Source organism: Indicator indicator, chromosome Z (genome assembly GCF_027791375.1).
Source record: "Indicator indicator isolate 239-I01 chromosome Z, UM_Iind_1.1, whole genome shotgun sequence".
Lineage (NCBI taxonomy): Eukaryota > Metazoa > Chordata > Aves > Piciformes > Indicatoridae > Indicator > Indicator indicator.
The window spans coordinates 72,277,294-72,421,472 of NC_072053.1; the positions used below are offsets into that span (position 1 = coordinate 72,277,294).

The window sequence follows — 144,179 nt, forward strand, 5'->3', positions numbered from 1 at the left end:
CCACAATTCTTAAAGCTCCTGTCCCACTGTGCTGCCCTAGGCTCTTGGTAACCTTGACTGGCTGTTTTAGTGTGCAAGGTTAAGATTCATTGGCTGTGTTGGTTTTTGGGTAACTGCTTGGCTATATTGGTGTCCTAAGGGGCCCTGGCAGTAGAGAACTGACCTCATAGTTTTTGTTGGTTGCAGGCAGCAGTCAGGGATACTGAGCTCCATTGCAAAGTGAGTTGAGATCAGCTGGGAAGCAGCCAGGCACCCCTGGGTTGTGTTTGACATTTTCTGGTTCCATCAGGCAATCACAGGATTTAGCAGCCAGAGTACGAGGAATGTTCAGTTAGGATGTGGGAGTTTGCTTTGGTTTGGACAGCACAAACCAAGTCTTTTTCAAAGTCTGCAGCCTTAAAATGTGTCTGCCTTGTCTTCTGGTTCTCTTTCAGAATGATTGCGAAGGACGTGCACCTTAGTGACAGTGAAGAGAGCAGTGATGACCAAGTGCGTGGCAGATACTTTCTATGGTCAACCCACAGATTTCCCTTTAAACCCCTTGTTCCGTTGTGCTGAGAATCTTCAACTAACCTTTCCTCCCCATCTCCTCTTTGTTTCTGTGACCAAATCAGGTTATGGAAAAGCTACCACCTTTGCTTCCTGATCCAAGCTACAGGTTTGTTCCCAAACTTCTGGTTAGACCTTCTAGAGTCTTGGCCCACGATTCAAGCAGATTTCTTTTCTTTAACCAGGAACTATTTTCAAATTAGCTGTGTTTGGCATTTTCTGGCTCAGTCAGGCAATGCCAGGGCTTAGCAGCCAGAGTGTGAGGAATGTTTAAAAAGGTTGTGGGAGGATGGTTTGCTTTGGGCAGCATAAACCAAGTCTTTTTCAAGGTCTGCTGCCTGACAATGTGTCTGCCCTGGCTGATCCTTGTCTTCTGATTGTCTTTCAGAATGCTTCAGGAGGACCTGTATGTCAGCGACACTGAAGACAGCAGTGATGGCCAAGTCAGTTGTAGACTTCTTGTGTGCTAGAAGGCTAGGCTGTCAGATCTGCCTTTAAACCCCTTGTTCTGTTGTGCTGAGAACCTTCAAGTAACCCTTCCTCCCCGTCTCCTCTTTGTTTTTGTGACCCAACCAGGGTGTTGAGGAAGTACCACCTTCTCTTGCTGCTTCAAGCTACAGGTTTGTTCCCAAACTTCTGGCGAGACCAAATCAGGACAACCAAATTATTTTCTGTATGTGGGGTGGGTGAGTAAGGGCTGCTAGTTTGTCCTGGGGTGCTTTATTTCCTTTAATTTGTCTGGGATGGCATGGAAAGTTCCAGTCTGAAAGGAATGAGGCAGGGATGCTGGATTTTGCTTGTGAATCAGAGGTGTACTTCTCCAACTCTTCCCTTCTTTTCTCCTCTCACTCTCAAGTGGCCCTCAGCTCCCTGCAAAAGGCTGTCAGGAGGAGATTGCAAGGGCCAAGGAACATCCCAGTGCACAGAAGCACGCCTTGAAGAGGAAACTAAAAAGCCCTCCTGGCAAGCCTCTTCAAAAGAGGAAGGTGAGAGGTGGAGCTGGATTATACCAGGACCAAGGTGGTGTTGGAAACGCCCCTTTGGAGAGCTCATTTCTGCTTCTCCGGTTGGAGCGGAGCCAGTATGCTCCTCCTTTAAAGGCTTCATCAAACATCTAAAGGGAATATGTCTACTCTGTCCACAGATGCTTAATGTTGGTCACAGGGCACCTGCTGAGCAGATGGAAAGCCCTGACAGCTGTCTAACAAATGCTTTGGAGTTTTAAAGCATTTTCTCCTGTCTTGTCTTGAAATCCTGGTTTTCCAGAGAACAGAAAGTCCTGGAGTGTTTTGGCCACCACCAGGCACGTTGTCAGTAACTCTGACTGAGAAGTGCAGTTTCTTTTACAGTTTCCTTTCCAGTCTCTTGGCTTGTAGCAAATTATTGTGAAGTTTTCTGTTCAGGTGAGCTGGTGATTTGCACTCTTTGTGCTGCAAGACCTACAGAGTGCAATTCAAGTTGTCATGTATTACCACTCTGCCTCACTGGTGCCTGTTCCTCTGGAGGACAGCGGCTGTGGTTTGAGGTGACTGCTTCAAATGTCACCTGTATCAAACTCTGGTGAAGACAGCCAAACCCCCTGCTCATCTGAGGAACCTGAGGGATCTAACTCTGCTATGAGGGCAGTTTTTGCCTTCCCTTGAGTTCAGGTATTATTAGCACAGGAGGTTTAGCATCCCCACCAGTAGGAAAGAATTCATCTCTCCAAGCAAAAGGAGGTGAAATGTCGTCTTAGGATGCTGGTCAGTGAGCCTGGTATCTGCATCCACTGTGCTCTGAGTTTCCACTTGGTTGGTTCCAATATCTTGTCTTTAACCAGAATCACTCAAATAGAGCTGTGCAGATCAGCACTTCACGTAAGCTTTCAAAACCTGAGCTGTTTTTACCCTTTCCTTTTTATTCTTCCTGCTAGAGGGAAATGGAGGAGGAGGCTAGTAGGAAGAAACGGAAGGCAGAAAAAGAAACCCAATCATTGCCATGTGCAGCTACTGACAACTCCAGCAAACTGAAGTGAGTAGAGAGCAGTGGGATGGCAGAAAGGGTTTTGAACTATGTAACTGGATGTCCATAAATTTTCACCTGGTGATTGCTGCTAGGCCAACTTGCTCAAGGCCTACTCCAACCTGGCTTCCAACACTGCCAGGCTGAAAACAGCCCTCTGGCAGGTCTGCTGAAACTGCATTCAGTTCTTGCTTGTGGCTTGGGTGGGACTTATTGGCATGGACTGGTCTGTAGCATTGAGGTTCCTTGCTCTGACAATATGAGCAAACTGGTTGTGTGCAGACAGCTTTGCTGTTCTCTTGGTTAGTCCCAGCTGAGAGGTTGGGACTGACACTTAGCAGTGTGAAAGGGTATTCCAGCTGTGGTAATAATGGAGGAGCTTTAACTGTGGAGTTGTTTCCTCCCTTTTTTTCACTTAAGCTGAGCCCCCTTTTAGCGCTGTTGTGGGTTCCGGAGTGAGAAGGATAAGGATGCATTAGGGAGGATTCTTTTGCTCTGAATCAGGTCAGGGTGTGTGGTGTTTGCATATCAACCTGGCCTCTTGGGCCCCTCTACCTTCTAGAGTCTTGTCCCATGACTCAAGCAGATTTATTTTCTTTAAATGGGAGTTATTTTCAAATTACTTGAAAACTGGTTTGGGGGAATCTCTCTTTGTCTGTTTTTGCACAGGTAAGACTTGTTTAAAATATTCCTGTTCATTGCTCCTCAAGAGAAGCTCAGGAGCTGCAATATTCTTGTACAGATTTCCCAGCAGCTGAGGTGAAAGATTGCATTCTTTAATTACTCACAGTGAAGTCAGATTGAAAAGAAGATCTGGGAGATGTTTAGATCAGCTATTCTCTTGCTTGGAAGGGAAACAAATCTCTAGTCCACAATTCTTAAAGCTCCTGTCCCACTGTGCTGCCCTAGGCTCTTGGTAACCTTGACTGGCTGTTTTAGTGTGCAAGGTTAAGATTCATTGGCTGTGTTGGTTTTTGGGTAACTGCTTGGCTATATTGGTGTCCTAAGGGGCCCTGGCAGTAGAGAACTGACCTCATAGTTTTTGTTGGTTGCAGGCAGCAGTCAGGGATACTGAGCTCCATTGCAAAGTGAGTTGAGATCAGCTGGGAAGCAGCCAGGCACCCCTGGGTTGTGTTTGACATTTTCTGGTTCCATCAGGCAATCACAGGATTTAGCAGCCAGAGTACGAGGAATGTTCAGTTAGGATGTGGGAGTTTGCTTTGGTTTGGACAGCACAAACCAAGTCTTTTTCAAAGTCTGCAGCCTTAAAATGTGTCTGCCTTGTCTTCTGGTTCTCTTTCAGAATGATTGCGAAGGACGTGCACCTTAGTGACAGTGAAGAGAGCAGTGATGACCAAGTGCGTGGCAGATACTTTCTATGGTCAACCCACAGATTTCCCTTTAAACCCCTTGTTCTGTTGTGCTGAGAATCTTCAACTAACCTTTCCTCCCCTCTCCTCTTTGTTTTTGTGACCAAATCAGGTTATGGAAAAGCTACCACCTTTGTTTCCTGATCCAAGCTACAGGTTTGTTCCCAAACTTCTGGTTAGACCTTCTAGAGTCTTGGCCCATGATTCAAGCAGATTTCTTTTCTTTAACCAGGAACTATTTTCAAATTAGCTGTGTTTGGCATTTTCTGGCTCAGTCAGGCAATGCCAGGGCTTAGCAGCCAGACTGTGAGGAATGCTTAAAAAGGATGTGGGAGGATGGTTTGATTTGGGCAGCATAAACCAAGTCTTTTTCAAGGTCTGCTGCCTGAAAATGTGTCTGCTTCAGTTGATCCTTGTCTTCTTGTTGTCTTTCAGAATGCTTCAGGAGGACCTGTATGTCAGCGACACTGAAGACAGCAGTGATGGCCAAGTCAGTTGTAGATTTCTTGTATGCTAGGCTGACAGATCTGCCTTTAAACCCCTTGTTCCGTTGTGCTGAGAATCTTCAACTAACCTTTCCTCCCCATCTCCTCTTTGTTTCTGTGACCAAATCAGGTTATGGAAAAGCTACCACCTTTGCTTCCTGATCCAAGCTACAGGTTTGTTCCCAAACTTCTGGTTAGACCTTCTAGAGTCTTGGCCCACGATTCAAGCAGATTTCTTTTCTTTAACCAGGAACTATTTTCAAATTAGCTGTGTTTGGCATTTTCTGGCTCAGTCAGGCAATGCCAGGGCTTAGCAGCCAGAGTGTGAGGAATGTTTAAAAAGGTTGTGGGAGGATGGTTTGCTTTGGGCAGCATAAACCAAGTCTTTTTCAAGGTCTGCTGCCTGAAAATGTGTCTGCTTCAGTTGATCCTTGTCTTCTTGTTGTCTTTCAGAATGCTTCAGGAGGACCTGTATGTCAGCGACACTGAAGACAGCAGTGATGGCCAAGTCAGTTGTAGATTTCTTGTATGCTAGGCTGACAGATCTGCCTTTAAACCCCTTGTTCCGTTGTGCTGAGAATCTTCAGCTAACCTTTCCTCCCCATCTCCTCTTTGTTTCTGTGACCAAATCAGGTTATGGAAAAGCTACCACCTTTGCTTCCTGATCCAAGCTACAGGTTTGTTCCCAAACTTCTGGTTAGACCTTCTAGAGTCTTGGCCCACGACTCAAGCCGATTTCTTTTCTTTAACCAGGAACTATTTTCAAATTAGCTGTGTTTGGCATTTTCTGGCTCAGTCAGGCAATGCCAGGGCTTAGCAGCCACCATGTGAGGAATGTTCAAGAAGGATGTGGGAGGATGGTTTGATTTGGGCAGCATAAACCAAGTCTTATTCAAGGTCTGCTGCCTGAAAATGTGTCTGCCCTGGCTGATCCTTGTCTTCTGGTTGTCTTTCAGAATGCTTCAGGAGGACCTGTATGTCAGCGACACTGAAGACAGCAGTGATGGACAAGTCAGTTGTAGATTTTTGTACGCTAGGCTGACAGATCTGCCCTTAAACCCCTTGTTCTGTTGTGCTGAGAACCTTCAAGTAATCCTTCCTCCCCATCTCCTGTTTGATTTTGTGACCAAATCAGGTTATGGAAAAGCTACCACCTTTTTTTCCTGATCCAAGCAACACGTTTGTTCCTAAACTTATGGTTAGACCTTCTAGAGTCTTGGGCTACAACTCAAGCTGATTTATTTTCTTTAACCAGGATCTATTTTCAAATTAGCTGTGTTTGGCATTTTCTGACTCAGTCAGGCAATGCCAGGGCTTAGCAGTCAGAGTGTGAGGAATGTTAAAAAAGGATGTGGGAGGTTGGTTTGATTTGGACAGCAAAAACCAAGTCTTTCTCAAGGTCTGCTGCATGAAAATATGTCTGCCCTGACTGATCCTTGTCTTCTGGTTGACTTTCAGAATGTTTCAGGAGGACTTGCATGTCAGTGACACTGAAGACAGCAGTGATGGCCAAGTCAGTTGTAGATTTTTGTACGCTAGGCTGACAGATCTGCCTTTAAACCCCTTCTTCCGTTGTGCTGAGAACCTTCAATTAAACTTTCCTTCCCTCTCCTCTTTGTTTTTGTGACCAAATCAGGTTATGGAAAAGCTACCACCTTTGCTTCCTGATCCAAGCTACAGGTTTGTTCCCAAACTTCTGGTTAGACCTTCTAGAGTCTTGGCCCACGACTCAAGCCAAGTTATTTTTTTTAAGCAGGAACTATTTTCAAATTAGCTGTGTTTGGCATTTTCTGGCTCAGTCAGGCAATGCCAGGGCTTAGCAGCCAGACTGTGAGGAATGTTCAAAAAGGATGTGGGAGGATGGTTTGCTTTGGGCAGCATAAACCAAGTCTTTTTCAAGGTGTGCTGCCTGAAAATGTGTCTGCTTCAGCTGATCCTTGTCTTCTGGTTGTCTTTCAGAATGCTTCAGGAAGACCTGTATGTCAGCGACACTGAAGACAGCAGTGATGGACAAGTCAGTTGTACATTTCCTGTATGCTAGGCTGACAGATCTGCCTTTAAACCCCTTGTTCCGTTGTGCTGAGAATCTTCAACTAACCTTTCCTCCCCTCTCCTCTTTGTTTTTGTGACCAAATCAGGTTATGGAAAAGCTACCACCTTTGCTTCCTGATCCAAGCTACAGGTTTGTTCCGAAACTTCTGGTTAGATCTTCTAGAGTCTTGGCCCATGATTCAAGCTGCTTTATTTTCTTTAACCAGGAACTATTTTCAAATTAGCTGTGTTTGGTGATTTCTGGCTCAGTCAGGCAATGCCAGGGCTTAGCAACCAGAGCGTGAGGAATGTTCAAAAAGGATGTGGGAGGATGATTTGATTTGGGCAGCATAAACCAAGTCTTTTTCAAGGTCTGCTGCGTGAAAATGTGTCTGCCCTGGCTGATCCTTGTCTTCTGGTTGTCTTTCAGAATGCTTCAGGAGGACCTGTATGTCAGCGACACTGAAGACAGCAGTGATGGCCAAGTCAGTTGTAGACTTCTTGTGTGCTAGAAGGCTAGGCTGTCAGATCTGCCTTTAAACCCCTTGTTCTGTTGTGCTGAGAACCTTCAAGTAACCCTTCCTCCCCGTCTCCTCTTTGTTTTTGTGACCCAACCAGGGTGTTGAGGAAGTACCACCTTCTCTTGCTGCTTCAAGCTACAGGTTTGTTCCCAAACTTCTGGCGAGACCAAATCAGGACAACCAAATTATTTTCTGTATGTGGGGTGGGTGAGTAAGGGCTGCTAGTTTGTCCTGGGGTGCTTTATTTCCTTTAATTTGTCTGGGATGGCATGGAAAGTTCCAGTCTGAAAGGAATGAGGCAGGGATGCTGGATTTTGCTTGTGAATCAGAGGTGTACTTCTCCAACTCTTCCCTTCTTTTCTCCTCTCACTCTCAAGTGGCCCTCAGCTCCCTGCAAAAGGCTGTCAGGAGGAGATTGCAAGGGCCAAGGAACATCCCAGTGCACAGAAGCACGCCTTGAAGAGGAAACTAAAAAGCCCTCCTGGCAAGCCTCTTCAAAAGAGGAAGGTGAGAGGTGGAGCTGGATTATACCAGGACCAAGGTGGTGTTGGAAACGCCCCTTTGGAGAGCTCATTTCTGCTTCTCCGGTTGGAGCAGAGCCAGTATGCTCCTCCTTTAAAGGCTTCATCAAACATCTAAAGGGAATATGTCTACTCTGTCCACAGATGCTTAATGTTGGTCACAGGGCACCTGCTGAGCAGATGGAAAGCCCTGACAGCTGTCTAACAAATGCTTTGGAGTTTTAAAGCATTTTCTCCTGTCTTGTCTTGAAATCCTGGTTTTCCAGAGAACAGAAAGTCCTGGAGTGTTTTGGCCACCACCAGGCACGTTGTCAGTAACTCTGACTGAGAAGTGCAGTTTCTTTTACAGTTTCCTTTCCAGTCTCTTGGCTTGTAGCAAATTATTGTGAAGTTTTCTGTTCAGGTGAGCTGGTGATTTGCACTCTTTGTGCTGCAAGACCTACAGAGTGCAATTCAAGTTGTCATGTATTACCACTCTGCCTCACTGGTGCCTGTTCCTCTGGAGGACAGCGGCTGTGGTTTGAGGTGACTGCTTCAAATGTCACCTGTATCAAACTCTGGTGAAGACAGCCAAACCCCCTGCTCATCTGAGGAACCTGAGGGATCTAACTCTGCTATGAGGGCAGTTTTTGCCTTCCCTTGAGTTCAGGTATTATTAGCACAGGAGGTTTAGCATCCCCACCAGTAGGAAAGAATTCATCTCTCCAAGCAAAAGGAGGTGAAATGTCGTCTTAGGATGCTGGTCAGTGAGCCTGGTATCTGCATCCACTGTGCTCTGAGTTTCCACTTGGTTGGTTCTAATATCTTGTCTTTAACCAGAATCACTCAAATAGAGCTGTGCAGATCAGCACTTCACGTAAGCTTTCAAAACCTGAGCTGTTTTTACCCTTTCCTTTTTATTCTTCCTGCTAGAGGGAAATGGAGGAGGAGGCTAGTAGGAAGAAACGGAAGGCAGAAAAAGAAACCCAATCATTGCCATGTGCAGCTACTGACAACTCCAGCAAACTGAAGTGAGTAGAGAGCAGTGGGATGGCAGAAAGGGTTTTGAACTATGTAACTGGATGTCCATAAATTTTCACCTGGTGATTGCTGCTAGGCCAACTTGCTCAAGGCCTACTCCAACCTGGCTTCCAACACTGCCAGGCTGAAAACAGCCCTCTGGCAGGTCTGCTGAAACTGCATTCAGTTCTTGCTTGTGGCTTGGGTGGGACTTATTGGCATGGACTGGTCTGTAGCATTGAGGTTCCTTGCTCTGACAATATGAGCAAACTGGTTGTGTGCAGACAGCTTTGCTGTGCTCTTGGTTAGTCCCAGCTGAGAGGTTGGGACTGACACTTAGCAGTGTGAAAGGGTATTCCAGCTGTGGTAATAATGGAGGAGCTTTAACTGTGGAGTTGTTTCCTCCCTTTATTTCACTGAAGCTGAGCCCCCTTTTAGCGCTGTTGTGGGTTCCGGAGTGAGAAGGATAAGGATGCATTAGGGAGGATTCTTTTGCTCTGAATCAGGTCAGGGTGTGTGGTGTTTGCATATTAACCTGGCCTCTTGGGCCCCTCTACCTTCTAGAGTCTTGTCCCACGACTCAAGCAGATTTATTTTCTTTAACCAGGAACTATTTTCAAATTAGCTGTGTTTGGCATTTTCTGGCTCAGTCAGGCAATGCCAGGGCTTAGCAGCCACCGTGTGAGGAATGTTCAAAAAGCATGGTTTGTTTTGGGCAGCATAAACCAAGTCTTTCTCAAGGTCTGCTGCCTGAAAATATGTCTGCCCTGGCTGGTTGTCTTTCAGAATGCTTCAGGAGGACCTGTATGTCAGCGACACTGAAGACAGCAGTGATGACCAAGTCAGGCATAGACTTCTTGTGTGCTAGGCCGTCAGATCTGTTTTTAAACCCCTTGTTCTATTGTGCTGAGAACTCAAGGAATTGATTTAGGGACCAGAACCCCAGACACCGTCTTACTGATAGAAAGAGATGCTTTAACCTTGATGGGTGGCAAACACTGGGAACAGAGCTCAGCTAGAAGGAAAACACAGACAGGTCGGCTCCCTAGAGACCACTGTGACCTAAGGGAGTTATGCAGGGATGTGATAACAAGAACAAAGCAAAACTTAGGACAGAATTATGGAATCCCTTTATCTCTTGCCTGACGTATGCTTAAGCCTTGGAAAAAATATGTGCGTTTGTGTGATACTTTCTCTCTGTATCCAATCATGAATTTACAACTGTAGTATGGACATACTAATGACCAATTACAAGCTGCCTTCTGATACTATGTTAACCTATATAAAGAAAAAGCTTTGTACAATAAATCAACACTTGGCTTGCATCAGGCCGTGTCCCGTCTCTCGCATCACAGCAGAGAACCTTCAACTAACCTTTCCTCCCCGCTCCTCTTTGTTTTTGTGACCAAACCAGGGTGTTGAGAAACTACCACCTTCTCTTGCTGCTTCAAGCTACATGTTTGTTCCCAAACTTCTGGCTAGACCAAATCAGGACAACCAAATTATTTTCTGTATGTGGGGTGAGTGAGTAAGGGCTGCTAGTTTCTCCTGAGGTGCTTTATTTCCTTGAACTGGCGGCGAAGACGACCGGCCTGGATGATCAAGCATCTCCTGAAGGATTTAAAGGAAAAAAAGAGGGTTTATCGCCTTTGGAAAGGGGGGGAGGCAACTAGTGATATGTTTAAGGATGTTGCTAGATCATGTAGAAGAAAAATTAGAGAGGCAAAAGCACTAAAAGTTAGAAATTAAACTTGCCGATTCCGTGAAGGGCAACAAAAAGCTTTTTTATAAATATATTAATTCTAAAAAGAGGGGCAAGAGGAGCCTCCACTCTTTATTGGACGTGGAGGGTAACATTGTAACTAAGGGTGAGGAGAAGGCTGAGATTCTAAATACCTTCTTTGCCTCCATTTTCAACAGTAAGGCAGGAGGACTTCAGGATAACTGGCCTCCTGAACTGGTTGATGGGGTCAAGGAGCAGTGTTGTACTCCTGAAATCCATGTGGAATTAGTTCAACACTTGTTGAGTCACTTGGATATTCTCAAGTCCATGGGACCTGATGGGATTCATCCTAGGGTGCTGAAAGAGCTGGCAGATGAGCTGGCCAAGCCTCTCTCCATCATTTTCCACCAGTCCTGGCTCACTGGAGAGGTCCCAGAAGACTGGAAACTGGCCAATGTGACACCCATCCACAAGAAGGGACGGACAGAAGAACCTGGGAACTACAGGCCTGTCAGCCTGACCTCAGTGCCAGGGAAAATCATGGAGCAGATTGTCTTGCGGACAATCACTGCGCACCTGAAGGATGGCCAAGGAATCAGGCCCAGCCAACATGGATTTAGGAAGGGCAGGTCCTGCCTCACCAACCTGATCTCCTTCTGTGATCAGGTAACCAGCCTGGTGGACGTAGGAAAGGCTGTGGATGTAGTCTACCTGGACTTCAGCAAGGCCTTTGACACTGTCCCCCACAGCAAACTCCTGGCCAAGCTGTCAGCCTGTGGCTTGGACAGCAGCACTCTGCGCTGGGTTAGGAACTGGCTGGAGGGCCGAGCCCAGAGAGTGGTGGTGAATGGTGCCACATCCAGCTGGCAGCCTGTCACTAGTGGTGTCCCCCAGGGATTAGTGCTGGGCCCCATCCTGTTCAATATCTTTATTGATGATCTGGATGAGGGGATTGAGTCAGTCATCAGTAAATTTGCACATGACACCAAGCTGGGAACAGGTGTTGATCTGTTAGAAGGTAGAAGGGCTCTGCAGAGGGACCTTGACAGGCTGGACAGATGGCATTCAACAAATCCAAGTGCTGGGTGCTCCACTTTGGCCACAACAACCCCATGCAGAGCTACAGGCTGGGGTCAGAGTGGCTGGAGAGCAGCCAGGCAGAAAGGGACCTGGGGCTACTGGTTGACAGCCGCCTGAACATGAGCCAGCAGTGTGCCCAGGTGGCCAGGAGAGCCAATGGCATCCTGGCCTGCATCAGGAATAGTGTGTCCAGCAGGAGCAGGGAGGTCATTGTACCCCTGTACACAGCACTGGTTAGGCCACACCTTGAGTACTGTGTCCAGTTCTGGTCCCCTCAGTTTAGGAAAGATGTTGAATTGCTGGAGCATGTCCAGAGAAGGGTGGTGTGTCGGTGTGAGATGAAATTCCCCCCCCACCAACAATAACCAGGCTAACCCAGTCTGGAAGCAAATGAAGGCTGTATTTACAAGCAGAGTCTAAAATCTACAATGAAATGCAATGAATATGTACAAATATACAAAATTCACAACATTCACAAATATATACAATCAACACAAAAAAAAAAAAAAAAGCACAACCGATCTCCCTTTGCTTCCCCCCAAGGGGACCCTCCCAAAGGGGCCTCTCTCTCTCCCAGGAGCTTCCTCCCAGACCCCCCTGGACAGAGAAGCAGAGTTTGTTAAGCAGAAAGTTGTTAACTTAGCTGCCAAGGTCAGTACGTGTTATCTTCAGCCAGAGGAGAAGAAGAAACAGCAGCCAGACATCCCAGCAACTGCCCCCACTGCCGAACACACAATGTGCAGAATGCCTACTTTGTTTTGGGTAATAGTTCTTAAACATTTCTATCTATCCAATGGAAGTGTTTAGAACAATCGTTATTTTGCTTTCTTACACCCAATAGTGACTTATTTACATTCTTTCACTTTCTCTGTTCTGAACTTTGCAAGGAAAAATTAAAAAGACAGTTTCAAACCATCACAGGCAACGAGGCTGGTGAGAGGCCTTGAGAACAAGCCCTATGAGGAGAGGCTGAGGGAGCTGGGACTGTTTAGCCTGGAGAAGAGGAGGCTCAGGGGTGACCTCATTGCTGTCTACAACTACCTGAAGGGAGGTTGTAGCCAGGAGGGGGTTGGTCTTTTCTCCCAGGCAACCAGCACCAGAACAAGAGGACACAGTCTCAAGCTGTGCCAGGGGAGGTTTAGGATGGAGGTGAGGAGAAAGTTCTTCACAGAGAGAGTGGTTGGCCATTGGAATGTGCTGCCCAGGGAGGTGGTGGAGTCACCATCCCTGGAGGTGTTCAAGAGGGGACTGGACGTGGCACTTGGTGCCATGGTTTAGATAGTCATGAGGTTTAGGGTGACAGGTTGGACTCGATGATCTTTGAGGTCTCTTCCAGCCTTCTTGATTCTATGATTCTATGATTCTAATTTGTCTGGGATGGCATGGAAAGTTCCAGTTTGAAAGGAATGAGGCAGGGATGCTGGATTTTGCTTGTGAACCAGAGGTGTGCTTCTCCAACTCTTCCCTTCTTTTCTCCTTTCTCTCTCAAGTGGCCCTCAGCTCCCTGCGAAAGGCAGTCAGCAGGAGACCGCAGGGGCCAAGGAACATCCCAGTGTGCAGAAGCAGCCCTTGAAGAGAAAACTCTTAGGGAAATAATAGTGTTCCAAGTATTTTTAGTACATTTATAAGGAACTTTTGTGTAGTAATTTTTTAAGGAGGTATTTGTAGTACTTTTGTTGTACTTTTACCAGAAACTATTTTTAGTGCTTTTATAAGTAACTGCTCTTAAAACTTTTAGAAGGAGCTGTTGTTAGTACATTTAAAAGGATGTAATTTTAGTACTTTTAGAAGGAACTATTTTTAGTAGTTTTATAAGCAAGTGTTATTGTTTTATAGGTCGCTATTCTTAGTGCTTTCAGTATGAACTATTTTTAGAAGTTTTATAAGGAAGTACCTTTTGTATTTTTATACCTTTGAGTATATTCATAGGGAACTCTTATTAGTAGTTTTATAAGATATTGGTTTTAGCACTTTTATAGAGAACTATTTTTAGTACATCAATAGGAATCTTTTATTATTAGAGTTATAAGGAAATATTTTAAATATATTTTTAGGGAGCTATTATTAGTAATTTTTAAGGGAACTATTCTGAGTACTTTTATAAGAAACTATTATTAAGCAGTTGTATCAAGAATTAGTTTTAGTACATTTATAGGGAACCATTTATAGTAGTTTTATTAGGAAGTGGTTTTAGTACTTTAAGTGGCTTTAAGTACTTTAAGAACCATGCATTTATAGAGAACCATTTCTAGTAGTTTTATTAGGAAGTGGTTTTAATACTTTAAGAACGACCAACTTTTAATACTTTTAGAAAGAGCAATTTCTGACAATTATATAAAGAATTTATGTTTAGAAGGAACTATATTTAGTACTTTTCTATGGAATTATTTTAAGAACCTTTACAAGGAGCTACTTTTTGTATTTTTAGAGGGAACAATCTTTAGCACTTTTAGAAAGAACTATTTGCAATACTTTTATGGGGAACTAAATTTAGTACTTTTGGAAAAAACTAGTTTTACTTTTTTGTTATGAACTATATTTAGTAAGTTAATAAGGAAATAATGTCACTCCTTTTATAGGGACCAGTTTTTGTACTTTTAGAAGGAAGTAGTGTTTTATTCTTAGAAGGAACTATTTTTACTATATTTATAGGGAATTACTTTGATTACTTTTATACAAACTATTTTTAGTACCTCTATACGGAACTATTTTTAGCACTTTTATAAGGAACTGTTTTTAGTACATATCTAAGGAGCTATTTTTAGTTCTAAGGAATTCTTTTTGGTAGGAACTATTTTTGTTACATTTATAGGGAACTATTTTGATTACTTTTAGAGGGAGTTACTTTTGGTATGTTTAGCCATAATTCTTTTTGCTACTTTTATAAGGAAGTATTATTAGTACTTTTATAGGGTAATATTTTTGCAACTCTTGTAGGGAAGTATTTTTCGTACTTTTATAAGGAATTATGTTTAGTTCTTCAGTAAGGAACACTTTCTGGTACTTTTAAAAGGAACTATTTATAGTTCTTTTGTAAGGAACTCTTTTAGTACATTTAGAAGGAGCTATGTTTTGTACTTTTATAAGGTACTATATTAGCACTTTTATAAGGAACTTTTATATTAGGACTTTTATTAGGAAATCTTTTTAGTACTTGTATAAGAAGCTGTTTGTTTTTAGTGTTCTGTAAGGAACTAGTTTTAGTACATTTATAAGAAACTATTTTCATTACTTTTATAGGGAAGTACTATGAATACATTTCTAAGGAAATGCTTGGAGGACTTTTAGAAGGAACTATTCTTAGTACCTTTTTAAGCAACTATTTTGAGTGCTTGTAGAAGGAACTATTTTTTGTCCATTTTTAGGGAACTCTTTTCAGTACATTTCTAAGAACTGCTTTTAGAATGTTTAGAAGGAACTATTTTTAGTTCTATCTAGTTTAGTTATTATTTGTACTTTCAAGTGGAATTATTTTTAGTACGTGAAGAAGGAACTACTTTATTGCTTTTAGAGGGAACAATTTCTAGTACTTGTATATGGAGCAATTTTTTGTATTTTTAGAAGGAACCATTTTTAGTATTTTATAGGGAACTTTTTTTAGTAGTTTTATATACAGACTATTTTTAGCGCATTCATAAGGAACTATTTTCCCTTCTTTTATTGAAATCTATTTTAGTACTTTTCCAGAGTCCTTTTTTTAGTACTTTTAGAAGGAACCATTTTTTTTACTTTTTTCAGGAACTAATTTTGTACTTCTACAAGGAATTATTGTTAGTATTTTGTAAGGATCTATTTTTAGTACTTTTATAGGGATCTATTTTTAGTAAATTTATAAGGAACTATTTTTAGTAATTTTAGACAGGAACCATTGTTAGCAGTTTTATAGGGAACTGTTTTTATTACTTTTAGAGGGAATTATTTTCACAAATTATATAAGGCAGAAGTATTACTTTTATGGGGAAGAATTATTAGTAGTGTTCTTGGGAACTATTCTTAGTAATTCTATAAAGAACTGGTTTTAGTACATTTATAAGGAACTCTTTTTGGTACTTCTACAGGGAACAATCTTTTGTACATTTAGAAGAAATTATTTTTAGTACGTTTAGGAGGAACTGGTTTTAGTGCTTTTAGAAGGAACAATTACAATTTGGACTTTTACAAAGAACTAATTTTAGTTTAGAAGGAATTATTTTTAGATTAGAGGAATTACTTTTAGTACTGTTATAGGGAATTATTTTTAGTTCATTTAGAAGGAACTGTTTCCAGTATGTTTAGAAGGAACTAATTTTAGATTAGAGGAATTATTTTTAGTAGTTTTATATGGGATTATTTTTAGTTCATTTATAAGGAACAGTTTTCAGTATGTTTAGAAGGAACTTATTTTAGTTTAGAGGAATTAATTTTTGTACTTTTATAGGGCATTATTTTGAATACATTTAGAAGGAACTATTTTTCATACGTATAGAAGGAACTGGTTTGCTGTATGTTAAGAAGAAACTTTTTACTAATTTTATAAGGATCTTTTTTTGTACTTTTCTAGAGAAATAAATTTACTACTCTTACAGGGAACTATTATTAGTGCTTTTATAAGGAAGTATTTTTATGATTTTGTAACGAATCATTTTTAGCAGATCTATAGGGCACTAAATTTAGTACTTTTATAGGGAACTATTTTTAGTACTGTTGTAGTGAACAATTATTACTTTTGTGAGGAACTGTCTTCCATAAGGAACTATTATTAGTACTTTTAGAAGGAGCTAGTTTTAGAAAGAACAAATTTAGTATGTTTAGAAGGAACTGTATTTAGTACTTTTATATGGTACTATTTTTAGAACCTTTAAAAGGAACTATTTTTAATATTTTTAGATGAAACAATATTTGGTACTTTTGGAAGGAGTTGTTAGTACTTTTAGAGGAAACCACTTTTACTCCTTATAAGAAAACATTTTTAGTACATTTATAAAAAACTATTTTTAGTACTTTTGAAGGGAACAAGTATAATTAGCTTTATAAGAAATTTGGTTTAGTAGTTTTATAAGGAACCATTTTTAGTGTATTTTTTAGGGAAACAGTAGTAATTTTACAGGGAACTATTCTGAGTACTTGTATAAGAAACAATTAGTAGTAGTTTTCTCAGGAATGACTTTTAGTACTTTTACAGGGAAGTATTTTTAGTACTTCTATAAGGTACTATTTTAGCACTTTCATAAGAAGCAGATATTAATATTTTTATAAGGAAAAATTGTTAGTAGTTATATAGGGAACTATTTGTAATATTTTTATAAGTAACTATTTTAGTATATTTTTACCCAACTTTCAAGTATGTTTAGACTAAACTCTTTTTACTACTTTCACAAGGAATAACTTTTAGTACTTTTAAAAGGAACTAATTTAGTACTCCCATAATGAATTATTTTTTGTACATTTATAGGGAACTATTTTTAGTACTTTCACATAAAAGGATTTTCAGTGTGTTTTTAAGGAGTGTCTTAAAGTACTTCTATAAGGAAGTCTTATGAGTACCTTTAGATAGAATTATTTTCATACTTCTATAATAAATATTTTTAGCACTTTTATAAGGAATAGTTTTTACTACTTTTATCAGGAACTGTTTTTAATATTTTTAGAAAGAACTATTTTTACTTTTCTTGTTATGAACTTTTTTAGTATGTCTATAAGTAAAAAATGTCACTACTTTTATAGGGACTACTTTTTGCACTTTTAGAAGGAACTATTATTATTAAATTTATAGAAAATTATTTTTATTACTTTTATAGGGAACTATTTTTGGTACCTTTATAAGGATCTATTTTTAGCTCTTTTATAAGGAGCTGGTTTTAGTAAGTTTATAAGGAAGTATTTTTATGACTTTTATAAGGAAGTATTTTTAAAGGGAACTCCTCTGAGTCCTTTTGTAAGAAACCATTATTAGTAATGGTATCAGGAATTATTTTTAGCACATTTACAGGGAAGTATTTTTAATGCATTTATAGAGAACTATTATTAGTACTTTTGTTAGGAATGGGGTTTAGTACTTTTAGAAGGACCTCCTTTTAGAACTTTTAGAAAGAACTATTTTAGACAATTATATAAAGAATTTATGTTTAAGAAAGAACTATATTTAGTACTTTTATATGGAACTACTTTAAGAACCTTTATAAGGAACAAGTTTTAATATTTTTAGAAGGAACAATGTTAGCACTTTTAGAAAAAAACTATTTGTAATACTTTTATGGGGAACTAACTTTAGTACTTTTAGAACGAACTATTTTTAATACATTCATAGGGAACTATTTTTAGTACTTTTATAGAGAACTATTAGTAGTAGTTTTATTAGAAACTGGTTTTAGCTCTTTTATAAGGAACTACTGTTAGTACTTTTAGAAGGACCTCCTTTTAGTACTTATAGAAAGAACAATTTGATTACATTTAGAAGGAACTCTATTCTTTTGGATGGAACATTTTTTAGAACCATTATAAGGAAGTATTTGTACTATTTTTAGAAGGAAGTCATTTATTAGTTTTAGAACGAAATATTTTATTACATTTATAGGGAATTATTTTAAATATTATAGCTAACCATTTGCAGTACCTCTATATGGAACTATTTTTAGTTCTAAGGAATTATTTTTGTTTAGATCTATTCTTAGTACTATCATAGGGTAGTATTTTTGCAACTTTAATAGGAAGAATTCTTTGTCCATTTATAAGGAATTCTTTTTAGTACTTCAGTAAGAAATACTTTTGGGTACTTTTGAAAGGAACTATTTTTAGTACTTTTATAAGGTACTATAGGAGACTTTTATGAGGAACTCATATTAGACCTTTTAGGAAATCTTTTTAGTACTTTTAGAAGGAGCTGTTTCAATGTAGTGTCCTATAAGGAACTATTTTTATTACTTTTTATAGGGAACTATTATTAGCATATTCATAGGGTAATACTTTGAGTACTTTTAGAAGGAACTAGTTTTGGTACATTTCTAGGGAACTCTTTTTAGTACATTTCTAAGAAATGCTTTTAGTATGTTTAGAAAAAAATATTTTTAGTTTGAAGGAATTATTATTTGTACTTTCAAGTGGAATTCTCTTTCATACATATAGAAGAAACAATTTTGACTTCTTTTATAAGGAACTATAGTACTTCTGAAGGTGCTATTTTTAGTACTTTTAAATGAAAGTTTTTATTACTTTTATGGTAAGCTATTTTTAGTAAATCTGTAAGGAACAATTTCTAGTACTTTTATAAGGAACTATTTTCTGTATTTTTAGAAAAGAACCATATTTAGTATTTTATAGGGAACTATTTTTAGTAGTTTTAGAACAGACTATTTTTAGTGCATTCATAAGGAACTATTTTCCCTTCTTTGATTGGAATCTATTTTAGTACTTTTCCAGAGACCTTTTTTTATTACTTTTAGAAGGAAGCATTTTTTGTACTTTTTTCAGGAACTAATTTTTGTACTTCTATAAGGAATTATTGTTAGTATTTTGTTAGAATCTATTTTTGATACTTTTATAGGGATCTACTTTTAGTACTTTTATAAGGAACTATTTTTAGTTATTTTAGACAGGAACCATTGCTAGTAGTTTTATAGGGAACTGTTTTTATTATTTTTAGAGGGAATTATTGTTAAAAATTAAATAAGGAAGAAATTATTTTTATAGGGAAGATTTATTATTATTTTATAGGGAACTATTTGATAGGGAACTGTTTCAGTACATTTAGAAGGAATGATTTTTAGTTCTTTTATAAGAAACTCTTTTTGGTACTCTTGTAGGGATCAATTTTTAGTATGTTTACAAGGGACTTTTTTTACTACACTTATAAGGAACTATTTTTAATACTTTTAGAAAGAACTATTTTTACTGGTTTTGTAATGAACTATTTTGAGTATGTTGTATTTTTTGTACTTTTATAGGGAAGTATTTCTAGTACTTTTAGAAGGAACTATTGTATTATTTTAGAAGGAACTATTTCTAGTCCTTTAATAGGGAATTATTTTTATTACTTTTATAGGGAACTATTTTTAGTACCTTTATAGGGAATTATTTTTAGTACTTTTATAAGGAATTATTTTATGTGTTTTTATTAGAAACTATTATTAGTATGTTTATAGGGAACTATTTTTAGTGTTTTTATAAGGAACTCTTTTTAGTAGTATCATAGGGAACTATTTTCAGTGCTTTTATAGGGGTAGGTTAGTCTGTTTAAGTGATAGTTGAAACAAAACCCAAACTTTGCTAAACTATGATGTTAAATTTTGCTGAACAGGTCTGAACATCTTTGGTTCTACTAGTCCTTAGAGACTTAATTAAATTAGTTTTCAGTAGAGAAAAGCACTGAATTTGCAGGAAATAGCTCTTGTAAGTCTTAATTTCAAATACATCAGGATAGTTATGTTCATCTATTGAAAGGGATCTCTGCAAACTAGCTAAAGAGCCTTTGCTGGAAACTTTTGAAGTATTCTGAAATGTGCATGTTTTCATCCTTCAAGCCTGACATTACAAAACAAAACAAAACAAACAACGCACAAAAAAAACCCCAAACCAAAACAAAACAAAAAGACAACCAAAAGATGTAAAAGTCCAAACCAAAATTGCTTCCTTTTTTTTATATTACTTTCTCATGTGTTTTGGAAAGGATCTGATGATTTTTGTTTAAGTATAGAGATAATATTGCTGTAATAGTCTCTTGTTTGGCAAATTGTATTTTAAATGTGTGGTGATTGAAACTTTAGGAATAATGGAGTAATTTCTGAATGTTCACAGAAAGTCTCATGTAAATGCAGTAGTGGTTTATGTACTGTTAATAAACTCAGTAAAATGAGAGTGTACTTGTGGAATTAAATCTCCTTTTCTGAAAACCCTCTAACTTGTGAGATAGTGTGGAGTGGTCATCACTTGAAGCAAAGCCAAGAAATCCTATTCAAACCTGATTTACATGAGCAAATAGTTGTGCCCTAGTACATCATTTGAAGAAATGCAGTTTCTAAAAGGCTTTCCCTTAGAACTTGATCAATGCTATTTAACCAAAGTGTTGCAAACAAAGGGGTGCAGGAGGGGAATTAATAAGAACTATAAATTATTTATTAATTTAGCAATCCCACCATCCACGGAACTTAGATACAAATTTAGCACAATATTACTTACAGGTTCATTGCTCAGTTGCACAATATCTCCCAGAGTACAGGAACAGGTACGAACGGTTAAAGATCAGTATTTGGAAAGTGATAGAATCCAAGAGCAGTATATTGCCCCTACTAACAAGAGACTTAGGTATAGGCTTAGGCAGGTTCCAGTTGTGAGTAGTGCTCTTGGTGTCTCTGTTTGTCGAGGACTCCTTCTGGACTGCAATGTGTGATCCACATTTGAGGGGGAGAAAATCCCAGGAAGAGCCTCTAGTGCTCTCTAGCAGACCCATTTGATATCAGCTCATGGCCTAAGTGTCCCCTGTCACAAATGCCACAGATGATAGATCACGTGCCATAAAAGGGCAAGATACTGACCAGTGTCAGGTTCTGCATTCTCCAGGCTTGTGCTGGCCCTGGGGTCTGCCCCTGACATGTGACTTGGGGATAGGTGTCCAGGAGTCAGCTGACATGGCCATGAAAGGGGGGAGGTGCCTTCCTCCTTACCCCTTTTCCCACCTTTCTCATCTTCACCCCCATCCTGACTCCATGGTGGGGAGGAAGAGGGGCAGTTTTGGATGCATTGACACATTCCACCCTGTTGGATACAAGATTGGCCATGGCCTCAGGGATTGGTGGCTATCACCTCTTGCCTCCAAAGTTAAAAGGGGTTGCAGTTTAGTAGGGCTTGTTTGTGCTTCTTGTGGAAGATCTTTTTCCAATACAGACCAAATGAGTGCCTTTAACCTGGGTCTCTGTGTGCAATACATACAATGAGATCGCTAGATGATGTGAGAATGGACATTACATAGAAAAATGGAACAAGAATTCTGTACGACCAGGGCAATCCCGGCTGAGCAACAATTGCTCTGAGTTGAGTCAGGGTCAAGAGCATCAAGTGCTGTGAATCAAGTCCGGTAGTAGAGCAACAATAGCTCTGGGTTGAGTCTGGTAGCAGAGCATCAATTGCTCTGAGCCGAGAACATCATTTGCTCTGAATTGAGTTCAGTAGTAGAGCATCAGCTGCTCTGAGTCCCTCTCAGTAATAGAACATCAATTGCTCCGAGTCCCTTTCAGTAATAGAGCATCAATTGCTCTCAGTCCCTTTCAGTAATAGAGCATCAATTGCTCTGAGTCCCTTTCAGAAATAGAGCATCAATTGCTCTGAGTCCCTTTCAGAAATAGAGCATCAATTGCTCTGAGTCCCTTTCAGTAATAAAGCATCAATTGCTCTGAGTCCCTTTTCAGAAGTGGCATATTTAGGGTGCTCATGGAGAATCACGTCCAGGATCTTTCACCACCCCGTTGGTGTGTGTTCTTCATTCTTCTGGGAGCTAGTTGCTTCACTGGAGCCATGTCTTCAATACAGTCTCAATCTGGTAAGGAGACAAAACTGGCCGCGGTGTAAAGAAACTGGTCTAGGCAGTTAATACTCAGGGACTATCCACTGCACGCTGATGCGGTATCTGCCCATTCCCATCCAAAGCCTCCCAGGCGTATAAGCCTCTGGGTTTGGCCAGCGTCATGGGCACAATGCCAATGGATGGCAGCTTTTCCAGCATAGGTTGGCCCACCTGTATCTGGGATAGGGATTTACCCTTAGGCCCATTTGATACGTGATTGGTATCTATTACCTGTTCAGCAGCATAAAAGGCTTTGCTTTTGAGGCTTCCATAAATTGCCCATCAGTTATTGATGATAAAAACCGCCTGGGCCAATGATGTGCCCCAGATGTTTTGGGAAACATCTGCCTGTTTCTTGATGAGACCATTTGTCCTTTCAACGCTACCATTTGCCTGTGGGTAGTAAGACCTATGGAACACCCATTTAACCCATTCCCGTGGAGCCCAGTCTTGTACTGTGGCTGCAGTGAAGTGTGATCTGTTGTCACTCTGGATACACTCAGGCATAGCAAAGACACTGAAGCATCATTTTAAGGCTTCAATTGTTTGGGCTCCCATGGCCACACTGGTAGCTGTGGCCATGGTCAATCTCGAGACTACATCTACACCTACCAGGATGTACTTCTTGCCATGTGAGGGCTTCAAGGGACCAACATAATCAATTTGCCAGGTACTCCAAAGAGTCTTATCCTGTATGATCTGTTGGGCTAGTGCTAGGTTTGGGTGGTTAGCCTTCAGCCTTATCCTGCATTGTGGACTGCTGCGGTGTGCTCCAAACTCCCCTTCCCCCACCTCCAGCTGTGGAGGTTTGAACAGGAGAAGACAAAGGCACGAAATTGCCTTCCCCTCCCCCCTGGGTGCTTGGGGGGAAAGGTAAAATAGGCGCCCATTCTTCCTGGCAGGAGATAATGTCCCTCACTTGTGGGGAAAGCCCACGCTCGGATTTGGAATTGTGATTGGCTGATTCCCTACTGAATCGGGAGAGTTTGTTATCCTATAATAGACGTTAGGAGGCAGTGTGTACACACACACACACACCTTAAAATGTGCATTTACATCATCTGAGAACCCAGTTGCTGTGGAAACAGTCAACTATTTTTGCCAATCTCTTCATGGTCTAGTGGTGAGGAATAGTATTGCTTCAGTGGAAGCTGTGGGGAATTTGTGAAATATCTTTGGGTACAACTTGTAAAGAAGGAAAACCATATCCAAGGCATGAGAATGCTAAGAAACTGTTAAGATTTAATATCCCTCTTACATGGGATATTAAAGTACTTAAGTACCTTTAAATTGATGGTTAATTTTTTCAGTTCAGAGCTGAATTTAAACTCACTAGGTTGACAAATGTCATTGAGAAGAACTGGTACTGGACTCTAAGAATATTGAAGTTCATTTAGCTATCAGTCAGGTGGAATCAATTTTGGTATTAGCATGTATTGGTCTGGGAATATTTACTGAAGTCAAACAATAATTATAGTTTTTAATAGGCCAGTAGTTTTAAATGGTCCTCTGAGGTGAAAGCACAGCAAGGTGATCTTTGAGTCTGAAAAACCCAGAGGCTGACTGTAGTAAATAAAGTAACCAAAAATGTCTTTTAAACTTTTATTAAGATTAAGGAACAAGCAACGAAACAGCTCACTGGGCTGAGAAAAGGGGACCAAAATACAGCAAAGCCTTAGTTTTTCTTTCCTTCTTATATAGCTATCTCATTTACATAAATAGGCTTATGTTAAATAGAAGGCAGGATATGATAATGAGCCCCCATAATGTTCTGAAGTGATCGGGAGAGAAAAAAAAATGGATCAGAGAGTAAAACCATCTTTCTCACATAACACCGCAGACCTCCTACATTCTTATCTGACACACACATTCCTAGGCAGAGCCAGGCAAGGCCGCCTTTATCTATGGTCTGTCTAGTAAGAGGTCGAATTGAGCCCCTTGAAACAGCTTTTATGATCTTCCAAAAGAAATTCACTGAACTTAACCCTTCGCTTGACACAAACCACATATTCCTCCATGAATATTGTAAAAAATATTCACAACTCCCCATTTCTCTTTTAGCCATAATTGATTTGTGTTTTGATTTCTAAGTTTTCAAAACTATCTGCCATCTACCTTTTACCTAGAGGACCTATCATCTTAGGACAATAATTACAAATTACTAAGGCCTATACAAGTCAGTGTTACAATTATTCTAAGAAGCATTACAAACAACACCTATTCATAAAGCAAATCCGAGGCTAATCTATTTCAAGTAAGTATTTTCAAAAGACCATTATTCTTTATTTATATCATATCATCATATCTATGTCTACCAAACTTACTTATACCTAGGAGTATGTTAGGTGATATCTTTGATTTTGGCTGGACTCCTTATACAAAACAGGGTTAGGATCAGAGTTTTGTTCCACCTGTATGTCAACTCTGCCTCCTTAGCCTACTGGGTTGCAGTCAGCAGCTAGGTATGATGTCTTCTCAGCAGCAATTGCATTCTTCAGGAACAGACTCCTTAACCCACTTTAAGATTTTAGTAGGAGTTACTTTTCTACTTCCTCAGTTAGCTCATTTATCATTTCCCAAAGTGTTTTATTTTCATTCCTCTTTTTCCTTTTTACGAATTTCCTCAATTGCTCCTAGTATTCCTTAACTAAAATTTCCCTATTATACTATAACATTATAAAATTATAAAACACTATGAAATCATAAAATTACAAAATTCTAAAACACAGTAAAATTATAACAGATACGATACCATTTCTTACAACATCTAAAAACATTTGCAAACTCTAGGATGCTTTATATGAAATAGGGGTGTAAGAAATCCTCGATGTTCTCTCGCAATGCAGATTCAATATTGGAGGGTAAGTTGAGTCTGTCTCGTGAGCTCCAGAGCTCCTGGATTAAGGTGTTACGTTTATTCGGGTACTTATCTGGTCTGTCGGCACTAACCACAGTCCTGGATATACTTCAAACCACTTATTTAGTGCTGGTGCCAACTTCACTTTCTTTGTAGAATCACTTTAGTCTCTCCAGGCTCAGAGGTTACTGTCCACTCCCGAATTGGTCCTTTCACTCGTGAGACATGCGTCCACCCTTTCTCCGCAGTTCGAACGGCAGTATCTCTTGTCAATAAAACAAGAAACGGTCCCTCCCAAGGGGGGATCTGATTGATTTCATAATTTGTACTGATTTGTCCGGATGTGAGGGGTATAGAGGTCCAAGGCCAGCAGGATAGGCCCATAAGCCCCCCACAAACATAAGAGTTACCAAAATTAAAAGCCTCACTTGTAAATTTTGCCCACAAAATAAACTCATTATCCCCAAAGAGGTTACGTGGATAAAGAAGAGAAGAAGGTAACTTCCCTCTCTCTAGACAAAAAAGGCTGGCATTAGCACTGAGAAGCATGATCACACATGACCCACACATTTTTTTTTGTGGCTGTTTCTGTGGCTGTTTCTGAATCTGCAGTCAGCATTCAGAGGATGATAAAAGCACTGGCTAAACCCATCTTGCTGAGACCCAGCATAGTCCAGAACCTGTTGAGACACAAACATATCCTCTACCCCAGCTTATTAATTCACAGAAATCAGACCATTGACCTGTTTGTAGGTTTCAAACTTTTACTTTGGCACCTGAAGGTGCAGCATCGGTGGTGGTCAGGGAATTAGAATGGTGTATCATTGGGATCTACTGAAAATCATCAGAGAGATGCAAAAAGACTTTTTAAAACAGTAAATAGTTATCTGATGTGATACTCCAGCAATAAAAGGCTCGTTACCAATGGTGAATGATATCTTTGGCAGTTCCTCCTGTATGAACAGTAGCAATGGTGACTAAGGAAAGTGTATTAATAGTTACATGAGCAAATTTTTAAGCTGCCAAACTCAGTAATATGCCAGACTTGAAAAGCTCACAACCCCCCCCCAGGGTAGGTCTCATAATAATGAGGGACGTGATATTGTTTAACCTTCTAGTGAGTCAACATATAAATCCACACATGAACATATTCCCTAATTACACAATATTAAAGCATTGAGATATTTAGCCCCAAATAGGAGGTTTCCTCAGGGAGGATACTTGTGAGATCCGCTTCAGATTCATAGACATTGCCATTTGTCCCATCCTTTGAGTCTGGTACTTTGCCATGCTGGCATCAGAAATAAAATCCTTATCTTAACAACCTTTATAAACACAAAGACCAAAACAACATTCTATAACGTTTCTAAAATAAGCTATTAAATCCTGCCAATACCAAAAAGGCATCCTAAAAACTTAAAGAACTATGTGAAAATTAAACTATCAAAGTAATGTACAAGAAAAGTGCAAAAAGAGGGTATATCACATAAAGTGCACTTTTCAAAATGAAAATTTCTTTACAGAGCTCCTATTTTTAAAAAAAAATAAAAAATTGCCGGCACACTCAAAAAGAAAGGTTCAAGCCCCCCAAAAAAACTTAACCTACAAACTTATAAAACAACTGACACTTACTTATTAATCATTATCGTTAGTGCAAAAATGCAATGACTACAAATATCAAAAAAGTGTCCAAAATTTCATACAATCAAAAATAATACCAAAAAACACTACCCACATCAAGTTTACTTTCACAAAATGCTAAAATACCTTTTTCTTCAAACTCAACACTGTTATTTTAAATTTCGCCGCTTGCAGCTGCCTGCAGGCATGGGGGAGAGAACAGAGAGTAAAAAGGGGGGGGGTTGGGGTGAAAGGGAGTGAGAGGATGCGGAGTAGGAAAAGGTTCTTGTCCCACCATTTACGAGCTATCGATCACTAGCTTTTTATTGCCGTAATAGCAAATGGTAACTTTTTCCCTCTGAACCCTGTCAGTCTGTTTCTACTCCTAGTGTTTTCTGACTTTCTCTTAAAACACTTGCAAACAAGTTAGCTTTAGCCTTTTGTTTCTCCTCGTCTGTTCTTAGATATACCTTCTGAGCCTCTCGTAACAAATCTTCTAACCCTCTGTCTTGTCAATCCTCGATCTTCTCCAACTTCTTTCTAATATCTCCCCATGATTTCACTACAAACTGTGTTCTGAGAAGTATCACTCCAGCTGCAGGATTGGGGTCTACTCCTGAATACATTTGTAAACTTTTCTTCAGTCTTTCCATCCATTCAGTGGGAGACTCATCCTTCCTCTGTTGTTCACTAAAAGCTTTGTCAATATTTTTTCCCCTGGGTACAGCTTCTTTAATTCCTTGTATTAATACAGTCCTCAGGTTACTCATATTCTGACTCCCCTGAGGTTGTTGATGGTCCCACCCAGGATCTTGATTAGGCCACTTCTGATCTCCTGGTGGCCCCCCTTGGTTTTGTCTCTCCCATATCCTCATTCCAGCCTGTCTGATCAAATTTCTTTCCTCTGTGGTAAATAGAATACTCAAAATTGCTTGTACTTCTCTCCAGGTATATGTGTTAGGACCCAAAAATTGATCTAATCTCTCAGCTACACCTAAAGGGTCATCCAACAAAGCACCCATCTCTTTCTTGAAATTACGCACATCTGATGTATTGAGAGGCACAGCCATGAAACCTATTCCTCCCCAGGGGCACTTCCCTGAGTGGATGTAATCCAAAACTGCTTTCTCTTTGTTCACCCCTATCTTCAGATTTTAATGCTAATATTGGAAAGGGGGAAGGACGCAAGGCCTTAACCCAAATAGCAGCATAATCGCTCTCTTCCTGACTAAAAAGATTTTTAGAGTTCACATGAAAATTCAGTGCTTGACAAACCCAGTTCTCAAAAGATCCAAAAACAGGCCAATATACACATAGTCTTAATGGTTCTTTTGGCCATAGCTTCATACAGTAGTGGATCATCTTTTCCTTTGATTTACCTTTTAACAGCCCGCATTCCCCCCAAAACTGTACCATCAGACCAAGTGGGCTTTCCGGGGGGATAAAGGGAAGAAGCTTTCCTCCTTCCTGTTCTAAAGATTTACTCTTCTTTTGTCCCATTTTCTTAATTAATTTGTCTCATGGCTACTGCAAATAATCATGCAAGTGAAAGAACCTCAATAATTCTCACCTGTGAATACTATTTCATAGCTACTCAAAAAACTCATGCAAGCAGAAGAATCCCAGCCCACCGCCTGCGGATTTTCTTAAGTACCTAAACTTAAGCACTTAACTTCGGTCTTTGACAGACCGGTAACCAAGGTTACCAAGGGTCACGACCCTGGCAAACGGCTCAGACAGAAGCCGCAACTAAGAGATCCCAAAACCTGATCGCCTCGGAACTCAAATACATAGACGAAAACAAACACAGGTAGCCCTCCCTGAAAGGAATACAATTTTACTCATTTTACGCACCTTCGTCTGGGTCTTTGTGCACAAAAATAACGTATTGCCCATTGAACAAAAGGAATTTATTTTCTTGCTCTTATTCGGGTTCAGAAAGCACTGATTTCCTGTCTTCCAAAGCCACACTGAAGCCACCGGAACTTTCGGTGGGGGGACCCCTTCAAATGAGGCCGAAAGACAGAAAAATCAAAACTTTCCCCGCCAAGCACCAAATTGTAGTAAATAAACTAACCAAAAATTTATTTTAAACTTTTATTAAGATTAAGGAACAAGCAACGAAACAGCTCGCTGGGCTGAGAAAAAGGGACCAAAATACAGCAAAGCCTTAGTTTTTCTTTCCTTCTTATATAGCTATCTCATTTACATAAATAGGCTTATGTTAAATAGAAGGCAGGATATGATAATGAGCCCCCATAATGTTCTGAAGTGATCGGGAGAGAAAAAAAAAAAAGGATCAGAGAGTAAAACCATCTTTCTCACATAACACTGCAGACCTCCTACATTCTTATCTGACATACACATTCCTAGGCAGAGCCAGGCAAGGCCGCCTTTATCTATGGTCTGTCTAGTAAGAGATCGAATTGAGCCCCTTAAAACAGCTTTTATGATCTTCCAAAAGAAATTCACTGAACTTAACCCTTCACTTCACACAAATCACATATTCCTCCATGAATATTGTAAAAAATATTCACAACACTGACCCAGTGTCAGACAGACAACTGAGTGTATTCCTACATGGGGAGTAGAGGGTTGTTTTCTGCAGAAAATGGAAGGCGGAGATGGTCTGAAACCCTCCTAACAGCTACCTTGAAGATAAAAGGAAGATTTTCCCACTGACCTCCTGTGGCCCTGCAGCCAGGGAATGTCTTCCTGGGTTATGTCTTCCTGCCAGCCAGCTCCCAGCTCTTTTGTGTCATTGAAGGAATTTGTGCCCTGAGAGCTCTTGGCTTGAAGTTTATCCCTAGTGAAAAAATACTAATTGGACCGTAGCCTTTTCTTTACAAGGCATGATCCCACTGGTGTGTGATGGAGGAGATTCTTAATCTTTTGCTGCTGACATTACTAATACCAATTTAAGAAGCCTTTTGAAAAAGGCCTATGAGTAGTTTTGCACCACAGACCCAGGTCTGCAGTTTGGTTGTGTGTCCCAAATGCAGCAGACTGACCTTAACAAGCTAAGTCTAACAAACCTGTCTCTGCTTCTTGGCTCTCTTCCCTCTCTTGTCTGCTCAGGGTGGGAGGTGAGGGGGAGGTCCACTGCAGGAAGAAGCACAGCCCTTTCAGGGGACAGGGGGGCTTTGTTGTGTTTTTCTGCTGATTGTACATATTTGTAAATGTTGTGAATAGTGTATATTTGTATATATTCTTTGCATTTCATCATAGATTGTAGTTTTGCCTGTAAATACAGCTTCATTTGCTTTCAGACTGAGCTAGCCTGGTTATTGTCAGCGTGGGAGGGGGATTCCTGTTCTCACACTGTAACACCCTTGAGCGTGGACAGTCTGGGACACTGCCACGTGCCATTGCAAGCATGGCAGAGCAAGTCTGTGCTGCAGCTGCCTTTCTTTGGAATTTGGCCAATTCTTTCAGCTACTTGCTGGGCAAACCCTGCCTGATGACCGAGCTGTTAGCAAAGAAGTAGAGGTTCTTACTAGACAGAGCAGCAAACCTGGCTTGTGTCTCGCTGTGTTCTTTTGGTATTCCTTAATAAGAAGCGAGTTGGTTCTCTAACAAGAGTGCCACTAAGGTACCATTCGTTTCGTAAAGCTCTTGTCAACCACTTCAGCTCCTAAGGGGATGTCTCTGTCCAGGAGGCTGTGGACAGGATTTGTAATTTATCCTTCAGGATTTCAGCTCCCTACATGTGAGAGTCTGTGGCAGTGGAGCCTGTCATTCCCTCACTTTGCTGGTTCAGCTGGGTAGGGAGGTATGGGGTGGGGAGTTGGGGCATTGAGTCCTGGTGTTTTGGCTTGTTTGGGGGGACAGTTTTGGAAAGTGTTGGCCTAGTGAGGACTTGGTAAAGCCCAGGTTGGAGAGAACAGGGCTGTGGCTGAATATAAATTCGTGTGTTTTGTATGTTTTTGTATTGCAGTATATATTTGTGAATAGTAGTTCCATTGTACTTTCCCATTCTGTGTCTGGAGCATTCAGTTTTACTCCTCTGGGGAGGGGTAAACCAGCTTCTGTCTGCTCAAACCTACTACAGCTTCTCAGAGGTCCTTCTAAAAACTGTGCCATTCTCTCCAGAGTTTCCTAACATTGCTCTTCTCCTGGGGATGAGCATCCTTCCTCTAAATTCCATAATGAAAAGATTTGACTGTCTAATTGGGCACTTAATGTCTGGCAAAACAGCAACATGCCAAAAAGAATCTTTGTGAGGCAATGCCAAATTCCACACAGTTGGAGTGTGCTCCTGAACTCAGGAGCCGTGACTTTGCTGCGTGATAACAGAACAGCCCCAGCAAAAAAGGGATTTTGGGAAGCTTTGGTGGGGAAAGATTTCCATCAGCTAAGGAGAATCAATGGATGTAAGTTTCTAAAAGCAAAAAGGAAACAAGCAAACAGGCAATAAAGCTGCTTTATTAGCTCTGGTGCAGAGTAGGAGCGCTGACTGGTAAAGAACAATTTGCACTTGCCTGCCCAAGTTTCTATTTTCTTCATTTACTGGCAAAAGAAAGCAAAAAATAGCCAGGAGAAATGGTAGCTATGGGATAAGTTATTCTAATATTGCCCTCTTCTCTTGTGTGCTGTGTAAAATCAGCATTGCTATTGGGGGGATGTTGTGAAAGAAAGATGCCATCTCTTTGGATGTGCTTGTTCTGTGGGATTCCCCACACCAGGCATCTGATTAACTTCCCCTTGCACATTGCAGGTGGCAGCAGGCATGGATCCAGAGCAGCCCAACCTTTGGTGAGTGTGAAAGGCACCTGCTACTGTCAGAGCATTTAAGAAGAGTGGAGCTTGCTGTGAGCTTGTGTTGAGAACTTCTGATGTGTCATTCCCTGCTTTGGTCAGATTAGCAGCCTCTCATCTTGCTGCTGAGAGGGCTGCAGTCCCCCTGGGTCACTGCTGCGGTGAGAACCAGGCAAACCCCAGCACAATCAATGTGTTAAGTTCTGGTGTGGTAAAGAGCAGGATGGTGCTGGAAAAGGAGCTACTAGCCAGGGAAGATCAGCATGGTGGAGTGAGGCCATACGACCAACCCAGGGGTAAAAGAGCAAAGAAACAAACAGCCTTTGCCTCCATAACTACATTGCCAGCCACAGAAACAAGGAGGCTTTGCACTTGGAGGTGTGTTCATTGACCTAGGCAGTGAAGGCACCTTTAGCTCAACGAGCTACCACTTGCCATGGTAGGCACAATGCCAGAGCAGTTAACCAGCAGCCAGGTGTATCTCCCAGTGATCTATCCCAGCATGACATTTTGTGAAAAGAGAGTGATGAGTGTGTGGAAGATGTAGCTGTCTTTAGCCAAAAAGAGAAACACCAGGAGGAAATGACAAAGCAGTGCAGTGACTGTCACTTGTGCTCCTGTCTGCCACAGAACCACCAGATCAGAACCCTGGCAAGCTCCCTCTGTCTCTGAGGAAGAGGCTAAAGAAAGTGAAGATGAGGGAGCTGAGAATGAACTGGCACCTCTTCAAGTACCACCACCTGAGCACAAAAAATCCCTAAGTCCCAGCACTGTAGTTGGTGTAATTCAGAGCAGCAACTCGGTGATCAGACGCAACTCGGAGGAAGTCTCTGAGGGCTGGAGCCCGACCATGCCACGTGTGCTGAGTGTGACTTAGAACTCAAGGCCTGTAGGACTATGGTCATGTGTAGTTTTCTGCTTAAAGATATCTAAGCAGAGTGAAGTTGTGTGTCAGTCACAAACCTCCCAAGTGCCAAAATGGGGACGGTCACTCATGTTTCTGTCTGCTCCACCTGCAGACAGAAGGTTATTGTCAGCTCTGTCTGCAGGTGTCTGCAGTTCTGTCTGCTCCTGGTGAACACACCGGGGGGGTCAGAACCTCTGCTAACTTCCTTAGTTTCTGATGAAGAGGAAGAGAATGAGGACGAGGTGAAGGAAGTAGAGAAGGAGGTGGTAGACAGGTAGGAAGAGTAGGAGAAGGATGTGGAAGAGGAGTAGGATTTGGTGGAGGAGGAAAAGGTGGTGGAGGAGGAAGAGCAGGAGGATGAAAAGGAGGTAGAGGAGGAGGAGGAGGAGGTGGAAGAGGAGAAGAAGGTGGAAGAAGAGGAGGTGGAGGAGAAGAAGCATACAGTGGAGGGGCATGATGTGGTGGAGGAGGAAGAAGTGGAGAAAAACAAAGGTGGAGGAGGACAAAGATGAAGAGGAGGAAGGAGATGAGGTGGAGGAAGGAGATGAGGTGGAGGAAGGAGATGAGGTGAAGGAAGAAGATGAGGTGGAGGAAGGAGAAAAGGAGGAGAAGGACGATGAAGAAGAAGATGATGAGGAAGAGGATGATTGAGATGAGGATGATGAAGGCATCCTAGAGATACTGAGTACGTGTTCTGTATTCTTTGTCTGAGAAAGCAGTGCACTGTGCGCATGTCTCAGCATTACAGGTACAAATATTCCTCCTCAGTTGAATCAAGAGTCACTCACAACTCCCTACACAAGGTGTGACCACATTGTGGGAAGTGAGAGAGGACTCTGGGTGTTGCTTTTACCTCTGAAGGCAGCTGTGACTGGACTGACTTTGCCTGATTCCTTTATGCCAAAAAGGCAAAGATAGTTTCTGGTTGAGCTGAAGGCTATGACCTGATCTGCTGCATTTTCAAGTGAGTGTCTTTCATTTTGTTTCTCTCAGGAAGTATTGTGAGTGTGGGACCCCCAGACAAGAAATACTTAGAAATGGAAGAGCTTGGCCAAGGGTAAGTCCAACTACAGTCGCTTCTACAGCAAACAAGGGCCAGGCCTTTTGCTGATGCAATATGAAGCGTGAAATTGGGCAAGCTGCAAATATCTTCAGAGACTGGGTTTAGACTCTCCTGTCTCTGAGTGCTGGTCAGAAATTAGAACCGTGGTCAGAAGGCCTCATCAAAGACATCTGAATCTTACAAGGATTTTCTCATCCACCTGCAGTGCTGCAGTTTATAACTGCTCTTGGAGATCTATGTAGGATCTGAAAGTTCTCGGCCCTGCTTCTAACCCTGGGCATATCCATCAAATTCCATAGACTGGAACACCTAGAAAATATTTTCAAATCTGAATTGTGATAAAAGATGCTACTTACAGTGGCAAAATGGAAATTGCAGAAGTTAGGAAGTGCTAGGATTGCATTTCTTTTGTGTCTCTAATGTCCATATGCATTTTCTTTCTGTTCAGCAATCAAGTCAAGAAGAACAGTAGTTGCTAAGTAATAATCAGAAATGGTCAAATTGCTAAAGTATTCCCAGCTGGGTTGATATGTTTGGACAGTAACAAAATCCCTTCCTGCTTGCAAAGGGTACATGAATCATAACAGTGGTGAGAAACTAAGCCCCTTTCAGGCAACTGTAGGTGCAGGGAGTGTTGATAGAGATTTCTGGTTGAATATTTGAAGAGCATTTCTACATATTTCACAAGGCCAAATGTCCATGGCCTTGTGTCCTGTACCTAGCACCCAAGGCAGCAGAGAATTGGGGTGCTGCTGTGTAAGGCACTGAGCTCCTGTGTCTAGCAACAAGACAGTTTGGCACAGCTCGGCTATGGCACTCCAAGAGCACTCACTGCATGTTCATCCTGATCCTGTGCAGCCAACTACTCCAGTTAAAGGTTTTCAATGTCATTTCAGGTGACCAGAAAGCACATTAACATCAAAAAACAGCCTAAAGACCTCCCCCTTTCCCCTCTTCCCTCCCTCTCTCCTTCCTGATTCTGTTCCCTTATCTTTGAGGGGGAGTGAGGCCAACAGCAGCCTAGGCAGAGGCCTGGAGCTGGCAAGCTGAATTTTTGCTGTGTCACACAGCGTTTGGTAATGGGAAGGTGGTGGTGCAGAGAGGCATACTCTGGGGGACATTCAGGCCCAGGATTTTGGCCTTGTTGGAGGGAAGTTTATAGAGGCTTTGGCTTAATAGGCTTCTGTATTAAGCCCAGACTATGGCTTTTGTGTATTTCATATGCTTTGCACTGTAGCACTGTAGCATTTATTTATGAATAGCACTTCCATTTAATCTTCCAATATATTCTGTATTTCTCTCCAAACCATGTGTGGGAGTCTTTAACTACTTTGAGAGTCTGGTTACATGGAGTCAGAGAATGGGTTGGGTTGGAAGGGCCCTTTTTAAGGGTCCTCTAGTCTCCCTGCAACACCTCACACACCTTCAACTAGAGCAGGTTGCTCAGAGCCCTGTCCAACCTGAGCAGGAATGTTTGCAGGGATGGGGCATCTACCACCTCTCTGGGCAACCTGTGCCAGTGCTTCACCACCCACAGCATAAAAAAATTCTCCCTCATCTCTAGTCTAATCTCCCCTCTTTTAGTTTAAAATCATCACCCCTTTTCCTCTTTCAGCAGACTCAGATAAAAACTCTGTCCCCATCTTTCTTACAGGATCTATTTAAGTAGTGCAAGGCCACAAGAATGTCTTCCTGAAACTTTCTCTTCTCCACCCTGAACAAGCCCAACTCTCAGCCTTCCCTCACAGAGGAGCTGCTCCAGCCCTGTGATCATTTATTGTGGCCCTGTTTTGTATTTTCTGAGTATATCCAATTTTAGCTGGTGGCAAAATACCAGGCAGACACTGCTCCCACTGCCACGCAGAGCTGAGTCCATCTGTGCTCTGTCATGTGTGTGCTGCTCTGGTCTTGGTGCTGAAATACCTCCATGGCCTTCAGAACAGCAGATAGGCCTGGACACTTGTGGGACAAACATTTGCTAGAGGTATTGGGGTTCCCTGAGGAATGGTTTATGCCCCTCAGCTTCTTTCACAACAACAAAAGCCCATGTCTTTAGAAAACAGAAACCTAAGTAAGAGATTTGAGGTTCCTGAGAGGAACAAGACTCTAGGACAGCAGCAGCATTCCCAGCATGCAGGCAGGGCCAAAATCCCAATCAGCACTCAGAACACCTTTAGAAATGGATTGGTGGGATTATGGATGGTGCCTGCCTGTGACAGCAAGGTACTGAAGACACAGGTGCAGGTGGTGCCCTCAGTCCTGTTCGTGCTTATTCCTGGTGATGAGAGGAGCACTGCTTGAGCCTGTGTAATGGTTCATTCCTTGTTCTTCTTCTGGACAGCATCCATTCCTCAAATTAGCCAGGCCACTCTCCAGCTTGACTCCACTCATTGTGGCTCCAAAGGAAGCAAACTGCATCCACTAGGGCCAAGGGCAAACATTCCAACATTCTGACCGACCTGACAACATCTCAGGTCTTGGCCTGTAGAACAGAGGGGTAAATGAACAAGCCAGCAGTCTCTCCAGAATAATGACTCCACCACTTCCCTGGGCAGCCTGTTCCAGTGTCTGATGACCTTTTCCTTATATCTCATCTGAACCTCCACTGGTGCAGCTTGAGGCCATGTTCTCTCATCCCATCAATTGTTACCTGGGAGAAGAGGTTGGTCCCCACCTGACTACAGCCTCCTTTATAGAGTGTGGTGAGGTGTCCCCTCAGCCTCCTCTTCTCCTGGCTGAACAGCTCCAGCTCTCTCATCTGCAAGTCATAGGACTTGTGTTCAAGACCCTTGACTGGCCTCGTGACCCTTCTCTGGACACCCAGCAGCACCTTGATGTCCTTCATGTAGTGAGGGACCCAAAACTGAACATAATACTTGAGATGTGGCCTCACCAGTGCTGAGTACAGGGGTAAGATCACCTCCCTGGTCCTGCTGGCCACACTATTTCTGATACAAGCCAGGATGCCCTTGGCATTCTTGGCTGCCTGAGCACATTGCTGGCTCAAGTTCCATCCACTGTCAACCAGCACATCTGAGTACCTCTCTGCCAAGTAACTTTCAAGCCACTCTTTCAAAAGCCTGTAGCCTTGCATGGGCTTTCTGTGACTGAAGTGCAGGACTCAGCACTTGGCCTTGTTGAATGTCCTACAGATGGTCTCAGTCCACCTGAGCCCACCTGAGCCCACCATCCAGCCTGTCCAGATCCATCTCAGAGCCTTTGATATACATATATAAAGACAACTGGCCCCAGTGCTAAGCCCTTGGGAACCCTGCTTGTAACTGGCTGCCAACTGGATTGAATTCCATTCACCACAACATTTTGGACAAAGACATGCAGCCAAGGGATGGAAAATGTTGGCTAGAGGCTGACATTCTCCTGTGACAATTCAGAGCAGGACTGAGACCAAAAACTTGGTAACACCTCAACTCTTAGCCGGCAGGACAGACTGAAGGCAGTAGTCATGGTTCTGGAGGTAGGAGGGAGACCAACTCAGTCCTTCCAGGAATAAAAGAGAATAATTTGTCTGCTTCCTGGTTTTGTGGCTCCTTTATTTATTTGTAAGATGAAACAGGGGTTAAGACAGTGTAACAGTGTGAGAGCTGAAATCCCCATCCCACACCGACAATAACCAGGCTAGCTCAGTCTGGAAGCAAATGAAAGCTGTATTTACAAGCAAAACTACAATCTATGATGAAATGAAATGAAATGAATATGTACAAATATACACTATTCACAACATTTACAAACATGTACAATCAACAGAAAAGCACAACCAAGGCCCCTTTGCTTCCCCAAAGGGGTCTTCCCCAAGCGGCCTCCCCTCTCAGCCAGAAGAAATCCCCCCAGATCCCTGTGGCAAAAGGCAGAGAGTCAAGAAACAGAGAGGCTGTTAGATGTAGCTTGTCAAGGTCAGTGTGTTATCATCTGCCAGAAAAGAAGAAGCAGACAGACAGAAGCTGAGCAAGCTGAGACCCAGACTGCCCAACTCCCCAACCCTGTTATGAGTAATAGTTGTTAAACATTTCTATCTCTCCAATGGAAGTGTTTAGAATAATCATTATTTTGCTTTCTTACACCCAATAGTGACTTATTTACATTCTTTCACTTTCTCTGCTTGAACTTTGTGATGAAAAATTAAAAAGACAGTCTTGAAACCATCATAGACAAGTAATGACCCAAAATGTTTTGTTGCCTCCACCATTTGCAATGTGAAGCAAATTCAGATGGAAGAATCCCTTCCTTCTCACCCTGTGAATAGGAGGCACATTCCCTTTTAAATTGTTAGTTTCATCATGGAGACTTAAAGACTCTTTAATGTGTTTTCTTGCCAAAGTTTGGCATTGGAAAAGGGTCTCTTTCAGTCATGAACAGTCAGATTGCTCTTGCCTCTGGAATACAGCCCCCTCACTGGTGTTTGCACACTCATGGACTTTGAGTTGATGAAGAAAGTGAGATTGCAATTCTGACCACAGCTGAATCAAGAGTGGCCAGACAAATGGTGCTGTTGAGATACAGGCTTTGAGCTGTGAAGATCAAGTGTTTTGGGGCATGTTTTTCAAGTGTCTGACACAGTGTAAGGCCATCCAGCAGCTACTCTGAGTAGTATGGAATGAGGATGCCTTGTGTCCACGAGAGGCACTTAGAGGCACGCAAAGCCTTTTGGATTTAGACTGCAGGCTTGCAGAGGGTGGAAGACTGTTGTGGATCTGGACTAATCCATTCTGCTTGCTATTAACAGTCATAGAAACAGAGAATGGTTTGGGTTGGAAGGGACCACTAAAGGTCATCGAAGGCATTACAGAATGTCTTTGAACTGCCAGTGCCACCTGGTGAAAGATGTGGGTGTACTGAGTGGGGCACGAAGAGTAAGTACAAAACATGCTTGCAGAAGGGCCAGGTAGAACAGGTACACATAGTTCTGCTAAGTCATGTGCACCAAGAAAGAGCATTTAAACAGAAGGGAATCTGGACAGGAACTGCTATAACCCCTGAACTGTGTCTGCATCCAGAAGAGTAGAGGACCTTCTCCTGGATACAAGAGAAAAAATCCCCCAAGGTGTTTGCCATGTATATTGAAAGACTAAACTTCAGAAAAAGGAAGCAAATGAAGTGATGTGAGAAGAAACAAGAGAAAACAGCAGTAAGCAATGTGTTATGGGAATTGGAAGAATGTTTCTGATGCTCAGACCTGGAGCAGAATAATAGTGGAATAATAACATGCAAATCATATTTAAGTAATGCCAGTTAGGTTGTGAAAGTGATTATATACCTCTTGTTTGCTTCTGATAGCTTCTCTGTGACCTTAGACATTTCCCTTTCCTCCTGTTCTCAAATTTCTGAGTACTTTAGGAATGAGGGAAGCAATTCTCACATTGGGGCCAAAGCAGATATTTGTCCTTTCCAGGCTTTCTTTGCTATAGATGGAAGCAGGATCCTTATCCTGCATCCATACTTAAAGGCTGAAAAAGATATAGTTGTGGTGGGAAGAGGGTTTGTTTGTTAATTTGTTTATTACTTGTGCTGGGGTTTAGAAGCAGTGGTTTAGAACAAGTGTCATTTTTAACCAACTCAGTGCTTAGAAAAGAGGGTAGGTGGTATCAGGAGAAAAGGGGCATGGAGAGGTGTAGACAAAAGTCTTAAGATTGGGTCAAGTGACGGTGGCAAATATGCCTTCTGAAATATGGGTCTGGACTGGATGGCCTCTGAAAGTGTTCTCTGGGTTGGTATTGGTAAGGTTGTGTCTTCAGTGAAGTTTGGCATGAACAGACAGAGCTGTGGAAATAGAAGAACGCTTTCAGGAAGGCAGCATTTCCCTTGTTGACAAAACTAAAACAATTGCTGAGAAGCAGTATTTATTTCCCAGGTTTGTTTGAAGTTACTGAATATAGTGGCTGTTGCTGGAGGCAAGACATTGGACTTGATGTGTAAATGATGCAATTCAGTATGGGAAATCCTATTACTCAATTTATCTTTATAGTGAAGTACTACAACAACACAGAGGAGCAAGTTATTGCATAGAAAAACTGGAAGTGTACTACTGTAGAGTTTCTTGTCAGAGAAGTGGAGAATAAAATCCTGCATAGTGATCTGGATTTATGTATTTCAAATCCAGAAGCAGTTTCAGGAAATGTAAACAAACTCAATACACCCTTCCATATGCACTAAGCAGTGCTTAACGCCTAGGTGACTGTATTATGGGTTGAAGACTAAGTGTCCTATCATAGAGGTAAAATCTCCTTGCTTGTTAGTTGAAGGCATCTCTGACTGGCCCTCTTTGGGTAGCATGGGAGGCTCCACTGGTCACCACCTTTTCATTTATGGGCTTGGGTAAGACCTGTTTCCCATGACGCTGTAGGCTGATGTAGTGTGAGAGCGCTGGGTGTGTATGTGAGGCTTTCCCTGAATTAATTCCCTCTCCTTTACCATTTGTTAATGGTTTGCCTAATGATTTTCTGGGAGTTAGATAAATAATGGGGGGCAGGAGGGTACTTTCGCTGACTGTGTTAAGACTGCTGCTGTGTAACTCTTTGTCCTGGTGGTAGTGTGGTAGATGTCTAACTCATCTGGTGGGTGAAGATACCCCTGCATTGGTTAGACTTATTTTAAATGCTGACACTTATGACATGCTCTTTTCCCAAGGAGTTAGTTTCAATGGGTCAGTGTAACACACAAATTATGCTACACTTGTAAGTCCAGATGCATACGTTCTTCCAAATACTCAGAGATCTCCAATTCCATCCATGCCTTAACCTCTTCTCCTTTCCTTTTTCAGCTGTACACTGCCATTGTCAACAGTCAGGTGGCCTGGCATCTCATTTCCTCCAAGGAACATGCAAACAAAGCAACTCCAAGCATTCATAAGCAAATTGTGATTTTATGCAAAACTCCAGAATGTTAGTTAAGGCAAGATAGTCAAAACTGTCATCTCTTTGTGCAGTATGAGACCTGTTACATCAGGGTATGTATATCTGCAGTATTTGGGTTTATTCTATTATTTTATTGCATTTCATCCATCCCTTTTTGTCTTCCTGGAAATAAAAAGAACATTGCAAATAGAGCATTTCACATGATTAATAGGATAAAAAATGGTTTATTTCAAAATTACTTCTTGAATTTTCAGCAGTTACCAATGCAAAGAGTAGCGGATTTAGGACCTATCTCTTAAATTCTCTGCCTTACTGATATTGTTCCTTGAATAGTGACTTTTAATTGTAGGTTTGCTTAATTAAAAGGTACTTCATCTTCCCATAGGCTATCACACAAGCTTGTAAAAAGATTCCTTATCAATTCTACCTGAACGGCAGATCTTAGATCAGTACCTACTGTTCTAAACTATGCAAATTCTAGAGAAGATAGTCAGAGCTTATCTGTTGTTAGGTACGCCATTACCTTTCTCCCTCCTAGCGTTGTGTGAACTCAAGGAAGAGCGTAAAAGGCCCCAAGCCACACAGGAAGACTCAAACATCTCCTCTGAAGCGCTTGAAGTAAAACATCAATGTAAATGGCCAGATACGTACTTAATGACCAGCAGTTAATTTTTGTTCATAAAATAGTAGCGATGTCAAGCTCCAGCATTACTGTCAGCACCAGCACTGCACGGACACGCACACATACTGAGCAAGGGGCTGCTGCCCCAAGCCCTTGCTTGGGTTTCAGGTACTTGGTGGCTTGCGGGACAGACGATATTCACGCGGCCCCGAGCAAGGCTCACCGTCCGGCAGCCTGATCCCCGCTCACAGCACTGCTGGGAAGGGCCGTCAGAGCCCGGGCTGAACTCCAACTCGCGCCGAGATCCTGTGGCCGGCCGCGGCCTGCCACTGTGACAAGAGGGCCTTAGCACCGCTCTCGCCGATTGCAGGCACTTACAGCCGCATAAGGGCAAGTATAGCTCAGCTTCCTAGGGCCTCAGATCCCGGCCACCCTGCGCGACTCCTGCCGAGCAGGCGGCAGAAGGGACCGGGTTAGGTAAAGACAGAACCCGGCAACCACACGCGGCAACAGTACCCCCTGCCGGTTCCACCGCTTCCACAGCGGCGGGGGAATAGCCTCTCCGCGTCCTGATTGGATAAACCTTCTCCAGGGCTCTCCGCGCCCCGATTGGGCGAAATCCCGCGAAGGGGCGGGGGTGCCTCACGTGAGTGAGGACGACGGTCTCTACGGCCTGTCGGCGCCCCCTGGGGGCTGCTTGGCAGCTCTCGCCATCTCCTGCTGCGCTGGCATGGAGCGGAGCTCTGCAGCGGCCGGCAGCGGTGCGGCCCTGGACTCGGAGGACGAGAGCTGCGGGGGTCTGTGGGATCTGCCCGTGGAGTGCAGCGAGAGGCGACCGGAGTGCGCGCGCTGCAGGTGACGCGCGGAATCTGGCCGCCCAGGAGCCGCCAGGCCCTGGGGTCCGCCCGTCTTTCGCCCTGGGCTGCTGGAGGCTGCGCTCAGGCCTTGGGGCGGCGCGGCGCGGTGGTGGTGGGGGGGGGGGGGGGGGGGGGGGGGGCGGGGGGCGGTGCAGAGCTCGGGGTGAGCTGGGTTTGGTTGGGTAGCAGCGGGCAGGGCACGGTCAAGAAGGAGGGAAGAAGTGGGCCTCGGACACGGGCAGCAGCTGGTGTTTGGCTGAAATCTGGCGCGTTTCTGTGTCTGTGGCAGAAGAAATGCGGGTTTCGGCGAGACGTATATCCGTCCCTCGGCAGCGGAGGTCCGGGCAGTCGTTGGCAGTTTGTCCCGAAAGGACCCCCCGTGCGTTCGGCGGGGGCGGTGCAAGCGCTTCGGCAGCGCTTGGCCGGAATGATGGTGGGCAGCGGGCAGGTGGGGAGTGCCTGGGGTAGCTTGCGGAGGCCGGCAATGAGGTAGCGTAAAGTGGGGCTTGGGGAGTTTACTAAGAAGAGTCTGGGTATCAGCAGGCGTGTGACTGTAGCCGCACTGGCTTAGAGCTCAAGCCTCTCTTTGCAAGGCCAGCCTGCCTCTGTGGCACCTGGCCAAGGTGTGAGCTGTTCCCTGGAAGCTGTGGGAAGAGGAGGGTGCAGTGTCCCCTAAGTGCCGTACAGTGAGGAACCTGCGACCTCAGTACGGCTTTGGTGCTTTGTCAAAAGACAGCAAGAAACGAACCTTATCCAACAGCTGTCCAGAGAATTTTGGAATCCATTGTAGCTCTGGGGAATGGAGAGGTAAATCCTAAACTGGATGTGAACTCGGGTATCTTTTTAAGTCAGGCAGGCAGTTTTGATCAAAGAAAAATGTCTTGGAACCTGCTTTGATAGAGCTTTCTGTCCTGTCAATGGAGTTGACAGTAAGTCAGTTGTACCTCACCTGAAAAGTTTGCAGAACTGCCAGAAAGCGGAGTCCCTTACAAAAGTACTTTGCAGAATAGTCATCTCCCTGCTTTCTTTCATAGTGAAACCTGGAAGTATTTGCTCAGCTCATCATCACCATGTAGTATTACACCACGAGCTTCTTCAAGAGCTCTGAATGACTTACACTTGCTGTGAGGTGCACAGGTATGGTGAGAGCTGACACTGAAAGCTATGTAGGGGCAGAGGAACCAAGGAGCATAAAAGGATCACAGAGCTGCTTGCTTTTTAAGAGAGAAGGAAAGTGGCAACTTTTTTTAAATGAAAGTTGTGGTGGGAGATCTTGATGCAGGAGTGAATTGTGTACTCAGTCTGGTTTTGGAGTGTATCCTCTCCCTCCTCCTCCTCAGGGATGTAGCGGAGTTATGCTTGCCACTGAGCACAGCATTCTGTGGTGTGACTTGCAATGAAAGTGAGTAATTTAGTGACTTAGGGTACATTGTGTGAAGTAATATGAGGAAGCTTGCTCACTACCCTGGACATTATCTCATGATGGTGCTGGCTGGTGGCAGGTATCTTTACCTGAATTCCTTGATTTTCTGTACTACAATGCAGGGTTTTTTTTCCACTGCAAAGCACCCTGATGAATGGGATTGTAAAGTATTTGGCATCAGTGCTTATAGTGGTGATGGTTTGAATTCAGTAAAAAAAGCACAGAAGAAAGAATTCTCCTTAGCATCATCTGGTGATTCCTCATGGGGACTGACAAGGGTTTGGCTGTGTTTTTTTGGTTTTGTTTTTTTTTTTTTACTCTGGCAAGCTAGCTGATTTGCCAGTTTTCCTACAAGTGCTCACTAAACCAAGATGTGAAACAGAAATGTGGGAGTAAGGCAAATAAGTTTTTGTTTTGGATAGTGTGGATGGCTTGAGTGTCCTGAGAAAAAAATAATGTTTCTGTTATGTCTTTGAGATGTAATGGTGCCTATGGTGGTTGTGAAGAAAATGTCAGCATGTGCAATAACTTGTGGTGGAAAATTTGGAGGAAGTAACACGAATTTTACATTTTGAAGGTTCGTCTCTGTAAGTGCTGGTTTGACCAAAGAAACAAACAAGACGGTGAAAAACGATCCTTCTCACAGTTGGTGTTTGAGTTGGCAAATGGCTGATGCAAATGCAGTATGTACAGTTGACTTCGTGCTGTTTAATTTTTGAGGCTACAGTTTAATGTGCATTGTGTTTGTCTGCCTAAGCCAAAAGTTTAGTGGTCACAAACTGAATCACTATTGGTGGTTTGAGCAGTTCTTAAGGCTTTCTCAGTTCCTGTAGTAGGAGAACTGCTGAGGAATGTTTTCAGGAAAAACTAAGTGAGTATCATTTCTGGTCTATGGGCATTGCTCAGTCTCTTGTGTGCCATCACAAATCCCCACTGGAAACAGTCCTCTACATTGGCAGGACTAATTTGTGTGGTAAAGTTAGGGTAAGAGCCTCTGGTGTTTTTTCAGGTTCTGCTATGATGCCAGCTGTTACAGGGTATTTATATTTAAAGAGTGGAAAAACTAGTGAAGGAATCCTAGGGAATTAATCTTGAATACCAATGCTTCCTTTGCCTATACCTGAAATATTAGATGGTTTACTTAATCTGGGTACTGTGTGAGTGCTCATGATCATCTTAAGAGGTTGATGATGGTGCATGATGGCATCCTACTGCTGCTTCTTTTGAGGAAAAATATCTTATAAAGGCTGAGTCTGAAGACACAGTGTGGTGTTTCTCAAGACAGTAAATACAGACAGTTGCTTCATAACCACGTTGGCATAGTGCTTAAGTGTGGATGTGAATTTTAAAGTTTAACTATCAAAGAGCATGATACAAACATGCTATAATGCTTTTAGGAGTGCCTGCTGCAAGGTGATAGCTTCATAGCCTTTGATTTCTTTGATGTTCTGAGAAATGAACTCTAGGCTTTTGTTTTCACTGCTCTAAGTTTATTGAAGTTTTTCAGTGCTTTCCCTGACAGTATTTATTCCTTATTACTGCCTAAATAAACTTTTCTAACTGTAACTGTATTGCCCTGTGGTTCATGTCTTGTAAGAGCTGACAAACTGTTCTGTGGAATATTTAAAAAAACCCCAAACTGTCATGCTTTCCCTATTACATTTGCATTGAAGAAATAAAAAAAAATCAAATGACTAGATGACAGGCATCACTTGAGAGAATGTTATTAGTCCATGTTCATAAGTGGTGTATCAAAGGAAGTTTTTTAGAAATTGTATTAGTAAGTTTAAAAACTCCTAAATCAGAGTCATATTTTTGCTGAATTTATTCATTTTCACTGAGGTTAAACGCATAGAGTTGGTTTACAGGTGTATCACACAACAAATATGTTATCAAAACCCCAACAACTTTAATGATAGAAAGCTTAGATCCTGTTTTTAATGGTAAAAAAATTTGTGACTTACTGATATTTGGTTATTAAACTTGTCTGTTTGTGAAATATCAGGGAAAAAGAAGCTTTAGACACTCCCAGTTATTACAGCAGCAAAAAAAGCTTCATTATTTCAGAAAACAGGAATTGCTTAAGGGTCACAACTTCAGGAATTGGCTTAGTTTTCCATATTTTCAGATGTTTGCACACTCAAGAAGTGTACTCTGGATGATGAGGTAGCAAGGTGGATTGTGAAGTGGATGAATGAAAGAAGTCCAAGAGTTGTGGTCAATGTGATGTAGTCTAGTTGAAGGCCTGTATCTAGTAGAGTCCCTCAGGGGTCAGTACTGGGACCAGTGGTGTTCAATATATTCATCAACGACCTGGATGAGGGAACAGAGAGCACTGTCATGAAGTTTGTTGATGACAAAAAAATGGGAGGAGCAGCTGACACACCAGAAGGCTGATCTGCCATTCAGCGGGAATTGGACAGGCTGGAGACTTGGGTGGGGAGAAACGTAATGATGTACAAGGACAAGTGTAGTTTTGCATCTGGGAAAGAACAACCCTGTGTACCAGTATAGGTTGGGGACTGACCTGTTGGAGGGCAGCTTTGGGAAAAAGGACCTGGGAGTCCTGGTGCACAGACGGATGACCATGAGCCAGCAATGTGCCCTTGTGGCCAAGAAGGCTAATGGCATCCTGAAGTATATTAGAAGGGGTGTGGCTAGTAGGTTGTGAGAGGTTGTTCTCCCTCTCTACTCTGCTCTGGTGTTATGAAATAAAGACGGGATGAGGCAGAGAGTTACTAAAAAAATAAAATATTTATTAATTCAAACCCTGCTGCAAGTGACTACGTACAAAGTTATGAAAATTATATAGGGTCTTATGCTCAGTTGAGAATATCTCCAGAATATAGGAATGGTTACAATAGTTGAGGAACAATATTTGGAAAAGGTAAAATATCCCCACTAATAAGAGGCAGGCTTTCCCTGGAGACTCCAGGAAATATTCCAGTTTTTTACTCACAAGGTGACATTGTTAGCTGTGAGAATTCCTCTTATGGTCTCCGTTTTGAGAAGGTGTTCCAGAACTGACAATATAATCCATGCATGCAAGGCAAAAGCCACACAGTGAGCAAGAGTGCTTTGCAATGAGTGATAAGCTTTACAGATAGGGAGCTTTGCAGCTGGGGAAGAGCACACACTTTTTGGCTCACTCCTTTTTAATATCTCCAAAGCTAATTGTTGTCATAATGTCACCCAAAGAAGCAGGAAACTCAGCCTATAGCATCCTGGGCTTGCCAAAGCATGGAATTCTGTCTCGTGACTTGGGGAAGGGTCCATGCACACTGACCCCAGCCCTAGGCAGGAAAGGTTCCTTCTCCTGCCCCTTTCCCACGTTTTTCTCTTTCCCCCATCTTGACTCTTCAAGGGGGAGGAGGAAGGAAGGTTTTTGAGCACACTACCACGCCTGGTGAGGCCGCGTCTAGAATATCGTGTCCAGTTCTGGGCCCCTCAGTTCAAGGAGGACAAGGAACTGCTTGAAAGAGTCCAGCGCAGAGCCACAAAAATGATTAAGGGAGTGAAACGTCTCCGTTATGAGGAGAGACTGAGGGAGCTGGATCTCTTCAGCTTGGAGAAAAGGAGATTGAGGGAATGAACTCATTAATATTTATAAATATGTAAAGGGTGGGTTTCAGGAGGATTCAGCCAGGCTCTTCTCAGTGATGTTCAATGATAGGACAAGGGGCAGTGGGTGCAAGCTGGAGGAAAGGAGAGTCCACATAAACATGAGGAAAAACTTGTTCACTATGAGGGTGACAACACTGTAATAAGCCACCCAGAGAGGCTGTGGAGTCTCCTTCTCAGGAGGCTTTCAAAACCTGCCTGGACATGTTCCTGTGTGACTGCCTCTAGGTGATCCTGTTCAGGGCAGGGGCATTGGATTAGATGATCTTTTGAGGTCCCTTCTAACCCCTAATATTCTGTGATTCTGAGAATTTTTTCATAAGCAATGAACAGAAAAGTGCAAAGAGAAGTGTCTCAAAAAACCCCAAACCAAAACAAAAAAGCTTTAGATATTTGCCTTTTCAACTGTGGAAGTTAAATCCTGACAAAGAGATCTTTCACTTTGGCAGCACATGGTGTGTCCTTCCACACTTCTTCCTTATAGCTTGAGCAGAAAAGGTATTTTCCCGGTCTTCAACTCTGTCTAAGGGTTCTGAGTGCATCTAGTGACTGAGAAAATACTTGAGGATGGGCTGCCAGAGCTTCCTGGGAGAGGTTCAAAGCCAGGTCCGATGAGGCCTTGGGTATTCTGGTCCATTGAAGGATGTTTCTGCTCATGGCAGGGAGGCTTGAACTGGATGATCTTTGAGGTCCCTTCCAGCCCAAACTGTTCTCTGAATCTCAGAACTTATGTGTCAAAATCACATGGATAAATAAGGTTATCCTGCAGTGTGTAGAAGGAACTACATTTATGTATCATCAGGAGTCAGAAAGGAAAAGGTTGAGCATGTGAAACAAACTGAGATCCATTCACCCGCATGTTAAATTTGACAGTAACAAAAAGCCAAGTTATGCCAGTAGTGATTTTCCTTCAGCAGGAGAGGTTGTTTCACTGTGTGACTGGAAGGACTCTTGCAGGGTTTTGGGCAGGAGTAGCTGTGTCTCATTATTAGGGATCAGTGTGTGTATGTAGGACACTGCTCTGCAGGACTGTAATTATCATGTGGTCTGTGGGCATCTGTATTATTTGTGGTTGCTGCAGCAGTTACAAGACACAAGTAATATGCCTTCTTCTTCAGGTGAGAGTGAAGAGGAGCACTATTACCATCTCATACTTTGGGGTATTGTTTTTCCACTTCAGGCGTTTTGTCAGTTGCTATGTGTGGTAGTTTTAGACTATGTCTTTAAAATTTTTCACAGATCTTGAGCAGAAAGTAGTAAAAATGTAAATAAATCACTATTGGGTGTAAAAAGGAAAATAATGATTACTCTAAACAATTCCATTGGAAGGATATCTCCCATAAGATTTGGTTCCCAAAACAATTTCTCTCTTCTTGCTTCTTCATCGGGGAGATGCTAACAGGGTTTGCTGGACTTGACTGCATTGTTTTGTCTGGTATTAACTTTCTCTGTTTTTCTCTTTTTCCTTTTGTACAGGGTGCAGTAAGGGGGAGACAGGGAGGCAGCTTCCCAGGTCTTTTTGGCCAGGGAATGGTTCCTTGTGCTGTTTGTTAATTGTAAATACCTGTAAATATTGTAAATACTGTATATTTGTACATATTCATTGCATTTCATTGTAGATTGTAGTTTTGCCTGTAAATACAGCTTTCATTTGCTTCCAAACTGGGTTAGTTTGGTAAAGCTGATGTTGGGGGAGGGAGGAATTTTCAACCCACCATGCTATGTCAAGAGAAATACCTGCTTCCTATCTGGACAGAATTGTCAATGACCACTCTCACAGTCTGGCCAGGTTAAGGTTGTCAGCTGTGGCTGGAGTTACTGTTGCTTACATCATGGAATGAAAGCTTGAGTGGGATTGGGAGGGAAGACCACAGAACAAATTACTGTTGAGTTTTACATTTAAACACATTTGCATCGGGGGAAAACATTCCTTAAAGTTTTGCAGCCTAATGCAGAGGTATTTATCAGTAAATGTTTATTTTTTTTGCAACTGCAAGAAATTATTTTAGAAACAGTGAGAATTTATTTCAGCATTAAGTAATTATGTGCATTTTCCTGCCATACCAGCAGTGATATTTATACAGTAAGATGCCAGCTCTTCTGAGGATGCTAGGAAGTTTTAGTAGGGCTGCGGATGTGGTAAGCAAGAGTCTGGGCATCTGGCATTTGAGAATTAGGTTTTTCCTTCAGAGACAGATACAACTTTTGAGTTTTTAATTTATTTTCAGTAGAAGATTTTCAAGAAGTTCTAAAGAATGTTAGGAGGAACTCTTGAAACTGTATTTAATAGTTAAATACATGAAGAACTCACCCATTACAGAGGAAGCTGTAACTTGTTTGAATTTGATGAACATGTAATACGACACATGTAATCTGTACTGTGTTTTAGGAAGCAAAACTCAAGGTAAGTGGAAAAATTACCAAGTGCTTTTTGTAATCTTAGCACACTTTTATTAGTGTGGCTTTAAATGATTGTAGTTCATATACTAATTTCTGTGGCTTCTGTTGGTTAGAATTATAAATATGACGCTAAATATTGGTTAGTAGTTTTCAGTTATGTAACTGCATTTAGTAGTTACTGTATCCAGAGCAGTTTCTCGTGTTCTTGTTTCTTGACCTGTATTAGCAGTAATGAGTGGTGCCAGAACTGTGGGTGAATTAAAAATTGTAGTGACTTGAATGTTACCTCTTTCTACTGGGCTAAATTTCAAAGGAATTTATTAGCTTCCCATTACATTGTGATCAGATTAATGAGGAGTGACCTTTTTAGGCCACTTAATTTGTGCTTGGATGGCTTGGTTCTCATTCATTTTGATCTGGTGTTACAATTACCAAAAAAACCCCAAAACCAATAGTATGTCAGGCTGGCCAGATCCTTTTGACTATGGACAGCTAAAGACTAGTAGGAACATAATTTTGTGCTGCACTTCTCATCTCTGGTTATCTTGCTAATTGAAGCAACCTTTGGTCTGCTGCTTTTCTGTAATTACACCAAATGCAACTTGGCCTTGGGGAGAGCAGAGTATTTTAAGAGAAGCCAGAGATGTTTCAACATTGGTCAGGCCTTCCCGGTTTAATCACAAGGAGTGCCAACAGTACTGGTAATTACTTTTCAAGAATTTTTGCTCGCTTTTATAAATATAAAGCAAAAACCTAAAAAAAAGTATGTATTTTACTTCTCATGCTGTGATTGTTACATAAGTAGTTGAGAACTGAGGTCTGTTACCCGTAAAGCCAAATAAGAACTATTTAACATAGCCAATCCTGCATTTTTTCTTATACTTTCTAAGATTTGCATCAGAGATTGGCACAGATAAATTTCACCTGAACTGTAGTGCTGTGAAACAGAACAGCTTTTCCTTGTGAGGAAAGCCAGCCTGGGTATCCCATACCCTATGACCTAGAAGTACTCAGACGCTTCTTCTTCAGTTAGCTGTGTGGAAAGCTGGTTCCTAGTGATTATATTGCTGGAGTGCAAGGCGTGCACAAGAAGCAGGTGGCACCAGTGGAGGAAGCAGCTGCTTTAATGCATGAGGACAGAGCTGCCATTCAGAGGGATATTGACAAGCTGTCTTGTTATTAGAAACCTCATAAAATTCAAAGCCCTGTGCCCAGGGCTGACTGAGCCCTGGCAGCATTGCAAGCCTGTGTACTGGCCTGTGAGGGAACAACTATAGCAAAGAAAAAAGGCACTAAAGGTAGGCAGGGGGCTGAGCAGGGGCCACCAGTGTGCTGTGGTGGCAGAAGAGGTCCAGTGCATCCTGGCTGTTTCAATGAGAGCATTGAAACTCTGAGTGGTTAAATGCTAGAGCTGGTTGCCTAGTGTGACCATGGAGTCTCTGTCCTTGGAGGTGATAAGATCAGATTGCTCAAAGCCTTTGAAGTTGTTCCTGCTTTGAGTAGGAGGTTGGGTTAGATGAATTCTGGAGGTCCTTCCAGACTCAATTATGTTATGAGTCAGTTTATAGCTTTGTACTATTGTGCCTTATCTGAGTTAGTACCAGAAGCCTCAGACCAGGCAATGCGAATTTTCTCAGTGCAAAATCTTGCTGTTGTGGGGCATCTCATTCTCTTAATGAGAAGCTCAGGTGCAGTCTGTCCTTGTTTTTGTTAACTGTTACCAGTGTGCTTGCCAAATTAGTTATAGTTGTTCTCAAGTTAGATGGGAAGGGCTTATATATGCAACTGACTTCTTTCTTGTTCAAAAGCAATTGTTATTGTAAGGTATTTTTCCTAAGGAATGCTTCCTGCAAAGCACCTTGAGTGGTCATTAGATACAAGTCAGTATGGTTCTGGGCTTTGATATGGTGACTTTTGCTTCATTGTTGTATATGTTAAAAGAAACATCTTACAGTATCCTCAAAGCTTTAGAATAACTTACTGAAATTGGTATCTGGTTAAATAAATAAAATATTCTGTGTTGAGTAGAAGTTGACATCTTTCAGTGAAGCATAACAGGTATACTTTTAAAAACATAGTATTTCAGCATTATACGAGGAGACCAGTTAGCTGCTTTGATGACAGATCCAACTCAAAGTTAGTCTGACAGCAATGTCTGCTATTCAGATAAAGCACACTAGAGTGTAGTGTAGCATTTGTAGTGCTCTTACAAATAAGACACAACAGGAAGTCTTCTGAACAAAGCATTCTTTACACATTGCTCTTTTTCATATGGTGTTACAATGCTGAGTTAAACTGAAGTTCTCTGTAAAAATATAACTCTGTTCAGTATAGTGCACTATAATACTTTAACTGAAGATTCCATTTAATATTTAACCATTTTCCTAATGCTGGTTGTTCATCATATGAAGATTTGCTAACTGTATTTTTTTGCTGGCAACCAATTGAAGACAAACTGATAGATTTTCCATTAGCAGAAGTATGTGTTCTTTAAAGAAGTTTTGTCTGATAGAAGACACCCACTTTTATGTTAATGCTAAATAGAGACTAGGTGTTCCCTTGTGTTGTGATTTTATCTGTTACTTAAATAAAATAAAGCAATTCCTTTGTTTCATTCTGTATTTCTTTTTTTTTTTTCTTGTATTTGTGAAAAGAAGAGAGGTTAAATTTATAATTCTAAGTGACAGGATATGGCATTGTTGCCTGCAGTGATAGGTACAAAAAGTTAGCTCTCTTAACTTCTGAAAGATGTGTGGGTACTGAACCTGCTTTCATTAACAGTCAATGGCAGAATTCGTGTCTGACTTCATTTGGAGCAGAAGTGAGCTTGTAATTTGACTCGTCTTTCTCATCTGCTTTTTTCAAACTGGAATTCAGACTTGTTTTGCTGTTAGCAAGTAAAGTATATGTGCTAACGGTCTCTGTCTTTCAAATGCTGTATTAAGGCAAAGCTGCACACGTGGATCTAAATTTCAAGTATTAAAAAACCTATAGATTGTGTAGATCTAGAAGTCTGGTTCGTTGATACTTGGTCTGTGTTTTGGAAAAAGAGAATGCTGTGAATATAAATTAAACTAGGTTGGAGTCAAAGCTGAAAAACTTCATAAGCTGTGACATGGAAAGTTAATGTTAGAAGTTTATATTCTTGCAAGGTTACACTTAAGAAGGTGTAATTACCCCTTTTTTAATCAAAAAAACCCAACAGTAACAAAACAGCAATGCTTGAAACTTTCATGCAGTGTGCTTTAGCTTTGTAGACCACATTTACAGAGCTTCAATTGCTGTTTAAACCACTGAATGCAGCTGAAAGGTACTGTAGCTAGCTCCAGCTAGGAGTGTATTAATCCCTCAGCTTCACAAGCTGCCTTTCCTCTGGCTCTCTGCAGTATTCACTCTTTATTCCACATGGGGTGCAAAAGAGCCTGTGTTCTCTCATAGCAAGGGACAAGACTGGGAAGGAGAGAGGCAAATTCTGAGAGTCCTCTGGAAAGCTCTTTGGGCAAGGCATGCAGGGGGCTAGCAAGTCTACCAGACCTGAGGCTGAAGAGAGGAGAGGACACTGCTTACTAGTCCTGACAGGTTGGAAAAGGTCACCTGCTGTACAGAAGTCGAAGTTCCATGTGTAGTGGAATATTCTTGGTCCTTCTCTGTATTATAATGAAAGCTCAGTACTAACAGAGAATCAGACCTTTTTGCTTTGGAAGAACCCTGCCATTCTGCTGAAAACAGGCTGAGTTAGGGGGCAGAAGCAAACTTCCTTTAGACTTATTCTTCTCTAATTTATCAGTAATGTATGTTTTTGTGTATGGAAATACAAATGTTAGCACTACACTGAGCTGATTTGTGTTGCAGTATGGGTCAAAACATTATTAAAATTTGTAATAAATAAGACTAATATAATTATTTGTCACTAAGCTAAACTGAAGCTAAAAATACTAACGTTAATGCTAATACTAATGTATTAATGCTTGCCAAAATGCCATTCCATAGTATTAAATAAAATTTTTTATTTGGAATGAAATATTTTATTTGGAAGCATGCCAAAATGGCATGCTGAGGAGCTGGTGCAGCAGTGAGAGCCTGTCAGTGGTGGAGGATGGCTGGGTGCTGCCTCGTGAGGGCTTCCCACCACTTAGCAGCAGCAGCCCTAGTTGGGTTCCAGCTTTGTGGTGCTTAATAGTTGCAGCAGTTACTTTGCGTTTATGTTTCTCTGGATGGTTTCACAGCTTAGTGGTCTCTGCTCTGTTCCAGTCCGTGCCTTTAAGATAACATAGCTTTTTTTTTTTTTTTTCAGTTCTAGTAAAGAAAATAAGATAATGGAAGTACTTTGGACCAGATTAGGACAGACTTTCCTATATAAATGGTGTTGTTGCAGGTTAGCAGAGAACAACTCTAATTCTAGTCAAGTTACTCACACGTTTTCTCCTTTGTCACATACAAGCTTTTAGGAAGCGGAATAGGTCCCATTGTATAACTGGAGTTTGTAAATTACAATCTTCCGTATGTCTGTTCACTGAAAATCAGTGGAGAGATAAATTAAGGAAAGGTTAGAAATGAAAACATCAAGAGGGTCTCTTTGATAGTTTATAAATGTTTTGTAGTGTTGTGTTTGAAATGGTTTGATGCAGCATTTTCAGATGCAGGCACTTCTTAACCAACAAGCTGTTTGTCTACTTTGATAAACCATAGCTGGACTTCACTTTAACACATAAAGCCAAAGGCACAGTTTTGCAATTAGTATTTCAAAGGCTAAGATTGTATCAAACATTTGGGGAAACATGACTTTTCAATTTGAGGAAAATATTCAAACAAATGTTGCAAACGAAATTTATCTTCAGCCAACAATATCCACAGATAAGTTAAGCATTAATTTACAAATTCTACTTTATGTGGTCTTAAATATTTTATACTTGTTAATGCTGTTAGCTGGAGTGCTCTTTGAATATATACAGAAGGTTGAAGGAATCAAGGTGCTGCTTCTGTATTGTGGGAATTTTTTCTTTCTTTTTCTTTCTTGGATTGGTGGATTCCTCTGTTCCCCAGGAAATTCTGAGCTGTTCCAGAAGGCATTTTTGGTTACAGAATTTTTTGGTTTGTTTGAATTTTTGTGTGACAGCCTCTAAGCTTCTGAGGGATATTTGGAATTACAAAGCTGGCAATATAAAATTTCAATTTAACTTCTTGGTCTCAGTGTCTCAATGGCTTGCTTTAAGTGCTATTGCCATTTCACCTTCTTCAACAAATCTCAAGCTCTGCAGACTGTCTGGCATCAAGCTTGTCAGAGTGCCAGCTGTTTTGCCAGACTGTAGAGCCAAGATGCATGAAAATGTCGACAATCTCAGGCTCATTAGCTTTTGGCTTTCCTGGCCTTTCTGTAATGACTGTAGTGCTGCATAAGCTAAATGCTGATGAGTTGTTATTTACTCCTGTTAGTTACAGTGGAAACTACTGCAAGCTTTAATGTAAACAGTTAAAATAGTTGAAAGAGACTTCTCTATTGCTTTGTAAATGCCAGTTATTTGCGAGAAAAGCTGCCTGCCAAGGTCTGCTTCCATATAACAACTTAGAAATTATACAGGGTAGATACTTTGTTCTTTTCTTCTTAGTATCTTTTCTCTTTGATAGCATTGGAAGATATTTGTTGTTTTTAGTATGTTCAGATTATTCTTGTATAACTGCCATGAACATTCCAGACTAAAAAATCCCCAGACTTGTTATTTCTTTATTTATGATTTAACTGGTCACACAGAATGTTACTTGCCTTGGGAAATGGTTGCATGAGAAGACTGCACAACTTGGGGCCTTTAATAAAGGCAGCATGGATCTTGCCTGCATTTTTGCAATATGTCGATTTTTTTGTCTGTATACTTCTAGCATGAAAATATGTAAAAGAATACTCCTTGAGGATGGCTTGCACTTAACATGTGGCATTCATAGAGATGCTGTGATAATGAAGCAACTAACTTTGTTGGGTATCCTGTTACCTTCTATTGCAATGTCAAAGTCTAAAGGATATGTCCAGATTAATTTAAAATACTTCCAATATAAGTGCATGACATGGTAGTGTTACAATAATAATAATAATATATGATGATGATAATAATAATAATAATAATAATAACAATAATAATAGTGTAAAAATCTCCTTGTACTATTTACTCCAAATCAGTGTGAAAAATTTGATAAAGCAAAATAGAAAGGAAGTTTGGAATGACACATAAACTACCATATAAATTTAAGGGAAGGATTTTAGATCTTTTTACAAATAAACATTTTCTGGAGAGAAATATGTATGTATGTTTACTTATTTACTTAATATTTCAAGAAACACATCAGCTGATGTAATTTTCCAGAAGACAGGAATGCTGTCCTTAAGGGAGGGCTCTGGTGTTGTCAAGAAATCAGCAGCCCAGCTGAAGTGCATGTACACCAATGCACTTAGTATGGGTAACAAACAAAAGGAACTGGAAGTCTTGGTTCACCAGCAAAACTATGATATAGTTGCCATTACAGAAACATGGTGGGACAATTCACACAATTGGAGTACTGCACTGGATGGTTACAAGCTCTTTAGGCAAGACACGTGAGGGAGAAGAGGAGGAGGGGTGGCCCTGTATATTAGGGAATCTCTTGATGCCACAGAACTTGAGGTAGAGGATGAAAGGATTGAGTGCCTGTGGGTTAAAATCAGAGGAAGGCCTAAAAATACTGACATCCTGTTTGGAGTCTGTTATAGACCACCCAGTCAGGATAAAGTGGTCGATGAAATATTCTATTAGCAGCTGGACGCTGTCTCAAGATCATCAGACTTTGTCCTTGTGGGTGACTTTAACCTGCCAGACATCTGCTGGGAACTTAACTCAGCAGAGAGGAGGCAGTCCAGGAGATTCTTAGAGTGTATGGAGGACAGCTTCTTGACGCTCTTGTTATGTGAGCCTACCAGGGGTCAGGCCCTGCTTGACCTGTTGTTCTCAAATAGAGAAGGGCTGGTGGGAGATGTGATGACAGGAGGCTGTCTGGGGTTCAGCGACCATGAGATAGCGGAGTTTTCAATATGCAGGGAAACAAGGAGGAGCAATAACAGAACCCTTATTTTGGACTTCCGGAGGGCAAACTTCACCTTATTTAAGCAACTAATTCAGAGAGTACCCTGGGTAGAAGCCCTTGAGGACAAAGGGGTCCGGGACGGTTGGACCTACTTCAAACAGGAGCTCTTGAAGGCACAGGAACAGGCTGTGCCCATGTGCCAAAAGATGAGCCGCCAGGGAAGGTGACCGGCCTGGATGGGCAAGCATCCTCTGAAGGAATTAAGGGGAAAAAAGAGGGTGTATCACCTCTGGAAAGGGGGGGAGGCAACTCGAGGTATGTTTAAAGATGTTGTTAGATCATGTAGGAGAAAAATTAGAGAGGCAAAAGCCCAGTTAGAACTTAAACTGGCCACTTCTGTGAAAGACAATAAAAAGCATTTTTGTAAATATATTAATGCCAAAAAGAGGGGCAAGAAAACCTCCACTGTTTATTGGACTTGGAGGGGAATATTGTAACCAAAGATGAGGAAAAGGCTGAGGTACTAAATACCATTTTTGCCTCCATTTTTGACAGTAAGGCAGGAGGACTTCAGGATAACTAGCCTCCTGAACTGGTAGGTGGGGTCAAGGAGCAGTATAATTCCCATGAAATCCAGGAGGAAGTAGTTAGGGACTTGCTAAGCCACTGGGATACTCACAAGTCCATGGGACCGGATGGGATCTGTCCAATGGTACTGAGAGAGCTGGCAGATGAGCTGGTCAAGCCACTGTCCATCATTTACCACCAGTCCTGGCTCACTGGAGAGGTCCCAGATGACTGGAAGCTGGCCAATGTGATGCCCATCCACAAGAAGGGCCAGATGGAGGAACCTGGAAACTACAGGCCTGTCACCCTGACATCAGTGCCAGGCAAGATTTTGAAGCAGATCATCTTGGAGGAAATCACAGTGCACCTGCAGGATGGTCAAGGGATCAGGCCCAACCAACATGGATTTATGAAGGGCAGGTCCTGCCTCACCAACCTGATCTCCTTCTATGATCAGGTGACAAGCCTGGTGGATGTGAGGCAGGCTGTGGATGTAGTCTACCTGGACTTCAGCAAAGTCTTTGACACCATCCCCCACAGCAAACTCCTTGCCAAGCTGTCAGCCTATGGCTTGGACAGGAGCACTCTGTGCTGGGTTAGGAACTGGCTGGAGGGCCAAGCTCAGAGAGTGGTGGTGAATGGTGCCACATCCAGCTGGAGGCCAGTCACTAGTGGTGTCCCCCAGAGATCAGTGTTGGGCCCAATCCTGTTCAATATCTTTATTGATGATCTGGATGAGGGGATTGAGTCCATCATCAGTAAATTTGCAGATAACACCAAGTTGGGAGCAGGTGTTGATTGGTTAGAGGGTAGAAGGGCTCTGCAGTGGGACCTTGACTGACTAGACAGATGGGTGGAGTCCAACAGGATGGCATTTAACAAGTTCAAGTGCTGAGTGCTCCACTTTGGCCACAACAACCCCATGGAATGCTACAGGCTGGGGTTGGAGTGGCTGGAGAGCAGCCAGGCAGAAAGGGACCTGGGGGTACTGTTTAACAGTAGGCTGAACATGAGTCAGCAGTGTGCCCAGGTGGCCAAGGTGGCCAATGGCATCCTGGGCTGTATCAGCAATAGTGTGACCAGCAGGAGCAGGGAAGTCCTTCTGCCCCTGTACTCAGCTCTGGTTAGGCCACACCTTGAGTCCTGTGTCCAGTTTTGGGCTCCTCGATGTAAGAAGGATACTGAGACACTTGAACATGTCCAGAGAAGGGCAGCGAGGCTGGTGAGAGGTCTCGAGCACAAGCCCTATGAGGAGAGGCTGAAGGAGCTGGGGTTGTTTATCATGGAGATGAGGAGGTGCAGGGGTGACCTTATTGCTATCTACAACTACCTGAAAGGAGGTTGTAGCCAGGTGGGGGTTGTTCTCTTCTCCCAGGCAACCAGCACCAGAACAAGAGGACACAGTCTCAAGCTGCACCAGGGGAAGCTTAGGCTTGAGGTGAGGAGAAAGTTCTTCACAGAAAGAGTGATATGCCATTGGAATGTGCTTCCCAGGGAGGTGGTGAAGTCACCACCCCTGGAGGTGTTCAAAAAAGGATTGGATGTGGCACTTGAAGCCATGGTTTAGTTAGTCATGAGGTGCTGGGTGACAGATTGGACTTGATGATCTCTGAGGTCTTTTCCAACCTTGTTGATTCTATGATTCTGTGAAATAAATGACTGCTTCCATCCCTTACCTCCAGAAAGTTGCCTTTTTTTGTGTCTAATTTTAGTTTTAAATATAGAATGTCATCTTGCAATCTTTAAGTAAGGCTTCTCAGATGTTTTGTTCACATCCAGACCAGTTGAGCTTTGACTGAAAATCATTACAAAGTGATAGCTGAAAAATGAGCTGATGATGTAAATCCCATTTCCAGTGGCTGGGTGTTGACAGCAGGAAGCTCCAATATGAAAATCAGGACTAACACAGCAGCTTCTTTAAGGATTGTGTTGAAGTTAGTTTTGATTTTCTTATTTTTTGAGATACATTTGTGGCTTGTTTTCAGTAAGAGTCCAGGACATAATTCCTGAAATGTATTGGGTTACTCTGAAAACAAATATTAACCTGAGACCACATGTAGTGTGCTCTTGTTTTGAACACTTATTTTTGTTTCCTTCCATTGAATGTAGGAGCTGGATATGGTTTATTGCTTCACTTTCCTTGAGCTCTGTGGCTCAACAACTTGTTTGTATAGTTCAGTAACAGTGCAACAGGTACTCATGCTTAGTGTGCTGATGAGGACTGAAACACCTGAAAGCTGCTTGTAGCTGTACAACTATATTATTTTAAATAGTGCTTTGTGCCAGTAAATCATACTCAGAACACAGGGGTCAGATTTGAGGTTTACGTAATGGAGAGTTCAGCAGTGGTGAGCAACAGGTGCCTGGGAATTAGCATAAGATGTGAAGTAATATTTTGTGGCTAATTGGAATAATGGTTCTGGGATTTTCTGAACCAAAAAGGATATCTTCATGCTTTAATAGCTCTTGATGATGGACACCTTTTTTTTTCATGTTGTGCATTTTATAGTGCCATGATCATTGGGTGAGAGGTACAATGTAGCTATTCCAGAAACAGATACAAGTAGGTGTTCCTTTTGTACTTCCTTTCTGCAGGTGTTGATGCCTCTGTCAGTTAACTGCCTTATTCTTTGGGTTTTCTTAAATCTGTTACTCTGGGAAAAGGTCCAGGATTGTTTCAGATATGCAAGGCAGCAGTAGTTTTCCAATTGATGGAGAAATCTGGATTGATTATGATAGAAAATACAATCAAGATTTTGGTCAGGAGGGTTGTAGCCCTCATTACTGAGAGTGGAAAATTGAAAGAAAAGCAAAAGATGTGTTTTCTCACCGTAGCATGTAGGAGCAGGAGAACTGCTGAGAGCTGGTGCCAACAGAATCTGAATGCTGAGAAAGTGTGCTGTGATCCCTTAGTGCTCACTGATAGTGCATGCCTTGTTGTGAGGCAGGGAGATGGCTCTGTCACGTTTTACTACTTCCTTCTGTACCTCTTCAGTGGTGTATCTCAGATCCCATTCCATTTCTGCATCCTGTGCCATGGGTAATTCCAGCTATGGCAAGAGGAACAGATGCTAAGTAGTGTCAGCTGTACAACTATCAGAAAATTCCTCTGGAAACTAACTTGTCAAATACAATGGTAACCTGTCTTTAACAGGTACTTTTATGGTGATGTTGGTTTGGAAATTTGTGATACTGCCTTGCATCTCTTCTGGTACAAAATGCTAAATTTAGTTTGGTGTATTTTAGTGAATTTAAAATATAGTGCTGCAGTGTCTTTTTCCTGGAACTAGATAGAAACATTTTGACACTTGTAACAGAATACCTTACAGGTTCGAGTAGATCCAATGCATGTCTGTGGGAGGCTATTTCTCTGGTTCTGTCTGGTACTGTGGCGCAATGAAAGGAGGAAGCTCAGTGCCTGTACCTTATTGGCACAGTTCACATTCCCTGTGCCCTGGGAAATGGTCTTCCACAGGATATAGACACCAAGTGACTTCATAGCTCGCCCATGGTGTAGCAGTAGAGATTTTGTATGGATTAGAACAAGTATTGCAGTTAATTTGTTCTTGTGTCACATTGCTTGAGGTTACTGTCCTCAAATGTGTTGAAAAGGGTACAAAAGTCTTTGTGCAGGATAACTGTAAAATTTCTTGAAATAGTTACCTATTGACACCTAAAGGCAATTTGTTTGCAAAGTAGTTGATGCATGTTGGCAGGTAACATAGAAATAAATGTTGTTTTTCTTTTTTTTTTTTTTTGTTTCTTGCTTTCCCCACCCCCCCTGTTGTGTGTTATCTTTTCTTTGAACAAAATTTCTGTGCATGTTTTTACAGTGGAGGTTAGCAGAATAATTAGTCTTGTGCTATTTAAGTGATTCTAATGATGAAGAGGTTGAGGTGCTGGGGATTAGAAACATATTTGTGTGATTTTCCAGGAACACAGGCTGTCAGTGGGTGTCATCAGTTTTGAAAGCTGTGTCTTATTCATTAATATACGTATATAATTAATTGCCCTTTAAGTTATACATTTGAAATTCAAAAGGCATAATTAACGTTCACTATGATTCATATTATTAGATGCTTCTCTGTTTAAATTTGCTATTTTAGTCAGGAAACTGAGATATGCTCCATTATATTAACTGGCTGCACCTAACAAACAAACAAACAAAAAAACCGCATCACCCAGAAAAAACCGAAAAACCCAACCAACCAAAAACCAAACAAAAGCCCCAAACCACCCCTCCCCCGAAAACAAACAAAAGCCCCCCAAACCCACCCAACACTTCAAAAAAACCCAGAAAAACAAAATAAATCCCCAACCCCCAAACTATAGATCTGTTTTATTCCCACTTCCAGTGGGAAGCAAAACCTCATTTTTCCTTTTTCCGTTTTTCTTGGCAGGAGCCTGGTGCTGCAGGTTACCAAGTGGAAAAGTGCGTGCTTTGCTGTTTGTTCTCAAGAGTCTCTCTATCTGTGTTTCTGATGCTGTGTTTTTAATTTATGTGGCTATTGACCTTTAATGAAATTTGTAAAAAATGGAAACTAAACGTTTATGCCTTGTGACCAACAAGTTCCAAAGTCTTTTGAAAGATACTGGAGGAAGGTATGGAAGCTGGGACATGATGGAGTCAGAATAATCTTCTGTGCCTGTACCTATGCTTCTATACCATTGAACCTGCATGAGTAAAGAATGTTGAAAGTAAGCCTAGAAGAAATCAAGGCAGTGCTGATGGCACCCTGAGTTTTCTCTGCATTTCATAAGAGTTGTAGCACTTCTCAGAACTATAGCTTTTGGAATCTAGCTTTAAAGAGAACTTGAAGAGCTGATATGCACATAATTAGAAAGCTGAGGCTAGAGCAGCATGAGATTCTAGAACCTTTTATTTATGATAAGTTTTTGTTTCTTGATCTTGTCTGTGGGAGTCTTTTGTAGGCTAATTGATTTGAATGGTTATGAGGATAGTAGATATCTTAAAAGCAGAGCAATACAAACTGGAACTTTAAACCCACAAAAAAATGATGACAATGGCTTTCATAATTAAATCTGAAGTACAGCAGAGATGATATTTTGAGCCACATTACCTTGGGAAAGGTCCCCTTTTGGGGGAGGCCAATGGAGCTTGGTTGTACTTTTCTGTTGGTTGTATATATTTGTAAATGTTGTGAATTTTGTATATTTGTACATATTCATTGCATTTCATCATAGATTGTAGATCTGCTTGTAGATACAGCTTTCATTCACTTCCAGACTGAGCTATCCTGGTTATTGTTGGTGTGGGGGAAATTTCAGCTCACACTTGCACACCTACAAACTACCTGCTACTGGAAAAATAAGAGCAGCTCATAATAATTGAAGGTAATGATTGAATTGGCTCATCCTGTTCAGTTTTAAAACAAAAGAAGAATTCATAGTTTTCCTCTTACTCATTAGTTTAAAAGCATATGTGATCTTCAGTTAATAAGGCACATCAGCGGAGCTAGTATATTTGGGATATCAGTTGTGGAGTTCTACTTTAAATATGACTCCTGTTTGTTGGGATAAGAGGATGGGCAAGTTTTCAGAAATCTCCACATTTTCTGTGTAGACATAGCCAGAGTGAACATAAGGCATGTCTTTAATGCGTTGTTCATCTGGTGGCCAGATCAGTTTGGCTCTTATTGTAGGGTCTATGCTTATTATCAGCATACAGAAAATACCGTATCTTCCTCCTGGCTGCCCTGGTTCTGGATTTGCTAGATGGGCCTCGGCTGTGTAGAGGATGAGGTAATCTATTATTTTACTTCTGTTCAGTGCAAGAGAGAGAGGTTTTCATTTAATAAGGATGGCTTCTTTATCTTCCATGAAAGTTGTCGCAATTGCATCAGGTCACATATGGTGTGGTCACAGGGCAAGGGAAAGTAGAAAGACACTCAGCAATTTCTTTTTATGATGTTGCTGAGTCCTGTCAGTTACAGAAGGCTACCCAAAGGAGCGGCAAGGTTTTGCAGAAACACAGAAGTACATACCTTTTAGAGCTAAAATCCAAAAAGTGGAAAATTACAGCTAGGTAATCTCTAGCCACTGCAATTGAGATTCTATACATTAATCTTAAATTGTGCAGAATTACTTAGAAGAGAAGAATGGCCATACTACAGCATATCAGGCACCCATTTGCACAGCATGCTGTCACCAGCTGTGAATGGGTATAGTAATGAATGTATAGATACATCTAAAGAAAGAGTAAGCATGTGCTGCTGCTGCTTTATCTATCTGTCTTTAGCTCAGGGGACTTCCTGAATTGACTGTGGCTTTGTATCTTCAGTGTCAGCTCTTCCATGTCTGATGGATTTTGATTTAATGATCTTTTACAGTTTCTCTTGAACCTGTGTAAAGTTCTTTTATCTGTTGCATTGGTCAGCAAGGAGGTCTGTGTCCCTTGTCATGAGAAATTCCTCTTCATGGTTGTGTTTGACCTGACATCTGCAGTCTTTTTTTCACAGAGTGCAAACGAAAGGTTTATGCAGTGACATGATAATGTTCCCCGTTTAATTCTTTCACCCTTGTCTAGTAACACTTAGCATCTAGATGATCAGCATTTTCCAGAACTGCCAGGCATTAAACTGCCATTTTCACAGAGCTGTTCATCATAAGGTCTTAGTTTCGAGTGCTTGACCATATTAACCTCAGACTGGGGCATGTTCTATATGTTGAGTTAGGATTGTTTCTTCCTAAGTGCATCTTTTTAGCTATGTTTTATTTAATCCATTCATTACTTTAAGATCCTTTTATAGCTGTAGTGGTTAAGTTGGAAGATAAAATTTTTAAACCATTTTCAATTTGTTTGTCCTGCAACATAAAACTAACAAAACATAACATTTTCTTCTCCACAAATTTTGTAATATGTGTGAGCTTGCACCTTTAAAATTCCAACACAGTTTTGTAAAACTCCTGAATGTTATTTTAATGAACGTGTGTAATAAATTTATGTTAGCATAAACTGTGTATTAAAACATCAGTATACAAGTAACATATGGTAACTTTCTGGCTTATCTCCATACTTCTCAGGTGGGTTTTGACCTTTAAACCTTTGGTGTTTGAACGTAAATTGTGGAGAAATCTAGTTTACTTCCAGTGGCCATTTCTGTTTGGGCAGGAATGTTTCTTTTAAAATGTTGCCACAAGAGAGAACAGTTTAAAAACATCAACATCTTCTTTATTATAATATTACAAACATTGTTTCTAAAACATGTGTTTGGAACACTTAACCTCTTTGTATGTTTTTTTTTTTATATAGAAGCATCTACAAATGCTGAGCACAAAATTGTGACACTGCTGGGTTTTGGTAACTCTGGGTTTAAATCCTGGAATTACCTGTCTGTTAGTTTTCTGAATATGGATGTAAGAGTACACTCCTCATTATAGAATAGTGCCTATTTTCAGAGGCCCTTGGCACATGTTGTAACAACCTAAAAGTCCTGGAGCAAGTGAGGGTGTTTGTATTTGTAGGAAGATCATCCAGATACTTGGAAAGATTTTCTTAATTAGCTCACCGTTTTCCAGGCTGTTGCATATTCACTTTTAGAATATCTCTGCCCAGAAACTAGTAATTACACTAAACCTTGCCCCACAGTTTGTGCCACATAGTCCACAGTCCAGATTCAGTTCTGCTGGGAACACCAGTTCTGAATCTGAGCATCTGTAGTTTAGATGTGAGTAACAGAAAGAAAGCTATGAGAAATCTGTGCATGGGCATGGCTGTCCTTTGCATATGGAGCACTATTGCAAGATACAGAATGATTTTTGCCTTTTTCTTTTTTCCAGTCCTACCAATCTGACAGATTACTTTGGTTACTTTTTCATACATTGTTAAGCTAGCTTGAAAAACAGGCAAGAACCCACTGGGTAGCTTTGAGCTGTAGTGAAATTGCATACAGGTGAATAATACTGTAAAAATTATCTTTCACATCCTAATTCCTACCCACAAACCTTTTCCTTAATATTCTGAATACTACTGCTCCTGACTAGAGCAGATTGCTACTTTCATTTCCAGAAATGGGAGAAAATGGATGTTCATCATTGAGTTTGTTCCCTGGTGTTGCCCCTAGTCTTCTCTAACACCAGCTGCCTATGTAGGGCAAGACTGCAGCAGAATCTCTGAACAAAAGGAAAAGACAAAAAGCCTTTTCTTCCTATGTGGCCTTTCTCTGAGCAAAGGTGGTTTTGTGGTGGCTGAACAGAACTTCTCTTGTTCTGCAGTGCTTCCTGTGCAACTGATGTGGTGGACTGGTCATGGCAGTTTCACATAGGAATAACTTGTTTTGTTTTTTTTTTTCTCAGCACAATAACTATTTTGTACCAGTGAAACTGCAGAAAAAAGTCTTGGGCTCCCAGGATGGGGTTGTAAAAGTATGCATTCATCATAATTAGGTACCTGATTGGATGCTGAAACTTAAGTGATGTACGTACTTATGTTAAGTACTTGTATTGGAAAGTATTTTGTTGGTCATGGTTTGTGCTGTGCTCTCTACAAATGAAATTATAGGTTGAGCTTATTCTGTAACTAGTTTACAATGCTTGCTTTGTGGGTAATTTCCTTTTTTTTTTTTTTTTTTTCTTTTTTAGATTAACAAAGCTTAAAAAACTACCCACACAAAATCCAAGCCAGTGTGGAAAATAAAAAAGCATGCAAAATGGAGCCTCAAAAATAAGTTAATTCTATCTAGACAACTTTGTTGTAGTCAAACACCCTGAGGCCAGAAATCACCAGGAACTGTTTCCAGCTGCTTATACAAGCTAGTGAACAATGCATCTCTTTGGATTGAAATCAGCAGCTAACTGTTTTGGAGCAGCCTTATGTAGTAGATTTTCATGCCTTAATCTCTCCTCCGAAGAAAATGCCATAGTGGGGAGAACTTTAACAACTTCTCTTGTTAGTGAAACTAGCCATTTAATAATGGGGAGAAACTAAGGAATTGCTCTTAGTACAAAATTGAGTTTCCACTAAATCTGATGATTAGAAAGAGAATTAGATTCTACTTAACAGTCAGGACACAGGCAACAAATAGCCTTCGGGTGTATTTGCTGTTTCTAGGTTGTTAACAAAACTGTTTTCAGGAATCTCTGCTTAAATTAGTTACATGTGAGAAACTTTTGGAAAAAGGCAGTGGTACAGTGCTGGAGAACTTCTGAAATAGTACCTACCAGACCTGGAAGTGAGGTTGGTTTCAGTTCATTCACAATGAAGGTCACTGGAGTAACCCACTGAATAGTAAAATTAATGAGTACTTACATAATTGTAGCCTCAAAGCCTGATCATTTGTACAACAAAAAATGCCAAACTTCTGCAGGATTAGCAAGAGAAAAATGCTGTCACTAGCAGTGCAAAGGAAATTCATCAGGAACTGTGTACCAGAGTAAATATTTTGAGATACTTTTCCCAGTTCTTACTTTGATTAGTACCAGTTTTTTCCCTTGCATCAACACTCCCCTTACTGATTTGGATTTAGAGTATTGTGGGGGTAGCCTTCACTTGCATACCCTGTGGAGAAGGGTATACTGTCTTTCAGTAGATGGGGTTTAAGTTAACACACCTGTCACAGCTGTTAAAGAGATGCTTGTCTGCTACTCACTTTTTATAATGCCACTATTTACTGGTGAGTACTAATAGTTAACTAGGAAACAGTTACAGTGGTTTGAATTACTGTGACATTGCTTAGTACAAGCAGGTGCAGTGTCAGTTGGGCCTGTGAGAATGTTGTCTGGACCTGTCTTCAGAATACACTTCTCTAAAGCGTGTCTACTGCAGAGACTGCTTGCTCACTGTCTGTCACGTGTGACCCACATACAAACTGTTAGCAATAAAGATTGCAAGGAGGATGCAGGTGAATTTGAACTCCCAAGTAACTATCATTCATCTGAAAACCCTGGCTTTGTGTTTTGTTAATCTCACAACTTTTTTTGAAGGGACTGTATGATTTTTAGTGGTGAATGCTGGTAATAGCTTCACCGTTCAGGAAATCCTTCATTTTAGTGAATTTTTGAATAACGCGTGCAACTAGTGACTTCTGTGGGTGGCCGTGGAAGTCTGTGTTTTTGTGACAACTTCAGTCATTGTATTCATATTGAGCTCAGTTTTTTGCTTCTGTTTCGTCGTGGTCATTAGTTTAATGCCAAACTATGTTTAGGTTCCTTCCTTTAGATACAGATCTTCTGCTCGTAATTTTAAGAGCTCTATGCAGTACACCAAAACATTTAAATTTTTATTTTTTATTTCAGACTTAAAGTAGAAGTTTCTGATAAGGAATTTTTGTTTTCATACTACATGTCTGTTACATATTTCAGTGTAGATGAAAGTATAAAAAATGAACTCAATCATAAATACAGCATGTCTGGGGTTTTGAGTGCATGTACTTCTAAACTGTCTGTTGTAGTTAATCTATTATTATATAAAATCTATTATTATATAATTATATTTTTCTTCTCTTATATAGTATTATAAAATTCTATTTGAATATTTTATCAACCTGTTGAAACGTTCACTTGCCACAAAAAGCAGTAGCAGACTTCTGTGATTGAGATATGGATACTAATACATTGCTGCTCTTGCAGATGGTGAAAGGATCTTAAGAGTGCTTTAATCCTTACCAAATCACAAGAGGGATCTGACTGCTGCTCTCAAAACTATATTTCAATGAAAACCTTGCTGCTTTATTTTTAGCAACAGAAGGAATTTCAAGAAAAATTTCATAAGATTTAAAACACCAGGTCATAAGGGGACATAAAGAGTTCGTAGTGTGTCTCTTGGGTTGCGGTATGTATTTATGCAAGTCATTTATGCCATCTTTCGTAAATCGCTAATTACTTCTGTTGTTCTCTCACTCCTTTCTGTCATGTAGCCGTCCTCAGAAGGTGTGTTTGTGTCCATTCCTGCCAATACATCCGCTCAAGGTCTCCACCTGCTTGTATATAATTCAGCATCCAGCAGAGGTGAGTAAGCTGTGGTAACTGTTGGAGTTCAGCTAGAATCCTAATGCAGTAAGTGTAGGCAAAAGGAAACAGCTATGCTGTTAACATCATATAATGATGTTTCCTTTTAAACTTGCTGATAGAAATTCCAGTTCATCTCAATTATTGTATCTTTTATTCAGTTCATCTAAATTTTTCTGACTTCTGAAATCACACCTTATTTCTGCAGCTTCCATGCACACAAGACATCTTATCTGAATAGTCCTGCTAAAATCTCAACTCTGCTTGAAAACAGTGCCTCTGACAGGAAAAATTTAACTGGCTATACAAGGGCACTTGACTTACCAGAGATAAATCCAAACAAATGGTGGGAAGCTAAGAATCATAGAGTCATAGAATCACAGAATCATAGTATCACAGAATAGTCCAGGCCAGAAGGGACCTCCAAAGGTCATTTAGGCTGACCTCTCAACAGTCAGCAGGGGCATCCTCAGCTAGACCAGGTTGCCTAGTGAAAATGTTTGTGTTATCACAGGTGATGCGTTTGACTCCAGAACAGCAGAGGCATACTTGAAAAACAAAGATAAGTTCTGTTGCTGTAACTGCTCATACTCAAGGCAGATAAGCCTTCTGGACTGTATCTGATCCTTCAGTCTGCCACTGCATTCTAGATATAGTCTTAGAGACCATTTCAAAAATATCTCATAAAAGTAAACAGACAGTGAATGTCTTCCACTGCTGCACATCATTGCCAGCTGTCATCCTCCATGCGCTTCATTATTTACTGTCTTTGGAAGTCTGCAATGCAGTGAAGTAAGCCACCACCTATGGTCAAATGATACTGTTGAGACTTGTATTCAGGCAAGATAGTAGTGAAGGAAGTCAGGAGCAACATTTTCTGTGCTCTGTTTAATGTGACAATGTCTCCACATTCTTACTATCCAGAGGCCATGCTGCCAGATAGACCTGTGCAGATATCAGGTACTTTGAAAAGGAGAGGAATCATTTAATGGAAGCAATGGATGCCAGGTGAGGAATCCCACCATCCCACTTCCATTTTGCATAATAGGTCCATGAATTACTTAGATTTTATTTTGTGAAAGAATGCAAAGAGAATTCGGCATTCCATGTAAATACTGTTTTTCTGAATGCTGTTAGTATACCATTGTTCATAAGGAGAGGGATTTAAAAATGAAGTATAGAACTCCAGTATCCCAAACTCAGCATCAGGACTAGTGCAAAGGTGAAGGAGTTATTTGCCTAGTCTAATTTCTTTTTCTTCTTTGTGTATTAGCTATATCTAAAAGTAAATAAAATTTTATTATTTTTCTCTTCATAGGCCTACTGTTAGGAGCCTTATGCCAGATCAGTGGCAGAGCTGGGTGTACACACTCACGTACACATTTGTTTTACCTTTGCTTTTTATCATCCTAGATCTCCAGCAGACTATAGGCCATTATGTACTTTTCAAAACCTGAGCTGTAGGTATGACTCGGGACAGAACCCTGAAAGCATAGCAGAGGTTTATCTGTTTAGGATAAACATTTATCTGTTCTTAAGAGACATGCTGCTGCTCCTGCAATGTAGCAGGACAAACTATTTGTTCAGTTCTGTGATATTTTATTTATAGAGAGTCAGTAAATACAGATCAGCAAAAGTAATAAATGTTTCAGGTGGCTGTGATGAAGGTCTTCACAGAACTAATTTCACAGTGGTTTGGTAGCAAGACAATGTGAAAAGTGCAGACAGCTGCACATTGATCTTTGCATAGGTAACAGCCATCTAGAGAGAGCTGTGAGCTAATGAAGGCCTTGTATGTTCACAAATCCTGAATTGTTGCTATATGGCTCATAAATCAAGAGACAGATCAAATCCCTTCTGGGTTTTCATTAATTATCCTATTGTTTTGGAGATTAATCATTGGTTTTTCATTGTCTGAATCATGAAACATTCAGGTGGAGAATACTTAAGAACTTGTTTCTTACTGGGCTTAGGGCTTTTGTAATCACCTGACCTCTTGGTTTCTTGCCTCCTACCAGATTCAGCTAGTAACCTTCCTTTGTTCCTCCTGTGATAAGTGAATAAACTGAAACTTGCCTTCAGATTTCAGTGTTGGCTTGCTGTCCTCATTAAATACAAGATAAATTCATACTCTCTTTACCTTGATGGGAAACAGAAATTGCAATTCTAAACACTTAATCAATTTGCTGTACTTCTGGTTTAGGCAAAAATGAGTGTTTCCCGCTGTGTTTAAATAAAGGACAGAAACACGTTTCTGTGTTTGAGTAGATGGTTTCTTTCATCTGGCAGTATTTCCCCCTTTCTCCACTTTCTGAAGCTCTGCTCCAACACAGCTTTTTTTTAATGCTCTTTGAGATCTGAAGAGCTCTTGCTCTCCACTGAGATCACCTTCTTCACTTGTGGCACAAAGCTGCAAGCAAATATCTGGTCAACAGGGCCAGGATGGCACAAGAGGGAGTTCCTGTGCTAGTAATAGCTCCATTGTCCTGGTTATGGTGAAGTGACAGCAGAGTGAAGGTGTTTGTATTTCACACTGTCTGTTCTGATACATACCCAGCGCTTCTATTTGTAGCACTTTGTTGTGGAGATCAAGCCCTCCCCTCATTTTCCGATATAGAGATGTTAGGTCCCCAGCCTATGACTTTCATGCTCATGCTGTTTTGTATTTTTCCCCTTATTGCTGATTATTTTGTGAAGCTTTGTTGTTTTTTTTTTTTATACTCATAGCCTAGTTCAGATCTGTGTTGACGATCATAAGTTATTAAAGACTAGTTCAGTATTACCAACCAAAACAGTACCAGTCTGTAGTCAAAAGAACTTGAAAGCAAGTGTACACATTTACAATTCATAGAAGCCCACCTCAGTTGTATTCAAAAGTAACTTTTCTTTTTTACAGGAAAGCCGAGTGTTGAGGACGGTACCTTTGCTGGCAGCCTGTCTCCCTCCAGACAAGTGTAAAATTTTGGTCGGTCGACGTTTTAGTGAAGATAGGTGAGCAGGATTGCCTGTTGTCCTCTATAAATGTTGGAGATCTTTTTTTTTTCTTCAGTGTCCTTCTTAAGAGCGTTCTTAATTTTTATTGAAAGTGCACACAATCACTTTTAATATAAGCTTTTGATTTCTAGCAAAGATGAATTATATATTGTAGTCAGAAAACCTTAATATGTCTTCCTCTAGGTTGTAGCTTTTAGTGCCTCAGTTTTGTATGCTTGGAAAGTTCACATGATTACTCTGCGACTTTTAGCCATTACTCTGCAACTTTTAGCCTTTTTGCAATTCTGTTCTTTTCTGGTACTAGCTTTGTCTTGTTATCTCTGATTCTTTTCATATTTGTGTAACAAAGAATTTAGTGTTACTGAAGTGTAATTAGTTTTAACTTGAGTGGGGAGATTGTACCTGAGAAGCAAGTCTGGTGGTGAAAAACTCATAAAGTATGTGTTTTTTCAAATCCTTTCCCCTTTCTCTTAATGTTAATTCTGGGAATGCATAGCTTTCAGATTTATTTTTTCTTTTTTTTTTTTTTCTCCCACATAATGTCTTTAATTTTCATTAGATGAAGTTAAGTCTGAGAAACCAATTCTTGGTAGAAATGCCAATGAAATGTTATTACGTACGTTTTCAATAAAAGCAAATAAAAATAATGAATAGTGATGAAGGAAATGAATTCTAAAATTAGTTTAGTCTTTGGAGAAAACGTTTTGTAGAGTTCAGTGAGGAAAAATGTCAGAAGGTGATTCAGAATGGTACTCCCACACCTTTGTTCTGCCAGTAAAGTAAGTAGAGCACATTAGAAATACATTGCTTTGCTATTAGTCTTCTGTGATAATAACTATAATAATTATCTAAGAACTTCCAGGCTACAGGGAAATAATTGTACTGTCTTCCCATTAAACCTGACAATGGTACTACTTTTCATATTGATGTGCACAGGGTGGAACACTATCAGTACAGTCTGTTTCTAGTATAAATCTCCTTAGACTTTTTTTTAGAAGTGATGACTACAGTATAAAAGCTGATTTCAAGTTTGAATCCAGATATATTTCTGTACCTTAGAGGGTCCTCTTCAGGTGAATATCAGTTTCAGAACATGTCAGCCTCAAGATAGTTTAAATAAATTCTTAATTACCTAGTTCCTGAGGTAGATTTTTTTGTTGTTGTTGTTTTTTGTTTGGTTGGTTGGTTGGGTTTTTTTTCCCATAAAACATACTGGAAGTGGTGAAAGAAAAGGAAGGTTTCCATTACAGGTTAATATGAATTCTGTGGATACAGTGCAAAAAGTACATAAGTAGCAGTCATGTCTCCACTCAAAGTATCTGCAGCTTTGTCCTGTGGATGTGAGACTGCAGAAATGGGGAGGGCTCAGTCATTCTCACTTTCTTATGAGGAGGGATGATGGGAGGGGGAGAAAATGTAGTTTACAGCTGTGCAACATGATGTTTTTATGCTAGGGTTGGTTGTTCTGGTTTTTTGTTTGTTTGTTTAAATTTTTTTGTTTATTTTCAGGGGAGGTGGGTTACTTTTATAGATACATTCTGCCAATGTTTTAATCCCTATTCCTTATTTGTCACAGCACTTGGTACTTGAATAGCTGGTTAGAAGGACCATGTAACTGTTATTTTGGACTTCGGCATGCTTTCAGGCATGTGCAGATGCATGAAGAGAGCTCTCATTAATCACCTGGAATGACTTAAGTTTCTTCTTTGTTGTGGAATATTCTGGGAACAGCATCTGCAGACAGGGATAGAAACACCCCAGTGTTCATTGTGAGTAGAGAGTGCTGTACTTGTCCCTGCCTTCCTCTTAGGGTAAAAATTTCTGTTAACGGAACTTCTAAAACCTTGTGAATTGCAGTGGTTCATCTTATGTTTTATGGCATATTAAAAAAGGACTTCATTTGTTCGTTGTTTTTTTTTTCTGGTTTTCTTAAAAGACACAGTATCTGTAAACAATTTCGTAGCTGCTCCACAAGTGACTTGGCCTATGTCAGGGGATGACTTCTGTCTTTGTTACTTTGAAGAAATAAATGATGAAAGAGGGCTCATTGATGCATTTTAGAAGTATTGTTATTTTGAAGCACATAAGGCCATATCTTTGCCTTTTTTTTTTTTTTAAGTTATGTGACATTATTTACATCCTTTGCATCTTCCTCCAGAAGTGCATGGGTGGAAAGGGAATAGAAACAGCGTAAATCCATTCTTGCATGGATGTTGCTTGTGAACAGTGCCTTCAGGAGTGATGCAGTGCATGCATGCTTTTGCTGCATAAAGCTGGAACGCTGCCATGTGACAGACCTGGGAAGGTGATGTCCTTGATGGTTGCCCACACATTTGTAAAATATCAGAATAGAATGGGATTTGGCATATTTGTATTATCACAGGATCCAACAGCTCCTGGAAACATTTTTGAAAAGTTAAACCACTTCCAGGTAGCATGAATAATTGTCCTTATGGATTTGAGTGAAAATTTAGCCACCCATAGCACTTTATCCTTTTTTTTAAGTCTCCATCACAACAGCTCCTGCAGTGATATACCCACCGGCAAACTGACAGTTGTTAATCTGTGGCTGTCAGAAGAGGTCTGCTTTCAGGTGAGAGTCAACACACCATCTGAGATGGGTAGCCTCTTTCAGTCTCCAGAGCTGCTCTGTGGAAGTGGAAGGCAAGTGAATACCCAAGTGTATGTAGGTTGTTTTTCCTCATACAGTGCTACAGAATTGCATTTTTCCTGTGCTTCATCATTGGCATGCAAAACTAACGACGAGCACAGAGCAATTTCTTAAGGAACTCCACAGAGAATTGTGTTCTACAGAGTTAACTGGGTTGATTTGGAAAGCCTAACATTCAGGACTCTGATGGTCATCACAGTAAGACTGAAAATCAGAACTTGTATTGATTTATTTTTAACTTGTGTTTGGGTGAAGGAGTAAACATAAAGCAACTTATGTTTTTGTTGGTATTTCCTCTACCCAGTTCCACATTCCTGGGTCACCTTTTCTTGTAGTGGAAAACTGATGCACAAATTTTATTCATCTGGTGACATTCATGAATTTAAAGACCAGTAGGTTTGCTCTTCACTGGAAATATTAGGGGAAAAGCAATTATAGTCTCATATTCATGAAGAACATACAGCTTAGGGGATTCATATTTGTTTTAGGCTACTAGTAAACTTTTTGCAGGCAATTGGTTTTGAATAATAATCCTGTTTGTTCTGCTGCAGAGGAATTTCTATATATATTGAGCAGAGATAGCAACTGTATCTTGTATAACATGTCAAAAATTCAAAGTATTTTAATTTCATATTATATTAACAACTTTGTCATGATTGTTTTTAAGTTTCATTTTAGAGTTTGTGACAGTTTGTGAGGGGTGGTTTTGCTTTTATTTTTTTTTTCTGAAGAGGTGATCTTATTTTCAAACCTTCCCTCTTTGCAAGTATTTGCACTTCAGTAGTTTGCTAATTTTGTGCACCATGGTAAAACTGTATACTCCAGTGAATGATTCCTAACAGGACCTTAGATGCAAATATCTCTGTATCCAGCACCCTGATATTTAGGATGGTGAGGAAGCAATTTCGAGTTTATTTGCATTGCCCTCTGAAATCAAGCTACACAAATCTCCAGTACATTGTGTGCTGTATAATTGCCAGCTCTGCTTCAGTTCAGTAGTCTAGATCAGAAATTAATTGGGGCACATGGGAAAATTTGTAACTTCAACCAATTATGAAGTAATAAAATGTAACTTATTTCTATTAATTTTATAAAGCTCTTTGTGGTGGTTACATATAGCTTCTGTGGCAGTTTTCTAGAGCTTGTTCACAAATAAAAATATTCTTAGTGTATCAAATATCAACTAATCAATTTTTTACCGTTTGCCAAATAATCTAAAACTATTTACAAGATACAATTCTTTATTCAGTTAAGTTCCTTGAAGTTTTTGCCATATTCTTCAATGTTTATTACTCTGAATTTGTGCCTTTCTACTCCTTGTCACAATCAGCAGTAAGTAGACGCAGCCAGAGATCAGCCTGGTCACAGTTTTCATTGGTTCTGTGTATGAAAGCAATTAATGTTAACTAAGTGGACATGTGCTTATTTACATCTGAAACTACATTATATTTCAGATTCCTCACTATAATTTGGATAACATTTTATCTGGCTATTTTTAATTTTTTTTTTCAAATATTGCAGTCTTCAGCTTTGCAGTCAGTCTACAGCAGTTCCTCTCTGAATGTCCTTCTTGCACTTCTCCCCTGCTTCAACAGGGATCATTTCCACTGGCTGCAGTTCTCTTCAGGGTGTATCTGCAGGGAGCAATACCTCTCTATTGAAACCTTGCCATGTGAACCCAGCACCGCATATGATCCTTCTGCTTATGTTTCTGTTCTTAAAAGTTACGCTTCACAGTAGCAGGAGAGGAAGATTTTGTATTAAGAGCTTTTTGTTTTCGATGAGTCCTTTTGCTTAATGAAGGGAAAGAACTGTTCAAGTTAATGTGGTGACAAGTGACCACAGTTCAGCAGCTGTGTCAGAATAATGTAGTTGTCTGGGTTTGCTTTTGTAGAGAAATGGTAATGGATATTCTTTAAAGGGATGTGGCATTTCTAGATAGATTAATTACTGATGCTATTTCTAATATGTGCTTAATTTCCTGGTCTTCTGTTTCTAATTTGTTTGGATATTTTGCTATTTAGAAGTTTTCTTCTGAAGTCTTTTCTCTGTAGAATTCTCCACTTTGTCTTCTTGTTATAACTTGAGCTAGAATTAAGGTATGGTGTAACTTTTTCCTGCTCTTCTGGCACTGTAGCTTTTGAAATTCCTTTCTCTCCCCACCCCCTGCCTCAGCATAGGTTACATCTGGAGAACTTTTTCTCTACTAGAATGCAAGATAATTTTTGCCTCTGCTGGTGACACCTCAAGAATTCATCTGTTTCCTTTCTTCTAGTTTAATGTTGTCCCCCTTCTCTCCTAAAAAAGCTCTTTGAATAGCTGGCTTTTAGAATGAATGTGACTAATATCCTAAATGACAGCAAACAAGTTATAAGTAATGCAATACAGTATATATGTAATATATGTAATACAAAAACATTGGTGGCTGGCTATCTCTTATGGTTCAGTGCTTAACCTAAGGGACTATTTCTGATTGTGGACAGCATAAAAGGTTTTTTCCTTTATTAATTTTGTTACTATACAGGAATTATGTGGATTGGTATTCCTACAGTCTTCCAAGTGTGCAAGTATTGAGATAGATACAGCCCCATGCTTATGACTAAGGTGAAATAGTAAAAAGGCTGACAAAAATTAAAACTCCCCAATTAACCTGACAGCTTTCCAAAGACAGTAAGTTAACATCTGTTCTATGATACTTACACTGTTTGCTACTTGATGACAGTGTTGTATTTTTAAAATTTGAACACTTGCCTTTTGCACTGACAAAGTTTAATAGATCCCTGTTGACTTAAAACTGCTTAAGAGAGTTTGAGAGAAAGTGAATATAGATGTGTAATAAAAATGTTTATGATACAAAAACTGGAATATAACGAGAGGAGGTAGTGTTTAAATTACACATTCCAAGAGCACGCATCCCAGAAGTAACAGAATGCTACTTGTTCTTAGTACCATCATGAGAAGGTATAAATCTGCTATGGCAAAATGGTTGGATACAATTCAGGCACAAATGAAAGATCCAAACAGTCCTTCTTAGCAGAGTTTATTGTCAGACTAACTGGACTATACAGGCCTTCAGTGCCTGCTGCATACCAAAATTAAGGCTGAACAGTGGTTTATAGGAGAAGCAAACACTGCAAATGTTTCTCTTAGAGAGGTCAAGACCATAGCTGCCACTAGAAATACATCTCTTAAATCCCATCATCTTTTTGAGCTTTATACTAGCTGTCTATCATGGGAAGACGGTTAACAGAGAAGATGATTTATATTGAGGTATTTATGGAAAGGGATTATCTTTATATTAATCTTATTTTTAATTGTTGCCATTATATGTTTTCTAGACTGAAGTGGAACACTGTGACTATAAATGATAGAGATTTATTTTTTACTTGAAAATTCCTACATTTGCTGAAGTCCACAAGCTGCTAATGAAGACTCAAAACTAGTAATGTGTAGAAATACAGTAGATGTAGCACCAGGAATGAATACTCATAGGAAAATCATGTGTCTTTTAGCGTGTAGAAACATCAACATGTCCATATAGAGGACGCTGGCATTTCATGTTCTTTACATTATATATAGTGTGTATATATACATATTCAATTCATTTTTTATATATATACATACACACACACTCTACACTCATATTCATTACCTTACATGGTTTATATATATATATATATATATGTGTGTGTGTGTGTGTATCTTAGCATAATTGGAGAAGTAAGGATAGAAAAATTCTATAGCTGCTGCTGTTACTCCACTATGATAGTGAGATCAGGTGCACGTAGGCAGGGTATTAATACCATGTATAGGAGAGTCTGCAGAATTCTCAGTGGATCTGTCTGACTGTGAACTTAACTTACTACCATTAGAAAGCTTATGAGCTTTCGTCCTTGTTTAGCTTGAACCTTTATTGCTCACTTGTACTTGTCATTTCTTGTCCTCTGTGAACATCGAGAATAGGTTATTTCTGTCCTCCTGTGGTTTTGGAGACTATTAACTGTGTTTCCCTTTGGCTTTCTTGTCTCTTAAACTTACAAACTCAGTTTATTCAGTTTTTCTGTGAAGACCTTTATCTGTCTTGCTGTTCTTGTCAGTAGACCTTCTCCAGCTAGTTGGCACCTATATGTTTCTATATTTCTGAGTTTGCCTTTTCATTTCACTTTATTTTTTTATGTAAGAAGTGGGACTGTGTTTTAACTGCAGCACAGAGTTCTAGCTTAGACTAGAGCTATAATCTAGTCTAAGAGCTGACTTTTTTGTTGGTGCTGGTTGCGTCACCCACATTATTCCATTTAAAAGGTCAGCTGTGAAATTCAATTATTGAGGTTTTACTCATTCCTAATTTTATTTATTACTAATTTTTCCTTTGGATTGCAGACCAGTATGGCCACTCATGGTTGTTGGGGTTTTTTTGCCTCTGGTTTTAATAATTCTGCCTATTTTTTACCTAGTTCTTACAGTACTCGCTTAGGCGTGCTATACTTGTTTAATCATCCTTAGTATTTTAGTGAGTCTCTGTTGCATCTATATTCCTGTTTGCTTATGCTTCTTATATTTCATACTGTTCATGACACCAGCAAAGTGTTCAGGATTTGGCAAAAGTTCTTGTTGCATTTCTTTCTCATCTTTTGCATTTTGTCCCCTTTATTTGTTGTGCATTTTTCTGTAGAAAAATAGTAACTTCTATTTTTTTTTTGTCATCTTTTCATACTTATTATTGCCCACTTTTTCTGTGAACAACTTTTGGTTTTAAAATTCTGCTGTCTTTGTTTGGAAAGCTTGTTGAAGCATCTCTGTGAGTTTTTAGCAATGTAGAAATGGTTAGAAAAGACAACTCCAAGCCATCTGATTCTTTGTGTGCCTCCACTTTATTCTTTTCTTCTGTAGTTTTCCCTTGGAGAGCCACAGAGAAAAGAACAGATCTTGCTCTGCCTTGCAAGCTTCAAAGATAGTAACACCATTTTTTACCTGAGTGTATTTTTCAAGCACCTTCTTTTTCTAGTAACATCTGACACAAATGTAAAGCTCTTTTATTTCCCACCAAGTATCACTTCTATCACTTAAATCCCATCTTTATATTGCTTAATCCTCATTTTACAGTAATTCACAAACCTGAATCAGGCATTACAGGCAAACAATCCATGTTCATTTCCAAAAGGAAGAATGAAGCCTTACCCGCCATCAGTACCAATTAGGAATTCAGTGAAATGATTGCCTTGGCTAGGGTGGAAAGACAGATTTTGTCCTTGTTAGGTATGTATGAGTGAATTGTGTATATTCATAACTTCATTAGAGATTAAAACATTCTTTTGAGATTTTTACTTAAGGATGTAGATTCATGGCTTGGAAGTCCTAATCATAACAGATCTAAGGAAGATTTGGGTAACTGCTGTCAGTATTGCAAGAATTCATGTGATGTGAAATAGATGAAGGATTTGCTTAATTGATTATCTTCCTGGCTGTTAAATTAACGTATAACATTTTTGTATTGGAAATTCTTTAACTAGTCCGCTTTATGAATGAGACAAATTGTTTGTGAAGTACCATGCAAAACAAAGTAATTCTAAAGCCTACCAAATCTGATAATACACTGCAGTGTACCATACTTAGATTTAGAAATAGGTTCTCATCAGTTGGGGTTTACACTTTTCTTTTGCAATGTCTTTGAGAAAGGCTGAAGAGGAACAGACTAGAAGAAATTTAATTATTTTTTTTAACAGTGTTACCTTTCTTTTTTACCTGACTGACGCGTAGTTGTGAATTCTTTAAAAGTCAACCTCTGATCTGCCTCCTCCTGAAATGTGGTGCTGCAGACTCTGCCACAAGCATGCCTTTTTTAACTGAAGTGAAAGGTAAAATTAAGGTCCGTGTTAATTCGGTGAAGTTAGTCATGCCTCACTCTAAGAAAGGTTTCTGTTGAACTGCTGTGTAAAGTTCCACACCATAGTCCTAGATCTTTAAGTAGGTTCCAACACTGACTAGCAGCTACACTGCTCTTCACCCTCTTCTTCCCTTCCCAGTTTAGCCTCTTGGGCTTACTGCTATTCCCCTTTACCATACCTTGTCTTTGATATATCTGCTGCTACTGGGCTGCAGTTATGTTCAACCATTTGCAGATGAGGTGGAGATTTCACAGATGGCAGGAAATGCCAGTGTTTTGAGCACTTGTGAGAAAAGGCACAATTAAATTTCATGGAATTGTTCTTGAATTCAGGTTGTCATACACTAGTAGGCAAACTCATTTGTGGAGACATGTCATCAGCAGAGCTTTGTTGTGTGGCACGTGGTTCAGCTATCTTGTCTACTGCAGCTGCTGCCCTCAGCACAAACATATCCCCTCACTCTGCATCACTGCTGACACATGACGTGTCTTGGTGACAGGCATGGTATTCTGCCATGTTCAAAGTCAAAACTTCTAAACTTCTGTGAAACTGTGTACTACTGTGTTACAAGATGGCAAGAAAAGCAGGATGATCATGCTTCTGATGGTGGGCAGCTGCTGCATGAAATTCTACTATAGTCATAATCAACTGTTCCTTCAGTAGCTTGGGCTAGTTTGTTCTGGTGTGACTGCTGGTATTTGTGTTTTTAGCTTGCCTGTGTGCTTACACTTACTTGGCCTTCTGCTGCTAATTTACATCTCTGTTTCTGCTGGGTCTCCTTTTTTTCCGCATGGACGAGTCTAGCTGAACTACAGGATTGTGTTCCTGCATTTACATATAAGCAGTCTGAATTTTAAACGAAAAATCAAAATACACCCCAAGGCACAAAGAGCTGGCAGAAGAGTGGCTACAAGCCTGGTGAGACTTACCAAGTTCCTCTCTCAGCTTTTAGCAATTTAAAGGACTTGGAACCAGAGATACGTCTTGCTAAGGTGTTGCTCACTTGCCTTCCAGTGCAGTGATCTAGCCTGAAATTTCTGTTTGGTCATTCTAAACAGGGCAGTTGGACTGGCAGCTGGCGTGATACTGAGATTTTGACTCTACCTTTGTTTTTGTAGGGGAAATTTAGGCAGGGATCAAAAGCAAAAATATGTTTTCCTGGTTAGCACAGGTCTGATTATGAAGCTTTTGTTTTGGCTCTGAGTAGAGTTTCAGAACTGGCATATATCCTTCAGTATTTCATGAGTTGTTCTTAATACAAATATCAGCTTTAATGAAATTGTCTCCTGTATTTTTAATAAGCTATACTATTTGTCTCAAGTCACTCTTGTACTTAAACAATGGAATAAATTACTGGATTAACAAAATCAATATTAACACTATTTGAATGTGTTTTTATAGTAGGATTATAGGTATTTGGTTTTAGAGGTAAAGCTCTGTGAAGATGAAATCTAATTCCTAGTCTTTTTCTTATTTGCTGTAGTAACCTTCAACATGAGAGTGAAAGCTAATATGGAAAAAACAGTTGTACCATTGAGTTTGTGGGTCAGGTTTTCTAAAGAGCTCATCAGACAACAGCTCTTTTCAACATTACAGTGAAGTGGCTGCTTTTCTGCAATTGTTTCCTGTAAGTTTCTTTTAAAAACATTTGATTCTTGTAGAGAAAATCCTACCTTATTACAGTATTTCAGAAGCAGTGTGTGATTAAATTATACCCTTTACCTAAAGCAAGAACAGCAGAAGCATATTCTTGCTAAATGACTGTCAAAAATCATACTACTTGTACAAACTTGCCTTTTGAATGCCATATCAATTTGTACACTTAACAGATTCATTTTTATTTACCAGGTACAAATTCAGTCTTTTGCTGAGACTTTTTATTTCTTTCACATATCTGATTAAGTGCAGCTGAAGGATGCACATAAAAATGGTTTTGGGAGACAAATTCCTAATGGTGGTAGTGTGTGAGTGGAGAAAGTCCAATTGCATAATGTGTCAGCAATAAACTAACAAGAAACAAAGCCTTGTACTGCAGGAAATAGGAAATCTGTAATGACATTGACAGGATGTACCTGTCTGGAAATGCAGTCCAAAATTGTTTTGCACTTGTTTGCTACAGACTATATCCCTCTCTAAGCAAATCAATAGCTGTTTACTTTTATCTCATTCCTCCTGTTGTGTTCTAAGGAAGGAAGAACAAGTGTATTTTATGGTTGCAAGACATTTTAATAAAGCTCCTCATGTGTACTGTGACTGTCAGTGTGAACCATAACCTAGAATGGTTGTGCAGTGTGTATTTCTGAGAACTTGTATTTATGAAAGAGAAGAGTACCTAATAGCTCCGTGTACTCAGTGTCACTCTGGGATAAGGCAAAGTCTTTGAAGATAGCAGCAATTCCTGCTAGTTTGTAAAGTGTTAAGAGTTATTATGACAGTGCATGCATAACCAGCCCTCAAATCCTAAGTCAGATTCGTGGGACAAATTTATAAAATCTTTGAACGCCCCCCTTGCCTTTGCTTCTGCATATAAACTGTTGTAAACTAACATGACTAGTTCTTGGATGACTGGACATTGAAAACCATGGTTTTCAACTGAATCATGTTTTGAAAACTAAGACTTCAGTTTAGTTTATAGCATGAACTTGTGGTGTTTCAAAATCATTATGGTTTTAGATTAGTTTTAATAATTCATTGCTTTATATTTTTTTAATCATCTAAGAGACTTTAACAATTTTATAACTCTGCTATTGCAGATAACCCATCTCTTCATGGAGATGGGTTCTCAGGTCAAACATCTGAAAACAATGACTGATTTTCTAGATTTAAACCTTAAGTGCTAGGTAGCCAATAAAGAGAAATCTCCTTACTTTTGACCTTGTGTAGCATGAGTCTTGATTAAACTAAAGTGATACCACAATACTGTAATACAAGTCAGGTTTACAAAAATAGGGGGCAGAGCAGCTTCCATCTACTTCTGTTTACCACAGCTTTATCTTATGAATTTCTTGTCTATGTTTACACTTTTTTTACTGTTCATTTTGGAGGGAAAAATCATGACTATTTTAGTAAATAAAATTGACTGTAATGAACCACAGTGTTTAATCAGTCTGCATTGTTTGCTTTTAGGGGCAGGGGTGTTCAGATACTGGAATGCTAGTTCTGGATGGTGCACTGAATTCAGTTCCTCTTTCATTTCAGATATTTCCCATACCTTCCTTTATGAGTCTTAAGCTCAGGATCTTAATGTTTTAGGCACTGCTGTTCTGCCTGAACCTAATGCTGGTAAATTGTGTTTTCACATACAATCTCAGAGAGGTATAATGGAGTCCACAGATTTGAAGTAAATCTGATACGTGTCAGCTCAAAGCCCACTATTAACCATTTTTTTCTTCCCTAATTTTTTTTTCTTAAGGAAGGAGATTCTTGCATAAGTTTTGGAGGAGTGGTGAAAGCACCCAACTCCTGGGGCTTAAAAGCTGTGAGGCTGCAGTGGCATTAGGAGTTACTCTGTGTGAACTTACATATCTATGTGCTGCTTGTATCTCTGTCAGTGCTCTTCCACTGAGTGGTTCTTAATAGGTATCATGGAGAGCCCACTTTGTGTGCTAGCTATTGTTAACCTCATTCCGATATACATTATTTTCTCTAATAGACTGTACTGGCTTCCCTTTCCGCTTCAGAGCACAAATAATTCTGTGCTATTTCAGCTACATGTTACTCTTGTCCTCCTACCAGTTACTCTGTATAACTTCTGAGGTACTACACAGAAATAATTGCTTGTTCTTTATGACATGCTCCATACTGTCAGGCTTTGCTTTGTATTTATTCCTGCTTCCTGGTTGAGGCAGTTCTTCAGACTTACATGATGATACTGCTGAAACTGCTTCAAGACAAGTAATGCAGTCTTTGTAACAAGCCCAGCTTTTTATCAGGTTCTCCCTTATTAGCCTAATTAACTAGCAATTCATTTTTTGAGGCTTCCAATACTACTGCTTAATGCTTTTCATAAATATTTGTAAAATAACTTTCAGGCAGTGACTCCAGAAACATCAGGAATTTCTGTGTACGTGAAGTGAACACTTACTAGTCAGTAGTCCTTTTATTCCTCTGCTATCATTGCAGATGTGGAAGTCAAGAGGAAAGAAGAAGGGAATGTACAAGTTTGGGGACTGTAACTCTAGTAGCGGTAACTTACAAAAAACATACACTGAGATGGTAAGATTTTCAGAAATGCCGTATAGATGTGGACTATAAATTGTTCTTTATGTATACAAGGTTCAGAATGGTACAATCACAGTATTGTTGTACCAAGTGCTAGAACAAATTTTGCTATTTAAGGGTGTTAAATTTTGATGAACAATTTAGAACATCTTTGCTTCAAATAGACATTAGAGACTTAACGATTAAAACATTCGAAAATATTCTTGATACCAAGATTTCATGAATTACTCTCGTGGGTGAGTTTTTTCCTCTGCCTTTCAGGAGCTGAGGGTTAGGCAAGAATTTTTACGGTGTTGGTAGCTGAGTGAATGACTTTCATGGAAATTTAAGTAAAATTTGGAGATGAGTGGGAGTTAGTAACTTGGAACATCTGGAAGAATGCATTTGTCATGAAAACTGTTAATAATTATTGACATTTGGTGTATCTGTTCCTTGAAGGTATCCCGAATTAGCAACTGTGTGCAGAAACCCCAGTACACTAATTTTGTATCCTGGAGCTGAAGCAAGTAACTTGGAAGAAGTTACTGTGATATCTTCTAGTCCATCTTTTATCATCATCATCGATGGAACATGGAGTCAGGCTAAAGATATATTTTACAAAAATTCTCTCTTCCGGCTTCCCAAGCAGGTGAGTTATAATAGGTAAAATGTAAGTGTTAAGTGGATCTAACAGCTGCTGGCTTTCTGGCAATCCAGAGGGAGTATTTTTTTGAGAATAATAATCATTGAAACATTTTTTTCTTTCTCAGCTCTAACCAGCTGCCAAGTTAAGGAAAACATGAAAAACTGAGCAATTAAATAAGACAACCTCAAGGATTGTGAGAAAGAGTAACGTAATTATTGGGTATTTTCACTTTGTCACTTGAAATGTTTTATTTTGGTTGGTTTTGAGTTAATGCATCTAACTTCACAGTGAGTGATTGTTTTGCAAAATGTAGAAGTGGTGTAGAAAATTTTTGCTTGTTGTGTAACATATGCACAACATATGCAATAAAAAGTAAGCATTCCCCCCTCCCCGCATGAGTATTTTCCATTGCAGTAATCAGAAAGCTGAAAGCAGAATTTTTTAACCTCTTAACAAAAGAATTACACTGTTTCCTTTTGATAGATATTACTTAGAATTTAAGTAGAGCAGATACTGGTGAAGTGTGATTTTGAGGTTTTGTTAGCTTTTTTTGTTTGTCTCCTTGGGGTTTTTGTTTTGTTTTGTCACATAAACACAACAGGAGTAATTTCTTTATGTGCTACAATGGTGCGTCTGAGTTGAATGCTCCACTCATAGATTTTCTAGACACAACACAGAAGTTTTGTACCTACACTTGGTCTTTTGTAACCAATTTATTAATCCAGAAGATGGAAGATGTTACTGGCTGGATTTTTTCTAAGTCTTTGAAAGGAAACTTTGTGGATTTGTAATTTTGTTACATGCTTGTCAATGGAGCATGGAGAAAACTGGTGCAACACTGATCTTTTGTCTGTGTCTGGAATTGTCTGTAATACCCTAAGACTGAATTTGTTTGGAAGTCAAATTGCTTCTGCAGTTTAGTGCTGCCATTGCTTTAGGTTTCTTTTTGTGTTGGTTTGAACAACTAGATTCTTCATTCTGCTCCTGACCAGCTGCCCTGCAGTCACACTGATAGGGAGCTGGGGTGTGACAGAGCACACAGCTCCTGGGAGGGTGAAGGGCCCCTGGCCCTTTTAAAAGAAGAGGTGTGTGCTGCTCCTTCAAAACAAGAGCTGCTGTAAGTTATACAAGTAATTAGCTGTAGGGGATGAAATCTGTTTTATATCAAACCTAGGAGCTGGTTTTAGGTTCTTACCATAGTATAGCAATGGAGTTACACTGCCATAAGTGAAATGTAAGAGTAGATTCTAGCTTGGAGTCTGATGATTTTGAACCTCAGAGGAAGATGATGATGCAGATGGCACTTACGTCTAGGATCTTGACTTGCTTTTAAGTGAGAAACTCTTTCTATTCATAATCTCTCTAGCTGGTCCTTACCATATTTGCTAGAAAAAGTAAAACATCACAAATACTTCAAACAGGCTCTTCTCTGTGGCACAGTGTATTCCTGAGTTAGAAAAAGCAGAAGAAAATGCTTTCCTAATCACCTGTTCAGTCGAATGGAAAACTAAGTATCATCATTCCTGTCTGTTACTTTTCAAACTTCTAAAATTAGTTTTACCTTTATTAGCCAAAGCCACCAGTTATTAAAATAATTCCTGTTTTGTTGCAGTTATTTTTTTCTTTTTTTTTTTTTTTTAATCTGGGAGAAACCAATTTATATCTTCAAAGATAAGATCTAATGCTCATGGCTAAATTCCAGCTCAGTACTTTATAACATCCCTTTTCTATTAATTCGTACTGTGATTAGTATCTCTTTCTTGAAAATTAACTTGGTGAGTAGCTTAGGTGTTCTAGTTGGCCTTCCATTTTGCTTCCCTTTTTTGGCTACTTGTTGACAGAATATCCTTTCAGTTGGTGCATGTAAGACAAGTCATCTCTGCAAAACCAGGAGCAGAGAGGAAGGTGTTGCACATTTTCCGAAGGTTTTTTTTTTTTCTCAGTCATTTTGGAACTGACAAATTACTTACTTCTATTATGTGTAATTCAGCTTCATTTCAAGTTTATGCCCCCCTTCCTCTGTAAAGCTGAAACCTGATCATTGCTTTAGCTTTTTTTCTGCAGACAACTGTCTTCAGCAGTGGATTTGTGGTCATTGCAGCATATTCCAGGTGATTACTGCTTTATAGCACTTATCTACTACTTGTATCTGACTAGTTAAGAGTTTTTGGCAGATCAGATCACGAAGCCTTATAATAGAAGACTGTGTAGACAATCCATTTTGTCATACATCAGTAGCTGTGAAAAAACACAACCTGCTGACTACTAGTCATCCAAATTCTGCCTCAGCTATTTCCTATTGCACTAAGTATCTGAGAGGATGGAAGAGAAGTTACTGATCTGTCTGTACAGTATCAGTATGGAAGAATTCAATGTCAACCTTAATTCCTTAAAATGATTTTTATTTTCAAATTCCAAATAGTTTCGACTTTTTGCTTTTTTTTCAGAAATACATAATGTTCTGTTAGGTCTTTTGAGTGATTTGATCTTATGGCAAGAATGATAGAATCCATAGGTGAAATTTTAGGGCTCAGAGTAGAGATCCACAGACTCTGAAAACTAGCAGATCTTGAATACTGCAGCTTTGCCTTATACTTGAGAATTTACTGTGTTACTTTTAGACATTTGTTTTATAATCAGCTCTTTCAGTTCTCCACTTAAACTCTTGGTATTGTTTTTCTCTTTCTTGTGGTACTCCCTTCAAAAGTCTGATGAACCAGAATCATCAAATGGCCTAGGTTGGAAGGGACCTTGAAAGATCATCTGGCCCACACTTTTGTGGGAAAGGAAGCCTTGGTGAGGTTATCTTGGACCTTGTCCTGTCACATGTTGAAAACCTCCAGTAATGGGGACTCCACCATGTGCTTCAGGAGGTTGTCCAGTGATTGACTGGTCTCACTGTAAATAAAAAAAATGCTTATCTTAAGATCAAACCCCTTTCAGTGCAAGTTGTACCTGTTTCCCCTTGTTCTCTTACGTGGCTCTTTGTGAAGCGAGAGCCTCTGTCATCTTTGTAGCTGCCTCTTAAGTACTGGAATGCTGTGATGAAATCCCACCAGGAACTTTTCTTTTTCCAGGGAGAAAAGAGTAGTATTGCAGCGCTAGATGAAAGAATTGTCAAATATTGAAGATGGTGTACCCTTCAAGTCTGAAGAGACTCCAGTGTTTAATTCCATTTTCAAGTGTTGACACTTGGAGTCTTAAAATTATATCTGCATTACCCCTGAGAGGGTTGTTTTCCTGATTGTCCTTGAAATAGTTTTGAAGCAACTGTTTTAAACTAGCATATCTGACACAAACCTTAGCAGCAATTTTACCACAGCAGTGTGTGGTGACACAGCATGTGCTCTGTGAGTGTGATTACAGTCCTGGTAAACAGTGTCTGAAACCAGTGCTGCTTTGCACTGAGTGGAACCCAGCTCATTACATGCTCCTAGGTCCTGAGCACTTACTGAAACCCAAAGGGATGCAGACTAAATACACCTGTGTTTTGGTATTTTACCTGCTTTTAGCATTGTAGTGGAGTGTAAAATGTAATTAGTGTCCTTGAGGCTGTTAAAACGTTTGCTTTATTAAAGTAATGGATAGAAAAATTATGGATCATTTAGCATAGAAATGATTCTTTTAAAATTCTGAAATCCTGCTTAATACAAATTGGAACTGGACAGACTTTGAACTAGTAGGAGAAGTAACAATAATATAATGAAAGTAAAGTAAGATGCTGTGCCAAGAAACTCTTGGAAAAGTGAGCAGCAATATTGGCTGAGCTGCACAAAACATTTTGTGCTATTTAGATAGTAGCAGTAAATAGTGATAGAGACAAACTTCAGTATGCAAAACTGACACATGAAACATTTGCTGGATACTCTCATTGTTCCCACTGTGTTTGATGCCTATACTTGTCCCAACACACCTCCTTGGGTACGTATTTTTTTCTAAAATTATGATGGAGCGTATAATTTTCTTTTTTTGTTAAAGACTATGGACTGCTTTTTAAGGGTGGAATGATATTTAATGATATTAAAATGACAGGCAGAGAGAGACTTTTAATGTTTTACATGCTTAGACTCAGTATTCTGAAAAAGTCCAGTTAGAATTAATATTCTTAAGCTTATTTCTTTGGTTCTGTGTGAGTGGAATTTTTTTTTTCCAAAATATGTACTGTTTCATAAGAACTACTGGTATTTCATCAGTGTTTTTAAAATCCATTTAAAGACAGTTTATTACTTTACTTTAGATTTACTTTACTATTACTGTAGATTTCACTAAGAGGTTAATATGTATTTTGTACAGTAGGAGATGAAAAAAGATTTGCTATTTGCAAGCAAATCTGCTCTTGTGGTGGGAGATTATTACATGAGAAAGAGTACCTATAAGTCATGTCTGCATGTGATTTTGTAAAAACTTGATTTGCCTATCACAATTTTCTTGATTTTAAAACAGTTTCTTTTGTGCAAAATTTTGTAGATGTAGGAGCAGAGGTAACTGTAGTGATGTTAATCTGGAGCGCCCCAAGCATGAACATGAATAAAAACATGGAACTACTTGACAACACTAAAAAAGTTAAGGATTGATCTTCCAGATGCTGCCTGTCAGCAGGGTGCTGTTTGCCTTCACTCTCTCGCAGTATGCACCTCTAGAGAGCATTTAAGCTTGCTAAAGTGAGCTACGCGATATGGTTTATCACTGGGATGAGTCACAGACTTTCCTCCTGAAACAGTTCCAAGGCAATGAGTTGTGAAGCACTGATGCAAACCATTATACTCTAAGCTCTTGGGGAAAAATATGAACAGGCAGCAGGAACATCAAAACCTTTCCTAGCTGATTTACTTCTTTGTGTGTGCTTGAATCTGGATTGCACAGCTCATAGCCTTTAACAATTGCAGTTACAGCCTGTCTGAATGAACACTCTGTACTTTTTATCTGATCTCTTTTTTTAAAAGGAAAACAATATTCTTCTCTCCCTGCTCTTCTTTTCTTATAACTGCAGTGCAAGTCTTGTTTAAATGGCTTTGAATTCTTAGTGAAAATGAAAACCACAGTGACTCTTGAAGTATTAGTAAGTGTATGATTTTTTTTTTTTTTTAACTCTGATGGATAGTTTGGTTGTTACTAAGTTCACCAGAGCTAAAATCGCTGTTTCATCTAATGTTTAGTTGTTTGTTAGTTGATACTTGGTTTCATTCAAAATCAGTTGGAGCTGTCTCAATGATAGTGTTGGAGTTCTCAGGTGCAGAAATAGCTTCCCGCAGGGCAAAAAGAGGTGTTTTACCATGTTGAAGTATGACCTAAGTGGCTTTAGTCACTTAGATAAAGTTTAAGACTATCTTCATTGGTTCAAGTGTTATTTCAGCTTTCCTTGTGCCACCCTGGTAGTACAATGTTGGGTCAGAACTTGTGGTGTAACTGCAAGTGGTGTCTGTGAGACAAGTTGTGCTCAATGAAGACATCACCTGAGCATGAGGCTGTGCAAAATGTACATTGAAATACTGTTTACACAGGTCTGAATTAAGCTGAGTTTGCTGTTTGTGTACTGAAATAAACTAGAGGTACTTGTGCAATCCACTGTAACTTGTAAATAGTTAAAATTAGCAGTGGAGTGGTAAAGGATTATAATAAACTGTAAACAAACACCAGCACTCTTAGGGATTAAATTTTGTTCACCCTGTGGCTGTGTGCTGTTCAATCTTTCCTGCTGACACAGACAGCATGGTGTTTAATGGGGGTTTTCTGTCTTTTTCCAATTTCTACATTTTTTCCTGTGTCCTATACCACGGTTCATATTTAAATACTTGGTAAATTGTTCTCTTTCTGAATAAGGAGGCTTTGTTTCTGGCTTGATAATGCAGTTTTGCAAGATCAAGATGAATTCAGTGTTATATTTTGAATTGAAGAAGGCAGGTTTTTTGTCATGCAAAGAGAATAAGGTAGAGATGACAATATTTAAAGAAAGGGGAGCTTAAAGGGAAAAGAGGACCCTATTCCTACAGGCAGTATCTTTAAATGAAAAAGAAACTGTTACAACTAAAATTCTTCAACAAATGGTCATTTTAGCTTTTAATCAGTGTTCTTTCAGTGGAAAAGGACTTATTTAGTAATGATCGGATTAGCAGTTCAGAATGGCAAGATATACTACAAAGACATAATCCATTGGAGACATCAGAAGATCACATTTAATTGTATTCCTTCACAGGATCATTGATATTGTGTAGCACAAATTGCTATATTGAATGATTTTAAAGATACTCTTGGATATTTTCACAAACTTTGTTGTTGGTTTAAATCACTCAAAATCTCAACAAATCCCTTAATCACAGCTCAGTCCCTAAAACTTTTTACTTTGAAAAGAATATTTGGACAAATTTCAACTGAACTCTTCCAGAAACCCCCAGAAGAAATACATTTGAAAGTCTAACATATTTATTAGAAAGGTTTTAATTCATGTCTTGATCCAGAATCAGTGTTATTGTCTGGAATTTTGACAAATAACAAAGTAGGAGCTTGTGTAAGCTTTATGGCAGAAACTTATGAGATGTATGGCTTAAGGTGACTTGTGTAGTTTTTGATATGCTTACACTGTTGATGTCTTGTACTCCATGAGCTGACACCCTCCAGGAAAGCATGTTACATCCCAGGGAGTTCTGCTTGGCCACAACTAAGGAAGAGGCCACAAGCACGAGAATATGCACTGCAGGCTTTCTTGCAGCAGCTGTTGTGGTTTGCAAAGGTGATACAGAAGGAGCATTCCCTTAACTTGAAGCAGCGGATGCAATTAGTTCTGAAGGTAACATGAGCTGGCTTTACACAGCAGGCAGGCTTGGCACAGTTGGGCTCTTGGTACATTGTACAAAGCAATCCCAGAGCCCTGTGGGTGAAACTGCTTCTGTTCAGGAGGAGATAAACGTAACATAGTGGGAACAGATGGTTAGAAAAAAAAAATTGACCTTCTACTCTTCCAGCACCAAAAGAAGGTTGAAAAAAAATTAACCTACTGACAAGCACACATAAAAATGTAGGCAGGCTATCCTGAGTACTTACTGTCTTCTCAGAAGTAGGTAATATGTGAATCAGTTTTATTATTTATAGGTGGTTTGGGACCACTGTTGTAAATCCAAGCATCTGCTATCCAAAACTGGATGGATTATTTCTAACACTTGCTATCTTGTTTTCCTTTTGAAACAGTGAAAATCTCCTTGGGATCATTATGCTTATCCTTTATAGTTGTAAAAAGAAAATAATTATCCATCCCTTAAAAATGTTGAAGAATGCTACACACTTGATTTGGAGAATAGTGGTGGGGGAGGAATTCATACGCTGGTGTTAAGTAGCAAAAAATAATTTAAGCTGAATGTAGAATGATGTGTGAAAAGTGTGAATGTTTCGCTGTAATTTTAAGCTGACATCAGTCTAGACAAAAGTCAAGAGAAATATGATTGCCGACAACCAGGAAAGTGGCATAAAGTGTTGTTCACTTTTAATTAAGTTGCTTTTTCTTCCTACATTGTTACACTTAACATTTGTATGTAATATATACTGTAATTCCTTGACATTTTGTAGTCACAAAATACTTTCTAACCATCCCTGTCAGGAGAGCACAGTATGTTTGCACGAGGTCAGAGTATTTCAGTTGCGATGTTACTGTTTGTATAGGTTGTGTAACTTTTTGCTTCTAGCTGAATCCCACGTAAATCTGAGTGGTGTGCCTACTTGTGCATGAGTGGGCACAGTTGGAGGCTGGAATAGCTTCATGTTCACTTTGACTCTGTCATTCTTTGTTGATGCTGTCCTCTGCTACTTAATGAGCATAATAATGTCAGCAGCATAATGGCAACAAATCATCCTGTCTATTCATACATTCCTCACAGCATTGCTGTTATTCAGATATTCAATACTTCTCTTTGTGTCATGCCATCACAATTTCTTGATGCTTCTGTTTTGTTCTCCTTATACTTCCTTTGTTATGTGAAAATTGGCATCCTCAGTTGAAATCTGGTCTCTTGCAGCAAATATTTAACCCTTGAGGTTTACGATTCAGCTTTCACTGTTTGCTTAAATTGGCTTGAATAATGGTCTGAGCATATGCTTGTACTGGTGCAAGTACTAATCCTGTAAATTGATATTTTGATACCTGATTTAAGATTATGCTTTTGATCAGATTTACTGGTCCTGTCTCTCCTTCCTCACCCTTCCATCCCTGAGATGGGGTTTATTTTCCTTACCAGCTTCCTGGATTCCCAGAATGTGACATTTAAAAGATCTGTATGCAGTCTTGTTTGAGTTTTTGAAATATGAGGGGTAGCTTTGAGATAGGGACATTGGCAAATTTGACTGATTGTAGATAGTGTCTTAACAGTTAAAATTTTTTTGTGTATTTTCTTTCATGCAGGAGTATTGAGTACTTAGCACTAACTTGCAAATATATGGGAAGAGCACCCTGAAATGATAGAAAGTACACACAGATTCTGTTATTGAGTAATTTTAGTGAATATTTGGAGATTTTGTTATTGAGAGTTTTTTCAGTCCTGAGACCCATCTATTTGCAGTAATCCTTGGAGAAGAATAATTTTTAATAGTCACAGCAAAGCAGACTCTGTATGAGCATTTTGTTCTCCAGACCCCTTGCTGCATTCTGTGCTTGGTCTCTTCAGTGAAGGGAGAGATGGTGCAGAAGACCGGGGGCAATGCATGGTGGTTCCTCCACAGATTGCAGTCTCTTCAGCATCCCACCACTCAGCTTCTGCTTGTGTGATTGCTGCTTTGGCAGAGGAATAGTCAGATCAATCTGTGCTAGCAACTGACCATCAGGATCCCTTCTTTTCTTGTTCCAGATCTTGGGGTGTCTATATGGGAGAGTCCCTCCCATTTCTGGTGGCACCCTCCCTCCACAGCCTGGGCAGCACCTTTCCACTTGAGCACCTCAGCACTGCTGGCTGGATCCCTTCCAAACTGAGCACTTGCTAGTGTCCTGCTACTCCAGCAGACTGTTGGTTGTATTCCCCAGCTCTGCTAAGTGGTCCTGACCTTCCCACAGGGATGGTCTAAGCTATCACTGGTCTAAGGTCTAAGCAGGACTTTTCCATTGTGGAGCTGTCAGGAAATGGCTGTGTCTGGCACAGGACGCCTCCTTACACTGAGCTCTGCCCTGCTGCCCTCCACTACCAAAACCCTGGCAATGAATGGCCAAGGCTGACATTCTAGGTCTTAACGTCTGTGCTGGGACCTCACCTTGTAAGGACCCCTATACAAGCTCAGAAAAGCTCAGGGAGCAGCACAAGTGTATGCCCCTGTCCTGTGGGTGGTGTGGGAAGATGCCTTCCCAACTTCATGGGACTCCTCCAGGAGGGAGTGACTGAGGAGACACATGTAATAGGTGGCAAGCTATGGGGCGTAAAGTTTTCTGTTTGAGACAGGTTGTTCCAAATTGCTGATGCTGAGTGAACAAAACAGTAAGCAGGTTGCTCTCAAATGATGCCATCCACATTAGCTCCATCTGCATATTCTCACTTCTGTTCTGGGAATGGTGAGCTTAGGGAGCCCCTGTTGCTACAAATGCATTTTGCTGAAGTGCTTTCAACTCATTTGAACAAAATGAACTTTCTCTTAAATTCAATTTCCCCTATTTTTCCAATCGAATTAAGTGTTCTTTGACACACAACCTTGAAATAAACTTCCCTGTCTTCAGTTAAAAGTAGAGATTCACAAAAAATGTTTCTGTTGACAGGAGGCTGTGGTCTCTGACCTCATAAACTGGTTAATTTGATGTGTTACTACCAGTTCAAAGTTGCTGTACCATCTTCTAAAAAGGCAGATGGAAATGTGCAGAGTCAAGATTCTAGCCTATCTTGACCTCCAGTTGAGGAAAAAGAATTTTGGCATTGTATTGGACAGGGTGAACTCTCCCTCCTTCACAGCTTCAAAATTTCTGCGTGGCTTAAATCTCTATGTTACCATTGGGAAGACGGCGTGCTGAAATATTTATGAAACACTTGTGTCTGTCTGTTTCTTTCCTGTTGTTTACTGAGCATGTTGTGCTAGGCCTGGGCAGTTGTCAACACAAACTGCTGCATGAGTTTCCTGAGTTTTTATCTTTCACCAAAGTTAGTCATGTCAACATCTGCTTTAAGAATTCTTTGCCAAGTCACATCAATACTTCCTACTGTGCAAAGTGACTGCCACTTAATGGATTGACTTCATGGGTTTTGTGCTGCCTCTGCCTGGGTTCAGGTTCACAGATGCTTTGGGGTGACTAAGCAGCTTGCTTGCAGTGTTGTCATCATAGGGACTCTGCAGAAGAGCATTCCCATCCTTCTTCTGTAGGAGTCAGTGAAGGAATTCTCAGACTATTGGCAAGACCTCACAGAACACTGTATCAGCAGTAAGAAGTGAAGACACTGCACCTGGAGTGTGGAAAGCAAGGCACCTGTGTTCAAACAAGCTGGCTCAAAACACCTTCACCACTCTTCTTGTTTGAAAGAAAAGAAAATCCAAGTTAAAACCCCTGTTCCTTTAGGGATCCACCTCCTTTTCAATGGCAGTGATGCCACTGGAGTTACCAGGCAGGGGAACCCTAGATGGGAGGTGCTGAAACATGACGTGGTTGAGGCTAAGTGTATGTCGGATAGGATAAAACACACAAGTGTCGACGGGTGTAAGACGTGGAATTGTAGTTGGCAAGTCAACTTGCAGCAGTGTAGTAATTAGCAGTACAAAATAGGTGGCATACATAGTTGAGAGAAGCTGAAATTAATTCTGTTCTTTTTCCAGCAACGATGGGTACATTCATGAATGAGTTGATAGGCAAACTGTAATTGTTACAGGTGTTTGAACAGACCCATTAATGTGGTTTTTGACAGAAAGTGGTGTTTGTGGTCTAGTAGTGTGCTATTTTCAAGCCTAGAGGGTTAAAGAGGGAGCAGCAGCCTGTTACTGAAAACAAGTCCAAAAATCAGAAGAATTTCTTTGCCGTGTCAAGCAGGTATTCTGAAATGTATCTGCTTTTTAGGTAATTTCCTTGTAGAGGAGGTTAAAAACTTCTTTCTAGCAGAGTTAGTGCTCATAGATAGGAGTGTAAGCCAGTTTAAAACAAGCAACTGTCAGAACATCCTGAGAGAATATTGTATTTAATGTAGAAATAATAATAATAAAAAGCATGTATTCCTCTGCCTATAGAGAACACCCAGAACAAAAGAGTAAGACTGGTAAGAATCACTATTGTCATTGGACTGTATCTGTTTACTCCCTTTCTGATGTTTTCTCTCAAATAGGTTTTGTAAAATCTCCTATTCAATGAGCCAAGGAGATGCTGATTAAGATACACTCTTTCATCTTCCATAGCGGCGGGACTTAGGCAAGTGCATGTATAAGGGACAAATACTAACTAATGCCAGGCAGTAGTTAGAGAATCACAGAGCAGGGATTGGAAGGGACCTCGGGAAATTATCTGATCCAACCCCCCTGCTAAAGCAAGTTCACGGAGAGGAGGTTGTACAGCAATGCATCCAGGTGGATTTGAGTATCTCCGCAGAAAGGTACTCCACAGTGTCTCTGGGCAGCCTGTTCCAATGCTAGTCACCCTCAAAGTAAAGAGGTTTTCCCTCATGTTCAGACGGAACTTCCTGTGTTATGGTTTGTGCTCATTGCTGCTTGTCCTGTCACTAGGCACCACTGAAAAGAGACAGGCCCCATCCTCTTGACACCTTTAAATCTTTGGAAAGATTTATAAGATTCCCCCATAGTCTTCTCTGGGCTAACAACTCCAGGTCTCTCAGCCTTTCCTTGTCAGAGAGGTGTTCCAGTCCTCTCATCATCTTTGTAGCCGTCTGCTAAACTTTCTCCAGTAATTCCTTGCTTCTCTTGAACCATGGAACCCAGCACTGTATACAGTACTCCAGATGTGGCCTCACTAGGCCAGAGTAGAGGAAGAGGAGATCAAACCTTGACCTGCTAGCTAGGCATCAGGATGCCATTGGTCACCTTGGCCACAAAAGCATGCTGCTGTCTAATGGTGAATTTGTTCACCAGCACACCCAGGTCTGTCTCCACAGAGCTGCCTTCCAGCAGGTCAACCCCCAACCTGTACTGGTGCATGGGATTATTTGTCTCTAGATGCAGGACTGCAACTTGCCCTTGTGGAACTTCGTTAGGATCCCCTCAGCTCAACTGTCAGGTGTTGCTGAATGGCAACACAGCCTTCTGGTGTGTCAGCTACTCTTCCCAGTGGAGTGTTAGAAAAGTAACTTATTGCAGTTCTCTTTTTTTTGTTCTGTATTTTTTGTTTCTGTTTCTTTGTCTCTCTTTTCACTTGTCACAATGAACGGGCAATGCACAGTTTAATTCTGCATGGGAAAGACATTTGGTGATGACTGAGGTAGGCAGGAGGCAAATTGGAACCCAAGGCAGCAAAGGCCAGCCAACAAAAATTACAGTGGGGAGAACTGCAGTAATATAGGTCCCAGGAACCGGTATGTATTTAACCATACATGCTCATGGTAGTGGAAGAAAATCCCCATGTTTTCACTGACTTATTCTTTAAGTGGTTTTATCTTTATGTGTGATTTTTACTAAAAATCCCACAGGAGAGCCCACTTACCTATAGACTTGTAGAAGTCTTTGTGAGCTTTAATAGTGGACTTTTGTTTTTGAGTTATGTTGGTACTTTTAAATTGTGTCATTTTTTATGCATTGAGAAAACTTGTCTCCTGTCTGCTGCTGTGTGGTAATGTGAAAATTAGTAATTATAATCTGTTACATAGTCTCAAGTGTTTGATGCATGCAGGTTTTAGCAGTTGTCTTGTTACAGCTGAAACATTCAGAAAAGTGTTTTGGACCCTAACAAGCAAAGTGTTTTGTGCTGGGACTGGCAGAAATTGCTGTTTGAGAAGATACAGATCATGGGGAGAGAACAGGGAATTACGTTAATTTGAATGACATTGGTCCACTTCGAGATTTTTTTCTGCTCAGTGTGTATTTACTAGCTCTTAATGAACTGACATATTCTTTGTTATTGAAAGCTCTCAGGTAATGGGCCAGATGTCAGAACTGAATGCTGTTTTCGCTCTTAATTTTATTTATTTCCTTGCCGTTTCTTTGTAATTATTGGCAAAGTCTTTGTTGACTATCTGAATATCCTTTGCTAGAACAATTCAGGAGCAGTTTCAGATTCCCATGGGATATGAGCCTTTTTTAAAAAGGAAAATAGAAATAGATTTCATTTTGATTGAGCTTGCTTTCAAATAACTAGATTAATTGGAAGGTTTTTCCTTCTTTAGTCTTTCTTCTCGTGTTCCCTTGTGCCCTTGTCTAAGTCCGTATCAGGAAGTTTTCCCACTGCTTTTTCCCTATTACTGTTCACATACAGTAAGAAAAAAAAGGAATCAGAGAACAAAAGTAGTTAGCAGATTCCGAAGAACAATGTCGCTTTGTTGATGGTACTCTGTGACACGGAGCTATTTAATTTTCCTTTTTTAATTTTCTGATATTTGCAGGTAATTACAGTTAAATGCCTGTGACAATACACATAATTAAATTTTCTGCCTTCATTTCATGACCCTATTCTCTAGGTCATACTCTGCTCACTGACTGAATTGACTTGCAGTGCTTTCCTGTTGTATTAATTATTAAAAGAATAGTGCTGCATAAAATATTGATCTGTTGCATTCATTTTTTAAAAGTAAGCAGAGCAAGAAACATATTACCAGAAATAATGTCTGGATCTTTCTTTCTGTAAATACAAGAGATTTCAATGCATGGAAAATAACTAAAAATGCATAGTCATTGTATGAACTGGCAGGTGTGCCTAGGATGACTTCCAGTTGTGTATAATTGTTTTTACATATCATAATGGCAGTATTAACTTACTTTACTGCTTAGTTACAGGTAAAATCCTGCATTGTCAGAACCTAAGATCATAACAGATGATATTTAAATGACTTGTGCAAAACATACAGTTCCAACATTACTAGGTCAGTCCTATCTTCACTTACACCTTACCTGTGAGGACTTTCCTTTCCTTACAATTGCACTGTCTGTTAGCTATTAATTTCATTTAAACAATTTGGGCCAGCTTCAGGCTCCCTTCTTTTACATGGGCTTGAACTATTGGTTTTAGAACTAGAGATTGCCTGCACTCAACCTTTATTTCATTTATCTAGTTTAGCTGAAGACTATACTATTTAGTTTCTTTAAGTATAGTAAGCCCTTCTGGGTTTTTTGGTAGTGCTTCTTGTGCTTGTAAATATTTGTGCAAGAAATGCAGGGGGATTAATGAAAGGAACATTGATTTCCTTTTATCCCTTTATGTAAGAGAGATTGACTTAATTCTTGTTTGCTTTTTTTTTTCTTGCCATATTAATAGATTTTTCTAGAAATACATTGCACAAAGGTATCAGAAGGAAGATACTCTTCTTATCTCCAGTAACAGGACTTGCTGTTTCTTATTTTTCTGCATCTTCTCCATCATTCCTTCCTTCAGCCTTCAAAGTGCTTTACAGCATTGAGTAAATATAATCTTACAGATAGAGAGACCTGTGGAGCACAGAGAAGGAAGGTAGCTTGCCCAAAGTTGCACTGTGATTTAGTGAGTTCAGGTTATTTCCTGACATGAAGCCCAATGTCCTGTCTTCTTAGGAAGCAGAAGACATGCATACTTTCTTCAATCTATTTCCTGCACTGGAGGCTGATACTTATCTGTCACTGTCAGCAGTCCCGTCTTGACACCTTAGAAAATGCCAGTTTAGATAACGTCTACTGGTGAAGACTTTCATTAATTTCAAAGTTTACATTACTTATCTAGAAAGTTGGATACTTTCTACAGAGCAGCAATACTGAAGAAACTACTTTTAAAAAAATTTACTTACTCTTTACAACTTTATTTACTGTAGGCCAGAAAGGATTATCCTGTGTTCTTCTTTTTTAAAAGAAGTTCTCAGGTTGTCATGAGAACTCTGGTTTATTTTAACCCAAAGCTTATTTGGTATTTTATAAATGTTTGGTTTGTTTTCCAAAGTTTTTTTGGGGTGGGCACTTATTTGATACTATACATTTTCCATGTGTGGTGTAAGAGTTAGAAAACATAATGGGAAATGGTCAGAAGCATTGTGATTCTGTAATTTTCCACTTGCATATTCTATGTAACATTGATTAGGAGTATGGAGATGGGCATTAATGTCTGAAACAACTTTCAGAAACACTTCTTACTTTGGCACCCTCGCCTCACCCTCAATCACCTTCATACTTGTAAACTGCTACAGTTTGCAGGTGTTTCTGCTAACTCATTTGACAATCTAAAGAGGAAACAGTTTTGACTTTGTAAGATGAAACAAGTGCTTTGAGAAGATGCTGAATTTGATGCTGAATTTAAGTTTTAATGAAAAAATAACAGATTCTTGGTTAAAACATTTCAGAAATTATTTCGTAGGCAGAAGAAGGATTTGTTTTAAGTAGTTTGATAAAACAAATGAAGTGCTAAGGTGACATTGAGATACTTGAACATGTCCAGAGGAGGGCAACAAGGCTGGTGAAAGGCCTCGAACACAAACCCTACGAGGGGAGGCTGAAGGAGCTGGGATTGTTTAGCCTGGAGAAGAGGAGGCTCAGGGATGACCTCATTGCTGTCTACAACTACCTGAAGGGAGGCTGTAGCCAGGAGGGGGTTGGTCTCTTCTCCCAGGCAACCAGCACCAGAACAAGAGGACACAGTCTCAAGCTGCGCCAGGGGAGGTTTAGGCTGGAGGTGAGGAGAAAGTTCTTCATGGAGAGAGTTGTTAGACCTTGGAATGTGCTGCCCAGGGAGGTGGTGGAGTCACCATCCCTGGAGGTGTTCAAGAGGGGATTGGATGTGGCACTTGGTGACATGGTTTAGTGGTCATGAGGTCCAGGGTGACAGGTTGGACTTTGATGATCCTTGAGGTCTTTTCCAACCTTATTGATTCTGTGATTCTGTGACTACTGCAAACTACTCCATGTTTTCCTGTAGACCTTTGATTTCATAGTTCATTAGAGAGAGAAATACATAGCCTAAAGAATTCTCAGGTAATTGCTGGACTTTATCATACGGTCTGTATACATGATACTTAATATTTTGTATCTCCGGAAAGAAAAATTGCACTTTGGAACCTGAAGTTTACCTTAACTTCATACAGGATTCTGTGTTAAGATGATCAATATTTAGATTACAGATGTATTTAAAGAAGTGAGGTATCTATTTTGGTTGCTATTTTAAAACTTCATTAGCTGTTTAGCTTGTAGTTCTTTCAACCAATTAATAAACAAAGTATTATGTTTATGTATCAAATTCCCCAGTATACACAAGGTAAATTACCACCTGGGAAGTTTGCTAAGCAAGAAATTTGTCTTCCACTGGTAAATGGTGCCACTGGTCATACTTTCCATTTACAGTGGGTTTTTTTCTGCCCTGGTTCACATACCACAATTTTTCACACATGGAAAATGCATGCATTTATTGTGACTTTTTTTAACAAGGCAATTATTTTGTTTTCACGTTCATTATTTCCTTGCCCAGCTCTTCAGAACAAATTTGGCTGAAGCATTGTAGCAACACTAAAAATTTAGTCTTTCAAATGGGTGGAGTGGAGAAAGTGTCGAATTTGTTTATTTTTTTTTCTAATTCCCTCCAAAATTTTCTGTAGGAATGTGATGGAAGAATCTCTGTAAAGGACTAATTCCTTTTGCGACTGAATTTCTCTTCCTTTCAGCTGTTTGAAAATGAAAGCAAAGAACACAGTAGAGAAATACGCTGCACAACCTGAGTTATCCTCATTTAAAAGATATTTCTTTAAAAGAGGTCAGAATAGTGTGAAACAAATTTATTGTTTTTCCCAGCATGTACTTAGGGCATTCTCAAATATTTTTCTATATATAAGTGATAGGATGTTTGGAAAGGCACTTAATGAAATGCAGAGATGGTGTTTTTAAAAGAGGTGCCATTTGACATAGTCATGGAACAAAGAGACATCGTGTAGGATTATGTTCAGATGCCGAGCATTAAGTCATGCAGGGAGTAACTCTGCTGATTTTTCCTGGACCATTTATATTTAATGTGTAGTACCCCCACATCAATAATATCTGGTTCTTACATTATTTTGGATCCAGAAGCAAAGAATGGGAACTCTTGGAAGTGCATAGAATTTTAATGTATTTCCATACCTTAACATATTAGAAGACAGAAGTTCTGGGCAGTGCTCTTACAGAGGTGCATTTTATAAAGTTGCAAAAAGGCTTCTGGTTTTGATGCACAAGAGCTAGGCTGGATTTCAACTCTGAATCAGGTTCTTCTGGACAGTCTGAAAGGATCGTAAGTAGGTAGGTAGAACTTAAATTCAGCTTACTGTCCAGCAGAAACAATTCTGCTTCTCCTGAAAAGACAAACTATTACATCTTTTCTCCAATTTCATTCCAGCAGCAGTGAGATATCCTGAGGCTTGTTGTAGTGATATGTCTAACCTGATGCCCTAAATAGCCTGAGAGGACGGGTTTGTGAAATACCGAAAAAGAAAGGTTTGGGGGTTCATTGGAAATTGTGGAAGTCAGTGTGCAAAGTATCTTGTCATTTCATAGAACCTGAACGCATTTCTTCAAGTTTGTCTGAAAATCACAATGTAATCTGGTACTTGTTTCAGTACTTTACAGGGAACAGATACAGGAATGTCATGGCTATGCCTAAATATTTGATCAAAAGACATGCGAAGTGAGCAGAGGTTTTTGTGTCGTCTCTGTACTTTTTCAGGCTATCCATTTGTGACAGTTGTGTGGCAATTATTCCCTCCAGTATTTTGAAACAGAATGCTCTTAAGATGTCACTTTAAATTAAAGCCAAGATTTTGAACAAAATAACTTATTTATATTCTTGATTTAAATTTCAGTAGCATGCTGAGACTAAATTTATTTAGCCTACCTTCTCTGTCAAAAAGATAATTTTGTTTAACTGCTTGAGCTTTCTATAGGATATAGAAATTAGTGTAGTTTGGCTTACAGATGAAAGGTGCTTGTGCCAACTGCATACTGAATGAGAGGTCTTTCCCATACCTGATGCCCTTTCATGCCTGAAGTTATTCATGGAGTAGCACACTAGAGAATGTTGAAAATATTTTTTTTTGCCGTTTTTAGAAATTATATATGCAATGGGAGGATGTGGTTGTACTCTTTCTGGGTTTTTTTCTGGTGCATTTCAAGTTCCTTAAAAAGGCTTGTGATACTTTCTCTACAAGACATATATTAAAGTAGCAGTGCATATGAGCAGTAACTACTGCCTGTCTTAAGCAGGATAATGGTACCTGCTTACTTCATTCTCTGAGAGCTGAGCAAATTAATTCCCAAACAGATACTGAGATTTTATAATGACACTATCAACCTCAGTGAAAAGGGGAAGGGGTCTTATAACCAGCACTAGGTTTTGTCATAGAAGCCACAGAAGGATGTGTTGTTCCACTGCCTGTTTTGAGCTGCCTGAAGTCTAATTGCAGAAAACAGGGCAGAGAAAACCCAGAACTGTTCTGTGTGTCCTGTGAGATAGGTTTCCTAACTTTATAGCCTTTCTGTGTTTGTGGGGATGCACTGTCTTCCAAATATAGTTTTGCATAATGCTGGATTCTGTCTGGGGAGGAGACCTCATAAGAGGTAATGATGAAGAAATTGTCAAAGGAGAAGAAAGGCTATTGGCAATAAGAAGAGGACTGAGGATACCATGTAGTGCTTTCTGCAAGAGTTCAAGTCCTAATATTTAAAAGAAGAGCAGAAATCAGTTTCCTGTCCTTCTGGACTTAAATTTTAGAATTTCAAACAGCAGGTTTTTGATCCCCCAGTCAAGGGAATGCTTTTGCTTCTATTTGCTATGAACAGCTGAACCGGGTCAAGTGTGTCATTACTTGCCTGGGACATCTTCAGAGAGGGCCCTGGAAAAGGAGCTTGGCCCTGAGAAATACTAAGGGGCCACTGTTTTTACAGTAGTTCAAATCTTTTGTAAATGCACTAAGGCTTTAGCATTTGTGAAGAGGGTGGCATGTTGGCAGAGAAGCCAGTGTTTATTGAGTTAATATGGCAGTTTGTTAGAATTGCTGGCACTCAGGCTTTTGGAAGCCCTGGGTCTTGAGTTAGACATAGAAATGCAACTTGATTGTATATGGAGAGAATCCAATGGAGAGCCACAAGGATAATTAGGGGACTTGAGCATCTCCCCTCTGAAGAAAGACTGAGATCCCTGGGGCTGTTTAGTCTTGAGAAGAGAAGACTGAGAGGGGATCTGATCAATGTCTATAAATATCTGAGGGGTGGGTGTCAAGTGGAGGGGGCCAGGCTCTTTTCGGTGGTTAACAGTGATAAGACAAGGAACAATGGGTTCAAACTAGAACATAGAAGATTTCACCTGAACATGAGGAGAAACTTCTTTACAGTGAGGGTGATGGAGCACTGGAACAGGCTTCCCAGGGGGGTTGTGGAGTCTCCTTCTCTGGAGACTTTCAAAACCCACCTGGATGCGTTCCTGTGCAGACTATCCTAAGTGATCCTGCTCTGTCAGGGGGGTTGGACCTGATGATCTCTTGAGGTCCCTTCCAACCTCTGATATACTGTGATACTGTGATGTGTTGCTTCATGCTTCTGATGGATGGAAACTAAGCCCCGAAACTCCTTTGGTCTTACAAGAACAGATACACTAATTTCAGTGTCTTGGCAAAACTCCAGTGAGTAATTGCATTCAGCTTATCTAAATTTATCTCTGTAGTTTGAATTGGTTGAGGTAGTTTCTACCTTCTGTCTCATGCTATTGTTTATTTTTGTGAGTGGTGTTAAATAGACTGCTGTTTTTAAAACTTGACATTCCTGTATTTTTTTAGCAACTGAAATGATTCCAGAGTGTGTATATGACTTTCAAATTACACTGACAGATAAAAAAATAAGCAAATACTTGTATCATGGTATCTTTATCATTTTATGGAGAAGTAGCTATAAAATATCCTGAGTGTTGTTTTGAAATGCGCTTAAATAGGGTATTTATGTGTATTCACTCTGAGTTTTTGAAGGGTAATGTAAGGGATAGACAATCCACATTTTTTACATAAACTGTGGAGAAGCATTTCTGTTGCTTTGAATTAATCTTGTTCAGCTGGATTTGAAATATGGCAGGTGATAGACAAAGAATCAATTGATCTAGGTACTGTAGAAGCTTTGGAGGGACAGTTGCAGTACCCTACAGTAAATGATAAACTTTCCTTGTATTTTATGGAGTTAAAGACCTGTTGGATGAAAATGAGCAGTTACCCTTCTATCCCACCCTTTTTCAGAACAGTTAATATTTAATAAATAAAGGCAATGTTTTGTTTGTTTGTTTGTTTGTTTTTCAGGAAGATACTCTTCCCATATCTAGGATATGAACTGTACTCATTTATTCTGGTTTGTATGCTGTTTTGGCTTTGTCTTACCCTTCATTTTATGCTGTGAGTTAGTACTGAGTTCCTCATCATGTGTTTTACTCATTTAGTGAGTGTATCTAGTTTCTGATAGACTATCAGTCATTTAGTGAGTCTGTCAAGTTTGTGATAGGCAGTGGCTACCCTGACTGTGTTTCAGGTGTCTGAGCATCACTTACTTAGCTACTGTGCCACACTGGGGTAAAGGGTAAGTAAAATGCGTGTTTAAAGAAGCCTAAGAGACAGACTGTGGCAGGGAAGTGTCCTGGTCGGTATTCTTCTGATCTCCATCATGGTGATGCCTCTCTGTGGTGTTTTTATCTCATCCCACTGAATATGTAACTTGTTTACATCCCCTCCCACTCCTCTCAGGAAAGAGGAAATTTGGTTGCTGCTCCTGTTGATGTTGAAGTATTTGTATGTTGTGTATGTAGAAAGTGTTTGTTGTCAGCTGTTTGAGAGCTGCACTTGCAGACTCTTTAGCTCTAGTGAAGGCACAGTGCAGGTAGCTTTCTTTCATAGAAGTTGTCTTTCAGTCATGAATAATATTCCTTTCTCTGAATCATAGAATCGTTTGGGTTGGAAGGGATCTTAAAGGTCATCTAGTTCCAATCCCCTGCCATGGACAGGGTCACCTCTTACTAGACCAAGCTGCTCAAGGCCCCATCCAACCTGGCTTTGAATACCTCACTTCCAGGTTTGGAGCCTCCATGGCTCCTTTGGGCAACCTGTTCCAGTGTGTCACCACCCTCATGATGTATATTTTCTCCCTAATGTCTAATGTAAGAGTGTCTTCTTTCAGTTTGAAGCTGTTAGCCCTTGTCCTATGGCTACTTGCCTTTGTAAAAAGTCCCTCTTCAGTTGTTCTGTAGGTATCCTTCAAATACTGGAAGTTCAGTATAAGGTCTCCCTGAATCCTTCTCCTATCCAGATCAAAAATCCCCAACTCAGTCTGTGTTCACAGCAGAGGTACTCCAGCCCTCTGATTATCTTTGTTGGCCCCCCGCTCTGGGCCCTCTCTTAACAGTTCCATGTGTTGGGGGCTTCAGAGCTGGATACTGTATTCCAGATGAGATCTCAGAAGAGCAGAGTAGAGGGGGAGAATCAGCTCCCTTGATCTCCTGGCCATGCTTCTTTAATGCAGCCCAGGATTCTGTTGTCTTTCTGGGCTGGAAGCACACATTCCTGGCTCATGTTGAGCTTCTCATAAACCAGCACTCCCAAGTACTTCTCCTCAGGTCTATTCTCAATCCATTCTCTGCCTGTATTTGTGCTTGGGATTGCCCTGACTCAGGAGCAAGATCTTGCACTTTATTGAACTTCCTAAGGCTGGCACTGGCCCAGCTCTCAAGCCTGTCAAGGTCCCTCTGGATGGCATCCCTTCCCTCCAGCACGTTGGCTACATCCCGTGGCTTGGTGTTTTCAGCAAACTTGCTGTGGGTGCACTCAATCCCACATTCCATGTCTCTGACAAAGATGTTCAGCAGCATCAGTCCCAGTACTGACTTCTGAGGAGCACTGCTCATCACTTAGAGCCACAGACCATCGCTCTTTGAGTGTGATCTTCAAGTTGATTGCTTATCCACCAAGTGCTCCACCCATCAAATCCATGACTTTCCAGTTTAGAGACCAGAATGTTGTGGGGGACAATGCCAAATGCTTTGCACAAGTCCAGGTAGATGACATCCATTGCTCTTTCCTTGTCCATCAACACTGTTACCCCATCATAGAAGGCCACCAGATTTGTCAGGCATGTTTCACCCTTGGTGAAGCCATGTTGGCTGCCATGAATCACTTCCCTTTTTTTTATGTGCCTTAGTGGAGTTCTCAGGAGCATCTGCTCCATGATCTTGAGACTGACTGGCCTGTAGGTCCTTCAGTCTTCCTTTTTTCCTTTTTTTTTTCTAATTAGGGTTATGTTTCCCCTTTTCCAGTCAAAGGGAACTTCACAAGGTTGCCATGACTTTCAGATGTGGTGGAAAGCAGCTTGGTGGCTTCATTGACCAATTCCCTCAGAACCTGCACCTTCAAGTTTTTCATGTGGTCTGGTATCTGTTCTTCACTTACAGTGGACAGTTTTTCATTTTCTTGGGTCTTGCTTTTACCTTTTCTAACTTGGGTGGTGTGGTTAGAGCCCTTGCTGGTAAAGACTGAGACAAAAATGTCACTGAGTACCTCAGCCTTCTTGCCCAAGGTGGCCAGGTCCCCTGTTTGTTTTCCGAGAGGACCCAGCTCTTCCCCAGTCTTTATCATTGACATATAGAAGCTTTCTTGTTTCCCTTGATGTCCTTGGCCAGATTTAATTCAGTTTGGGCTTTTGCTTTGCTGGCCTGGTCTTTGTGTACTCAGACAACTTCTCTGTAGTTCTCCCAGGATACCCATCCTTGCTTCCACCCCCTGTTGAAGAGTGTGTTTTTCATCCATGCAGGCCATCTGGTGTTTTTGCTGTCTTCCTCTTTGTTGGGACACCTTCATCCTGGGGTTAGAGGAGGTAATCCTTAAATATAAACCAGCTTTCCTGGGCCCCTCTTCTCTAGGACTATATCACATGTTACTCCCCCCAGCAGGTTTCTGAAGAGGCTAAAGTCTGCTCTTTTGAAGTCCCAGTTAGTGACCTTGCTGGTCATCCACCTTGTTGCCCTAAAGATCTTGAACTCCACCATTTTGTGGCCACTGCAGCCAAGGCTGCCCTTGAGTTTCATGTTCCCTTCTAGCCCCAGCTGCTTGGTGAGAGCAAGGTCCAGCACAGCACCTTTCCTCTTTCCTCTTTGGATCCTCACCCACTTGAAGAAGGAAATTGTATTGTCATCAACACATTCCAGAAATCTCTGAGGTTGCTTGTGCTCTGCTGTGTTGCAACACAGCACTCCAACAAACACTGGGGTGGTTGAAGTGCCCCATGAGGACCAGGGCATGCGAACCTGGGGCCACTCCTATCTGTGTGCAGAGGGCCTCATCCTCTCTCTCTTGGTCAGGTGGCCTGTAGCAGATGCCCATTATGTCACCTGTCCCTGCTCTGCCTTTAATTCTGACTCACAATTTCTGCAACATCTCCTCATCCATCCCTAGGTGGAGCTTCATGGACTCCAGCTGGTCAGTGACACAGAGGATGACAGCCCCTTCTTGTCTCCCCTGCCCATTCTTCCTATAGAGGTTGTAACCCTCCATCCCAGCACTCCAGTCACAGACACTGTCCCACCACATATCAGTGATGCCAACAACATTGTAGTCTTGCAGGTGTGCACAAGTCTCTAGCTCCCTTTGTTTGTTTCCCACACTGTGTGTGTTAGCACAGAGACATTTGTGTTTGTGCCCCTGTTGAAAACGACTGGTTAGAAATCCTTTCTGATGCATTTCAGGTGCTCTCTTGCTGGCTTGCAATCCTCCTTCAAGCTCTAGGCATCTGTTGCTGCCACGGCATCTGTTGCTGGAAGAATGATGGTCTTGGTGATCAGCTTTGATCTTAATTTTTTCAGCACAAGACCCAAGAAATTAAGTATGGAGACTAGCTGGCAGAACTATTCCCTGCTCCACAAAAGAACAGCTTTAAGGCACTGATGTCTATGTCTGAGGAGGGAGAAGCCAGTGTGTCTGTAGGGAGTCCATGAGGTGGTTTCAACTTCTGTAGAGAGACTCCATATATGAAGATTGGGGCTATCATCTGTTGAGAAAAAGGGTGGGTAAGTGTCTACTCTGCTGCTCAAGATACATGCTGGAGAAACAATTGGCTGAGTTTATCTTGGTTTTGAATACCTATCTCTAATTTCTAAGTAGAAATTAAAGGCTCCCTCCTCCATAGATATTAGAATACTTGAAATAACTATCCTTCCCACTCTGTCACGATGGAGATCCGTACATGATCCTAGTAAAGGAAGCACACAAAAACCTCCAAACCTGGAGAAACAACTAACAACAATATTAATTTAATTTGTATTTTGCTTTGAATTTCATCACATAGACTGATGTCCAAATTCTGTGTTTTCTCTCCTAAGGAGGTTTAACCTTATTTTTTTCTTTTTCTTTTTTTTTTTAAATGTGAAATAGAAGGAGGTAGTTGACTGGTTGACAGCCGCCTGAACATGAGCCAGCAGTGTGCCCAGGTGGCCAAGAGAGCCAATGGCATCCTGGCCTGCATCAGGAATAGTGTGTCCAGCAGGAGCAGGGAGGTCATTGTACCCCTGTACACAGCACTGGTTAGGCCACACCTTGAGTACTGTGTCCAGTTCTGGTCCCCTCAGTTTAGGAAAGATGTTGAATTGCTGGAGCGTGTCCAGAGAAGGGCAACGAGGCTGGTGAGAGGCCTTGAGCACAAGCCCTATGAGGAGAGGCTGAGGGAGCTGGGACTGTTTAGCCTGGAGAAGAGGAGGCTCAGGGGAGACCTCATTGCTGTCTACAACTACCTGAAGGGAGGTTGTAGCCAGGAGGGGGTTGGTCTCTTCTCCCAGGCAACCAGCACCAGAACAAGAGGACACAGTCTCAAGCTGCGCCAGGGGAGGTTTAGGCTGGAGGTGAGGAGAAAGTTCTTCACGGAGAGAGTGGTTGGCCATTGGAATGTGCTGCCCAGGGAGGTGGTGGAGTCACCATCCCTGGAGGTGTTCAAGAGGGGATTGGACATGGCACTTGGTGCCATGGTTTAGATAGTCATGAGGTTTAGGGTGACAGGTTGGACTCGATGATCTTTGAGGTCTCTTCCAGCCTTCTTGATTCTATTCTATAAAGGCTAGTTTAAAGGGTGATATGTATCCACTAGATTATTTCATTTGTTGCTGTCCATGCAGGGGGATTGGAACAGGATGATGTTTAAGGTCTCTTCCAACCCAGTCATTCTGTGATTGTTAAATCTGCCCTGGCTCTATTCCCCAGCATATAGACTGAGTTTGCTGTTGACTATCCAAGTAACTGTTAACATCTTTCATCCACTGTTACTGTAAACTAAAGACTGTATAATAGGTGTCTAGCAGAGTGCAATAGTCAGTATAAATTTACTAGTGAAGTGTTAGGTAAAAATTCTTTTGACAAAGTACAGAGTTGGAGACTAAAAACTCTTGAGTTCACAGGTGTGGAATAATCAACTCCTTCAACTATCTGGCTTACCAGATTTGACTTGCTAGGAAGTAATAGACATACACTGAGTAATTTCTTACACATTGTACTAATTCATTTGCACAAGTAAGCTGAATAGCTGCAGCAGATGAAAATTAGTTTTAAGTAGAGATGACCATTATATTTGCAGGAAATAACTCTCCATATCATCACCTGCAAACATTAATTTCAGCATAGTTATGTTCAGGAAAGATGCATTCCCATATACCTTGAGACCACCACTGCATTTGCAGTTTAATGAACAATTGGTAGTTGTATAACTTGATTAAAAATCCAGGTAATTATTACGGAAAGCAGCCGTAACAGCAAAAGCATTGATCTTCATTCAAGGGGACAAAATGAATTTTGGAAAATGTGGTTTCAAAATTATTTGATTCAAATGACAGCTCCACTGTTACAATTGTACAAAGAATGCAAATGGCTTTTTCTGTAATGCAGAAATCACACTTTTAATTTGCTGTATTCTTTCCATAATGAACATGAATTCATCTTCTCAGTTTCTCAACCCAAGCATGTGTTCTTCAGCTGATGAAAGGGGTCTCTGCAAACTAGTTAAAGAGTCCTTGCTGGAAACTTTTGAAGTATTCTTTAATGTGCATGTTTTCATCCTTCAAGTCTACCCAGTAACAAGCCTAGCATTAAAAAAAAAAAAATAGTTTCATTTGATAAACAAGCTGAGGCCATCTGTCACCAAGGTACATTTTTCTCTTTTCCTGTATTTTAGTATCTTGAGCTTTTATGGCTAACTTACTGTACTTATTGAATTAATTTTTCTTTTTTAAAAAATCCTTGTAACCTGTGAGATAGTGTAGAATGGTCATCACTTGAGGAAGAACCAAGAAATCATTTTCAAACCTGATTTATGTGAGCAAATAGTTGTAATGAGTAACCCAGTACATAGTTTGAATACATGTAGTTTCTAAAAGTCTTTCACTTAGACAAATCCTATTTAACCAAGGTGAATAACATCAGTGCCTGTAGAGTGATTTCTCCATTGTACAGGATCATGTGTGTGTGTATTTAGAGTGTGCCCTAAAACAGGCATAGGTGAACAGTTTTGTTTTTGTGATAGGCTCTCTATGGCAACTGCAATTGGTTGCTGAAATTTCAGTCAGTTTTTCTCTAACAGTTGTATTTTCTGTACCTGTTTGCAGTTCTTGTCTCTGCTGGTGGCTCACAGGTATGATGGCATTACACTTAGAGTAGCATAAGGTGATTGGCTCCTAGGAGTGTCGTGGGTTGAAATTACCCCCCAACTAATTTGGTGAAACTACCCCCCAGAATAAAACTGCCAGACTAGCTCAGTTTGGCATGGAAGCAAATGAAGCTATATTTACAAGGAAACTACAGTCTAGACATATGAAATGCAATGAATATGTACAAAATATACAATATATATATACATACACAATTTATAAACAACGCAGAAACTTCTCAGAACCCACATGGCTGGTTCCAGGGGACCTGTTCACCTCCTCCCCAACTCCCTCCCTCCTCCCAGTTACCTCTCACAGTAGTCAAAACAGATACCCTGGCAAGGCTGTGAGAGAGGAAAGTTGCAAACAGAAGCCACAGGAAAAGAAAGCAAGAACTGTTCATGCCTCTGCTCTATATCCCATTAGCAATCCAATGAAGCATATAGACCTTATCATTATTTTCCTTTTGCATCCAATGGTAATTTATTTTCTGTCTTTGCAGTCAGGGACTAGGCTAAAGTTCCCCCTTCAAACTGTAACAGGGGGCCAGAAGGCAAAGAGGAAAGAAGGCAGCTGACCACAGAGGGGAAAGAGCTGTCTTTTGCTTAGTGTAGGGAAGAAATATCTTGTTTGCTACAGTGACCTGTTTATTTTAGTAGAGTTTTCTATTTTTCAGGTGCAGTTGAAAACCAACATTTCAAGTCACTATGTCATTCGTACACAGCCAACAAACAGCTGTCTGTCTACACTCGAATGTGCAGCTGCTGCTCTTTCTATCATGGAGAAAAATAAGAGTATACAAGAGGTAGGTAATTCTAAACACTTGAGTTTTTCATTTGTGAAGAGTAGAGGTGCAATGAAGGTCACTGCTGATGTCACCTTTGGCAGTCAAAATCTTAACCACCTTGTAATAGTTTTGTTGCATAGCAGACTAAAGCAAGAAGGTACCAACAGACACTTTTTGTCAGTTATTTCTTCTTTCTTTCTTGAGTTCTAAAAGTCTCTGTTGTTTTCCTATTCTTTATTCAACATTGCTGTCAGATTGCTGAGGGACCTGATTACGTACAAGGGTCTTGGATGATTGTTTTGCTCTTCCTCTGTTCGGTATTTTAAATTCTAGTAGTGTATTTTTTTGTTGTTTCCCATAATGAAACTGGATCAGCTGTCTTGTCACAAAACATTGTGTGAAGATAAACCTGGGCAAGATTTAGGGTTAACAAGGTCGTTTTGATGGTGTTTCGAGTTCCAGTTAGGGTCTGATCATGTCCTGTAGGAGATTGTGTTTGGTGGACTTTCATCTTACAGACCAGTTTTACCATGGTAGCCCATTTGTATGTGGAATAATAGTTGGTTCACTGAAAACAAGTGCTACTTTCCCAACCCATTACTCAGTCCCTTGTTTTCTCTTGTTTGTTGCTTTTATTTTCCTTTCTTCCTTTTATTTAGTTCTCTAATGCTTTCTTCAGGCACTTCCACTTACACAAGTTTTCCACTGTGCAGTCTTCAGATTCATTTGTCTCACAGTTGGAGATTTTTTTTGCTGTACTTTTTTCTCAGTCTCCTCTTCTTCCCTCTTTTTTTCTGTTTGTCCTTTCTGTTCACTTCTCTTGTACCTCTTAAACATTTTTAACTCAGCAGTCCTGCTGTTTTCCAGTTTTTTCTTTCCTTCTGCCTTGTTCTTCTTTTCTTTCACATTTTTCCCATTCTCTACTACTGCCTTGTACATTGCTTGCTGTAATTCAAAATGTGTTTTTCTCTGTTATGGCAAAACTTCAAACCATGGACTGTGTACCAGGCCTGTGTACTAGATTCATTTGTACAAGTAACGGGGTGGATTGATTGATTTTAAACAGTTTTCTTTTGTGCATTTCTTACTGTGTTGCCTGTATCCTGAAAACTGTTTTGGTTTATGTACTGTGTTAAGTAACAGCAACTAACAGTTAACCCTTTACAGCTCTTCAGTTGCCCTAAGGCATGAAATCTGCTTGTTGTCCTCTTGTGTTACCAGAGTGGAACTCGCTCTAAAGTATGATCAGTATTTTGTAGTAAAGGAAAACAGTAGTAAACTTGGCAGAGATGATGGCCTATAATCACTCTGATGTCTAATTTGGATGAAAGCAAAAAAGCCTGGTGATTATTTAGTTGATTAGTGATTGACTGGTGCTGAATAATGTGGCAAGCAGCATCTGAACTGACATTTTTGTGCTAGGTCTGGAAGGCTTTTGGCCATTGACTTTCTTGTCCTTTTTGCTACTTTTCTTGTAGGTAAGATCTGAATCCACAAAATCAGGAGAGTTTATTGTCCTGTAATAGATATTAGGAAGCAGTGTGTATATATACACACCTTAAATGTTTGTTTACCCCAGCTGAGAATGAAATTGCCATAGAAACATTCAGATATTTTCACCAGTCTCTTCTGGGGGTAGGAAGGCACAGCAAAGGGATCTGGACAGGCTGGATTGATGGGCGAAGGTCAGTTGTATGAGATTTAACAAAGCCAAGTGCCAGGTCCTGCACTTGGGACACAGTAATGCCATGCAATGCCACAGGCTTGGGACAGAGTGGCTGGAAAGCTGCCCAGCAGAAAAGGACCTGGGGGTGTTGGCTGACAGCCAGCTGAGCATGAGCCAGCAGTGTGTGCAGATGGCCAAGATGCATCCTGGCCTGTATGAGGAATAGTGGGTCCAGCAGGAGTAGAGAAGTGGTTGTGCCCTTGTTCTCAGCACTGGGAAGGCTGCACCTTGAATACTGTGCTCAGTTTTGGGCCCCTTACTACAAGGACATTTTGTTGTTGGAGCAGGTCCAGAGAAGGGAAAAAAGCTGGCAAAGGGTCTAGAAAACAGGTGTTATGAGAAGCATCTGAGGGAATTGATTTGGAGCAGGGAAGGCTGAGTGGAGACCTTGTTGCTCTCTACAGGTACTGGAAAGGACATTGTAGTGGTGGTGGTGGTGGGGGGTGTCAGTTTCTTCTCTGTAGCATGAGGTGACAGGAGGAGGGGAGAAGGCCTGAAACTGAACCAGGTGAGGTTTAGACTGGATACTAGAAAAAATTTATTTACTGAAAGAGTGATCAGGCATTGGAGTAGATTGCCCAGGGAGGTGGTGGAAGTCTTGAAGAAACATGTGGACATGGCACTTTGTGACGTAGTTTAATGGTGATGGTGTTCGTAGCTTGATGGTTGGATTTGATAATCTTAGAGGTCTTTTCCATCCAAAACAATTCTATGATTTATATTCCAATTGTGGGGAATAGTATTACTTCAGGTACTATCAGTTGAAGCTTTGGGAATTTGTGAAATACCTTTGGATACAACTTGTTAAAAAGGAAAAGTGTTTCCGAGGTGTAAGAACCTTAAGAAAATGTTAAGATGAGTATTAGGAAAGTTTTTCTCTCTCTTTCAGAGGATATTAAAGTATTTAACTACCTTTGAGTATATGGTTAACTTTCACAATTAAGATATAAATTGAAAAGTAGTGGGCTGACAAATGTCTTTGAGATTAACTGGTGTGGGACTCTTAAGAATTTTGAAGTTCATTTAGTTAGGTAGATTTGATTTCCTTTTTAAGATATATTGGCCTGGGAATATTTACTGAAGTCAGATAACAGTTGTAATTTTTAATAGGACAGTATTTTTAAATGATCCTTTGAAGTCAAAGCACAGCAAGGTGAGCTTTGAGTCTGAAAAACCCAGAAGCTGACCCAGTTTCAGACAGACAAATGAGTGTATTCCTGCCTGGGAAGTTGAAGGTTGTTTTATGCAGAAATGAGAGGTTGGAGGTGATCTGAAAACCTTCTAACAGCAATCTTGAAAATAAAAGTAAGCCTGTACCACTGACGTCCTGCAGCCAGGGAATGCAGCCCACTGGGTTGTGTCTTCCTGCCAGCCAACTCCCAACTCTTGTGTGTCATTGAAGGAATTTGGGCCCTGAGATTTCTTGACTTGAAGTTTATCCCAGGTCAAAGAATACTAATTGGACATCAGCCTTTTCCTTACAAGTTGTGATCCCACTAGTGTGTAATGGAGAAGGTTATTAAGTTAATGTCCTTCTTAATCTTTTGTGCTGACATTACTAATATCAATTTAAGAAGCACTTTAAAAAAGGCCTACAAGTAGTTTCACATGACAGACCCAGGTCTGCAATCTGATTGTGTGTCTCGCATGTAGTAGAGACATTGAAGCTCATCCATGTATTCAGTGCATTCTAGTGTCCACCGTGGGATGCTCATATCCCTCTCCATTAGGTAATGAATATTTTGGAGCTTTACCTCTGCCTACTGAAAGAGGTTCCCAGGTGACAAATTGCATCTGCAGTTGGCATAGTGTTGACGTCTACCTCTGTGATGCTAGAGAGTCTCTTCAACATCAAATCAACTGCACGTAGAACCAGACTGAGATGAAGTGTGTGGTCACACAAGGGAATACGGCTCAGAAATTGGAATATCGCACAAAGAAACTTTTCTAGAGATTTGTGTATCTTTATGCCAGTGCAGCTAACATATCTTTTGGCTTTTATGTTAAAAGCAGGTGATTATTTATTGTGCAAGTTCAACCTCTGAAAAATGAGAAGTGCTGAAACTGAAGTGGATTTATTGTATTTTCTTTTTTCCTTGGTTTGCCAGGACAACTTTGGCACATTTTCCCTTTTGTCTTGTTCACATCCAGAGTGAATGTTGTGTTAGTGTCTACAGTTCCCAGTGCTATATTCAGTTTCATCCCTACCACTCAGAATTGGCAGAGCCTGCTTTAACAAAGGCAAAATTATCAGTTTCTCAAAGGTGCTTCTATAAACGCCAACAGCTTCATAAACATTTGTGACCTTTTTTGTGAATTAATTAGGTGCTATTCCCAGCAAATAAGAATTGAAGTTGAGAGCCATGGAAGTTAAAAATGAGTGCTTAGTTTGATGCTCAGTGCAGGTCACTTGATTTTCATGTCAGCTCAAAAGAGTCACCTTTTATTTTGTAGAAACTCAGGTCCTGCTGACTGTAGTTATGTTTGTGATTGCTTTACACATCTGCACAAGGCCCCATGACAGTGAGTCAGGCAACCAGAAAATGAAGATGCTACAATTGGCAGGCACTTGAGATAAATTTGGTTTGTGTGGCTTCATTAGCCCTACATAATATCACTGGGCAGAAGCAGTGATACAGTCCAGTCTCCAGGATAGCAGGCCAGCTGCCCTGATCATGAGTACCTTTCTAAAACCCTGCCTCAAGTTATTTTCATGCAAGCACAAACAGCTTGGTTATTGTTACTTATTACAGCTTATTGACTGAGCCACAGTAATTGGTTGCAGTTCATTGCTAAGGTCAAGTTAAAGCCGTAACTTAAAATAATGTAGCTGGGGCTGTAGTCAGAATTGAGTGGTTCCAAGGAGGAACTAAGGGACAGCAGCAGTCAGGTGCTGTCTATACCTGCTATGTGGTTTCTTTTTTGTACATCTCTTACTCGGCTGTGCCCTCTGTGTCTCTAAAGGTTATGTTTTATGAGCATTTATCATCCAAATAATATTTTATCAGCATTTTAAAGTAGTTCTTGAATACAAAACCTGGAATAATTTATGTCTTTAAAATAGCTTACTAAAAAGGTTGGTTTTTTTGTCTCCCCACACCCTTTCATCTTTCTGCAGACTATACTCCGTCCACTTCAAGCTTTATGCTCTTTCCAGCTCCAGCATGGTGCCCAGATACATCACAGCAAGGAGCATCTCCTCAAAAATGGCTTATATGACAAGCCAATGCCAAAGAATAAGCGCAAACTGCGAAGAATGGAGCTTTTGGTGAATAATGTTAAAATATAAGAAAACTGTACTGACAGTACAGTGGGATTTATTTGCAGCTGGCAAATGATTATGAATCTGGATTTGATCCAAATGGTTGACTGTACTGCAATAAAACAACTTTTAGACCCCTCATAGGCAACAGTTTATCTTTCAGTGTGACAAATGGTAATGGATAAGCTTTTTCATTTTAGCAGTGGGTCAGGTGCCTTTGTTCAGATGATAGAAGATCTCATTTCCTATTGAAAAGAGCATCATGTAGAGTTATGTTATTTCTTGGGTCACAGGTATGATCCTCAATATGACTAGATAAATTTACTTTGGAAGAAACATATCAGTATGAAGAGACAAGAAGTTTGAGTGTAATGGAACAGTAAGGCTTCACAATTTAGATGTATATTGAATTTCTGCTGAGCATTTTACCTTCTGTATCTAATTACAGTAGGTTTTCAAACTGTAATTCCTTGTATGGCTTAGTTGAAATGCACATAAGGCATGGTTTTTTGTATAGTTTTGGGGTTTTTTTAACAAAGAGATTATTTCTTACATGACTGGAATTCCTTTTTGTAAGTTTATATCCCTTTTACATGGCAGCTGGGTTTAGTTTTATCTCTCAGACTTAATTTTTAAATGAAGTTCACATATGTTTTTGCCAGAGCCTTAACACTTGCATCTTAAAAAACAAAGGGAAGTGAATGCCGAGAAATGATTTTTGGAATTATAACTCAGGTACTTCATTTCTACTTGAGGAAAAATTACTTTTCTGTACAAGTAGACGTTTCATACTCATACCTTTGACATACAGTGATTATGGCATTAAAGGAATTAAACAAGCCCAATGTAAACTGCTCTGTAAGAAGTATGATGCAGTAGCAAATGATTATGTCTGGATACAATTTACTAACTGATTGCAGATCCGTTAGATTTAACTAGTTCTTCTTTTCTGACAATGATATAACTGTACATCTTTTTAAACTGAAATCACTAGAAGCAGAAGAATTGGATATTTTTACAAGCCTGGTGAAGTGATATTTTATGTTCTGGCCAAAAAAAGCTCAACCAACCAAAAACACCCCAAAAAACAGTGAAATAAAGCTGTTGGTGTTCCTTTCTTCATGTTCTTAAGTGTGTCTTTCATGAAACAGGTTAAAATTGTTAATGCTTGTCTTTGGTGTTGGATCCACTCTAGGTAGTAACATGGAGCTAATTGGCTACAGTCATAGAAAAAGTATTTTGTCTTTCGTTTATGAGCTGTAAGGCAAGAAATTAGGGAAGTGGGGGGTGTAAGCTCAGCTAGCCAATATGCTAACTGAAAGCATTTCTGCAATTAACAAGAGAGGTCAAAAACAGGTCAGAGATTACCTAAGAAGTTTTGGTTAACCCTCAGCTAATAGTGACCTTTTGTTTAGGCGTGGATTAGCAGTTTAATTTGTCTGCTGATGTGAGCAAAGTTTATGTAACCTTTTTTTCTTCTCCTAGTCTAGATAAATCCTGTATCTATCTCTAAATTCAGCAAACCTGAATTAGTTTTGGCTAATCTGAAGTAGAACATTCTCATATGATTAATGAGAGTGTGGATGCACTTTTGTTCACATTGGAACAAGGAAACGATATGTTTATTCCTGTAGCAAAGCACAAAGCAGCAATCTCCAGGCTAGCTTGGAGTCTGAAGTTGCAGTCCTTCATGCACACCCTTGTGTGTGACACTGTCTCCAGCTGGCATGACTCATGCTGGGATGGGAATCTGTTTCCCCTGTCCTCTGGGACATGGGTGTCAGCTGGGCTTTACTGTTAATGCCATATAGAATTACAGATGTTAGGGTTTGGAAGGAACCTCTGGAGATGATGTAGTCCAACCTCCCTGCTAAAGCAGAGTCACCAGGAGCAGGCTGCACAAGAACATGCCCAGGTGGGTTTTGAAAGTCTCCAGAGAAGGAGACTCCAGAATCTCTCCAGGCAGCCTGTTCCAGCTCTCTGCCACCCTCACATAAAATAAGGGTTTATTTATGTTTAGGCAGAACTTCCTGTGTTCCAGTTTGTGCTTGTTGCTCCTTGGCCTATTGCTGGGCACCACTGAAAATAGCCTGGCCCCATCCCCTTGCCACCTGCTATTTAGATGTTGGTGGACATTGATGAGAGCACCTGTCAGTATTCTCTTCTCCAGGGTAAACAGCCCCAAATCTCTTAGCCTTTCCTTGTCAGAGAGATGCTCCAGTCCTCTCAGCACCTTAGCTGCACTGATAAATATTGCCAATTATAACTTACTTGCATAAAATTGATTTTATACATAAACAGGGAAATGAATTTCAGCAAATATTTTTTATAATATATACAGAAGTATTTTTCTACAAAATCATAACCTATTGTTAATTACTTTGAGCATATATCATAGTTAAACAGCATGTGTATAGCACTGTTTTACACTCTTCCTACATTTACTGCTTTATTTACAGCTTTTTTGATAAAAGCAACAGCTCTAGGTTATCACTGACCAAATTTACATATATGGATGATGTTCACATTTAATGTTGCATATATTAATTTGGTTTAGCTTATTTTAGATTCATCTAGATGTTATAGAGTTTACGAATTTACTGAAACATGACAAATATTAATAAAAAATATTAATAACTTTTTAATTAATATGAAAAAATGTCTAAAACTGATTACATAAGTTCAGCATATGGCTGGAACATATGTTTATAGTGGGAATGTACAATATTTAGGCATTATAACAATTTTAACAATTTTAAGCAAACCAGGAGAAATAACAGAAAGAGAAGAGAATCCCTGGCACAAATATGGTGCTTGACCACAGAGGGGAGGCTCGACAAGAACCGTAAATACAAGAGGCAATAAACTACTCACTGAGTTCCACCCACATGGGGGGGTTGCTGCTGTATACTAGCCATTGAGGCTTTTGGGGGTGCTCTCATGCACCAAGCACAGCTGGTTGCTGGCAGGAATGCCACGTGGTCTCCAATGGCAGGTCTGGCTCCAGCAGGACAGGCTGGAGCATGGCTTTCACGTCTTCCTGGGTAAACTGAGGCATGGCACAAATTCAGTTGCAAGGGCAGCGAGGCTTGGATCCTAAGGCTCGTGGCTTCTTGGGCTTGCTGTAAGTATCACAGTATATTAGAGGTTGGAAGGGACCTCAAGAGATCATAGAATCATAGAATTGTTAGGGTTGGAGGGGACTTCAAGGATCATCTAGTTCCAACCCCCCTGCCATGGGCAGGAACACCTCACACTAGATCATGTTGCTCAGAGCCACATCCAGCCTGGCCTTAAAAACATCCAGGGATCGGCCTTCTACCACCTCCCTGGGCAACCTGTTCCAGTGTCTCACCACCCTCATGGTGTAAAACTTCTTCCTAACATAATAATCATGAAGTCCAACAACCCTGCCAAAGCAGGATCACTTAGGCTAGTCAGCACCGGAATGGATTCAGGTGGATTTTGAAAGTCTTCAGAGAAGGAGACTCCACAACCTCTTGTAGGGCTCGTGCCTTCTATCCACAACCTCTCATAGAGTTTGTGGCTTCAATCCCAAGTCTTGGCCCAAGTGACTCAAGGCGGAGTGAGTCCAAGCACACAAGTCCAAGGCAAAGGCAAGTTCAGGCAAAGCATTCTAGGCAAGGCAAGGTGAATAGAAATCAGCCTGGGTTCTTACTTGCCTGAGATTCTATTGGGCCAAAAGGGCAACTAAGGCCAGCAAACAGTCCCAATTAAATGGGACTCTGCCAGGCTGTGGCCATAAAAGGCAGGAACATAGGCCTGGTCTGGGAGAAGCAGTGGTCAGTGCACGTGCTCTTACCCCAGAAGGAGACTCTGTTTACCAGACAGGTTGGTGCCTGTTCTTTTGTCCCTTTTGCTGTGTTATCCCGACTGCTGCAGAAGGGAGGAGGAAGAGGGGACCATGTCTAGACATTCCAGGACCTGTCTGGGTTTGTGCTGGCCCCGTTTAGCCCTACCACTAAAACAGTAGTGTATCTTTCAACCTACATTTTGTAGATTATTTTCAAGACAAACATCTAAATGTGTCTTGTCATAAAACGTGAGTTTATATTATGGACAACAGAAAGAAGTTTTTATTACAGGCTGTGATTCACAGACATCTGCAAAATGCCTTAGAATTTCAGGATCAGAGAAATAGTTTTCTTAATTGAGTTATAATCCTCCATTGAATACTCTTGAGCATGCAATCTGTGCAGAATTTTTGTCTTTTTCAGCAAAGGACTAATTCCACACAGCTTACAAGAAGCACTTCTTACTTTTGTGTATTGTTCTAGTTTTCCTAATTTTGCTTCTGTGGTTAACAGGATTTGTAGGATCTAATGCTGGTTGCATAGAAGCCTTTAATTGCTAATTTCCTGTGTTGTACAATACTAGATCAATCACTATGCAGCAGTTGTTGAGGAAACAAAAGACAATTCATTGCAAGCCTCCAGGCATTTTAATTTTTGATCTTTCTGTATCTCCCATTTCAGCTGTAAATACATTGATCATTTAAATGCAATACAGCAGTTACATGAAGTTCAGATTTGTTTGAGGCCATTAAACACAAAATACAATACTTATTATAAACTTATTTTTGACGGATCTAGAATAGCTTAAAAAATTTACACAATCACAGCATCACAGGAGTTGGAAGGGACCCAAAGATATCATTGAGTCCAATCCCTCTGGCAGAGCAGGACCGTACAATCTAGCTCAGATCACACAGGAACACATCCAGATGGGCACTGAAAGTCTCCAGTGAAGGAGACTCCACAATCTCTCTGGGAAACCTGTTCCAGTGGTCTGTGACCCTTAACAGTAACGAAGTTCCCCCTTCTGTTGAGGTGGAACCTCCTGTGCTGCAGCTTGCATCCGTTGCTCCTTGTCCTGTCACAGAGAGCAAGTTAGAAGAGCCTGTCCCCTTCCTCCTGACACCCAGCCCTCAGATATTTATAAACATTTATTAAATCCCCTCTCAGTCTTCTCCAGACTAAAAAGCCCCAGGTGCCTCAGCCTCTCCTCACCAGGCAGTGCTCCAGTCCAATAATCATCCTCGTAGCCCTCCGCTGGCCCTTCTCCAGCAGGTCCCTGTCCGTCCTAAACTGTGGAGCCCAAAACTGAATGCAGTACTAAAGATGCAGTCTCACCAGGGCAGAGTAGAGGGGGAGGAGAACCTCTCTGGATCTGCTGGACACACCCCAGGCTTCCGTTGGCCTTCTTGGCCACAAGGGCACATTGCTGTCCCATGGATAACTTATTGTCCACCAGGACTCCCAGGTCCCTCTCCATGGGGCTGCTCTCCCAACCTCTATCGGTGCACTTTATTATTCCTCCTCAGATGCAGGACTCTGCACCTGTCCTTGTTGTACCTCATTTGGCTCCTCTGTGCCCAGCTCTCCAGTCTGTCCAAGTCTCACTGGATGGCCACACAGCCTTCAGCTGTATCAGCCAAGCCTCCCAGTTTGGTGTCATCAGTAAACTTGCTGAGCAGACACTCCGTCCTCTCATCAATGTAATTGATGAAGATGTTAAACGGCACCAGATCCAGCACTAATCCCTGGGGGACTCCACTAGTTACAGCTCTCCAGCTGGACTTGGCAACATTGATCACCACTCTTTGACCTCTATCTTGTAACCAGTTCCTAATCCACCTCACTGTCTGCTCTTCCATCCCACACTTCCTGAGCTTGCTCATTGGGATGTCATGGGAGACAGCGTCAAAGGCCTTGCTAAGGTCAAGGAAGACATCCACTGCTTTCCCTGAATCTACCCATTCAGTTATGGCATTGTAGAATGCTATCAGATTACTCAAGCAGGATTGCCCCTTGGTAAATCCATGCTGACTACTCCTGTTAACCACCTTCTCTTCCAAGTGCCTTGAGGTGCCCTCCAGAAGGAGCCGCTCCATCATTTTTCCAGGGATGGAGGTGAGGCTGACTGGTCTCTAGTTTCCTGGAATGTATTTCTTGCCCTTTTTGAAGACTGGAGTGACATTGGCTCTCCTCCAGTCCTCAGGCACCTCTCCTGTCTGCCAAGATTTGGCAAAGATGATGGAGAGGGGCAGTGCAACAGCATCAGCGAGTTCTCTCAGCACTCTTGGGTGCGTCTCATCACGGATTTGTGAATATTCAGTTTGTGCAACTGATCCTTCACCCAGTCTTCACTGACCAGTGGGGAGCATTCCCTCCTCCAGGCTTCCTCTCCTTCATCCAGGGTCTGCAGTACCTAGGTAAGTTCAGTCTTAGGAGTAAAGACTGAAGCGAAGGCGGCATTCGGCAACTCTGCCTTCTCTGCATCCTCAGGTATCAGGGCTGCTTCCTTGTTCAGCAGTAGCCCCACACTTTTCCTATGCTTCCTTTTCCTACTGATAAATTTGAAGAAGCCCTTCTTGTTCTCTTTTACTTCCTTTGCCAGTTTCAGTTCCAAGAGGGTTTTGGTCTTCCTTGTTGCCTTCCTCATGCCCTAACAACTTCTGTATAGTTCTCTCAAGTGACAAATCCCTTCTTCCATGAATTGTAAATTTCTTTCTTCCCTGAGATTTCCTTCAGGAGCTTCTTGCTCAGCCATGCAGATCTCCTAGCACATCTACCTGATTTCCTACTCAAGCAAACACAACTAGCTTGGGCTTTGAGGAAGTGGTCTTGAAAAACTGACCAACTTTCTTGGGTTCCTTTACCCTCCAGGGTCTTAGCCAATGGGATTTCTGCAAGTATGTCTCTGAAGAGTGCAAAGTTAGCTCTGCAGAAGTCCAGGGTTGTAATTCTACTTGTTGGTCTGCTTCTACCCTGTATAATACGAAACTCCACCATGTCATGATCACTGTCACCAAGGCTGTTCCCAAGCTTAATGTCCTCAACCAGTCCTTCTTTATTAGTTAATACAAGGTCCAGCAGTGCACCTCTCCTTGTTGATTTCTCCACTACCTGCATCAAGAAGTTATCATTGATAACAATGTAAAAGTAAGAGTTTAGAAAGTTTATTTTTTAAGCCTTCTGGATTCAGAATTTACCTCAATCAGTTGCCTCAAAGAAATGGGTTCTTTGTACTCCAGATTCTTCTGACAGAAGTTGTGTGTGATGAAATAACACTCTTTGCAAGCACTTTCATTAAAATGAGTTTAATGGTCAGTCTGTTTCATTACTGAGTGAAGCTCATCAGTTTAACAAGATACTGGTTAAAAATGAATTAATATGGTTGCTTCTAATGTTTGGTCCTTTGTCCTTGTCCACTTTGTACTCCCAAATACTGCTACCAAACAGAAATCTGTCTTCAGTGTGCAACTATGGCATGCTTTTGGGAACTGGTGACACAGATAGCAGGCTTTTGAACACATGAAGACATGTAAAAATTTTATAAAGGGGAATGTTAAGTCTCCATGTTTTTATATTCTGTAAGACAAAGTTTAAGAAAAAATAGAAAGCTAGAAAGCTTTTGAAACAAGAACACAGCCACTCCACGTCTTTTGTTGAGAAATCATTCAAATGTAAGGAGAAGAAATGCTAAAGACAAACATAAAGTTTTATCTTTCTTCAGGATTTTACTTTCTTTGCCTCATTACCCCCCTGGAATTCCAGCTGGAAGATAGTTTTACCCTACAACCAATAAATTACTCTTTTATTAATTTTTCTTGAAATTAAAACTTTTCAACTGACTTGAAAGGGGCCAAAAATTAATTTAAGACCAAGGGTATTCTTCTGACCTGTTACAGTAGATAAAAAATTGCCTATGCTGCATTAATTTCTACAACTTTCCAGCTTGTTTTGAAATTTAATTAAAACCTGAACTTTTAAAAAGGGATACTGGTTCATGCTTTTCTCATGAGGTTTGTATTTATTATGCCTACATACATGAATGCACATAAATTATATGTTTGTTTGTGCTTTGAAGCAATGAAAGATCTAATTTACTGTAATCATGTTCCACTGCACTTTACAGAACTGCATTTGTTTGCATGTGCTGGTATCACAAAGAGGTAAGCACAGTCCTTGTTTTGTAGCTTTTTAACATCATTCAGTGAGGTAATGAAGAGATACAGATTTTCTGAGGCTATTTGAAGAAAAAGGTTCTTTTGGTATCCATTCAAATACACATGAAGACTAAACTGCTGTGGCAATTTCTCAAGCATTTCAGTTTCAAAGTCCTCTTCTCTTCTTCTGAAGTAATGACTGACTCCTGTTTGCAACCTGAATAAACATGCACACCTTCCCACACTCTAGCATCTCCTAAGCACTGCGTCTCCAGCTCAGTGCCCTGGTAGAGGTCTGAACATCCTTTATCTCATTCCACAAAATAATGCACTAAAACCAAAAACTTGCTCTGTTCTTACTCAGCCATTCTTTATCCCTCTGCTACAAACCCTTTATTTTAGGTACTTCCATACACCCTTATTTACCAGGCTTGTTCCTTGTGTCTCTTTTCACAAACCTTTCAAATCCACATTATTTCATGGCCTGAAAGCTGTGGCTTTTGTGGTAGGGAACACATGGCAGAGGGAAATAAAGAGGGGAGAAAGAAGAGAAAGGTCTGTGCTTTTAGAAGTTGAATAAGAGACAGAAGTTGCTTCTGTTGCTAGGGTATAGCTGCTGTGAAGCTTGATACTCATCACTGTGTCTTGGTGTTCACTCAAAACCAGGATTGTCCTAAGAGTTTGACTTGATTGTAGAATGTATCCTAAGGCAGCTGCTTTGTTTTACTGATAGAAGATTCAATGAATCCTTTTTTGGGCTCCTTCATATTTCCTAAAGTATGCTAACTAGTTTTCTCTGTGAGAAGGTACTTTTACTGCTAAGTAACAGAAAAATTGCTGTACCTGTAGGGTAGCAATGATAGCTGGACAGTCATGGTTGAAGATGATGTATGTACACTGCTTGATCTGATCAGACTACGCATAATGCACTTGTCTTCTGGATGTAAGAGACAGCAGATGCTTATTTGGAAATAGCTTTGAACTGTTCTCTCTGCTCATGTAAGCAATAATTAAAAACCTCAGTAGCTGTAACAGACCATATGCTATGCTGTGGCCTACAGTGTCTCTTAAGGCAGGTAACATACTTTAGCTTTTGTAGCTGAACTGAAACACGCACGTTGTCTAGTATAGGAAAGATATTTGTGGGGCTTGAATATTAGGATTTACTTTCAATAAAAGTAAGGGAATATATAAAAAAGATGTAAAGGAAATAGAATCACAGAATCATAGAATCAGTCAGGGTTGGAAGGGACCTCAAGGATCATCTAGTTCCAACCCCCCTGCCATGCCCAGGGACACCTCACACTACATCAGGCTGGCCAGAGCCTCATCCAGCCTGGTCTTCAACACCTCCAGGGATGGGGCCTCAACCACCTCCCTGGACAACCCATTCCAGTGTCTCACCACTCTCATGAGGAAGAACGTCTTCCTTATGTCCAGCCTGAATCTCCCCACTTCCAGCTTTATTCCATTCCCCCTAGTCCTATCACTACCTGAGATCCTTAAAAGTCCCTCCCCAGCTTTCTTGTAGGCCCCCTTCAGATACTGGAAGGCCACAATAAGGTCACCTCAGAGCCTTCTCTTCCCCAGACTGAACAGCCCCAACTCTTTCAGTCTGTCCTCATAGGAGAGGTGCTCCAGCCCTCTGATCATCCTGGTGGCCCTTCTGTGGACACGTTCCAGCATGTCCATATCTCTCTTGTAACAGGGGCTCCAGAACTGGACGCAGTACTCCAGGTGGGGTCTCACCAGAGCTGAGTAGAGGCGGGGAATCACCTCCCTTGACCTGCTGGCCACACTTCTTGATGCAGCCCAGGATCTGGTTGGCTTTCTGGGCTGCAAGTGCACACTTGTGGCTCATGTTGAGCTTCTCATCCACCAGCACCCCCAAGTCCCTCTCCTCAGGGCTGCTTTCCAGCCACTCACTGCTCAGCCTGGATTTGTGCTTGGGATTGCCTCGGCAGGACCCTGCACTTTGTCTTGTTGAACCTCAAGAGGTTGGCTTGTGCCCACCTCTCCAGCCTGTCAAGGTCCCTCTGGATGGATCCCTTCCGTCCAGCATATCTGCTGCACCACACAGCTTGGTGTCATCAGCAAACTTGCTGAGAGGGCACTCAATGCCTCTGTCCATGTCACCAACAAAGATATTGAACAAGACTGGTCCCAGGACTGATCCCTGAAGGACTCTGCTTGTCACTGGCTTCCACTGGGACATGGACCCATTGACAGGCACTCTTTGGGTGTGGCCATCAAGCCAGTTCTGTATCCATCTAGTAGAAGGATAAAGATTTAGACATGTACTCCTCTATGTGTGGGTGGAACAGAGGAACACAATATTGGGGAAGCTAGTTATCTAACATTTTCATATATACATGCATGTAAGTGACAATGTGTTTACAATATACATAAGTGTTATAATAAGCTATTGGCATCTTTTAATATATTTTAATGGTAAAATGAAACTTACATGGGAAAAGTCAGTGGTTCTAGTTTCTTGTTTTCCTTTTGTTGCTGAAAAGGCCATATTTATGCAGCAGATGTATAGATAAATATAGTAGTAAAATTTTAGTGCCTTTTCTTTCCTGGAAAACCTGGTGGCCTTCTATGACAAGGTCACAACATTAATAGATGAAGGCCAAGAAACTGACTTCATTTACCTGGACCTGAGCAAAGCCTTCAACACTGTCCCACACAACATCCTGGTCTCCAAGATGATAAAGTCTGGGTTTGCTGGATGGACCATTCAGTGGATGAAGAACTGGCTTGATAGCCACACCCAAGGAGTGGCTGTCAATGGGTCCATGGCCAAGTGAAGGCCAATGACAAGTGGAGTCCCTCAGGGATCAGTGCTGGGACCAGTCTTGTTCAACATCTTTGTTGTTGACATGGACAGTTGGTGACATGAGTGTGCCCTCAGCAAATTTACTGATGACCTCCTTGTGGCTGGAGCACCTCTCCTATGAAGACAGACTGAGAGAGTTGGGGCTATTCAGTCTGGAGAAGAGAAGGCTCCAAGGAGACCTTATTGTGGCCTTCCAGTATCTTAAGGGGGCCTACAAGAAAGATGGGGGGAACTTTTAAGGGTGTCAAGTAATGGTAGGATGGGGGAGATGGAACAAAAATAGAAATGGGTAGATTCAGATTGGATGTTAGGAACAAATACTTCACCATGAGGGTGGTGAGATGAAGAGGTTGCCCAGGGAGGTGGTAGAAGCCCCAACCCTGGAGGCCAGGTTGGATGTGACTCTGAACAACCCAATGTAGTGTGAGGTGTCCCTGCCCATGGCAGGGGGATTGGAACTAGATAATCCTTGAGGTCCCTTCCAACCCTAACAATTCTATGATTCTATTTTTTTCCCTATACATTTTCAAATATATAGGCATTGAGAAATGGGTCATAAATTGGTTGTGATTCAGCATTTGTAGAATTGAAGTCACTCATAGTACTTTGAATCTTTTCTGCAATTACTAGCAGAAGGCAGTGAGGAAAAGGTGGTACTGTAGTATCTTAACTGATGGAATTAGGGTAATTTATTGTACTTGAAGTTGTCCTCTAAGGATTTTTTGTTTTATACAAAGTCAAAATTTGTGTTTACAGGGATTAGATATCTTGAATCAGTTCTAGATGTGCTGGTGTATGCCATATAGAGAACTGGTACTGTGAAGAGCACAATGTTTAGATGAAAAGATCACTTATATAATTTTCCTTAGGTTATTTGGATTTTCTTTTTCGCTGACACTATCTGTGGAATATTGTCTATACATTTTTTTTCCTATTTCAGTGTAGAACAATTATGCAGAAGCAGAATCTTACTGGTTATTCTGTTTAATTTTGGATTTTATCAATAACAGATTTGTAGTCAGATATTACCCAAAAAAGATTGAATGCTTGCAATTTGCTATCCTTGCCTTTTTTAAAGACATTTTATTTCTTTTTCTTTGAGCAGGCATTTGTAGTAGACAAAGTAAGTACTTCAGTTGATCTTGAAATGGGTAGATTCTTGCTCTGCTTGGATTTGTTTGTCTGCCTGTTCCTAGACAGACAGCAGTCCTCCCCTCCGAGGGTCAGGCTGCTGGTCACCAAAAGGTTCACATTCTCTAGCCGTGCACCTCCACCTGCAAAACTAAGTCATACCTGCCTCTCTGTTCAGACAACAGTCATGTTTTCTTTTTCACCTCAACACCACTGTGGAGTCACAGATGATACTTTACAGAGCTGTTCTGGCTCTATTAGGGGATTACCTACTTTTGTGCTAGTTTACCACAGTCTTTTCCCTACAGCACAGAAGTGAGGGAAAGTAACACACACACACACAAAAAACCTCTAGGTTGCAATAAAGAGTTGAGATAAGAATTTGTATAAATGAGATAACATAATGCACAATTACCTTAGCCTATTTGCAGAAAAAGCACAGTAGAAAGCAGCAGCAAGGAGAAAGCAGCGACCTAAAATCCCAAACGAAGGAACTACTCCCACACCCCTCGCTGTCCAGCTGCCATCCCAGTGAAAGAGAGCCAACACCTCAAAACCCAGAATCCAAAAGCAGCAACCGAAACAGGAAGCCTTGCATGTTACAATCTGAACTTCAAGCCCCATAATACTTTGCTCCAGACAGCATTTTCATTTTGAAGCTGACATGACAGGAGTAGGAGATTGAGTATCAGCAGCAGGTTCAATTTAACTCGTGACAGCTTTTGATATGAGGAAAGAGAATACAGTGTGAGCATCAATTTCTACTGTTTACTAGGGGCTTATCTGAAACACAGAAAAAAGCAAACACGAAAAAAAAAAGCCCAAGAATTCAGTATTTGTTCAATGATAAAGGATAAAATATGAAAGGGGCAGGTAACAGAAGGTCCTTACTTATGCTTCCTTCACAACATGCAAGGAAAATCATAGCCCTTCTGGTCTTACTTTGTCTTTAAAGGCATGTATCACTTCAAACACAAGGGAGAGGGGCATGAATATTTTATATCTCAAAATTGCTCTAACACTATAAATTGCCGCTATAAAAGTGAATGTGTGGCTAGACGCAGCCTCTTCTTTAGGATAAGTTGACCTTTGAGTTTTTAAGGACTTTACATTAAGGGGAAGAGTAGTTAAAAGTGAAATAAGATGCATTCACTTACCTGGCAGCATTGTTTACATCAGACAGAAACTGATCAGAGTTCCTGTTGCTTTCACAGTATGTATATGAGAAAATGGTAACTAATTTAAAGTGATAGCAAAGTCTGGGGACAGGAAATTGGGTGTTTGTTTTTTTTTTTTTTTAAGGTAGCTGTAAAATTCAGGAATGCAAGCGAAATTGAAGAATTTGATTGGATGCGGAGAGAGGGGTGAGTTACTGAATCTGAGAGGTTAGACCCTGTAATCTATATTTGCTCTTACTTCCTAGCACTTTCAAATCAAAAGATGCTATAATGTGAATGCTATAACCTTTCAGAGAAATAACACGGTCTTCATCATTATATTCTGTTGAAACATTAAACCATAATCATCACTGATGGTACAAAACTGGGGGGGTTGGCTGCAACCCGTCAGGCTGTGCAGCCAGCCAATGTGACCTGGACAGGTTGGAGAGCTGGGTGCAGGCAAACCACATGAAGTTTAATAAGGACAAGTGCAAGGTCCTACATCTGGGGAGAAATAACAACAGGCACCAGTACAGGTTAGGGGCTGCCCTGCTGGAAAACAGTTCCACAGAGAAAGACCTTGGAGCACTGGTGGACAGCAAGTTCTCCATGGAACAACAATGTGCTCTTGTGGGCAAGAGAGCCAACGGGATCCTGGGATTTATCAAGAAAGGTGTGTCCAGCAGGGCTAGGGAAGTTCTTCTATCTGCCCTGGTGAGACCACACCTGGAATACTGTGTCCAGTTTTGGGGTCCCCAGTTCAAAAGAGACAGAAACCTACTGGAGAGAATACAATGGAGAGCCACGAGGGTGATTAGGGGTGTGTCGGTGTGAGCTGAAATTCCCCCCCCACCAACAATAACCAGGCTAGCCCAGTCTGGAAGCAAATGAAAAGCTGTATTTACAAGCAGAGTCTAAAATCTACAATGAAATGCAATGAATATGTACAAATATACAAAATTCACAACATTCACAAATATATACAATCAACAGAAAAAGCACAATCAATCTCCCTTTGCTTCCCCCCAAGGGGACCCTCCCAAAGGGGCCTCCCTCTCCCAGGAGCTTCCCCCCCCAGACCCCCCTGGACAGAGAAGCAGAGTTAGTTAAGCAGAAAGCTGTTAACTTAGCTGCCAAGGTCAGTGTGTTATCTTCAGCCAGAAGAGAAGAAGAAACAGCAGCCAGACAGCCCAGCAACTGCCCCCACTGCCGAACGCAGAATGTGCCGAATGCCTACTTTGTTTTGGGTAATAGTTCTTAAACATTTCTATCTATCCAATGGAAGTGTTTAGAACAATCGTTATTTTGCTTTCTTACACCCAATAGTGACTTATTTACATTCTTTCACTTTCTCTGTTCTGAACTTTGCAAGGAAAAATTAAAAAGACAGTTTCAAACCACCACAGTCCACCCCTTCTAAACAATTCCATTGGCTGCTACTATCATTTATCTAATCTAAAATAATATCTACAACAATAGGTGAATAAAGACCATAGTCCATTCCGGCTATTTCAGATGTAGATGATTCAAAAGAGTCAAATCACAGGAAAAACAGCAAACAGCTTGTTTCCTCGCAGATGGAGCGAAGAAAGGAACAGGGACTCTCAGGTGACTCAGGGCTCTCAGGGTTCGTGCACCGTAGATCTCATGAACTCTCCTCTTGGGCGCGATGCTGTGTCTGTGCAACACTCTGAATTTAACCTCTCTCAGCCAAAGTTAGATTTCTTTGTGGAATACACTGAATTTCACCATTTTCTTGCATTACCCAATAGGTGTGACCAGGACCTTCAGCAGAAACCACCCCTCGGACAGGTTTGGCCTCTCCTGAAGGAGAAAATACCCAAACAGTTTTGCCTAACAGATTCTTTTCTCTGATAACAGGAACTCTATCACCTTCTTCCTTTCGCAACAAATCTGATTGGGCAGGTCCAGCTCGATTCACTGAACCTCTACTATTCACCAACCAGGTTGCTTGTGCTAAATGTTTCTCCCAGTTTTTCAAAGATCCACCCCCCATGGCTTTGAGAGTGGTTTTCAGCAAACCGTTGTAGCGTTCGATCTTCCCTGCAGCTGGTGCATAGTAGGGAATGTGGAATATCCACTCGATGCCATGCTCTTTGGCCCAGTTTTTTACAAGATTATTCTTGAAATGAGTTCCATTGTCCGACTCAATCCTCTCTGGAGTTCCATGTCTCCACAGGATTTGTCTCTCCAGGCCAAGAATGGTGTTACGTGCAGTTGCATGAGGAACTGGATAAGTTTCCAGCCATCCAGTGCTCGCCTCTACCATAGTCAGCACATACTGCTTACCAGATGGAGAACGAGGTAGAGTGATGTAGTCAATCTGCCAGGCTTCACCATACCTGTACTTGGACCATCGGTCACCGTACCACAAGGGCTTGATCCTCTTTGCCTGCTTAATAGCAGCACAAATGTCACAGTCATGGATGACTTGTGTGATAGCATCCATGGAAATGTCAATGGATCTGTCACGAGCCCATCGGTAGGTTGCATCTCTGCCTTGATGTCCTGATGAGTCATGGGCCCACCGAGCTAAGAACAGCTCACCTCGGTGTTTCCAATCAAGATCAGGATCAGGATCAGAGTTTGTGTCCACCTGGGAAACTCTTGCAGCTAGATCTGCCTGATGGTTGTGTTGTTGTTCCTCAGTAGCTTTGCTCTTAGGAATGTGAGCATCGATGTGTCTCACTTTCACTGGGATTCTCTCAATGCGAGCAGCAATGTCTTGCCACAGATCTGCAGCCCAGATTGGCTTTCCTTTCCTCTGCCAGCCATTCTTCTTCCAGTCTTTCAGCCAACCCCACAAGGCATTGGCTACCATCCACGAGTCGGTGTAGAGATAAAGCTTTGGCCATCTCTCACGTTCAGCTACGTTAAGAGCTAGCTGGACAGCTTTTACCTCTGCAAATTGACTGGATTCTCCTTCTCCATCTCTCGCTTCTGCAACTCTGCGCGTTGGACTCCACACTGCAGATTTCCATCTCCGCTTGTTCCCAACAAGACGACAGGAACCGTCTGTGAACAAAGCATATCTCTTTTCATCATCAGACAGATCACTGTAAGGAGGAGCTTCCTCAGCACGAGCTACTCTCTCCTCTGGAGGTTTAGCACAGCTTGTGCCTTCTGGCCAGTTTGTGATCACCTCCACCAAACCAGGCCTTTCGAGATTTCCCATTCGAGCTCGCTGTGTTATCAGAGCCATCCACTTAGACCAGGTAGCATCTGTTGCATGATGTGGTGAAGAACCTTTGCCTTTGAACATCCAATTCAGAACTGGCAATCTAGGAGCTAGAAGAAGTTGTGACTCAGTTCCAATCACTTCAGAAGCAGCTTTCACTCCTTCATAAGCAGCTAAAATCTCTTTCTCTGTTGGAGTGTAGTTTGCCTCTGAGCCTCTGTAGCCACGACCCCAGAAACCAAGAGGACGTCCTCGTGTCTCCCCTGGAGCTCTTTGCCATAAGCACCAGGTTGGACCATTGTCACTCGCAGCCGTGTACAGAATGTTCTTAATGTCTGGACCAGTTCGGACAGGTCCCAGACCCATCGCTTGGACTACCTCTCGCTTGATCTGGTCAAAGGCTGCTTGTTGCTCAGGACCCCATTGGAAACTGTTTCTCTTTCGAGTCACATCATATAGAGGTTTCACAATCTGACTGTATCCAGGAATGTGCAGTCTCCAAAATCCCACTATGCCTAAGAAACGCAGAGTTTCTTTCTTGTTGGTGGGATTTGCCATGGTGGAGACTCTGTTTATCACATCCATTGGGATGTGACGGCGACCATCTTGCCACCGCACTCCCAGAAACTGGATTTCTCTGGCAGGTCCTTTCACCTTGTCTCGCTTGATAGCGAAACCAGCTTGCAAGAGAATGTCAAGGATTTTGTTACCTTTCTCGAAGACTTCTTCAGCAGTCTCACCCCAGACGATGATGTCATCGATGAACTGAATGTGTTCTGGAGCTCCACCTTTCTCCAAAGCATCATGGATCACTGCATGGCAGATGGTTGAACTGTGAATCCACCCCTGGGGCAAACGATTGAATGTGTACTGAATGCCTCTCCAGGTGAAAGCAAACTGAGGCCTGCATTCCTCTGCTATGGGAATAGAGAAGAAAGCATTAGCAATGTCTATGGTAGCATACCATTTGGCCTGCTTGGATTCCAGCTCATATTGGAGTTCCATCATGTCTGGTACAGCTGCACTCATGGGTGGAGTTACTTCATTCAAGGCACGGAAATCAACTGTCAGACGCCACTCTCCATTCTGCTTTCGCACAGGCCAGATTGGACTGTTGAAAGGTGAATGAGTTTTGCTGATGACCTTCTGACTCTCCAACTGACGAATCAAGTTTTGAATGGGCACCAAAGAGTCACGGTTGGTTCTGTATTGTCTGTGATGCACAGTTTGATAAGCAACCGGCAGCTTTACATCCTCTATCTCATGTTGTCCAACAACTGCAGATTCATCTGAAAGCTCAGGTCTAATGGACAACTTCAATTTTCCTCCATCAATTTCTACAGTTGCTATTCCAAAAGCCCATTTGTAACCCTTAGGGTCTTTAAAACGCCCTTCTCTCAGAAAGTCAATTCCCAAAATACAAGGTGCATTAGGACCTGTTACAATAGTATGTTTCTTCCACTGCTTCCCAGTTAAACTTATATCAACCTCTATCTTAAACAACTCTTGAGATCCACCAGTGACTCCCTGAATAGTTATAGATTCTCCCCCTTGATAATTTGATGGTATTATGGTGCACTGAGCTCCTGTGTCAACCAAGGCCCTGTACTTCTGAAATTTTGAAGTGCCAGGCCACTGGATGTACACATCCCAATAGATTCTGTTATCTCCATTATCCCTTACCTCCCCCTGGCGGAAGGCAGGGCACCCCTAATGGTGGGGATTACCTCCACATGTACAGCCGGCACAATGTCCAGCACCAGAATTAGGATCACTGTTGGAGCTATCAGAGTTGTTCTGGGAAACTGAGGAAGCGACAGCTACCCTCCTGGTATTGCTACCTCGGGATCTGCCCCTCTGCAGCTCCCGTAACCTCTTGAAAAGATCAGAAGTTGGTTGACCATCCCATCTGTTCATGTTCTCACCAAACTGATCACGCAGAGTTATCCAGATACTGCCACGTGATTGCCTCTGCTGTCTGTTTTGGTTTGACCTATTCTGGAATGGCCTCCTTGGAGCACGTCTGTTCCTAACAGCTGAAACTTGTATCCATCTGGAGGAAGAGGAATTAGAATCATCCCCCTTCATCAAGTTGGATATGGAGGTTTTAAGTTCCTCCTTCAGCTCTTTCATGCAATTCTCCATCTTTCCAGACAGAGTTTCAATGGCTGAAACCAAAGAAGTACGTGCAAGACTATCCTCCAATTGCCTCATTTGGTCAGTGAAATGGCCAACAGTAGGAGGTGCTCCACCATAATTTCTTGCCACAATCCTGCTTGCCAGAATAGTAGCATAATTAGGAGGAGCGAGCTTAATGAGCTTTTTGGCAAGGCCTGTTCCAACAGGAATTTCATCAGGATTCAGAGTCTTATGATCTCCATACATTACTTCTCTCACAGCAAACTCTCTCAGACGCTTGATTCCCTCAGCTATTGTGGTCCAAGGCTTAGGGTTCCATGGTAAATCATCTCTGCTGGGGTACCTCAGCGAGACTGCCAGTAGGAGGCGTGCCCACAGAGAAACTTTACCAATGCACTTGCCTAGGTGCCTGTCTATGCCTGTATCCTTTGAGAGCATACCCAACTGAGAGGCTGACTTGTCACCTACCACCAATGCTGGGGCTCCCATATCAAAACACCTGGCTAGCCAAGACAGGACTGGCTCATTATCTCCTCTGATGTAATCCTTTCTCACATGTCTAATTTCCTGTCTGGGTGCATTAGCTGACTGTATGTCATCCTCATCATCATCATCATCATCATCATCCTGAGGTCGCTGTCCCCATAATCCTATTTTAATCCTCCGTTGAATTTCTTTGAGTTCAGAGGCACTACCAGCAGTTGCTAATCTACCAGGGTCTACATCCTGACCTACATTTCCATCATCCATGTGGGGTCTCAAGAGGTCTACCAGAGTTTTAAGGCTAACCCTCTCTTCCTCATCAGAAGGATCTTTCTTAACAGAGGGACCCTGAGTAGAAGGACCCTCATCTCCATCTGCACCATCTCCTGCAGCATCTGCATCTCCTCCTGCAGCTCCTTTGCGCTTTCTGGTTACAGTGGCAACCAAATTTACTGGCTTGGTTTTCACATTCACAGCAGAGTTGGAAGAGCAAGTAGCCTTATGTCTTTCTTGATACAGTGCTATCAGTAGCCATATGATTATTCCAAGAAGCAACAAATTTAAGATTAAGGCTAGTACAAGATATCTAAGGTACCACTGGTTCCAAAGACCCTCTGTAGTTGTAAGAGGAGTAACAAACTCATATGTGTCTGCTAGCAGATCCATAGTTGAGTTACCATAGCTTCTTAGCCCAATAAGACCATAACAGAATTCACCAACATTCAGTAACTTGTTCTTAACCCAAAGAAACGACTTATATGCCACATATCTCACAATCTTGTCTATCATGCAGGAAACAGCCCATCTGTAAACAATCACACTGATAACAGAGGAAATAAAATTACTCAAAATCCAAAACAGCTTCATTTTGCTTCCTAATCTGAGCAGAAATAAATCACAAGCAATCGAGCCCCGAGTTGGAGCGCCAAAAATAAAAAGTGTGTCGGTGTGAGCTGAAATTCCCCCCCCACCAACAATAACCAGGCTAGCCCAGTCTGGAAGCAAATGAAAAGCTGTATTTACAAGCAGAGTCTAAAATCTACAATGAAATGCAATGAATATGTACAAATATACAAAATTCACAACATTCACAAATATATACAATCAACAGAAAAAGCACAATCGATCTCCCTTTGCTTCCCCCCAAGGGGACCCTCCCAAAGGGGCCTCCCTCTCCCAGGAGCTTCCCCCCCCAGACCCCCCTGGACAGAGAAGCAGAGTTAGTTAAGCAGAAAGCTGTTAACTTAGCTGCCAAGGTCAGTGTGTTATCTTCAGCCAGAAGAGAAGAAGAAACAGCAGCCAGACAGCCCAGCAACTGCCCCCACTGCCGAACGCAGAATGTGCCGAATGCCTACTTTGTTTTGGGTAATAGTTCTTAAACATTTCTATCTATCCAATGGAAGTGTTTAGAACAATCGTTATTTTGCTTTCTTACACCCAATAGTGACTTATTTACATTCTTTCACTTTCTCTGTACTGAACTTTGCAAGGAAAAATTAAAAAGACAGTTTCAAACCACCACAAGGGGACTTGAGCATCTCCTCTATGAAGAGAGACTGAGATCCCTGGGGCTGTTTAGTCTTGAGAAGAGAAGACTGAGAGGGGATCTGATCAATGTGTGTATATATGTGAGGGATGGGTGTCAAGTGGAGGGGGCCAGGCTCTTTTCGGTGGTTAACAGTGATAAGACAAGGAACAATGGGTCCAAACTAGAATATAGAAGATTTCACCTGAACATGAGGAGAAACTTCTTTACAGTGAGGGTGATGGAGCACTGGAACAGGCTCCCCAGGGGGGTTGTGGAGTCTCCTTCTCTGGAGACTTTCAAAACCCACCTGGATGCGTTCCTGTGCAGACTACCCTAAGTGATCCTGCTCTGGCAGGGGGGTTGGCCCCAATGATCTCTTGAAGTCCCTTCCAACCTCTGATATACTGTGATACTGTGACTCCTATGCTGCCTTTAGCAGAGGTAGGAACTTTGCCTTTGTGAATATTTAGATTACGTTTTGGTGATATAGATTGAATTTGCTGCAAATGTTATAGTAATTTTGGATTTCTTTCAGCCTGTGAAATACTGAATATGTTCTGCCTCCGAAATTGCTGGAGCAACTGTGGAAGGTGGAAACCTAGTTGCACCTTGTGTTTGTCTTCAGCTTTCATGATGAAACATCACCTTCCTCAAAAAATAGTATAAATTCTGTCTATTCAGTGGCAACATCTGATCACCTTTATAAGTTCATCTTAAGTTACAGTCATAGTTCCTTTACTTTGAGAAAATTTCTAGTTCCTAGAACTAGATGTCTCACAACTTATATAAAATTTTATATCAAAATGTTATTGATATCTGCCTATTAGGTTTTATGAATATTGTTATCTGCACAACAGATTTCCCACCTTTTGTGCCAAGGTGCTGTTTCCAGTCTGTGGGAGGCAATAGGTGTTTATGAGTAAGTGCTTCATACACTGTTTCTTCGGGGGAAAAAAAGCAATGCTTTTGATTAACATTGGAACTTAATAAAGGAGAAAAAATAAAATATGACAGGAGTGTTCTCTTGAGTGATTCTTCCAGTTAAGTTGATGATTTCTACAGGGAAATGCCTCGTGAATAATTAAGGTAAGGAGGAAGCAAGTGCCTTGCTGGCCAATGACTCATTGGAGAAATTGTGTTGGAACCAAAGCACCCTATGTAAAATGCATGATAATCTTAATGCTGATGTTTAAGCATTAATAAGTTTTGTCCTGCAGGATAGCCAGAGGTGCTGTAGCATTGAACCCCAAACAGCACTTGAAGTAGTCACAAATGCTCTTTTAAAAATGGAACCAAGTGGATGGTCAGCTATTTGCCTCAAGTAGCACCAGGCTCCAGTTCTCAGGCAAGTTGGATGGGTTTTTAAAAGAGAGTGTGGTGACAAAATTTTACAGATTCGTATGGAATAACTATAGGGAAGAAGAAGGTACTCCACTTCCTTGGTTGCTCTTCCTCCTGAAGAGTTAAATTTCGTTGTGTGAATAATTTAAGCAGGAAAACAAGGAAGCTTTACTAGAAATCCACTGTCTTTTAAGAATGAAATAATAAAAAAATGCATAGTGAATACCGTTATGTTTTAGTTTCCATATTGATTAAACAAATACGCTTGTTGTGCGATTATGCCCCAGTTGTGAGTGCAGCCTGTAGATGCTTGAGTTATACAGAGTGTAATGATTATTGTTTTGAGAATCTTGGAGGAGTTTGAAAAGGTTGCTTAATTTCTGCATCTTCCTTGTGATTCCAAAACCTTGCTAATGTGCTTCATGCTTGAAAGGTATTTTTGAAAAGTTAATGGATCAGTTGTACTATCCCTATGGATCTCTTTCATTCGTGCTGTTTTGTAAGGCTAGGACTAATCCTGCGGCCACTGTGGCTATTGAAGGCTTTTTGAAGATACAGCAGGAGACTTGCCTCTGCTTTGCCATCATCATGGCATTGTACACTGGCTTAAGGACTTTCCTGCAGCATACAAAATTAGTTTCAACATCCCAGAGCTGAAAATACGTTCCAATGTGCAATGGCATTCGAAAGCTCAATGCAGTACTGTGTCGGTGTGAGCTGAAATTCCCCCCCCACCAACAATAACCAGGCTAGCTCAGTCTGGAAGCAAATGAAAAGCTGTATTTACAAGCAGAGTCTAAAATCTACAATGAAATGCAATGAATATATACAAATATACAAAAATTCACAACATTCACAAATATATACAATCAACAGAAAAGCACAACCGATCTCCCTTTGCTTCCCCCCAAGGGGACCCTCCCAAAGGGGCCTCTCTCTCTCCCAGGAGCTTCCCCCCAGACCCCCCTGGACAGAGAAGCAGAGTTAGTTAAGCAGAAAGTTGTTAACTTAGCTGCCAAGGTCAGTACGTGTTATCTTCAGCCAGAAGAGAAGAAGAAACAGCAGCCAGACAGCCCAGCAACTGCCCCCACTGCCGAACGCAGAATGTGCAGAATGCCTACTTTGTTTTGGGTAATAGTTCTTAAACATTTCTATCTATCCAATGGAAGTGTTTAGAACAATCGTTATTTTGCTTTCTTACACCCAATAGTGACTTATTTACATTCTTTCACTTTCTCTGTTCTGAACTTTGCAAGGAAAAATTAAAAAGACAGTTTCAAACCACCACAGTCCACCCCTTCTAAACAATTCCATTGGCTGCTACTACCATTTATCTAATCTAAAATAATATCTACAACAATAGGTGAATAAAGACCATAGTCCATTCCGGCTATCTCAGATGTAGATGATTCAAAAGAGTCAAATCACAGGAAAAACAGCAAACAGCTTGTTTCCTCGCAGGGACTCTCAGGTGACTCAGGGCTCTCAGGGTTCGTGCACCGTAGATCTCATGAACTCTCCTCTTGGGTGCGATGCTGTATCTGCACAACACTCTGAATTTAACCTCTCTCAGCCAAAGTTAGATTTCTTTGTGGAATACACTGAATTTCACCATTTTCTTGCATCACCCAATAGGTGTGACCAGGACCTTCAGCAGAAACCACCCCTCGGACAGGTTTGGCCTCTCCTGAAGGAGAAAATACCCAAACCGTTTTGCCTAACAGATTCTTTTCTCTGATAACAGGAACTCTATCACCTTCTTCCTTTCGCAACAAATCTGATTGGGCAGGTCCAGCTCGATTCACTGAACCTCTACTATTCACTAACCAGGTTGCTTGTGCTAAATGTTTCTCCCAGTTTTTCAAAGATCCACCCCCATGGCTTTGAGAGTGGTTTTCAGCAAACCGTTGTAGCGTTCGATCTTCCCTGCAGCTGGTGCATAGTAGGGAATGTGGAATATCCACTCAATGCCGTGCTCTTCGGCCCAGTTTTTTACAAGATTGTTCTTGAAGTGAATTCCATTGTCTGACTCAATCCTCTCTGGAGTTCCGTGTCTCCACAGGATTTGTCTTTCCAGACCAAGAATGGTGTTACGTGCAGTTGCATGAGGAACTGGATAAGTTTCCAGCCATCCAGTGCTTGCCTCTACCATAGTCAGCACATACTGCTTACCAGATGGAGAACGAGGTAGAGTGATGTAGTCAATCTGCCAGGCTTCGCCATACTTGTACTTGGACCATCGGTCACCGTACCACAAGGGCTTGATCCGCTTTGCCTGCTTAATAGCAGCACAAATGTCACAGTCATGGATGACTTGTGTGATAGCATCCATGGAAATGTCAATGGATCTGTCACGAGCCCATCAGTAGGTTGCATCTCTGCCTTGATGTCCTGATGAGTCATGGGCCCACCAAGCTAAGAACAGCTCACCTCGGTGTTTCCAGTCAAGATCAGGATCAGGATCAGAGTTTGTGTCCACCTGGGAAACTCTTGCAGCTAGATCTGCCTGATGGTTGTGTTGGTGTTCTTCAGTAGCTTTGCTCTTAGGAATGTGAGCATCGATGTGTCTCACTTTCACTGGGATTCTCTCAATGCGAGCAGCAATGTCTTGCCACAGATCTGCAGCCCAGATTGGCTTTCCTTTCCTCTGCCAGCCATTCTTTTTCCAGTCTTTCAGCCAACCCCACAAGGCATTGGCTACCATCCACGAGTCGGTGTAGAGATAAAGCTTTGGCCATCTCTCACGTTCAGCTATGTTAAGAGCTAGCTGGACAGCTTTTACCTCTGCGAATTGACTGGATTCTCCTTCTCCATCTCTCGCTTCTGCAACTCTGCGCGTTGGGCTCCACACTGCAGATTTCCATCTCCGCTTGTTCCCAACAAGACGACAGGAACCGTCTGTGAACAAAGCATATCTCTTTTCATCATCAGACAGATCACTGTAAGGAGGAGCTTCCTCAGCACGAGTTACTCTCTCCTCTGGAGGTTTTGCACAGCTTGTGCCTTCTGGCCAGTTTGTGATCACCTCCACCAAACCAGGCCTTTCGAGATTTCCCATTCGAGCTCTCTGTGTTATCAGAGCCATCCACTTAGACCAGGTAGCATCTGTTGCATGATGTGGTGAAGAACCTTTGCCTTTGAACATCCAATTCAGAACTGGCAATCTAGGAGCTAGAAGAAGTTGTGACTCAGTTCCAATCACTTCAGAAGCAGCTTTCACTCCTTCATAAGCAGCTAAAATCTCTTTCTCTGTTGGAGTGTAGTTTGCCTCTGAGCCTCTGTAGCCACGACCCCAGAAACCAAGAGGACGTCCTCGTGTCTCCCCTGGAGCTCTTTGCCATAAGCACCAGGTTGGACCATTGTCACTCGCGGCTGTGTACAGAATGTTCTTAATGTCTGGACCAGCTCGGACAGGTCCCAGACCCATCGCTTGGACTACCTCTCGCTTGATCTGGTCAAAGGCTGCTTGTTGCTCAGGACCCCATTGGAAACTGTTTCTCTTTCGAGTCACATCATATAGAGGTTTCACAATCTGACTGTATCCAGGAATGTGCAGTCTCCAAAATCCCACTATGCCTAAGAAACGCAGAGTTTCTTTCTTGTTGGTGGGATTTGCCATGGTGGAGACTCTGTTTATCACATCCATTGGGATGTGACGGCGACCATCTTGCCACCGCACTCCCAGAAACTGGATTTCTCTGGCAGGTCCTTTCACCTTGTCTCGCTTGATAGCGAAACCAGCTTGCAAGAGAATGTCAAGGATTTTGTTACCTTTCTCGAAGACTTCTTCAGCAGTCTCACCCCAGACGATGATGTCATCGATGAACTGAATGTGTTCTGGAGCTCCACCTTTCTCCAAAGCATCATGGATCACTGCATGGCAGATGGTTGAACTGTGAATCCACCCCTGGGGCAAACGATTGAATGTGTACTGAATGCCTCTCCAGGTGAAAGCAAACTGAGGCCTGCATTCCTCTGCTATGGGAATAGAGAAGAAAGCATTAGCAATGTCTATGGTAGCATACCATTTGGCCTGCTTGGATTCCAGCTCATATTGGAGTTCCATCATGTCTGGTACAGCTGCACTCATGGGTGGAGTTACTTCATTCAAGGCACGGAAATCAACTGTCAGACGCCACTCTCCATTCTGCTTTCGCACAGGCCAGATTGGACTGTTGAAAGGTGAATGAGTTTTGCTGATGACCTTCTGACTCTCCAACTGACGAATCAAGTTTTGAATGGGCACCAAAGAGTCACGGTTGGTTCTGTATTGTCTGTGATGCACAGTTTGAGAAGCAACCGGCAGCTTTACATCCTCTATCTCATGTTGTCCCACAACTGCAGATTCATCTGAAAGCTCAGGTCTAATGGACAACTTCAATTTTCCTCCATCAATTTCTACAGTTGCTATTCCAAAAGCCCATTTGTAACCCTTAGGGTCTTTAAAACGCCCTTCTCTCAGAAAGTCAATTCCCAAAATACAAGGTGCATTAGGACCTGTTACAATAGTATGTTTCTTCCACTGCTTCCCAGTTAAACTTATATCAACCTCTATCTTAAACAACTCTTGAGATCCACCAGTGACTCCCTGAATAGTTATAGATTCTCCCCCTTGATAATTTGATGGTATTATGGTGCACTGAGCTCCTGTGTCAACCAAGGCCCTGTACTTCTGAAATTTTGAAGTGCCAGGCCACTGGATGTACACATCCCAATAGATTCTGTTATCTCCATTATCCCTTACCTCCCCCTGGCGGAAGGCAGGGCACCCCTAATGGTGGGGATTACCTCCACATGTACAGCTGGCACAACGTCCAGCACCAGAATTAGGATCACTGTTGGAGCTATCAGAGTTGTTCTGGGAAACTGAGGAAGCGACAGCTACCCTCCTGGTATTGCTACCTCGGGATCTGCCCCTCTGCAGCTCCCGTAACCTCTTGAAAAGATCAGAAGTTGGTTGACCATCCCATCTGTTCATGTTCTCACCAAACTGATCACACAGAGTTATCCAGATACTGCCACGTGATTGCCTCTGCTGTCTGTTTTGGTTTGACCTATTCTGGAATGGCCTTCTTGGAGCACGTCTGTTCCTGACAGCTGAAACTTGTATCCATCTGGAGGAAGAGGAATTAGAATCATCCCCCTTCATCAAGTTGGATATGGAGGTTTTAAGTTCCTCCTTCAGCTCTTTCATGCAATTCTTTATCTCTCCAGACAGAGTTTCAATGGCTGAAACCAAAGAAGTACGTGCAAGACTATCCTCCAACTGCCTCATTTGGTCAGTGAAATGGCCAACAGTAGGAGGCACTCCACCATAATTTCTTGCCACAATCCTGCTTGCCAAAATAGTAGCATAATTAGGAGGAGCAAGCTTAATGAGCTTTTTGGCAAGGCCTGTTCCAACAGGAATTTCGTCAGGATTCAAGGTCTTATGATCTCCATACATTACTTCTCTCACAGCAAACTCTCTCAGACGCTTGATTCCCTCAGCTATTGTGGTCCAAGGCTTAGGGTTCCATGGTAAATCATCTCTGCTGGGGTACCTCAGCGAGACTGCCAGTAGGAGGCGTGCCCACAGAGAAACTTTACCAATGCACTTGCCTAGGTGCCTGTCTATGCCTGTATCCTTTGAGAGCATCCCCAACTGAGAGGCCGACTTGTCACCTACCACCAATGCTGGGGCTCCCATATCAAAACACCTGGCTAGCCAAGACAGGACTGGCTCATTATCTCCTCTGATGTAATCTTTCCTCACATGTCTAATTTCCTGTCTGGGTGCATTAGCTGACTGTATGTCATCTTCATCATCATCATCATCATCATCATCCTGAGGTCGCTGTCCCCATAATCCTGTTGTAATCCTCCGTTGAATTTCCTTGAGTTCAGAGGCTCTGCCAGCAGTTGCTAATCTACCAGGGTCTACATCCTGACCTACATCTCCATCATCCATGTGGGGTCTCAAGAGGTCTACCAGAGTTTTAAGGCTAACCCTCTCTTCCTCATCAGAAGGATCTTTCTTAAGAGAGGGACCCTGAGTAGAAGGACCCTCATCTCCATCTGCACCATCTCCTGCAGCATCTGCATCTCCTCCTGCAGCTCCTTTACGC

The 144,179-nt window shown here is 41.0% G+C and overlaps 1 protein-coding gene across 1 annotated transcript; it reads left to right on the forward strand.

The window, feature by feature from the left end:
- The first annotated feature begins 32,024 nt into the window (after positions 1-32,024).
- Positions 32,025-116,335, forward strand: DTWD2 (DTW domain containing 2). Its single transcript, XM_054397623.1, has 8 exons — positions 32,025-32,227; positions 32,947-33,010; positions 41,100-41,362; positions 67,297-67,387; positions 70,284-70,378; positions 83,597-83,786; positions 111,179-111,307; positions 116,134-116,335. The coding sequence occupies exons 1-8, from the start codon at positions 32,025-32,027 to the stop codon at positions 116,302-116,304; spliced, it is 1,206 nt and encodes a 401-aa protein (XP_054253598.1). The 3' UTR covers positions 116,305-116,335.
- The last annotated feature ends 27,844 nt before the right edge of the window (positions 116,336-144,179 follow it).

Coding starts and splice junctions, on each gene's coding strand:
- DTWD2 (XM_054397623.1), top strand. CDS start 32,025: ATGGGGACGGTCACTCATGTTTCTGTCTGCTCCACCTGCAGACAGAAG. Junction 33,011..41,099: donor ATGGAAGAGCTTGGCCAAGG/GTAAGTCCAACT, acceptor AACCTTCTCCAG/GGCTCTCCGCGCCCCGATTG. Junction 111,308..116,133: donor AAAATAAGAGTATACAAGAG/GTAGGTAATTCT, acceptor ATCTTTCTGCAG/ACTATACTCCGTCCACTTCA.